Below are 142,168 nucleotides of genomic sequence, written 5' to 3'. Positions count from 1 at the left end.
TGAATAGTTAGAGTCCTCCTTACCAGCTGTTTCACGTTTTACCCTGTGTTTGATATGAAAGTTACATTGTTGGTGTAGCTATGAAAAAACAACAGTAACATCTAAAGAAACCATTGCTCACCTGCACCTGTATGATGATGTCCACCAAGTTCTTCTTGCGGGTGGTTTTGTCCACATCCTGGTCATAGTCCTCTGCCTGCACCTTCACCTCATGTGTCTGCTGAAGCTCAAAGTCCAGCTCTGCATTTAGGTACAGCTGTCCTGTAGAGAGAGCAAGAAGAGAGCAAGAAGAGATGTTTGCATGACAGTGGGAAGATGTGTGTGTAGTATATGACCTTACCGCTGTCTGGATCAACAGAAAACATGTCGTTCTTTGAGAGGACAGAGTAGCGTATGTTGTCGTAGGGCCAGTCTTTGTCTTTGGCGAGCAGCACTCCCACAGCAGACCCAGGCCGGGTGTCTTCTGAAACGAGGACCAGCGGAGCCATGAACTCTGGTTCAAACTCATTCACTGGAGTCACTGTCACCAGCACATGTACTTGGGCTGAGTACACATGAGAACACGCACACACACACAAAATTAATATCACGGTCACACTTTATTTGGATAGTCCAATGTTGATGCTCAACTTCCTATCAAGTGACTATAAGGTGTCACTAAAAAGTTTACTGAGTTTCAGGTGATACAATAGTGTGAAAAGTAGTGTACAGATATTCAATGTCTGCGCCAGAGTTAATCTTAGGGTTAGGGTTATGGTAGACACCAGCTGTAAGCATAAATACAGAGAATCAGCAAAACACATAGGTATGTGCACACAAACATAGGCTTGGGTTATGGTTGGGTTCAAATTTAAAAATGGGGTTGGGGTTAGGGTTGAGCTAAAGTCAGGATTAGGGTTACATAGTCTGTGGAGATGCATCAAATACAACTGACACTTTGTTGAACATCTACTTTTGTCACTTCATAGTTAGTTGAGTATCATTGAACTATCCAAATAAAGTGTTATCAATATCACAACTGTAATGAATTTCTGCCATACATCACAACAGTCTTTAATGGCAGCATTAGAGTATATTATACAGTTATTATACACCAAAAATGCAGCCAGTGCTTTCTATCATTTTAATTGCGGCAGTAAACAAACTGAATGATATAAAATACAAATGAGAAGCATAAAAAAAAAAAACACTGACATGTAAGAGGAGGACTGCCTGTGTCAATGGCCAAGATGGTGGCCTCATACTGGAAGCTGTTTGAGGCAATCTCTGCTGTGTCATAATCCAGTGTGTTGTTCACCTGTAACATGGAGGAGCTGTCACATGGTTGGGTTGGGGCATAGAAAAATATCCCACAATTGATTTTCCAGAAACAAAACTGAGTTTTATCCATTGCTATTCAGCGAATACCTGCAGTTGTCCATCTTCAAGTCGGAATTTGTTTAGTGAAAGACTGTTGTCGACAAGGCTGAGGGACACGTTGTGGTTACTGGTGTCAATGTCAACACATGTCAGTGTTCCCAGTCTCCTGCCCACCTCAGTGGTCTCAGGCACCTCCAGGCTACGACACAACCAGAGAAACAATCCCATCCCAACAGAAACCATGAAATCATCTCAGGACAAAAGTGGAACTCATTCAAAGTTAAGACTCACTCCCTGATTCAAAGTACTTACAAAGATGCAGAGGAGATGATAATTCCTAATTATATAGTAACAGATTTCATTGTTAACAGTTATGCTTCAGCCTGATAATGCCATAAGTCAGGACATATAAAGTACTGTAGATCAGGTCAGAATCTGTTCATGGTGTAATCCATAACAGTCGCCACATAGGTAAGAGAGAGCTACATAATAATGTTTGTATTAGCCTAATGAGAGTAATTTGTCTCCCACACTGCTCCCTCCCCCAGACTCAGCCTGTCTGTCCTCTCTGGATGCCCTCCAGTATAGTAATACACACACAGAGATGGATTTAGCTGCTAGACTGGCCACAACAGTGAGAAAGGATTTGTGGGAAACCTTAAGAAAGTATGTTATATACAGTGCAGTATGTTGTATTGTAATTCAAGTATAGCAAATATAGTCTATCATGCTATTGAAGAGAGTAATTCACCAGGTTTTTGGTCACTCAAGAGACCGAATTATGTTGGAAAGACAGGTTTTGGGACATCTAAGCTAATCTTCTGAGGTCAACAGTGGTGGGAACAGTGACATTTGTGATTTAATGAAGTGAAGTCTTCATACACAAACACAGAGGGGGAGCAGAAGGGCGGGTACTCGTTAACATCCAGGACGCTGACAGTGACAGTGGCAGTGCCAGTGCGTTCCTCTATCAAGCTGTACGCCCGCACCAGCAAAATACTATGGGCCAGTGTCCGCTCTGTCTCTAGATCCAGATTATAAGATGTTGTGATGATACCGTCCTCTGACAGGGCACAGATAAAAAACAAACAAACAGAGAATTAGGAAACCCAATTTATGTCTTAGTCTCTTATATAAAGGTGCAAAAGATTCTTACAAATTCCAAAGCACTGAAACCATTTGAGATATCATGACAACATTTATTTAAATCACAAAATATTAGAATGAAGCAGTCAGGCCTAACCTCTCCTGATCTTGAAAGGCGGGTAATCCTTCACAAAGGTGTAGCGCACATCAAGGATGGAGGAATTGATCCTGACAGAAGCTACAAAAGTCTCTGCTCCCTGGTTCTCAAAGATCGATACATTCTGGGACCTATGACTGAAAACAATCTGTTAATCATATTGCAGCCCATTTTCTACATTGTAAACATTCAATCTTGTGATCTTATAGAGTCCAAATGAACTCTAATCTACGTCAGGACACATTATGGCAGAAATGCAAGGTAATGGTCCATAACATCTTGGTTGTACTTACAAAAAGTCCAGAGGAGGGTGGTAAACTTGCAGGACCTTGATCCTGACAGTTCCAGTGCAGTTGACACCCTGTCTGTCACTCACAGCCACGGACACCACAAACTCCTGTGATGCAGAATTACAAGGGGAGTTAATTGCTCTGAAGAGGACAAAACAAATCTCACGAACAACTGCCCTTAGTTCCTCACAGGACTTACCCTGGGGCCACTGTGGTAGTCAAAACGCCGGCTGGAAATGAGGCTACCACCTCGATCAATATGAAACTGATCTCTGGAGGAATTAGGGAGGACCTGAGCGATAGAGAACTGCAGCACAGACATACATCAGGGAGGTTGTCAGCACACACTGGTAGCATTACAAACATAAAGTAATATACATGTATACTGTGTGACAGATTACAGAGAGAATGTCGTTGTTGTCTGCGTCTGAGGCCAGTATGGTGTATACAGTCACTGGAGCTGGGAGGTTCTCTGGAACATGGACTGCAACACCTGCAAGCAAACGCACGCTGTTTCATAAAGTATCAATTATACAGAAAGAAGTACAAAGTCAGATGATGAGTTCTATTTGTTTTACCTGGCAACTGGAATGAGGGTTGACACTGTGGGGATTCGTTCACATCCCCCACTCTGACATGCAGGGTCTGCTCCACATAGCCAGATGTTGTGACCAGGCCCAAACGCACACTGAACATGCTGACCCTCTCAAAGTCTAGAGAGCCATTTATTATTATCTAAAAAGGCACACACACACACACACACACACACACACACACACACACACACACACACACCCCTTATCTATTAGCGATATGTTCAATAACTCAATCAGAGTAATTTAAGAGTTTTCTCCTCAGATTATCATCACACTGATGGCTTTAAAATGCGTCACTGCAGGCTGTTGTACTCACCAGGACATTGAAGATGCCTGAGATGTTGGTAGGATTGACAATTGGGGTTTCAAACAGGTCCTCATGTGGAGTGACAGAGAGGATATGGACAGCAGGGAGAGGGCCGGGGCTCTGCACCTGGAATTCTGCTATCACACTCCTGGGACAAACACTCTCCAGCACCAGCACAGAGGCAGGGAGGTTGATGAACTCTGATGGAAGACGCAGCATGTTGCAGTGTATGTCAAATACTGTGTTCAACACTTTAAAAGAATGGAGGCTGAGGAAATCAGAGCGAATGGAAAATACATGAAAAGCAGAATAGTGAATAGTAATATTTACCTGGGCTAAGAGTTGTAGCTGGAGTTGTGGTGGTGGTTGGAGTAATGGTAGTTGTGGTTGGTATGGTCACTGTGATAAGAGAACAGATAACCCATACAGAATTAATATACACTATATAACAGTAAATCTAAATGCTACTAAAGTGTTCAGCCTGCATTGGTAAAATACTGTTACATTCATCTATTGATGATTTGTGGACATAAGATTCTCTCACTTGTGACAGCCGGTGTTGTAATGTCAGTAGAAGATATTGCAGTTGTTGGGGTGGGAGGTGATTGGCCCACTGAAGTGAAGGACATGAGTTTGTTTTGTATGTTAACAATATATAAGGTGCTATGGATACACAAGTTTTGATGATACAGTACAACCTACCCACCTACCAACCAACAGTGTTGTTAGTTATTCTTGATAGAATAAGAGCCATAAAAGTTGTAATCTTGTTGTTATGGGAAGGTGAGGCTTTACCACACCGCAGCATAAGCTGCTCAGAAACTTTGTACATTCTCCATAAGGCCCCAAACATCCATGCATTTCCAGCCTGTTCAATATAACTGCCCCATGGTATGTTCTTCCATTGCACCGCTGGACTCTCACCAGTGGCAGCTACCTACTGCATATCATACTGTATGAATGCACGAGGTGATAGAGTACTTTTGTTGTTAATATGTGGAGTGATATGTATAGTCCACTACCTACGTATATGTTCTGCACTGTCCTCTTGCATTGATTATGAGGTCCTGTTATCCCCAAACCAAGTGTTTCAGTGTGTAGGCTACTGTGTTACTATGTTAGTTGTTGATATGTCCAATGTATTGCACTTGGCAAATAAAGTGCTTCTGATTCTGGTTCTAGTTTTCTAAACCCTGCAGCAGTAGTTTCTCTAGAGGGCGCTGCAGTTCTATGGCTGGACAAGTCCCACCAATCCCATTTTCTCCTCTAGTCATACAGAATCACTGAACAGCTGGCTAAGAGACCCACCAGTGTAGTATTTTAATGACGTGCCAAAGCTGGCATTTGGCAATCATATGAATAAAAGAAAAACTGGGTTAGTTTTTGTGCCCCGAACAGTGAGGATAAATGCTCAATTGTGGGTCATATCACTCAGTTTAAGAGATCATGTATGTTGTTTTATGAGTAAATGCCCAAGTTTTTCCTTATTTTATTTTCTGAGCGTTTATGACCAATCATGTGTACAATTTGGTAGAACTGAAAGCTAATTTTCAAAAATACCTTTTATACATCAATAATTTAAGACAACTTTGGACATTGTATGTTTAAATGTTGGCTTAAATTAGTTATTGATGCGTTGTAACCTTTTTCAAGATAGTTTTTGTTTGGCTTCTTACACTAGTTAGCTTCATTTTCTGGTATGTTTTCTGTGATGAAAGTATGTAATTTTCCCTGAGAAACTCTTGCTCTTTCCTCTTATAGTCACCATTTCCATCTTTGCCAATTCATTCTCCTTGGAGCAGCTCCAGATTTCATATCTTGATGACATCATCCATTCAAGTCTTCTGGATTGGTCATGAATTGTCCATGACCCCAAATATAATAACTGTTCAAGGCCATAGCTTTAACATGTATATGGATTCTTAAAAAAGCAGTTTTCCACTCTAACATAGAACAAAACACAGATGTGGTCAGAAATGAACTCCTTGACCATTAAAATTGGACTCACCAATATAGATGTTTGGCTGTAAAAATTGCAGCAGTAGTAAACTGAAGTGGATATTGTAGAATCCCATAATTTGAAGTTCTGAGCTGTAAGGCTGGACACAGAAGAACAGGCTATACTTAGACTGTCTGGACAACACAAGACTTAGTGATGTAGAAGTGTGTTCTGTGCGTTCCCCAGCCTTGGTTACCTGAGTGTCCTGCCCTGATCACCATCAACAAACCGTCCCAGAATGGCACAACCACATCAACTCTGCCCGGTCTTGCAATATTTATGATTCTCATGTCAAGAAATAACTGATAACAAAATGTAGGTATGAGTATAATCAAATATTATGAGGAAGGAGAGTAAGCAAAACATCAGTGAACGTAGTGGTCATGTACTGTGTTCAAGTACCAACAAATACAGTAATTAAATCCATTAGGCATTGTGAAAGGCAGAGCTGCTCAGAGTAAAGGTCAGTCTGTGCAGAAAATTGAAATAGTCACATTTCCACTTTCAGCAGCCCTGTGTAATTACTTAATGTGTGGGCTGTCGAATGGCCACTCAGAGGCAGCAGCCTTTATTATGGAGTGTATGGGCTGGTGGATTTTAAGGTAATTCACATGCAGAGGCTTTCTGGGATGCCGTCCTTAATGGTGTTTTTTCCCCCAGAAAGATTATGTTGATATAGGTGAAAGCCTTTTCTGAAAAGCATCACTAAGGATATAAGCATTAGATAGATAATAACCATATATGGAGAATTTGTGTTATTCTGCATTAGGCACAACTCATTTAGTACCTAACATCACAAAGAATTAATAAATTGAGTTTAGAAGCGTAATTACCCAATAGTTTACAGCAAAATCTGGGATTGGTAGATTAGAAATGTGATCAAGGTCACCATATTGTTATTGTGTCTAGGAATTAATTTTACAATTCATTCACCATACAAATTTGGTGCAAGTCAAGTTGGTTAAGCAGGTTAGGACATGCCACAAGTACCTATAGGCTAATGGGTGATTTGCTATGGAGACAAATCTGCACTTGAACAGCAGGCCATCAAATTTGGATGACTCCCCAACAGCTTTGAACAGATGCATACCCCTTAGCCCATCAGATTTGCATAAACATCTATTCACAGATTAGTGTGAATGGAAGACAGAGTGCCAAACCACTGTCAAGGCTACGGGCTCAAAGCCCAATTAGGCTGCAGATTATAACATTTACATTTTAGGCATTTAGCTGACACTCCTATCCAGAGCGACTTACAATGAGTGCAACAGGAGAACAAGATCACCAAAATAAAACAGGCAGCCAAAAACAATCAGTGCAAAGGTCTGGGTCTTTGTATCCTTACAGTCTCCTGCTGTGACATAGAACGATCATGTAAGAGAGAAGTGCAAGGAATAGAAAAACAAAATATGAATAAATTGTGCCATTCTTGTATTTCCACGCAGTCAAGCTTTGATGACACAAAGGCAACCAGAGTACATTAAATTAAAGTGATGGATAGAGAGATATGGCTACATAGATTTAAACCTTATGATGCAAAATGAACTCAAGTGACCTTGCAAACACCTTTAATGATTTCCACTGAGATCTTGCACGAGTTGCAACTACAGAAATGACATGAAATGCACCTTATGTCACAGGTTTCGAAAGGTACCCCAAGGGTCCTTGAGAGGGTTCCTGGGGGCCCCCAGCAAAATTAGACTTAATTAATTTAAAATAGAATTGCATTCACTTGAGGTTATATCACTATGAGGGAATGTTTACTCTGATCTGATGTTCCACTCTTTAAATTATTATTTCCCCACCTTCAATATAGACAAACAACAAAAATGTTCTCAAACAGGGGTCCCTGAGACAAAACCTTCATAATATGGGGGTCTGTGGTCTAAAGCAGTGGTTCTCAATGTGGGGTCCAGGGACCACCAGGGGTCCTTGAGGGGGTCCCAGGGGGTCCCCAACAAATTGATGGATTATTAATCTTCACCATTATTTCATTTACAAGAGGTTAACACAGTTAAAGAATGTAGAAGAATGACTGTTTTGATCATAGTTTCACTGTTATCTCTCTACTTTCAATACAGATAGTCATAGAATTCTGGACAAAATCTGATCTAACAATAAAAATATTCACAGATTTGGGTCAAAGAGACTACATCTCAACAAATGGGGTCCATGGCCCTAATGTGTAGGCCAGTGGTTCTCAACGTGGGGTCCGGGGACCACCAGGGGTCCTTGAGGGGGTTCCAGGGGGTCCACAGCAAACTGATGAATTGTTAAACTTCACCATTATTTAATTTAAGTTAACACAATTAGAAAATAATTTTGATCCTACTTTGACTGGTATCGCTCTACCTACAATACAGATAGCCATGGAATTCTGGAGCAAATCATATCTAACAATAAAAATATTCTCAGATTTGGGTCCGAGAGACAAAATCTCATCAAATGGGGGTCTGTGGCTCTAATGTGGACTAAATTAGGGTCCTTGATATGAAAAAGGTTGAGAATCACTGGTGTAGGCCACTACATTTGAGGGCCCTTGATATGAAATAGGTTGATAATCTGGTCTAGAGCAGTGGTTCTCAACGTGGGGTCCGGGGACCACCAGGGGTCCTTGAGGGGGTTCCAGGGGGTCCACAGTAAACTGATGAATTGTTAAACTGCACCATTATTTTCACCATTACACAATTAGAGAATGTAGAAATATGACTGTTTTGATCATCGTTTCTGTTATTTCTCTACCTACAATACAGATAGTCATGGGATTCTGGACAAAATAAAATAAACAATAAAAATATTCTCAGATTTGGGTCCGAGAGACAAAATAGTCTAATGTGGACTAAATTAGGCTCATTGATATGAAAAAGGTTGATAATCTGGTCTAGAGCATGTCTCTATGGGGTGTTTGACTTGAAAAGGTTTCGCAGCCCTTGCCTTAGGTAACTTTTTAACCTCTGTGGGCTTCTTGCAGATATTTCTGTCTGTCTTCAAGTGTGGCAGCAGACAGCTGGGGTTTGCAGATGACCTCGCTCAGTCAGCCTGCTGAGCTGGGATTGGCTGATTCAGACGCAGGACGCTCTAACTGGCTGCTTAGCGCGCTGCTGTAAAAAGGGGGCGAAGCGGACTAAAGATTTCACTCAGCACATCTGCACAGCACAGTTACTGGGGCCAGGACGGGATCCGCACGGATAACACTCGAGTCTGCCCAACACCGCTGAAAAGCCCGGAAAATCTCTTTTTTTTATGGGACTAATGAGTTCCTTTGGGCAGAAAGTGTCATATTAGATGTGAGTATTATCTACTTGTGTTGTCTAGTTTTGCCTACATCACTAAGCGCTGTTAAAATTTCTTAGGGAGCGCATGTAGCCTATGCCTGTTTACTTTAAAAGTTGTAACAACTGATCCCATGTTTGTTTTTTCTTGCAGTAATTGAGCTTTGCAGATGAAAGGAAAAGAAATGGTGAGTTCGGTTTCTTCATACTATTTTTTACATTTTGCGCTGTTTTTCTTTGGCTCGTTTTGTTTGTGGACTGCATAACTCTTACCTGCCAATTCGTTCAACTGGCGTGCTATTAAAAAGCACATGATTAGTAAACGTTGAACTAGTTTACGTTAAATCTGAACAGAGGAGCAGTGTCCTCCAACATATGGAGACAACATCTGCCAGTGCAACACTGCGCAGACGGCTGACCGGTCAGTGATGCTCAAATGCCTCTGCAGTGTGAATCCATGCATTTGTTGGAGTAAACATAATATACTGACAGTTGAATCGTTTCCCAAAGTAATGAAGCATATGGGGATGCTTGGAACGAACACTTGGTTTGCAGCTCATGTTCATTTCTATTGTCCGTGGTGAGGAAAGCTTTTGCAGTTGTCTGTTTTTTATTGAATTTTCTGTTTTATTGGCTCATGACTGTAGCACACAAATCTGTTGTGGCTACATTCTCAAGTTCTTGCAACATCTAGCAGAGTTATGAAGAGAACAAATAAGGGCAGACAGTCTTGTAACAGGGTCAAATGCTTTAAAGGACAGTGGAGACACAGAGGAGAGAGGTCATACAGGTTCAAAGGTTAGTGTACTATCGTGAATGGAGGAAAGAACTGTACCTTTATGTTGTGTTGTATTGGATGTGGACATCTAGTCCCACAAACAGAACTTGTGTCCTGTGTTGGGATTTTCTCCGTTCTCCTCTACTCATGGTCTAAACATATCTCACCTCTGTCAGTTCAGCTTCTCAGTGTCACACTCTTTTAGCCGGAGGGCTGCAGCACAGTCTGGAAATGATAGTGTTGTTCTCAACTCCATTATATAGAATTCAGTGATAAAACAGTACAACCCTCAGTCTGTAGCTGTACTTGCCTATATGAAATAAGTAAAACTTTTTTAGTTACTAAATAATTCATTACATTAATGCACCCATTTGAAGAGGTTTGAGTAGTCTGTGTTTATGTGTGGGATGTAATCCATCTTTCCCTTTTCACTTTATATTCTTTAAAGGCGCACATACTGTCACATGATCTCTTACCCTCTGTTTGATTTTGAGAGTGAGCCAACGTTGCTCACTGGTTGATTCTGACCAATCAGCGTGGGATCCTGTGAGTCAGAGAGGAAATGGGAGTATTAGGTTCTTTAGTGTGTTACTGCTGAATTTCATATGCAGACATGCTGCACCCTTAAAGAGGCAGGCCCCCTGTAGCTAAACCAAGATCCAAAATGCCCCCGTTTCTCCTTAGTACACAGTAGAAGCCTTTACTTGCCCCAGTAGTTACTCTTAGATCTTCGCCTATGTACTTATGTTTTTGCTAAAAAATTGATGTAGATCTCTTTATTATAACATCTGTATGGATTTGCAGTTGTATAACTTCAATGGTAGAGTCAATGGTGATAGGGCGTTCACTCTTGGTGTTGGTGTGGTCAAGTAAATTAACTGACAAATAAATCAGCTTACTGTAGATGCGTCAATAGTAGAGCTGTGTTCTTCTAACAGCAGTTTGTGTTCTATGGCTGAGCTACAAGATCATAATAAGAAGAAAGGTGTTCTTTTTATAGATAGTTGAAACTCGACATGACAAACAGTGAGCAAGCCTGAGCCTGCCGAGCACTCCCTGTTATTTAGTGAACTGTGGTCATTAGAGCCATTCTACATTCAACAACTGTTTATCAGAAATGCTTTGAAATCACCCAGTGAGTGGCATCCATTCATCTGCCCTCTTTGACTGTACGTATTGATGTGCCAGAGTGTGTGATTTAGTGTCAACTATTGTCTGACTCTTTCTCTTCTATCCCCACAGCTCTGTCTACGTGACTCCGGGGACTGCTTACGGGAGCAGATGCAATATATGATGAGGTCACTACAAGACCTGAAACAGCTACGGAGAACCTGCCCTGCAGCCAAACAGCCCCCTGTCAGCACCCCGCTCCCCGCCTTCACCCGCCACTCTGCTGTGGCACGTGCTTGTCAGCAGAGAGCGTTGCAACGAGAACACGATACACGCCTGCGGATGTCCGACGCCAGCACGGCCAGCACCTACGACTCTGCCTTCTGTCTGGCCAATCCTCTGGAGGAGGAGGACGACACAAGCAGCCGGCTGGGCCTCAGCCTCAGGCTGGGCCTGGGCTCTCCCAGCAGTGAGAAGAGTCTGGAGTTTGACTCGGGCTACTCCGAGGCTTCGTGGCAGGACGAAGGGGTGGTTCTCAGGAGGACGAGGAATGTGAGGGTGTCCTCTTCCGCCTGCCTCCGCACAAACAGGGCCTCTAGTGGACGCGTTAGACCCAAATCCACCTCCGATGCCTGTCTAGAGAGGTGGACGTCATTTGAGGTCAGTGACCCAGAGGACTGGACAAACTCCTTGTTGACCAGGGGACGCAACCGTCAACCTCTGGTTCTGGGGGACAACAGCTTTGCTGACCTCATACAGAATTGGATGGACCTGCCAGATTGCCCTGAAGCCACTGAACTGAAGCCCACTTCTGGGCACAGACTGGCTAGAGGCTTCTTTGTCAACATGAGAAGGAAACTGGCTGGAATATCCAAGAGTGTAGAGGGCAGAGTGAGGATGAGGTCCACAGACGCTTCTCGTGTTAACAGGACTGCCAATGCTCCCAAACGCCTCTCCTGTCCAGTTGGGGTACCGCAGCCCAGAGCCCCCTTTTTCCATCAGTCCCACTCATGCCTTCATGAGCTGGACACAGACTTCTACCACTTTGCAGCCCTCATGAAATCAGGCAGCCGGCAGCCCATAATCTGCAAAGATATCATTGGCTACGTCTGATGCATTTCAGTTTCCATCTGAAGACGAATGGACAATCCTCAGAGTCACTTTATTTTTATATGACAATGTTCTCATTTTTATATGCTGTGACTAATAAGCTATTGAAAATAAAAAAAACATTTCTGAATTTAAGAGTCTAACTACTTTGTTTGTCATTCATATTGTTCAAGTATTGCACATGACACAGGCTATAGATAATAAAATCCTTGTATGCTGCTTTCTGAATTCCCAGGAGACATCTAGAGGAGTTATTTTATTAGAATTAAGTGACTGTTTCCACCACGGTCATCTGAGATGCATTACAATTCATTACTGTCAGACAGTGCCTCCTCACTACCAGACACATTAAAGGAGGCCTTTACTGCCTCTGCCAAAGAGGCCACAAACCTGGGTTCATTTATTTTCATTACAAGCATAATACTCAGGGCATGGAAGATAGAGAGTTTATAGATGCATGGCCTAGTGTAATTGCCATATAATAAGATAAATTGATCACTGATAAAATCTCAGATGTGTATACTTTTAGTCATTTAATTACTAATAAGGACATTTTCCTTTTTAGAATATGCCATATGCCAGTACACTCATTAGATTTGAGGGTAAATGCTTGGACACATAATGTTCTCACAAAGTTCTGTTCCTACCCCTCGACAAAGAGTTGGGTTGAATCCTCCGGAGAGGCAGTAAAGGGGACAAGCAAGTTATTTACAGGCCAGAAACAGAGGCTGTATCAACATAGAGCTCTGTGTGCCTGATGAGGTAATTCCCCATGCGTCCCAACAGAGCGAGGTGAAGAGAAGCTAAGCAGCTGGGTGCAGATGGAGCAGAAGTTTACTCTCCCCTTTGCTTTATGAAGCATAACTTCTCACTAACAGCCCACTGCCTCATTTAACCTGGTCTATTCCCTCTTTGCTCTTATATCGGTCTGGTCTCACAGGTGGTGCCAACTCATCCACACACATTGGCTAATGGGACCATTTGTTTGTGCTCACTGAGTAAAATATACCATAACACATTGACAGGTTACAGAGGAATGAAATTTGCATCAGGATAAGCTAATGATCACTTAACCTCTATCTTTGCCTGTCCAGTTTGTTCATTAGTACAGATAAGGAGAGAAATAGCACTAGGTATTATTATGGTTAAGAGTTTTCCCACCAGGATCTCCCATGCTCCCATAGTTGCCTTGCTGCAGCCAGCCCCACCAATCATGCCTGATATTGAGGGCATGGGGGATTAGAGAAGAGAGATGGTTCTTACTGGGTGTCGTTTGTCTTAGCCTGTTTATCTAGGTCTCCTAGTGGAATGTCACTGCGGCACTCTTCTCTATTGGCGAGCCGGGATAGAATGAACTCTTATCTGGACACAACTATATTTTCAACGAAAGTTTGTAAAAGCTTGTGACAACTCATGATGGCAAAATAGAAATACTTTGCAAAGAGAAGTTGGAAGAAATGGACTCCTCAGAGAATGCACTTTTTTTCCTGAGCATTTTCTGGCTCTGCTGCTGATTTTCCTTTTTAGAATATGCAGGTTCCCAGTGGTCCGCAGCTGGATAAGTGCATCAATCTATCACCTCCCCTGGCTGACTGAGAATAATTCATGGAAGTGGGATGAGAGGAGAGGAGAGAGGAAGCACTCGATCAACCAATTACTCCAACTCGCCCTAGCAGCACACAGTCTCCAAAAGGTAGTCTTTACCATGCATGTGTGTGTGCGTGTGTAATTGCATGTGTTGTACATATGTTACACATTGTTACAGTGTGTGTAAGCAGGGGCATCTTTTCTAAGAGTAAGGATATCAGTAATATTTAATGATCTCAGGGTGGGAAATGTATTTCTCACTGAAACACAAGTGATATAATATATATTACAATGCACAATCAGGACACTGCTCATGTAGACAAAACAAAATACATACAAAACCCTGCACTCTATCCACATTAGTCACATTAGTCACCATTATTAGGTACACCTCCCCATTTATGCAACAGCTCACTCCTCCAGACAGTGAGTAATGTATAAATAAAGCATAATTATAAAGCATGCAGACAGGGTTGAGAGGTTCAGTTACTGTTCGACTAAACATTAGAATGAGCAAGTTGCGTGATTTACCGTTTGATCGTTGGCGCCAGACGCGTGGGTTCAAACTCTCAGAAATGGCTGCCCTCCTTGGATTCTGATGCACTGCAGTGTCTAGATTTTTTTGGAGAATAGTCCGATAAAACATCCAGTCAGCTGTAGTCCTGTGGGTGAAAACACATCATTGATGAGAGAGCTCAGAGGAGAATGGCAAAATTTTTTCAAGCATTTGCAAACAGGCAAGTATGAAAATAACAGCTCAATGTAACAGCAATGTGCGGAAGGGCATCCCAGAACACACAACTCATTGAACCTTGAAGCGGACGGGCTACAGCAGCAGAAGGCCATGCCAGGCTCCACTCCTGTCAGCTGAGAACAAGACGATGCAGCTACAGTGGGCACATGATCACCAACACTGGATGACTGAAGAGCAGAAAAACGCTGACTGGTCTGTCGAATCCCCGTTTCTGTTGCAACATGTTGATGGCAAGTTCAGAATTTGGCATAAATGGCTTGAATCCATGGATCCATCTTGCCTAGTGTCAATGGTGCAGGCTGCTGCTGGTGGTGTAATGATGTGGGGAATGTTTTCTTGGCACACATTACACACTGAACATCATTTAAATGCCAGATTTCACCAAAACATTGTTGCTGCTCAGGTCATCCCTTCATGGCCACAGTCTACCCTTTTTCATATGGATACCTCCAACAGGATATTGTGCCATGCCACAAAGCATGCATCAATTCAAGCTTGTTCCAGGAACATGACAGTGACTTAAATTTACTCCAATGGTCTGCGCAGTCCACAGATTTCAACCCAAAAGGGCACCTTTGGGATGAAGTTGAACGGGGTGTTAGCATGTGCCATTGAAAAATCTGCAGTAACTATGAAGTCAGCAAGGACCAAGATCTCCGTAAAACATTTTGAGTACCTTATTGGAGCCAGGCCTCAAAGAATTTAGTGTACAATGGTGGCAAAAGGGGGTCCTACCTACTAGCTAGGTGTATGATAAAGTGGATACTGAGTGCCTGTCAGAGTCCTGAATGTTTCCTGAAGGCCAAAAATTTCAACCAGGTTGGGCTAGTAGTGGATACTGCTGTGTTCAATGTGTCCTACTTTACAGTTTTTACAACTTATCACCTTCACATTGTTGCCCTTTATCAAACCCCAGATCCACCTGATGACTGTCTAGAGGAACTTGACACTCTTCTTAGCAGTCTTCCTAAAGATGGGGAAATCCCTGACTCTTTTAGGTGACTTCAACCTTCCTACAGAGAAGTTCAATTACATTATTTTGTTTCAATTCCTCTTTCGATCTCCTACGCTCTCCACCCACATCCCTGTCCTACTCACAAAGCTGACAATAGGCTAAACTTTGTCTTCTCTAGAGCCTGCTCCACTGCTGACCTCTCTGCTTCCTCTCCTTATGTTTCTGAACACCTCATTTCCCTCTCCACTAACTGGTCTCACATCACACCATCACCACTTGGCATAACTTCTGGTCTCGCTGTCCTTCCTCTCTCTCCTCTGTCTCCTCCTTACTCCCTCCTGCTGACTCCGTCCTGTTTCCACTGACACTGCCACCTCCACATTTCTATCTGCTCTCTCATGCTCTTTATATGTTTCTCTGTCCCCTCTCCTCTAGATCTGCATATCTTTCTCCACATGCCTTACAAGTTGAACGTACAAGGCTCCAGGCAGCTGAGACGAGGTAGCACTGTCCCATTTTCAATCTCCCCTCTCTTCCCTCTGCTTCTGTCTCCTCAGCTGAATCAACGTTCTACCAGTCTAAACTCCAATCATATGCTTATAACCCCCAGATAACTTTCTCTATATTTTATCAACCTGCCTCCACCTACTCCTCCCTCTTATCTCTCTGCAGAAGACGTTGTTACCAACTTCGAGAAGAGGGCCCTCTCCTAAAGTCACCCCCTGCTTTTGCTGTTCTTTCCCCAGATGAAGTCCTCAAACTTGTCTCCACCAGCAGACCTACCTCCTGCCCTCTTGACCCCATCCCCTCCTCCAGGGCATCACTGCTGATCTACTGCTGACTACCATCATGAAATCCTCCCTGACATCTAGTTGCATAACAACCACCTTCAAGCCAGCTACAGTCACTCAACTTTACCTCCAACCCATCCAACACTCATCCACCATCCCTTGCTGACCTTGGGATCTCTCTCTGCTCTCATGATTTGCCTCCTAACTGTTGGACCTCAATTATCAGCTATCATGGAGATGATGAAGTTACAATTTACCTTTCAAACTGTAAAGGAGGGTGAAGGCAATGGCTCCTACACATAGCCTGATTATAGTGAGTGAGACTCGCTAGCAGATATTGGTGCCAATTCCCATATGTTTGCTGGCTTAGTCATCATGCCTTTGGCACACAAGATGATCTAGAGCAGATGTGCTAAAGCATCCCAGACTCAGAGGGGGGGCAGTTTAAGGTGGTGGATGGATGGCCAAATCTCTTGTTAATTAAGAATGCTGCTAAAAAATTAAAGAAGCGTTTTTGCTATTGCTCGCTGATAGTCCTAGGGTACCACTGTGAGTGTGAAGTCACCGCTCATGCTCACTAATCCCTCACTCCCACCACCCACATTGTAATTATCCCTTCAGTAAACAAAAGGAGATGGGCCATGTGTTAAAGTTTGGCCTGCTCCTCATTTATGTGGTTCCTCTGTGTTGATAGAAACAAGCTCCAATTAGAGCCCTACAGCATGCAGTTAAGTCTCGTGGAACAAAAAAACCTAGGATACAAATGTAATATAAAGCCAAATACAGGATTATTATGCCTGTAGTTGTCAAAAATGTAAAATTGTCTACACACATGACTCATCAAATTCAGAAATGGTCTGAATTGGCTCTTTATCTGAGTGTCCACTCTTTGTGCCATTAATTCATCGGCTTACTTGGACTGAAGCTTGGTGGTCCAGACTCACAGGGGAAGGGGGAGGGGTGGATGTTGTCTATGTGCTATGAGCATATGCAAAGGATGCTGCAGACAGAATGGATACAGGCTATGCTGGTGGCTGATTGGGGTCATGTAGGCCCATTGGTCAGATGGCAGTCGACAGCATCGTGTAGTGGATGTTCTGTGACTGCTTGTGCTGCTAAATTGAAAGTTAATGGAAGTTATTCTATTACTTTTGTTGGTGTTGGGTTGTTGAGATATAACAGATGCTTTCTTTGATCCATTAAGATTTGTTGGGATGTTTTTCTTTTTTAATGCATTGGTATATTTGCATATAATAAAACTAAGTCCACATCCGACAAGATGTTTCATGCGTGCTGTGCACTTGTGCTATTGGTAGTTGATGTGGCACTAGACATTTATTCATAACCACTATAATCCTCTGCTGCAATTATGTTGATGAATGTGGGGGAGGGTACAAGTGCTCAGGTGAAATGTGTGAGCAGAGCTAGGGTCAGCAGAGGTATATTGGAGTTAATGAGCTCTGTCTCTGTATACTCTTTCCAGACAGGCAAGGGAGAGAGAGGGCAGAAGTGGATGCAGGACAGTGAGCTGTGGAGTTTACCTGCCAAGTAATCCCACTCAGCCAGAGTAACTGCTCAGAGATGGCAATGCCCCAGAAAACAATGGGATGCCACTGCTATACTGGGCTGGGGGCTTATAGTGGCATATGAAGAAGCCTACAATGTTTCTTTTAGATCTACCATCGGAAGCATTTCAATCCAAGATCTTGTGATTTTCATTTCATCTTGTTAACAGGACAACCAGTGACTCAACAACATGTTTGTGTTTCTCTAACATTTCGGTGTACATTGGGAGCTGCTGACTCTGATTACGTAGATCCATAATTGATTCTACACACCATAAAACACTGTCACCTGGAAGCTAGAGTTAAACAACATCACATGGTCATTTTGTTGGAAGCCTTGGCATCATATGATTCTTCCAGAGTTAGAGAAAAGAAATGTCAGAAGAAGGAAAATGTTACAACACATCTCTATGTGCTGACACACTTAGCTGCAGTTAAATCAGGTCAGCTCATTATTTAGATGTCAGTGAATATATCTGATTTACTTTATGTTCTGGTTGTATTCAAAAGGACTGTTTCAGCAAGCTGCAGTCATAAGTCAGAGCAAAAGTTCAGCTCTAAAGAGACTTGCAGAAGACACATATTTAAAACACAAAACCAACCAAAAATTGCAACATCATAGCTACTCAGTTGTTCCCTTTGGTGATTTTTGGTTTGGAAAAAAAAGGTAACAGTGGACAAGTAGACTGAATTGTGCAATCACACTTGAGATAGGCTTGATTCAGACAAGATGACTATGGGGTTGTGTGGACTGTTAAAATAGTTGAGTTATGTGTTGGAAGAATGCCCAGTGTATGGCTTCCATTATCTGTCACAGAGCCAGACAGACTGAGGCGATTAAAAGCCTATCTGCTGCACAACTAGAAAAACGTTCTGTTGCAGATAGAGAATATCAACCTCTCACTCTGTTGTTTGCCTTTACTGATGCCATGTGAGAAGGAGACACACACACAAATACACTCTCAGACACAGGCGTGTGCACCGCCCCCCTCTCACCCACCCACACAGGGTATTCCCATTCACCTTCTAACTAGAGAGTGGGACAGGAAGTGCAGTGGGGGTGCTGAGCCTGGAGTCTGACAACAGCTGAATGTGATTAATGCCCATCTTTCTGTATGAAAGGGCTGGGTAAATAAAATCAATCAGAGACAGCATTCAATGTTGGGCCTTCACTCACATAGAGAGCCTGTTCTTACTCACCACACACATCTCTCCCATTATAACCTGGCAAGGACTTAGAGCATTTTCATTACTAGACTCAACAATTCACTGCTGCTCTTCTTCTTCTGAAATATTCAGATTATAATAAAAAATATATATCTACTGATGTGACACCCACCCCTACAGGTGGATTGCTGGCACTGAAGTCCTTGGTTACTATTGGAATTATTAGTTATCATGGGACATGGGACAAAATATGAACATTTTGGATTTTTTTTATTGGAATGAAACATATTAAATAAACTCATATTAAATTTTCTTTTTATAAGAATGTATCATTATTACTCTGATGTAATGTGAACAGAATTTCCCCATCCTTGTTGTGAACAGATAAGAATGGAACAGGGAATCACCACACTTGGCTTTATTTGGATACCACACAGCTGCTTTCTTCTTTCGCTTACTATAAACTTTACAATAAGGTTCATGGGAAACATAACAGAGGGGATGACACAGGCAAAATATCCCAGGAGACCTGGCTTCGGTTCTCATGGCCAAACAGGGCCTCTTAGGTCAGACCCTACTTCCTCTGCTCAATACAACACACTGCTTTACAAGCAAATCCAGAATCCCACAGTATAAATACAACTACCTCATTATAGGCTAGAATAATAGAGGAGGTCATGCTTATGTAGAAGACTATTAATCAAATTATTTGATATATTTATAATTTACTGCTGTATCAGGATTTTTGGTACAGTGGTAGCTATTATACAAGCCCCCATTTCTGAATATCTCCTGCATTTATCCTCCTTTAGTACCGCAGTAGCCACAGCAGTCTATTGTTTCATTTCATTTGTCAACTATTCTGATGGCTGAAAGGAGAACAAAATGTTCATTAAACATTTTGTCGTAAACAATTCCTCTTGGGGGCAGAAAACCAATGCACTATTTGCAGGCCAATGCATTGTATGCAGTAGTTTTACCATTTGTCTCATCCATGATCCATTGTGTGTTATCCATATCAATATGTATCATCCATCATATGCATGAATATAATCATATATTATGTTTAAATTATCATTTTTCAAACTTTTGTATCTTTACTAGAGTAATGCTACTTTGCAAATTTTGTAATATTAGAAAGAATCATTCCCTGCTGTATTTCAGCTTTATTCAGCTATTCACATATTAAACAACCACTATCCCTGGAATGTAGTGCTATTCTGTACAATCGACACAATCTATTCCTATTGTGAATGCACTGTGAGTGTGTGTGTAGGTAGGCAGGGCTTGCCTGAGCCTGTGTTATGTTGTGTCCCAGTTCACCCAGATCTGGCTCAGTGACACAGCCTTGGGTCTCTCAAAAGCCTGCAGCAAGCACGTTCTCAGACCAGAGTGTGCCTGCAACCTGCAGCCAGCCGCCTAACTGACGTCTCTGCTCTCTGCTTTGGAAAAACAGAGAAAAACACCACAGTAAAGAGAATGGAAAAAAACCATTAGTTCCTCTGGAGACAACTAATGGTGTTTCTATTTCCCGCTTAGCCTCTTGTCTCTGCACTCCCATAAAACGACAATTTCCCCCTTTCTTTGTCTAAAAAAAGATACAGCCAAGTAGGTTCATCTTGAAAAAGGCAATTGTTCGAGACAATGGGACACAGTTTGACATTATTGCTGTTGCCTACGTCTGTTTAGTCCCTTCATGATCATGGGGTTCTCTGCCATTCTCTGCCACGAAGCTATAATTGGAAACAGTGAAATGTTCTGAAATGGTTTTGACTAAAGTAAAATGAATGCCACAAAGAAGCTTTCTCAAACAAAGCCTGTGGAAGCTGCCAGAGCCTCATATGGTAAGAACCCTCCACATTCCTTCATGCCTCTGCTGTGAGAGGATGCAAGTGTGAGAGTGTCACTGGGCATTCAGTTACAGAGTCTATTCACAACCACATGGCTCTACAGTGTGTGTGTGTTTATAGTCAAACAGGGAAGGCATCAACTCCAACAACCCAACTCACTCAAAAACACACACTTCCACTACCAAACACAAATATTCACACTCCCATACACACAAACACCGTCCCGCAACCCGGACATAGTTTCCCTTGCTACAATAGACACAGAGGGTTAAAATCAATAAACCAGCATCTCCTCTGAAGACCTTGCCTGAACCCAGTAGGATCTGTTAGACAGACCAGGAAGATGCTGTGTTTTTAGTCACCATATCATGAGAAGCAGTCCTATGGTTAAGGTTTCACAAAAACGATTTTCAGACTATTTTCACACCCCTGTTGAAAGGATCCAGTCCATTCAGGAAAACATCAGTGTGCAACCCTTGCATGTGACTCACGACCTATACACAGAAATGCATGCAAACACACATACACAAGAAGATACGCATACATACACACACCAACGCTACTATATCACCCCCACTATCTTCTGGGGCATAATGGAGCCTTTCACCCGAAGTAGCCAGTGGCCAGCATGTGACCCTCTGTAAAACTGCCTCTTGGCTACAAATGGATGATAAAAAGCTGCCCAGTTGTAGCCCTCATCTACACTCTATCATACTTGGCTAAAAGGGGCTCATGTGACTGACATACAAAGCACGGGGAAGCAATATGTCCTTTGTTTTCCCCAAATATCAGAGAGACAGGAAATGTCATGGACTAGGGGAGTGTGGGAGAATGGGTCTGTCTGGCTCGTGGTCAGATGAACCCGAAGTCTGGAGAGATAAGAAGAGGCACAGAGGACAGACATAAAGCCTCAGAGGAGGAGAGGGAAGGGAAGGAGAGGACCGGAGAGGAGCAAAAAAACAGGGGAGCAAAGAAGACAAGGAGAAAAAAAGAGATGAAGAGAAGAGAGCAGATTGTGATGAAAAAGCACCATTGGGATGTGAGAGAAAGTGACGTGGCTGGGTGGGCAAGCAGCAGTCAAAATGCGAGCCTGCGAGCTGCCCTGTCGCACAATTGGTCATTCTGGTGGGCAGGAAACTGAGGTCAGAACAGTGACCTTGATAAGTTGTCTTCCCGTGGCGCTCCTCAGCATGGCTGTGCCACTAACTGTCCCTCTGCAGCTCCGGAGAGAAAACGCTCGCTAAGCATTCACAATAGAGTCCTTCTCCAGTCTAAGATGAGCTACACTGGAGAGACGGACAGAAAGCAGACATTGTGTGGTCTCAAAGATCTCTCAGTCTCCCACTTCCTCCCACTCTTTTTTCTCTGTGACATTTCAACTTCCTGCTGAGACTCCCCCAACCCCCCATTCTCATCCCCTCTATCGCCTGATGTCTTCTCAATTCGCTGTAATGGAGATGATATACCATTTGCATTTTTAACTTCGTCCCACAGAATAGACCCCTGTAGGTATTTGTTATTAAAGATGCGTACCATTTGTTTCTCTGTTGAACCAATTGGTCATGCACGACTTGCTCTCACACTGTGTCTGGCTATGGATAATTTGTTATGACTGCTGAATTTGTTTAGTGACCTCTTGTCTTGATATATGCCAGAGCAGGCTGAGTGTAAATAGCAATGTTGAGAAAAATGAGAGAAAATGGTCATGGCAGGCATGGAGTCACCACACAAATAATATTCATGATAATATCCCACCGGGTCTTTGTTTACCTTTCCAGAGATTTATATCAAATATGCTGGAGCAGTGTAGCCTAAAGAGTAACAGTAGTGTAACACCAAACCATAACCCTAGTATTAACCACATTTAACAAGATTTTGGTCATACTGGGACAGTTTCACCAACATGGATTAAAACCAGAGATCTCAACAACTATATAGTCTAGGATTAATCCCATATCTTTGAATCTGTTCTGTTATGCGGCAAACATGTAATAATTGCTCCCCTTCTCCAAAGGGATGGCATCCTACATGAAGAGAAGTTCAAAAGAAAGTGATGTTGTCCAAGTCATGTGTGATGGAGGATCTGCTGTGTTGAGTGCAGATACGAGGACATGACCTCACATGGGCCACAGAGACGATAAGGTTATATGATCATATGAGGGACCAGGTGCCTCCTGTATCAGATTCACTGACTGACCTTTGGATGTGGGAAATAAAAGAGAATGAGGAGTTGAACAGTGTGGTATTATAATTGCTTGCATCACCCACTCCCTGATGAATCAAATTATGTCTTCCTCCTCTACTCTGCTCTAATTTATTCTCATCAAAAAATGCCTTCTGCTCCGCTCCTTAGATATGTTTGTCTATTTCTAGCACTTCTCTCAGGAATGTTATCAGGGCTCTTACCCTTGCACTCCTTAATACTGGGCGTTTGTAATGTTGCTAATATACAAACTGAAGCTTATTCTACTGTTGCACCCATTGTAAGTCGCTCTGGGGTGTCAGCTAAAATGTAAAATGTAAACCATTCCATTATATATAAGTACAATGTTACTAACTTCAAGTTACAACCGCAACTACAGAGACTCCCAATGTAGCATTATTTTGGTAGAGGTAAAAGCTGCTGGCCAGAGAGACACCTCCTCATGGCCCCTGTGTCAACATAGCCCAGTGGAGGTGGGCTACTGTGGGCACCAGATGGCCGCCTGCCGCACCTGGACTACTGTTGATTTTAAACAAACCTGTCAGTCCTAATGCAGACCGCATGACTAGGTGCCCAGCTCAGCACGACTGATGGAGTCAAATATTAAACTTAAAATGTTACAGCCCCCCCCCCTCTCTTTCTTACACACACACACACACACACACACAGTACACGTGTCGTCCCATTCCAATAATCTAAGCCTCAATCATATCTAGGGCGATAACTATGAAGACAACTATAACTATAAAAAGATTTAAATAGTTCTAAGTAAATAGAATGTCTTTGTTCCCACTACAACAATAACTATAAAGGCCCAATCACATCTGGAATGCTAACTATAAGACAACTGTAAACTATAACGATACATTGTTGCTCAAGCATTCATACAGTGATATTTGTGATTAAATTCCTCAGCAAACAAATCTTTGGTTCTCCCGCCCCCTCCTTTTTTAAAACTTTAATTTGATTGGTTGAAAATGTTTTATTGTCTCTGCATCTCAAAAAAGAGATCAAATCAAAAATATAGTTTATGTAGTTATTGTGGTTATTGTTTTGGATGTTTTTATAATCATCGTTGTAGTGGGAACACAGACATTCTATTTACTTATAACGATTTAAATCTTTTCATAGTCATAGTAATCTTTAGCTCTAGAAGTGAATGCGTCTTTAAGCTTATGTGTTCCTGAATAAAGTTTTGAGTTAATCCGTTTGTTTGGTGAACTCATTGGATAATTTAAGTTTTGTTTAATTATACAAATTATTATCAAAGTAAGTATTTTCTAAGTCGAAAGAACATTTTCTAAGTCGAGGCAATATCAAACATTTGTCAACCCAGACCAGTATAACTGTTTCATAACCTGAATTTCAAGTCTTAATGCTGCTTCTGAATTTGGCTGTAATGATTTAGCTGACAATGAGGAGTCAACGGTCAACAGGAAATTGAGACAGGTTTGGTGACATGTGTCATGTATCAGGAAAACACCTTTTTAATTGTGCAGATTAGTCATTATATGGCCTAACAGTTACTCTAAACGAACAATTAAATGTATTTTACAGTGCATCTCGGTCCCCAGATTAGGCTCTGCTGGACAGTTGTCATTATAACTCTATTAAACCACTCACTGTAATGAGAGTCACACTTTTGTGAAAGAGGGCGGTGGCAGTCAGCCTGGGAACATGCAGTCACAGGGTGACTATTGTTGTCCAGACCAGATCTAATGAAGGGCTCTGATTAGGCTCATCTGACAACATTATTTGAAAATAGATTAGCAGTAATGACTGCTGTAGGCTAATTTAATGGAGAGGTAAATCCTGCCTGGCTAGAACCAGCCTATCACATGCACAGACTTGTCAAATTCACACTTGCACATACACCCAAGTACGCTCTCATACACATATGCACATGCACACACACACATGCACACACACATAAAGAGGAGACAGCGTATATGAGAAAGGGAATGACATGCAACAGATCACACAACACCATGAGAACGCAGTATGTGCCTTAGCACACTGAGCACAAATATGCATTTTTCAGAAACATCAGAGAACAAGGTCGACCACAGTTCAGTGTCACTTTAGCAGGTAGGAGTTCAGTGCCGAGGTCATGGGCACTATAACAGTGATGGTAGGCAGTGTAGAGCGACATAATAACCAGCCACCATCAAGTCACCAGCTGGAATATAACTTCTTATTGGTGTTGACTGTCAAATTAGCAACATTCTGGATACTGGCTGGCCTCTACACCTCCAGGACAACTGCCACTGCACGTCAGCTTCAAGCTTGTCTGCTGCCCCACCTTATGTCCCTTAACAAGAAAGTGTGAATGCAGAATAACTGAAGTTTCGATTTGTATTAGTGAGTCAGGAAACGGGATGGACCACTATTTACAGCACCACAAGGCAGAGCGATGTGAGAACGCCATCAGACTTTAGACTGGCTGAACCAGCCTGTTCTTTAGAATAATGAAGGGAAGTGGCAAACATGATGCAGCGTGGGAAAGATCTCACTGGTGTCATATCAGTCTCAGATCTTTCTGTTAAATGATCATTTCACAGCGATTGCTTCTGAAACCTGAGGAAGATATCCAAGGGGTATTTTCAAAGTTAAAAGTTAGGTATTATTAACAAATGTAATATTTATGCAGTGTTTTAAACATGAACCTTTCATTTATAAATGAAGGTAAATATATGTCAGGATAACTGTTGGGATAACATTTTGTGATACTTCTATGATGATATTTATTGAGTAGATTTCAACTGCCTTCTGACTTTAATGCACATTGGAGCATCAAAATTGATCAATCTTTGAATAGTTCATTGAAAAAGTTTTTTTTTTTTTCAGGTCACAGTAGTAGATTATTTGATAATATAATAATAATAAACTTTATTTCTATAGTACTTTTCTTATGCAAAGTACATAATGCTTACCAATTGAAATAATGAAAACAACACACATTTAAGACATACCTAGGGAAAGTTACAAGAAGCAACAAAACAAACACACACTGTATGGACAAATCATGACTGCCTCATTTGAATGAAAATGAAATAACAAAACAAGCATAACATAAAACACAATATCACAATATTAAATGCAAGTTAATAAAAGTGAGTTTCCAGTTGGCTCTAAAAGCAGATACAGAGTTAGATGAATGCATTTTTTCAGGCAAATTGTTCCAAAGTCTATAGGCACCCTGATTACTAAGACTTGATCACCTTTAGTCTTTAATCTGGTCTTTGGAACAGTCAGATGAGTTTTATCTGCTGATCTAAGACTACGCTTCTGCATATAAGGATCCATATTAACAAATGTATATATTATTATATATTATATTATATGATCTGGGAAAAGTATTTAATTCAAAGACCAAAATTTGCACATTGCATCATTGACTTGAGCATGTGATCTATGACACAAAGGCACAAATGTACATACAAACATACACACACACACACACACACACACACACACACACAGACACACACAATACGCCTGTGATGTGGAGTGTTTTATGACCACGGCAGACGTGGTGACCCATGGCACCGTATTGTCTGTGTAGCTGTGGGGCAGGACTGTACAACAGCCCTCACATCTGACTACACAGACTGATCACTGTGTTGCTAATTACTCTGACCACAGGACAGTCACCTCTGTGCCCCCTTCGGACTCCTCACCATCCAGCCTCCACACAGCCGCCACCCCTCCCCCAAACACAATGCTTGACTCATGACAAAAGTGAAAGCAGAGTCTTTGGCTTGACAACTGAACTAGAAATCTGACTCAGGCCTGAAGCGTGATAAAACTATACAGCAGAAAGCCCTTACTTCTCAAGTAACGAGACACTGCATAGAAAATCCCTGGCTGGCACAATCTTTGACAGGTAGATTGACACCGTGTCCCATTGGGGTCTACTCAGTACTATATCAGCACAAATAACAGACCTCATTCACCCCTCCATCATCTTATCAGCGCTATTAATCACATGTGATCTAATCAGGAGTTGATTTCTATTCCATTTTTGTTATCTGTACTGCCTCCTCACCATTTGCATTTGAATACAAACACATACATCAGCCAAACTAGACCAAATAAACCCCAGATAATGCTGGTGTTTTCATAGTGAAGTCAGGCCTTGCTCTTGGCTGGTTTTCAGGGATGTGTCCCTCTGCAAGCCTGAGTAATGCATGTCGCTTAGCACAGATCAAATACACAGGCTCAATGGCAATTAACATCCACATTCCTACTGAGAGTTGAGACCACAAGCATGATCTGTTTGATGTTTTTAACTGCAAGTTCAACTGAACCAAGCCAGGACTGTTTTTTTATGGTTCCAGAGGACATTTTGCTTTTCAGCCCTTTGAAATCACACTTAAAAATAACAAATAAAATTTTCAGTGGAATGTAGTGTTATTGTTGCAATTTAGCAATGTTCTGTGTGCTAAATTAAGGACATTGGTGATTATATTTAATAAATTCACCTCTAAGACACATCAAACCTGCAAAATCACCTATGAAAGTGTGCTCTGTGTTGTGTTGTTTTCTTTCGTCATTAAAGCAATATTCCACTTAGTTTTAACATGGGGGTTATTCGGCACTTTACCACCATTAAAACCAGAATATAGACTAATCACCAAGATCAGATGCAGTGGGGACGAGTTTGTAGTGTTTGAATGAGGCCACGAAAATAGCCTAAAAACTGACATTTAACACGTTTGTGAACAGATTCAAAAACATATCCCGCTTTTAAGACAATAAAGCAGTCATTGGTCTGTCCTCATTTTGCATTTCTATTCTTGGTTTACACTAAAATTTGCATTTAAAAATAAAAATAGATCCAATCTCCACATAGGAGCTATCTCTTCTAAATGGTATCCCTCCGCTTTGTTCTCTTCTATCAATAAAAATGCTATTTGGCGAAATTATGTTCTACAACGGCAGACCAAAGGTCCATTGAAAATCACAGTAGCAGGATCTATGTTGAATCTGTTCACAAACGTTTTAAATGTCAGCTATCAGGCTATTTTCGTGGCCTCATTCAAATGAATAGGAAGTAAATATCCGAACGCTACAAACTTGTCCAGCTGCATCTGACCTTGGTGATTAGTTTATATTATGGATTTCATGGCGGTCAAGTGCCGAAGAACCCCCATGTTAAAACCAAGTGGAATATTGCTTTAAAGCCATGTTTACTATCATGATGTAAGATTTATTGCTTTGTTTGCAACGCATGTCTACGTGTGCTTACTTGGTGACACTGCCTCACACCAGCTGTGAATCATAGAGGTGTTAATCGAGGTATCCTGTTACCTGGATTGTCACCTGGGAATTGTCATCAATCATAAGTCAGCAAAATCATATCACAATCACATCAACAGTAATGAGAGAGAGAGAGAGAGAGAGAGAGAGAGAGCGAGAGAGAGAGAGAGAGAGAGAGAGAGAGAGAGAGAGAGAGAGAGAGAGAGAGAGAGAGAGAGAGAGAGAGAGAGAGAGACTAAAGAGGCCACACCCACCTGCTTACAGCTCTACCCCACTCATTGCACTAAGCAGAGGGAAACCACACCAGTAGATACACATCATCTGCAATGGGAGCTGCTCTAAACGCTGCCTTTGATTAGACCCTAAGTTCATTATCACACCAGCATGTGGAACACTCTTCCACCAGACCAAAGAGGTGAACACTGCACCCCTTTGTGTGCAGCTTCTACCCCCCCCCCCCCCCCCCCCCCCCCACACACACACACACACACACACACACACACACACACACCCTCCTAATAGGGTTGATGTGATCACATTAGCCCCTGGGCCTGCCACCGCTTCCTACCTCTGTGGCCCAGCAGGGTGGTAATCCTCTGGTCCTGATTCCAGACGTCATTCTGAATGGCGGAGGACTTTCATGTCACATCATCAGATCAGACCCAGTTTGGTCTCTGAACCCACTCCAGTCCTCCATCAGGGCCTCGTCAGCCCACACCAGACTCTTTCCCTTTCTTTCTTTCTCTCTCTCACTATGTCTTACCCTCTTTCTCTTGCTCTCCCTCTTTCATCCTCTTTCTCTCTCTCTTCCTCCGGCCCTCTGGGGACTCTCTCTGGCCCGCCACAGACTTAGAGCTGCCCCACAGAAGGGTACTTAACCACCAAAATAACTCCAAAATGAGCTGTGCATACTGAATTCTGACAGCTAAATGATGTGTTGAATTTATGTGGTTGTATGCCACTAGATCCTATCTTTATCCTTAGGATTGGACAATGGGGTTTTACTCTCACAAAGTTGATGACCCTGTTCCTTCTCACAAACTATGGGAATCTGCAGGCTATGGTCAAAATTTTGTAAACATCCACTTCAATCCTGTTCTCAGAGATATTGACTCTGTAAAGGTCTGAGATGCTTTTTTTCCAGTATGAGTTTGTCCACTCAATAGTACCACATCAGTACTTGAAAAATGACTGTTTCACCTTGTTAGCTATTAGAATTTTTTTTCTCCTATTTGTACATAAACATTCCAGTACTTTTACATCCTGGAAAACAGTGTATCCTAGTGCTTACTTATGGCATAACAGTAGGCGTACAAAAAAATCCAACCAATAATATAACCATTAACCAACCAATACCATCACATGTTTTTGAACAAACTCTAAATCTAAACTTTGCACTCTAAACTCTGAAACTAAAATCTTTATTATTATTGAGAAGGCGTTGGCATATGGTTAATGTCATTAACCACATGCCAGGTCATGTTGTTCAACTGGAGGAATAGGAATATTGTCATGGAAGACAGCATAACAATCAAAAAGTCTAATGATATCCCTTTTACCTTGCTCCTTAGGTCTTAGTTTGTATTTATTTTCTGAACACTAACTAGCACCTAACCCTCCTTCATGATTACTCTGTGGTCACAGCAATGTTGCCAGGCCAGCACATTGTCTCTAACCACTATAGTATTGGTTGCTTGGTATATTGTTTCACACATTTTAACTGTCAGCTAAATGTCCAAAATGTGATGGAAATTTAATCAGGAAAAAAAGTGCATTCTGGGATGAAGGCAATTACACACTGCTGGTATTTATGATAAACACTATCTATCGATCTATGACAGAAATAGAATTTGCCAAACTGAGGGGATGATCACATCAAAACCACACCAGGAAATACCCTGTACCTGGACAGAACCCTTCCTTCGTTGGAGTACTTTATGTTGGCCAATGACTTGGAAACCCTATACACCCTGCCTATCAGTCTCTCATGGGCTTTATCTGTTTCAGTGACAGACTGCGCAGAGGAGTTTGTTAGGTGAAACATCTGGTTTGGGGTGATGCTCTTTGGTCTTTAATGGCCTCTGCAAGGGGCCACATCAATGGCAGGGATGATAAATCTGAACAATGAGAGAGCCAGTAAAGCAGTCAGCAGGGGTTTGACGGTGCAGGCTACAGGAAGTGTGGCTCCTCTTGACCCCTGAACCCTGAGGTGATGTGTGCCCTTCGGTCTGCTCTCTGGGGTGGGACCTCTGACGCCCACATGCCATACAGTACAGACGACTGGCTGTCCTGCACAGGCACTGCTGTAGTGACCTAATGACTTCAACTGGGCATTTCCACCAGTAATGAAAGAGTGTTCAGTGTAAGTTTGGGTCATTTCACTTTCAATTCACCCAATTAAAAATGTAAATAAAAACTGCAATCCATTTAGTAATTATTGAATATTCATTCTCAATAATAACTCTCCCATGAGTTTTTTTTTTTATATTTGAAGAACAACAAAATTCCTAAAATGATTGTATTGATGGTAAATTGAACCCAGCCAGTAAGTGCCAGTAATCTGCTCGTTAGTGAGCCCACTCTCACCCAGCGATGGCTCAAACCTATTATCTCATCTGAGACCAGTAATATAGCGATCCATGACAAAAGACAAACAATATATGGCACAGTTAGCATGGGAATTTCCATAATAAAATATGCACATGGAGAAGAATAACAAAACACCCATCTTGCCTTCTTTTTTGGTACTTGCCAGCTGCCTGTCAGTAAACAACACAGACTTGTTAACACCATGGGGAGAATTAGCTTTACAGCAGTCTGGCCCTACATTGGCTAACAGTTCCATACATGAAACTTCTCTCAATTAGTGCTGAGCAGATGTCAGAGTAGTTGAGAGAAGATCAATAGGGTCAGTTGTGACAGACTGGTCCTCAGTTTGGCCAGGCATTTTACAACATGAGGCAAGCTTCTGCAGACGGCTGGGACTTTAGCTGCCATTACTACTAGACGTGTGGCAATATCAAGAGTACAAGAACAGAGGGACTCTCACAAAGACAAAGGAATCCACTAGAACTAAAAGGGCCGTCTCTAGTGACCCCCTGGACCTGAGAGTCGCCCTTTCAGAGGGGTGCGCTGTCTACTGCAAGATGCTGAGAAGGACATTTATTGCAGCCAAACAAACTGATGATCTAGGTCTATATAAGGAGAGGACTGTAGGACCACTGATGGCTGCTGGGTGAACAGTATAAACAGCAAAGTTAACTACTAGCCTTCTGCTAGTCCTCCCTATGGGCAGACGTTTACAGCGACTTGTCCAAACAATAGCATGTGAGGCGGATATGGAGAGGAAAGGTTTTTGCGTTATATATCCAGTACCATATTTGGATGAATGTGACAGCTGTAGCTTATCATACTGTTTATGATAGAATGTACCTGAGCACCATTAGCAATATCTTGGGAGTAAGGCAAAGATCCTTGGTATATAATTTGAGAAGTAGTATATTTTCTAAAACTGCTCTGTATAGAGTGTTAAAATGAATCAGTATTTTACAGACTTGGCCATGGGCTGCAACAAGAAATCCATCTTGTTCCCAGAGATAATTGAGTGGTTAACCCCCTGCTTCTGGAACCACTTGTGTGCCCCTACAGGCCCAAAATCGAATCCAGCCAGAGCTTAATCTGCTGTGTCTCCCCTACTCCGTCTCCCTCGCTGCTTTCCAAGGTGAGTGGGCTGCTTACTCTTCTTTGTGAAAAGAAGAAAAACATCTCATATTTTTTTTACTATAATCTTCCTTTTAAATGCAGGGTTGGTACAAGTATCAGGGAATTGAAAGTGCCCTGCTTTTCCACTTTTGAAAATGTGCACCATTTTGTGAAGGAATCACATTTCAATTAGCCTGACTGTGACTATACTCTAATTTCATTGAGTGAATCACAGCTGGACAACACCATATTCCCAATTGCCTGCTCCCCACTGCACCTTTTCAGGTCTTCCATGTGTTCCCCACACCTGATGGTGTGTTTTCAGTGCTTGGATGTAATCATCTTCACACTGCAGCCTGTGGCCATCACCAATCAAGATAATTGGCACCAGACTGCAAACTACAAAGGCAGGGTCCTGCATGGGATCTCTCCTTTTCTGCTCTTATGCCGACAAGATGATCTCAATGGATAGTCCAAGTCAGGGGAATGCACTTGCATTCACCAAATCAATATCATACTGTACTACTCCCCATGCAAATGTATTCACTTTAAAAGTAAGCTATGGTGTCACAGCTATATCAGTGTGGTTTATTCCTTTAGCCTTGTCTCTGGCTGTCTACATGTTTACAAAGTGGTAGGGGTCTGGAGCCTGCTGTTAGAAGGGAATGGGCTGCGATTGGCTTAGTTGAAGGCTACTGTTTATAGAGCTTAGTGTTGACTCACAGCTTATAAAAGTCTAATTCCCATGTCAAAACATCAAGAGCATAAAGATATGGCCTGAAATGTAACCACAAGAAACATGAAATGTCTGCCAACCGCCTGATGCTGCTACATGCTTATTTTCCATCAAATGCCCTTTATTCAATTTATTCACCAACATTCAATAAATATGCTTTGCATAAACATTATACTCTCTCAGCAAGCACAGATCACAGATAAGAGGAAAACAAACAACCAAGCCGCTGTAAATGCATCTTTCAGTGATGCTGTAAATTATACTGCATATACCGTTTGATATCCAGCCAGGTCCAGAGCTGATCCAGCTCCAGCCAGTGAACAGTTCATTAAAGCTGTTAATAGGAGTGTTGCACTGGGCTGTGCAGCAGCCTCCCCTCCCCTGACACCCAGGTGTGAAGAGCTTTTGAATGCAGTGGGGAGGCCACAAAATCACAACCGCATGCCCTTTCAGGTTTACACAGGGGAGACAAGCCTCAGCAAGATAAAGAGTGATAACAAGATAGGAAGACAAGATAGAAAATAAATATGGGGCATGAAAATAGGAAGCGCAATATAAATGAAGTGGGATACTTCTGCTTTTCTAGCTCTATTTCTTTTGCTTAAAACCACTTTGTTGAATTTGAAATGTTTTGCTTACATTTGCATTGATATTTGAAACAACTCAGTGTTTACTTAGACTTCCTAATCTTAAACACATACACGAATGTGTGCCACAGGATACTAGATAAGGACAATCAAATATTTCTTTTTTCATTGTTTATCCTTACAAAATATATTTTCAGAATGAAAAATATCACTGAAAAAATATTTGTAAGCTTGCATTGATGGCTACAGTACTCTTTAGTCTTTACATATAGTAATACTTTGCCTTGGTGTTCAGCTTCCATGAAATAGTTTGCTTCTAAGATTAGTGCAGCTGTAATGGCTCTCGTCTCCCTCAGACCACAGAGCAGTTTGTCCAGATGGAGGTCAGTTCATGCAGCCTGGGCTGTGGTGAGAGAACCAAGCTGCTCAGCTCTTCTTCCATATCCAAGTGTTTAATCACTGGGCCACGCCAAGGAAAACCTCCCCTTCTGAACCCTGAACAAAGCATCTGGTTTACCACAGTGGAGATTCTCATGTTCAAATATAGGCAAGAGCAGAGGGATAAAATCATACAGAGTACACATTCTTTCCCAGCAGCAAGTTGCAGCACACACCCCAAAGCTTCGGCCAAAAAGCAACATGTCATTTGGCAGCGTGGCACTCCTGTGAATAAAATATGATGGAGGAGAAACCTCTTGCCCACTAACCCCAGTTTGGAACTCCCTGACTTCATGTTTAGAGGCTTGTGAACACCCTCACCCTCTCCCACAGTTGGAAAAGAAGCCTTCTGTACAGCAGATGCACTCTCTCTCCTGCGGTTTCTTTCCTGTCCTTGACGGGCTGTTGTGCGTGTGTGTGTGCATTGCTGGAGACACTGCTGGGGTTGATGTTAGGATTACGCTGTAATTAAAGTGTGCTGCAAGTTGAGGGGTGGTGGGGAAAAAAAACAGGAGCCAACTTGAGAGTTGTTTTGAACGATTTAAGTGTTGTGCAGAATCCTTGCTGGTGATGGTGGATTACAGTACACCCACATCTGCCTCTGTTTCCCAAGACGCAGCTCACCTGCCCGGTTGCTAGGACACCTATGGCTCATTGAGAACACCTGGAAGGTAAGCGGAGGCCTGGCCCACCAGCATGGCAGGACAAAGGCTTTGAAGTTGGCCAAACCAACACACAGCAGGACAGAAGAAAGCACTGAATGGAAAGAAAAGGACCCTAACTGATTTGAGGATTAGCAATAGGGAAATACAACACCACGAGGGAAAGGTGGGAAATCCTCGAGGATCGACCACAGCACCAACACAATGAACACCAATTAAAGTGAGGCAAATTACCTATAGATTGTGCAGACAAATACGGATCCGCTTGCAGTGTTCTTTATCAAAGTTTACAATTAGTTTTACTTCATTCTAACTATGAATTTGTAGAGTAAATGGAGGCCATAATGCATATTCTGTACTAGAACAATTACCAGATTTGTAAATATGACAATGAAATAAAACAATTTATCTTTAAGAAACTCCCTCATTATTGCATTTTGCTTTAAATGTTGAGTTACTGCAAACAGATGAACCTTTACATGTTTTTCATTAGTGTTTAGCCAACAATGCTCTGTAAGGCTTGTTCCTTTCCATAGGCTCTTCCTCAGTCATTTCCTCTCCAACAAGCTCAGGAGGAGTTTTTACAGACTTCTCATACAGATGCACAAGAGTTTGTGTGCTGCTCGGTTCATTTTTCACTGAAAAATGACATGAGGTAAACAATAGTCTCCAGAGAAGTAACAGTGTGGCCCCTGGGGACCCTGCCTCAATGTGGGGGGTCCCGCCCCTGGCACACTTCCCTTGACCCCAGGGTTATCACCATGGTAATCCTGGCTACAGCCCCCATGAGAAATGGTGGTGGCTACTGGGTAATACCTGGACAGTCTTAAGCAGCCATTCTGGTGTGGTGGTGGATCTGCAGATCGCTGAGGAGTCATTTGTTGTGTCAATAACACACTGGCCAACCTGTCTGTCTCACATTAGGGTGTTGGTAATCATGTCATGTGTCTCACCTCATCTACAGTGCCAGTCAACAGTTAGAAAAGTAATATAAACTTCAGAGCATTTTGCCAGCATTTACTAGTATCAGCTTGCTTCCATTAGTATTCATTCAGTCAGGACTGAAGAGTTGTTCTTTTATTTTATATGAACATTTGATAGTATCTCCAATAAAAGCCATGAACCGCATGCAAACCTGCAATGAATAAACCCATTAGTTCATATAGATGCATAAGAAACAGAGAAAAATGTGATGACCTGACTGAGAATGTTATATTCTCATTTTCTATCAGACCCCACACAACACTGTCATCACACAGGATTTATTTGACTTATCTGTCAGCGTTGTATGAGTTAAATGGAAAAAGTAGAGTCCACACAACTACATGGTGCTGAAAAGTCAGTCAGTCAATAAATCTTTGGGAGCCAATTGGCAGTTGTACGGACTCTACTTTTGTTGTTATAATTTCTTTCTGTCTTGCAGCTGTGTTGACTCTTTTGGATGTGTGTTCTACCTTTCTTAATTTAAGCATTGTATGTTTTGCAATGCAGCAACATGCTTGTCTGTACTGTATGTGTGTGTGTGCACACGTGAGCCCACGTGTCCATGTTCTTGCATGTGCTTGTGTGCAACATGCGTGTCTCTCCACATGCAACACGCAGCAGAAAGGCTGTGTTTGGGTTGAGTCCAGGGTCAGTTGGGTTTCTCCTGACAGTTTTATATATCCAATAGATGGCTGGCTGCTTGCACTCTGAGGCTCAGATGTTAACTTCCTCTGGCTGAGGGTTTAAAAGCGTGCTGTGATGGTGTGTCGCGTTCTGTATTTATGTTGGGGCCGGGGCTGTTCCATCTGCCCAGGGCTCTGCATGGACCCCCACTGTACTGCTGAGTCTGGGGTGACTCCTCCACCCAGTCAGGCTCCTGTGTGTTGACATTTGAAAAACCAAACAGCGCTCAGCAGTGAAACATGAGCAGCCAGCCAGGCAAGAGGAGGAGAGGCAGCAGATTGGTGAGGAGAGTGAAAAAGAGAGAGAAAAAAAAATATGTGGTCATAAAAAAAAAGAAAAATAATGAAGGAAATACCCCACACCCTATTAGATGAGGGAGATGAGTTTCAAAGCCGCCCCCTCCCTCAATCCCTTCCTCCCTTTCTCAGTGCAGGCTGGAGCAGCTGAGAGTGGTTTCAGTCGGGCCTGGGCTCAAGTCAACTGTCAGAGAAAATCTGTTTCCAATATGAGCGTTTCCTGTGAATGCAGGAAACGTCCGTCCATACAAAGCGAGCCTGTGAGGAGCAGCCGTGGAGCTACTGCACCCCTCTCCCTCTCCCTCTTTGCCCTGGAGCCTGCCGCACCACCAGAGAATCCAATAGGATGGGAGTTCTGAAATGTTTTCATGACATGGGTCCACAAATAGATGGGCCAAGGACCTCTCACAGGGGAAAATTATGCTTCGCTTCCTGTTCTGAAAAAAAGTTGACATCTGCAGATTTGCTTTAGGAAAAAGAGGTAGATTTTTGTTTTCTGGTGACATGTAGCAAGGGAATCTTACGATTAGACTGCCCTTTTTCTTAATATAATATCTCACTGTGGTAAATAGCAAAGAAATAAAACTTCTCTAACATTACATAGTGAATCGCTGCATGAAGAGGTGTCAGGGTTTAGGAGCCTAATGTGAGACAGAGCATCTCAGACATCACCTCCAACATCAATCAGACAGATATAGTGTTTTGCTGAAGCACATATTGATGAGATGTGCACTGCATTCATTTTCAGGTATTTGTTTTGATTCAGAATCCATAGAAATATAATATTAACTCCAAATACAAGGCACACTGAAAGGAAGGAAAATTATATGGGAGGTTATTTGTCTTCTGTGTTTTAGCACATGATGACAAGGATGATCATCCAAATGTGGTACCAATACACTGCACTCCTGAATCCACTTTAAGCCACTGCTTGATCCACTGATCCTAAAACCCTTGCACCGGAGTATCCTGAATCCTATTTGTGATCTAAAAACCAGCAGTGTAACATAATATTTCCCAGGGGACGCTCCGGTCATCTCACCCACCGCATACCACAACAGGCTTCAAGGCTCCCAGCTTAGCCCAGAGGATGTGACAGGAATCAAAGAGGCTTTTGCTGCTATTTACATCAGCAGCTCAAATACTCACTTGTGCAAGACAATCAAACCTGCTGTGCTAGTCTGGATTTGCCTTCAGCAGTCAAGGACAGATGACTTCAGTGTTTTTACAGATAAAACACCATGACTCCATGGTACGCTACAGAGTAAATACTGTAATGCAAAGACTGCAGTTCAGGCAGCATTAATGATATACAAGTAGATGATTTACAGTAAAGGACAGGGAGTTGAAAATGTTTTCAGTGGAATTCCACATTCATACTCATGCAGACCAAACAATAAAATTTTCAAAGTGACTTGTGACATTGTAAAAGTGATATATTTGTTGTTTTTTATAAGTCTTCAACACATTTATAACACTATTCATTCTCTGTGCATATTTACTCATAACTGCTTCAAAAAATGATGTATAAAAGTTATCACATATTATCTAAAAATAGTTTAATTTGAGCTGATTAGACTGATAACCCCTGAGATGAGGCCTGTATGACAAGATGCATCAGATCAAGCCACAGCTGGCCAGTGGCCACAGTCATTGTGTTCAGAAGTCTGCTGTATGACAGCTGGATCTAAGGGGGCCCCATCCTGTTCATAACATAAGACAATGCAACAGGGAAGGAAGGGCATTTCGGGTGTCCAACAGCGTTGGTTGACAGACACACATCATCACAACACCAGTCACACCTTAACAATGAGCCCTCCCAATTAATGATCCTTTTCTCTCACGTTTAGCTTTATGGCTTATAGCACTTTGCTGAGTAGTTAACCCTGAGGTCAAGCCCCCGTGGGCCAACAATGGCCTGGCTCCATCCGGCCGCTCATTCATTTAACTTTGGTGTGTCGTATCACTGTTCACACAGATCACAATTTGTATTTGTCACTCCTCTAGGTCACTGGAATTGTATAAATGAGCCTCAGTACAATCTCAGAGCTTTCTTACACAGTAAAACGCACCACAGCCCCTGACTAAGAGGCAGAGTGCAATTAATTCTGGTCACACCTGGTAAGAAGCATTGGACAGATGATATTATTCTACCTCAACTCATATTACTAATGAGAGAACATCAGCTGACAAATTCTCTTTGATAGTATGTGAGCGCTAAGTGACCCATTCAGTCTGGGCACAGGATCAGATACAGACAGTGAACATGTGCACACATACTGTTTTTAATGGTACATGCATGCTTACAGATGTTTGAACACACACAGCGCATGTCTTTATTTCACTGAGATGTCCTCTTTTAGTGAGGCAATAACTCCACATATATGATTTCAGTCATGCTATGAGACTTTTGAACCCTGCATCCCACCACTACTCCCACCACCATCATCCATCTGCTGTGGTGTGTTCTCCTCCAGCTTGGACTGGCGCCTTGTGTATATCAGAGAAGTCTATACTGTACTGTGGGCACAGATTGAGTTGGGGTGGTGACTGTGGAAAGAGATGGGGATGAGGGTTATGTTGTATGTACTCGGGATGAGTGGTTTGATGGCAGTGCCAGCAGGTCACATTGCCAGAGTGTAAACTGAGAGTTCTGTTAGTGTGTTATGGTCCTGTGAAGACTGTTGCTTTTCTCCTTGGCTCATTAAGCCCGTGGACGTCGGCCAGGCATACTATTCTGCTAGACCTTGAGAGGGAGAGGAATCACTTTGTGTTGAGTTGCTGTGTGGAATAACTTTACATAGAGTAGCAGGCGAGAGTGTGCCTCTGGACATGCTCTATCTGCCAGCATAGGGCCTAATTTACATTGGACTGATATCATTTGCACCCTAATTCCCATAAAGCACACTGCTCTTGGAAGGATTTGTGAAAGAATTTCCAATATGGAAAAATGGGTGCCACTGAGACCCCTCACTAGATGGTTTTTCCAATGGAGTTCAGATACTCAGTGAAGTGACGCATGATGATGTGTGTGTGTGTGTGTGTGTGTGTGTGTGTGTGTGTGTGTGTGTGTGTGTGTGTGTGTGTGTGTGTGTTTGTGTGTGTGTGTGTAATGGAGATTCTCATGTCCATTCCCATTCATATATATCATGCCTCCATCTGGATCCTGCCCTCTGAACACATGTCAGGTAAGTCGGGGGAGGATGCTGGCCGAGTAACAGAATACAGGCACAGATGATGAGCTTTTACATAGAGCTAACCTGTCATTTATCTGATTCTCCACGCCAGGTCACGGGACAGAAGCTGAAGGGGTCACACATACACACAGGTTTCCTGATGGTAATGGAAGAGGAATAAACAGAATGTCACGTGTATCGGGTTACACACATTTCTTGACATTTCCAATTTATGTCAGCAGTTAGAAGAATAAAAGCTACCCAACGTTAGCCCTTATAATCGAACTCTACACCCAAACTGCGTGGGATGTAATGACTGTTTCTGTGGCTGCTGATGTGAGAAGCGTTTTGATTGATAAGTAATGAAAACCAGGTGAGTATCAGTCAAGAGCTCTAGGCTTGGCATAAGGTCAGCAGGGGTTAGAGAAAGGGTCACTCTACCTCAGGGGGGCTGATGGGGGCAGAATGGGCTGAAACACCAGGGGTCAGGTTTCAATTAAATCACAGCTCAAAGTGTCACAGGGATATATGAACAGCACACTGGTGCGCCTTAAGATGAAACTCCTAATCCATCTTTCCATTTAAAGCTCAAAGGAATCAAAGAAAGCTCATATCTCTATCAAACACAAGTCTCTCTCCCTCTCTCTTTCCCCATCTATCACACTCTATCACTCTGAGACACGTGCGCACTCTCTCTGTCTCTTCATCTCTGATTGCACGCAGGACGCAGCCTGATCTTTGCTTGCCTCCAAATTCTCTCATATGGTTCGGTTCATGATAGCAAAATGAAGCCTTTTTGTTTCCCTTTCAACGCCTCTTTCAAATCTGTCCACGCATCATCTGACTTAAATAAGAGAATGCTATAAAGTGTGTGGAGAATATCATGGAGTCCTGGTTTGTATTATTGTTCTTTGTTACCCCAAGGGATTTGAACTTTTCCCCTCGATCTTTGTGCTTCATGTGCATGTGCTCATACATGTCCTTATCTGCTTTTATATGTCTGTGTATGTGTGTGAGAAGAGAGAGAGAGAGAGAGAGAGAGAAGGAGGGAGTGACAGAGAGACAGAGACAGAGAGACCAAGAGAAGGAGAAAACAACAGAGACAGAGAGAGAGCCAGAGACAGACTTAACAGAGATGGTGTTGACTAGGAACAAAAATACAGGAGACCTATAGTCTACTGATGGATGAGCTCCGTCTTGGGCACACACACACATGTGGACCAGATGGTGGACAGGCTCACAAAGAGGACTCTGCTGGTCTGATGAAGAGGATGACAGTGAAATTGACATGTGGATGCTGTGACATTGTTCCATCTCAAGTGGCATCTGGTCACAGGATTGACCAACTGAGAGCAGTGGTTAACGCCATTTCTGTGAGTTTGTATTTGTTGCTGTGCATAATTATACTGTAGGTATTCATATAATTTACACAAATGCTCTCTGTGTCTATATTCACAATGCTTTCTGTCCCCGCAGGTTTGAAATTGCACTGCTGCCCACAACTATAATCAATGACAGGATGAATTCAATATAACAATAGTTATTTTGAAGGCATAGTTCTCACAACCCCAAAAACCAATGTGAGTAGGCTACATTACTCGTATATAAAACAACAAAAGAAGATAAACTTTCCTGATTTGATCAAGAGTAATTCTAAGTGCCTTAAAGGGCTTTGGGCACCAGGGTGAAAGCGAGATCGCCTGGCAGGAGAGTTAGCTGAAACCAGCCCTGCTAAAAATGACTGTGATTAATCAACAGTAAATAGGTAGGTTCTCCATTATCTCTAGTCTCTAAGGACTTAATGATGGCTTTAGGTTGAGCTGGCGTAGGAGGGGAGAAAGGAAAGAAGAACTCGTTCTCAGTGTATTTGTCTCACTACGTTGTTTCTTTTCGTTTACACTGTGATTGTATCTTTATAGCCGTGGGGCCCAGAAACCTCTGTGGTAACTGTAAGTGAGTTAGAGGATGAGTGTATCAGCACACACTACTCTGAGACGCATATGAGATAAACTCTACTGTGGTGTAATAGGCCTGTTGTAATATTAACTTCCACATGTTGGGACAATACGCGTAAAAATATTGAGTTGTGTTTACTGAGAAATTCTGATGTTCTAAATTGATGTGCTATGACCTTGGATTGTGCTCCAGAAATCATTATGAATCTGATAATAAATGATTAGTGATAGTTGCATTTTGTAAACAGTAAAATAATAATTTGTAAAGTCATCCTAACATTACAAGACCCGAAGTCCTCTCCTAACATTTGACTTCACTTTGCTCTTCTACCTGCTTTGAAAAAACAAACAAAATGTCCAGGATGTATCCCACAGTTAAAATTCTTTGAATGTAATGTTCCTAGAATGTTATGAGAAACCCAGAAGGAACATTGAAGGAACATATGGTTTGGGTGAGAATTGGGGGAGCTGGGTGAGGTAACAGAGGGAAGATCAGTTTCAAGCTGCAAAGACTGAGATTTAATCATGCTGAAATGGAAGATAAAAGATGTATCGATCCAACAACAACAAATACATGATCATTGGTGTTGAATAAGATTTGAAACTGATTCAAATTGGCAAAACATTGATCTAAGGGTGAGATTTAATGCACAGGGCTCCTGGTGTTCCCTTAATTGCTTATCACTGAAGTACCTGAATGCCCTGCCTTCCGAAAGCCAGATTTGGCTCCAGGGCTCGTTGTAGGTCTGGGGGTGGGGGAGGATGGGAGACTGTACACACTGCAGAGAAATTAGACAGGCTGTCAGCTGAGTGTGCAGCAGGGCTTTGGCGGCCAGCCCTCCTCTGGGATCTGGAGGAGAGGAGTGGAGGATGGAGGAGTGAGGGAGACGTGCATGAGGGCTTGAGACACGGTTTCCTGTGTGTATTTCCTGTGTGTTTAATGTGCAGCTCAGGGCCAGGGCCTGTTTCCTGTGTGTGATGGGTGCCAGGCTCAGGATTCAGACACACAGACAACTCGCCACTGAAGCCCACCAATCTCAGTAACAGGCCAAGCAGCCGGTACACACATCAGGACACTTTCACACACATGTATATACAGACTCACAGAGTTTAAAAGTTTACAAAATCTAGCTCTCTAGAGGGAGAGCTCGGAGGAGGACTCTCTCTCTCTCTGTCCCCCCCCCTCTCCTCTTTTACTCATACCCGTGACTGGGCAGAGATCAGATAAGTCCTCTGCCTGGAGGGCTCACCACAGCCAGGTGTGTAGCCGCGTTTCACGTAAATACTAAATACTGTGACGGAACTGTAATATGACACATCAATACATGTAATTAATTTTAGGTCAAAAGCTCCACACTAACACAAGGGAGCTTGGAAAGCATATGCAGTCTCATTTAACATTGAATTGGTCTGGACAAATGGTCTGTTTGAGTGTGTTTGAGGTGTGTGTTTGGGCATGTGCTCGAGTGTGGATGAGGGTCAGGCCAGGAGCGCATGTGACAAAACCTCACTCGAGCAAACAGAGTATGTTTACCCAGTAAGCAGAGTAGCTTAACACACATGACCGACACAAACAAAGGAAAAGAGGATGGACCAGAGAGAGAGAGAGGGAGAGAGAGAGAGAGAAAGAGGAAGAGAGAGAGAGAGTAAGATTGAAGCTGGTAGTTCACCTCAGACAAGCACAGACACACAGACTGAAACTGTGACGCACTAAATGACTCTTTCTGGAATTCTCCGCTTGGTATGTGTAAGCGCGTGACAGGGATGCTCTGCACACGCACATTCACGGCCAGATCTATGACGTGTCATTGTTGTGACAGTTTGTGCTCTTTCTTGTCGATTTCGATGAAATGAATAAAGCTAAACACACACATGTACGAATGCTTACTCGCTTACACACACACACACCTACACACACACACACACACACTCACTCACACACACACACACACACACACAGGCTCATGCTGACTTATGGGTGTATGTGGCCGTCAGCCAAGAGCCAGGGTTAAATCAGTCTATCAGACACACACAGATATGCGAGCCAGACTGCCTCCAGAAGGGAGGCCGCGAGATAGAAGGAGGCTGCCAGTCCTCTGTCATCACGTGTCAGTGCATTAGCTTGTGAATAAACACAGTAAGGCTTCCTCTGTACTGTAAATTATCAGTGGAAAGGTAGTGGAAATTTGCAGCAGCCGTGGGAGGCTGACCGGTGTTTTGCTCATGAGAGGATGACTCTGGTCTGGAGTTCTGCCATACCAGTGTTATAATATTTGGTAATGCTTTATTTTACAGCCCGCTAGGTAGTAGTAATAGATAATAGTAATATATAGCATTTACAGTAGTAGTGAGCAAACTTGTGGCTTAAAACAGTGAAAGTGCAATAGGAATTAGCAATTAAATAGATTCTTTCCGCATAAAAATGCAGTATCTTAATACAAATTCCAAATATTCAGTTATGTGTTTTTTAATCATGTGTAGTTCATAAACCATGTATGAAGCGATAAATCTCTGTCATCAAAGTTTACTGGGGCCTGAGGTTCATCTGATGAATCATAATGCAGCTGGACAGAATGCAGCAGAGTTCAGAGAATTTAGAATGTCAGTGTCATAAAGGAGCGACTGACCTGAACACAAACACAGACTCACAGTTTAATCTCTGATCGCTGTTCACCTGCACATTGAGAAAGAAAACTCACATTGCATTCATTTGGAGAAACATCATCCACAATATCTACCTTTTAGAAAGGAAAACATGGAGAGTGATTTCCATCTTGGTAAGCCACATGTATTTATAATTGTATTATTTAACATAAAAAGATTAGTACAGAGGATTTTGTTGAACAGACAAACAAGAGATAGACAGTCAGGATAGACTAGTTGTTTGTGTTGAAGGATTTACATTTGTGTCTAGTGCTTCCTTAGTTTGATTTACATTGTAAATTCTGTTTCAACAGATTAGTTGTTGAAACAAAACTATGATGAAAGGCATAAGATGAAGCTGTGATGAAGCATGTTGACCTTGAATGAAGCTACATCAGGTGGCCTTATGGTTATTTGATTATTAAGATGTTGAAATTGCATTTCTTTCAGCATCAATGCAAATGGTCGCGCAACTCAATGCCCTTAATGACGATCGCCATGAAAACATCAACTGCATGTTTGCGAAAGTCCTGAATAAGGAGCAGTACCTTTATGCTGAAGCCTCTAGTTTCTCTGGAGTGACTGCTGAGCTCGACTGTGACCTTTCACCTCAGTCTGCTGTTGGTCTCGGCTCCAAACCTGCTTGTGGATTTGAGAGCCTCAATATATGGGAACCAATAGCCAGCACAGCTTCATCAGCATACAAACTTCTCTTGGATATTGATAAAGGAGACCTTCCTCCCACAGAGAAAGAGTCTCCTGTCATGACCGAAGACACAGTGTTAGGTAATGCTGGAGCATCCATCCACCCAGCTCAGCATGTTGAGGCTCAATCCAACCTGCTCCGCCTTGTTGAGGCTCCATCCCATGAGGCTCAAATGACTGATGACTTCAAAATCATTGAGAGATTGAGGCTGCTTCAGCACTCCCCCTTTGGTTTTGACGATGACTGCCACCTGGACGCAGTTGGAAAGAGATACCTCTATGCTCCCCCAGGTGACACATCTGGATTTGTGGCTGACTGCTGCTCACCCTGTGGATCCACTCTGGGCTGCCTGGATGAGTGGGAGCCACTGGTCAAATCCCACTTTGACTTGGAGAAGGAGGGATTTGGTGAGGAGCTCCTCTACGCTTCATCACATCTCTCTAGATTTGTAGTTGACTGCTCCCCACAGCATGTGCTGACTCTGGACCAGCTTGACAAATGGGAACCAGTTGTCAGCAGCACTGATTCTCACCTGATGCAGTTCCTCTCAGTCCTCCTGGAGGAGGAGGAACTTGGTGAAAAGCACATGAATGCTTCCTCAACAGTGAGTTCTACATTTATGGCTGCCTGCGCCGCACACCATGCTCCTACTCAAGATCATCTTGATGCATGGGAGCCAATCGTCAAAGCTGATTCTAAACTGACGCTGTTCCTCCAGGACTTGGAGAAGGAGGAAGAACAATGTCCTTTTATCAGCAAGAGGGAAACGGTCAACTCTTGCGTACAGATTGAAGCTGCTGCTGAAAGCTCTGTCACCGTCCTGCATCAACCTGAATGTTGTGAGGGAACAAAAGTCACTGTCCTCTCTGCTGGACCTGTCAATAACTCCACTTCAGAGGAGGTTCTCCTCGTCTCTCTTGAATACACCCTGATTCACCTGCTTAAGGAAGGATCAACCAACCTGCTCCAGGAGTCCCAGGCTCCAGCCATCCAGGTTGAGGTCAAACCTCCACCAAGCCTTGTAGGTGAAACTGTAAAGGACACCAAGGATCTGTCCAGTCTGACCCTGGAAAATACACTTCCACCCGTCCAACTGGTCAAACCTACAGGACCTCAGAGTTCCAGTGCCAAAGACAGCCTGTCGACAAAACCAAAGAAGAAGAAGCGTGCCTTCTTTTCTTGGCTATCCCGCATATTCCGGGGAAAGAACAAGAAATCTACTGACAACATGGCTGCAACAGCAGAGACACTGCTCCAACAGACCTGCCAAACAGAAGCAGATGAGCCAAAGTCCTGCTTGACTGCCCTCTCACCTGCAGTCCACTTCTGAACTCCTGTCATCTTCCTATCCACTTACAGAAGTGAACAACTGAATCATTTTATTTGAATACATTTATTTGCACACTACTGTTATTGTGTCTTTGCGCATTTCTTCAAAACACACCTTTATTCCTGCAGCTATGGGTAACCTGCAGCCTAAAGCAGTGAAAGTGTAATGGAATTAGTAAATATATGTTGCCCATTAACATTTTCTATACTTCTATTACTAACAATATAATCAATATTTTTTCTAAATGTGGCTAAAGTATGCAGTAATTACAAAAACAGTTACACCATAACTACCTTATAAATCTCTCATAATTACAAAGTTATTACCCCTTAATTCCCAGACTTCTTGTTTTCTTACCCTGTAACTACAGCATTGTTATTTTATTAGTACCCCATAATTACAAACTAGTTACACTGTAATTAGCGGGCTGTAAAATAAAGCGTTACCTAATATTCTTCAACCGATCCTTTACCACACAAGCACAAAATTGGGCTCTAGTAGTTTCTATGGTGTCACTGTAAACCCACTTTCTTTATAGTCAATTCTGAATTTAACATATTATATCCATAGACTGTAAAAAAAGATTATATCCTGAGATAAAGTAATGCTATCTAAGACAAACACTAATAGCCTAAGATTTTCAGAAGACATAAATGGACATCAGTGATACTGAGCCTCTCAGACACAAGCCCACCAATAGTGGGATAAATGCAGGGAGCCACCAGTTGTGCCAAAGTCCTGATTTACCTTTGCATACTGGGGGATAATGGTATTACAGCTATACAGAATTCAGCTGAATAGATGCAAGTATGATATCAAACGACTGTGTGTACAAACAACTGAAACACACTGGCGTTGTCTCAACACTACCTGAGGGCTATTTCAGCGTGCACCACAGGTAACAGGACACTGCTACAACCTTAAAACCTCCCCATCACATCTATCACTCAGTTACCTGAGCAGGTAGCACAGCCAAGACATAACCTTCATCATAGACCCCTCCCAAAACCTCAATAAGCTGCCATCACTCAGCTCTCTATTCTTTACCCTGAATGGCAGTGTGAATGGCAGCTTGCCTGCCTGGAGTCATTCCAAGGTCTACTCCTGCAGTGTGTGTGTCTGTATGTGTGTGTGTGTGTGTGTGTGTGTGTGTGTGTGTGTGTGTGTGTCCAACAAGGCTAAAAGGATTGCAGGGGGGGAAGTGTGTCTGAGTATTGTACTGTACAGAGGAGACCAGGCTGAATTCTATTGAAAGGGCCCTTGAGGATAGAAAATACCTCTCACCCATTAAGAGGAATCCCAAAGCCTTATTACTCTTCTTCACATGCATTGTTGTGTGCCATTCACTGCAGAATTCATTTATCAAAGGAATGAAAGAAACACATCTTGATGGGTGTATGTATTGTAAGTCTATGGAAGAAAAATGGATAATATCTATTCATCTGCTCTCACAACACTGTATGGCTGATAAAAGCACAGCAATGGCTTAGTTACCAGCTGTGTGAACTCAATATGCCTGAACACTGTAAACATGCAGTATAATGAATACTTCAATAACTCATTAAACCAGACTGAATTTCACAAAAACATTAGGATGAGTAGGAACGGGGATTCCCTAATCCATGCCTTGCCCATTTATTGCTCCATTTTCTGTGGTGTCACGAATTGACAAGTCTGAACATGGAGATCCAAGTCAACCACAGAGGGGAGGAAACAAAGGGCACCGGCAAGCTAGGGTGTGTGGCTCTTCTGCGGAAAACTGTAATAATATTCAAAATGTGTCTGCTCTGCATCATACAGTGCATTTCCTGTATTATGTTATGTGAGAGCAGTTCTGATACTCATTTCTATGATGAGTGTCAAAATGTGTCTGTGTCCTGACAATGGAACAAAAACACACTGATCATCATAAGTTCACATGGTCAGACAGTCACAGTTTCAGTTGGTTTAAAATGAAAGGTCAAAGGGCTTCGGCTTTACCACTGCCTTGCAGACAAACAAAAGCTTGTCATCTACTTTAAGTACGTAAATCCTGTGTGGGTATATTGAACTTTGACATTTACAGCAAGACGTGTTAACTTGATACTCTGTATGGCCCAACCACTGTTGTTTTCTTTATGTTAAACAAGGGATCATTCTTTATTGACATAACACTGGGAGACATAAAAAAACAATGAGTTGATCTCAAAGACACATTCATCTCTGACTGAATCTCTGCTGCCCTCTAGGGACAATATAGTTTCATGAAATGTTCTCAACTCACAGTGCAGCGTGCATTGACACCACATCAGGCAGAGGTTTGGACAATCCAATCTTCTAAATTTGATATCACAATGAAGAAGCTAGTGTGTGTCATAAGTAACTGACCTCTGGATACTCCACTGAAGATTTTGATTCTCCCTCTAATGCTGTAGCCACATGAATTGGCTGTAAGCACAAACAGGGTATAGTTCATTAGACATGATTCCCTGTAGGCTACTCCAGTTTAGAGATATTATAAGTGTCATATAAACAAAATGTTTTTGTTGATGTAAAAAGAGGGGAATTGTTATGTTTTCCAAAATACTGAGGCTTTAATCATACTACATGGCCAGAAAAGGGAAAATTCTTGTGGTTCCCTCTACTGGCGATATATCCCCAAACAGGTAATACAATAGCAGTGACATAGGTCAGAGCTTAGTAGTAGGTAGGAGCGTTATTAAAGCCCTGGGCTCCATAGTGATCAACAGTCTTTCCCTCTATGTACTCGATCCTGCAGTAATGCTGTGTGATTCTCATCTTTGGAAAGAGCCTGTCTGGATTCATGAGTGATGGTGATGATGAGAATGATTTGAACATAATTATAATGAATGCACACATTTCTTTTCTGTTTTGCCTCATCGTCTACAGTTGAAGGGCAGATAGTAAGTTTTAGGATTATCAGAGCCTGATGAAACTTTATTTCCACAAAAAAAAAAAACACACACACACACACACACACACACACACACACACACCGTCCATGCTGCTTTTCCTGCTGCCCAAAAATATGCATCATACATATGAAAAATTACTATACGCTCCTCCTGGTACCCTCCTTTTAATTAATTTTAACCATTAATAAAGGAACATCACTGCAATCCCCCAGACTCAGTAAGTAAGTTCAAATTAACTTAACCAACATTCCAGATTTCTATGCAGGAATGGCAGATATAAGCCCATAAACGAGAGATAAACATCAAGTTGTACTTCTGCCCTGGGACACTAGAGGATCTCAGAGAGTTGTTTTGTTCACCCTTTGGCTCTTACCCTTGTTACATTAAAAAATGAGACAGATGGGTTTGTTAGAAAGCCTAGAAACGTCTGTCTGCAACAAAGCAATTTGGGTGTTTACTTAGTCATCTGTCTGAAATTTCATGACAGTCACTCAATAGACCCTCCAGCTACTTCTCTGTGTAGATCTGTTTCCTTTCATGTTTCTGTCTAACTGACTCATGTAATAAGACCAGTACAAGCTATTGTAGCTTCCAGTTCTCCATAACCACAGTATTCATTTACTAAATCTTTTTTCTATATATGATCTACTATATCTATCCTGGCTAGTTACTTTTCTATTGCCATTAACATCACATTACAGTAATAACAAATGTAATTCTTTTTTCTCCCTTATTTGGGAAAGATACAGAGGCTGATGAAAAAGTCACAAGGGGGAGATGATGATGATGATGATGATGATGATGATGATGATGATGATGATGACGATGATGATGATGATGAGGATTATGTGCAGGAATTCTAAATGTTCTAAGTCTGATATCTCATGCCGGCTATCAAACAAGACTAAATGCCTGATCACAAATCCAGTACCAGGAATTAATGATGAATGGATTCTTCGTATTGATGAACACCTTTTCAGACTAATGAACATGGGTCGTCGCTCAACGTTTCATTTGGACTTTCTATACCTGAACAAACTTGATGAGACTGCAGGAGTCAGTAAAACAGTGAACTGTAACCATGATCGGTTCATTGTTTATTCTGACAGAGCAACTCTACAAGAGGGATGATGGTGTGACTACAGTGTGTTAATCACACAAAAAAGACACTAAACAAACGTACAACAAATACCTGCACACACACATATGCATCTGTAAGAGGAGCAACACAGCCCTAAATGTCAATCTCTGTGTTATTTGCCAGTCAACTCTCACTTTAAAGCTTCCGGACCCTGTCATTATGGAGAGTTAGGGGAAGACTGGAAAGGTAAAGGGGTATAATTTAAAAAAGCTAAAGTTCCAGTAAAAGCATGGACCACACCCAAAATTTGTACGTGTGTAATTCCTGAAAATATAGGATTAGATGATGGAGATACTGACCTGTGCCAGACAATGTGTTTACAAGTTTGCAAGAAATGTTGAAAATGTTTCTCACCATTTTTTTCTAAAATGTGAGAAAGTGTTTTCCTGTGTCTCCACCGATATTAGAGGCACTGAGATACAGAGAGTGCAGAGAAAACTGGTACCAGACAAAAGAAACAGAGAAATGCTCACCCACTGGGCATTTTTCTTTTTCTTTTTTTTTTCAAAGGATGTGAAGGGGAATCTTACATGGATTTAATCCTGAGGATATGCATGTGAATCTTTTAAAATGTGTCAGATCTTCCGGCCAAGAACAATGCTGCCCACCACTGCTATTACTGAGGAAATGAAAATCCCAGCCAAACTCGTGAATCATCAAAGAGAGGGTGCCATTGTTTACATCAGTTTGTTCAGACATGTTACCACAGTGTTATTAGAAACTCTGTATCAAGATCAGCTGCAGCATACTGTCTGCCCCTCACGGTGTTCACTGACTGGGAACACCGCTGGGAGAAAGACTTGTGAAATTCAAACTGTTACAATAAATGAGCTGCGACTAGCCAGAACCAGTCAAGATTGCTGGTCTTTAGAGACAACATAGTGTACCCAAACACCTCATGATGTTTGTTTTGAGACACAGCAATGGAGTAGCACAATGGTGAAAAGTTTGGAAACACAAAGCGGCGTTTTGGAGAAAACTGTATGCGTTGAAACACCAAAGTGAATTATTTGAAACAGCTGTTAGAAATCCATAATTCTGGTGTAGAAAACATTTTTTTCCCTATGAAATTTTTGCACACTTTATGATTTTCCTCTTAATATCTAGTACATGTGCACCGCTCAGATAGGACAATAGTCTGTTGGAGGTAATTATCCCTAAGGAAATATTATGATGTTGAGAGTCACGCCATGACCTGATACTGAATCCACAAACTCACGGTCTTTTTGGCATTATTCTTAGTTAACAAAAATACATTTGTGCACTGGAGCAAGCATTTTAAGCTTTTTTTTTTCTTTTACTGGAGGCTTTTTGTAATTTGGTTTTAACATGCGAGGTTATTCGTGCAGCGAGGTTGGAAAAAGAAGAGTGAAATAAGGACACTGCATGATGCATTGCATGATCCCATGTGTGTGCATAGGCATTGTGCCAGGAGAGTTCCCCATTCTATAGCCAAAGGGGCACAACGAGTGAAGTTCTGCAATTTGCCTATTTCCAAAAGAACACAACATAAATTATTATAATAATACAATTAAACTCATTTTGATGAAGTTGAAGATGAAGAAATGTGAATTCATTGGTGACTGCTAAACAACTGTTTTAGGGTTTGCTAACTTACTTACTAAACAAGCCTACAGTTAACTGATTTTCCAAAACACCACAAGTACAATTAACCACAGTTGTAAGCTGTTTCAAATAAATTAAATGGTGTTTTAAATCACATTTTATTGGCTTGCTTTCGATAAAATTTGCTTTCCCTCCTTTTGGTGAGAATATTGCTTCATTCCTATAATTACCCTTTAAAAGTTTCCAATGTGTTTAGATCAGAACAACATTTATGTCAACAGGGGCTGAATCCCAACAAAGTACTCTACAGTCTGCTAACTTAGTTCTTCTAACACCAGCTGCATCACTACAGAGGTGAAATAACTTAAAACATAATAATATATATATATGAAATATATATGAAAACTGAAACTAAATGTACTGAATCTGTGCTTTACTACAGTAATAATATATGAGAAAAAACTGAACCTAAATGTACTGTATCTGAATATAAGGGTGTTTTACTACAGTAAGAGCCATTGTGAAATCTAACCTGAAGCTTCACCTTCCTTAACCTGTGTGCTGCTTCTGCTCATAACTTACCTGGCAGCATCAACAAATAAAAAACAATCACTGATCATACATGCATGCTATATTAATATAAAATACACTCACCGAGCACTTTATTAGGATCACCTGTACACCTGCTTATTCATGCAATTATCCATTCAGCCAATCATGTGGCAGCCGTGCAATGCATAAGATCATGCAGATACAGGTCAGCAGCTTCAGTTAATGTTCACATCAAACATCAGAATGGGGAAAAAATGTGATTTCAGTGACTTTGACCGTGGCATGGTTGTTGGTGCCAGACCGGCTGGTTTGAGTATTTCTGAAACTGCTGATCTCCCGGGATTTTCACGCACAACAGTTTCTAGAGGTTACACAGAATGATGCGAAAAACAAAAAACATCCAGTGAACGGCGGTTCTGCGGCCGGAAATGCCTTGTTGATGAGAGAGGTCAGAGGAGAATGGCCAGACTGGTTCTAGCTGACAGAAAGGCTACAGTAACTCAGATAACCTCTTTACAACTGTGGTGAGCAGAAAAGCATCTCAGAATGCAACACGTCAAACCTTGAGGCGGATGTCACTTTGGTAGCCGGTTGACATTGAGCTGAAAGCTGATTCCTACCCAGTATTAGTAAGGTGTTCCTAATAAAGTGTTCAGTGAGTGTATGTAACCATGCTAATATGCAGACTATAGCTACATAGTGGAATAAAAACCTTAAAATATGCTCAGCCCTACCAAGCAAACTGGCATCTAGTGTTGAAATCTCTCAGGCTCTTTGATGTGTAAGAATTACTAATGATTCTCTCAACCATCTGTGCTATGAAATGGAACATTGTAAACTTCTCAGTCTTTTATAGCAATCTCTCAGTGCTCCAACTCAGCCGTTGTTGTTTTTTACACTGTTATGAGATATGGTCTCACCCTGCAGCTTTTTAACTAGCCAATCAAAATCCAGATATTTTGGAGAAGGCGTTGACTTTCAAAGGCAGTTAACACTTTATGGAGTGGATATTAATAAGAAACCAAAATCATCAAAATAATCATTCAAATTAATAAAAATTATTGATAGCTTCGACAGTCTGTCCAACAGTCAGATAGTCCCTACTGTGCATATTTAATCTCTAACCATGATACACGCTTTTCCAAAAAACGATTTTCACCATTATACATTTCTTTTCCAACCCAGTTTCAGTTTCAGGTTCTTGTCTCCTGTCACTTAATCACCACCTCTGTAATGGAGGTATGAGAGGCAGGGTCACTTTGCCATTTGTCACCTGGACAGGTGGTATTTGCAGGAAAGCTGCAGGCGACTGTCTGAGGATGAAAATGAGAGAGAACCTGCTGCTCATTCCCCTCTCAAGCTGAGAGCCCATGAATTCCAGCCTCATGATAAGGTAAACCATACCAGTGTCGAGCTCGCTGCTTCGTGTCCCTGCGGCACAAAGACATAGGGATAAGTCTGAGCAAACACTTACTCTCTGTCTCAGACAATATGCATGTGTGGGGATTTGCCTCCTGTCACCAGTGTGCACTCAGACATGTAAACAGAAAACACACAAGATCCACTCACACAATAGTATGTTTATAAAGGAGAAAGGGAAAATGACTCCCCACAGGAAGAAGCATTACCTGTTCTGGTAATCTCTGCTATCCCCTCCATGCTGTCACACATCTCCATATCCAGTTGAATCAGCCAAGTATGTAAGGCAAGCAAAGATGTGGAAGACAGAATGGGGAGATCAGTGTCAGTGACTTAAGAAGAGACATCGTATGTCATTCTTCAGTCTCTCTGCATTCCTCTCTCCATCTGGAGATGAACAGGATTTTATGTGCATATAAAACCGATACTAAAATGTATCATTTCATCTTCCCATACACGGTATGGGAGTAACAAATTATCTTCTTCTGGGACTACAGTAACGGGACAACAAAGCAACACATTGATCAAATGGTAAAAACACATACTAATCACACTAAGTAATCAGATTAAACAGGTAAAACAACACTATTAACAATCAGTTAAAAAACAATAATCAGATTACAGATACCTTTGTTAAATATTAGAATACTCAGAAGCTTGTTTGATGGAAAAATGTGTTTTGATTTTGAGGTCAAATATAAACCAATTCAAATAATAAAGATAAAAACCTCTTTTTGCACAACTTGAAATAATGACTGAGACATGAGAGAAGAGATGAAACTTTAATCATCCCCATGGCAACATTGCATAGATAATAATAGTGGATTACATTACTGATTAAAAATTGAAGATGATAATTTACCTTTTTCATTGTATCCCACTCAAATCCACTCTCTTACGACGATGCATTATCACCTGTTGATTGATTGCAAACTGATAGTGGGAGTTAATTTGTTTCTGTAGATATCACAGCAGGTCAGGTCACACCTATTAGTTCACTCCTCTCCTCTTCTCCCTTAAGGCCTCCAGACTGAGATCCTGGCATCCGGCTGCCACCATCCTCTGGATCCATATGCAGCAACAGAGGGGATGATGACATCATGGCTCCAAAGTCATTCCTGCTTTGCTGAGAGATAATTTATGGGATAATCCTACAACGTTGAGAACATCTGCAGTGCACAACGCTGTACAAATTATCCTCCAGGCTTAACGCTATTACAAGGGAGGGAGGTGTAAACCATAGGGAACACTGAGAATCAAAATATCTGCTCTCACTATATACATTCCTATCAAACTGCACCAAGCTTACATGTTGTTTCTGTCTTGTCTCTACTACTGATGAAAAATTATTCTGTGTTACACATCTTTTCTGAACCCTTGCATGTCATGTTCTCTGTAAACCAAAATTAAGCGTTAACTACTGAGGCCAGAGTGAGGTGGAGATGTTATGATCTTCTATCTTTTCACTGACATCTTGTCCTGGCTGCATATCTATCAATCAATATCTTTTTTTTTCAAGCTTTAATTATTCCCTGAGCATGCATGCTGTTTTCCAGCAACACCCGGCTTCACATTCATACAGTTACATAAAATCCTACTTGGAAGCTGACTGCTACAACCACAGCTTACAACTCTTGGCCACTGAACAGATCCCCTGGAACGGTAGGGGCTAACTATCTTGCTCAAGGGCACCTCAGAGGTACTAGTAGCGGGAGAGAGTAGAGTGTTACTCATTCCTTTTCCTTGGCCAAAGTGTCTCAGCCGGTCTGGGAATTCAAGCCAGTTGCCTTCCGGTCACAAACTTGCCTCTCTAACCTTCAGGCTGTTCACTGTTGCAGCCTGGTGAGGATCAGGATAGAGGGAGACCTGCCATGTGCTCTGACACTGAGCTGAGGGAGAGGGGTTTAAGGTGGGGAAGACGATAGTGTGGGATTGCAAGTTGAAGGGGTTAAAACCACAAGTCATCTTGCCTCTATTGTCCCTAACCAACCACAGGCCAAAAAAGCAGTGTCAGTAGAACACAGATTCTAGTGCTGGAATGTGTTTTTATTAATGCAGCATGGTTATGGTTTCAGTTTTGTTGACTGCTTCAAAAGAGCTGCACTGCACATCTGCCTAGCAATTTTCCTCAGTTCTCTCCCTGCCTGTCTGCCTGCCTGTCTGCCTGCCTGCCTGTCTGTCTGTCTGTCTGTCTGTCTGTCTGTCTGTCTGACTGTCTGTCTGCCTATTAGTCTTAGGCTGTGTATTTACCCTGGCCTCTCTCTCTTTTTTATATCCCAAAACTGAGGTGCTGAAACATGCATGCCTGTCAATGCAAAATGCATGGCACTTAAACCCATGTCAGCTCCACCTCTAGCATACTCAGCAGTGGTAAGAGCACACCCACATGGAGCATTTGAAGAAACACCACTGAATTTATGAAGTTAGTCCCGTAGCTTCACACAGGAGAGTCCAGTAAGTGTCAACATAAACAACTTAATGACAAAGCTAAAAACCACAGGACTATATCTAATCTGTGATGCCATATGGGCCTGGAGCAATCAGTCTCAGAATCTAAACCAGAATCTGAATCAAACCCAGAATCACTTAATTCACCTATTACAATAAATACAAAGAAATTTGTCTTGGTGATACTGGCGCAGAACTTACAAATTTAACACAGTAGTCCTACATGCTGACATGCATGCATGGCACAGAGACAACAGAACCTCATAAACAGCGCAAGGGGATAATGTAGACATACTCTGGGCAGCAGACAATCCATACTACTCAGCAAATTAACATACAGCAGTCAATCACTATGTGCATCCAGGCAGCATGGCATACAGCATGGTGAGTGTCCAGCAGTAGCCTACTTTTATTGAATAAAATGAAATTCATGAAGTAAGACAGAACATGGACATAACTGCTCAGGCTGAAGACTTTGTGCAGACATTGTGAGTCGCACACGGTTGTGCAGGTATTGCTATGGTAAAAATAAATAGCATGGTAATAAGGGGTAACAGTGGGAGGTTTATAGGCTGCTCTCTGAGGGTGGTGAGAGGGAGTCTAGAGATTGAGTGGATGTAAGTTATGGAGGTTGAGCCTTACAGGGGCTGGTGAGGTGACAGCTCTTGGCAAGAAGCTAACAGAATGGAGGACTGTCTTTGTGGACTTGTAGACTGTATAAACTGTTACACAAAATGAGCTTCATGTTTTTGAAGAGTAACGTTTTTGAATCAGAAAATATATTCATGTCTTGTGAATATACTGCCACAATCACAGTCAGTTTGTCTTTTCCAATTCATTCTCTATGGAGCTGTACATCAGTGTGACATCTATTACAAGATGGGACAAACTTCTCTCCAGTTTCTGAGATAGCAGTTAAATTTACAAATACAGTATGCCTACACCTGAGCCATTAGAATACTATTTCAATATCAATATTCAGTATTACTCTTTAATTACTACTAGACCAATGTAGAAAGCAATTTTGGTAGTCTCTCAAATTACATTATATAAATACAGAAAATCATTTACTATTGGTATTTTATTTTATTTATTTATTTATTTTTACCCTAAACCACCTCTACACCTCCCTCTATCTCCCCCATGGTTCCTTTAAGTTCTGTTTGGCCTCAATCAAAAGGGTGGCAGCAAAACATTGTAGTATGTGGCTCTTCCATGTGACACTAACAGAACTGTTTATCCTCATCACAGGACAAATGAGACCACATTTGAGGTCAAGGGAAACAGAACATTTGCAACAAGGAAATACAGACAAAAAAAACCAAAAAGAAAAACACACAAATCTTTTTTTATGGTCAACCTTTAAGAGCCTGTTCTAAGTTCAAAACAACTCCTGAGTGGGATGATTAAAAAAAAAGAAGAAAGGATAATCTGCATGAAATTGACCTAAGTGTCCTGGCCTACCTGAAAAGGTAACGGGAGATGTTTTTGATGGTTGCTGCTGGCAGGCAGGAGCAGGGAGGGACAAGAGAGAAAGAGAATGAGGTTGAAAAAAAAAAAAGAAGAAAAGCAAAAAGGGAGAGCTTAGGACTCCCCTTCAGGCATCCGAACAAGTCTGGACTGTTCTCGTGCTGCCTGTGTTCAGCCCCGCGCGAGCGAGGCTGCCTCGGGAATCAGAAATAGCGTATAGCTTATCATTAGCCTTGACTTCCAGTCTCCTGCAGGGATGCGGTGGCAGAGAGCCGTGATAAGAGTTCAGTAGGCTGCAGCGGGGGGAAACGTGGAGCTGACAGGCGTGTGGACTTGAAACGGTGACAGAGGACACCGGTCACTGTGAGTACTAATCTTCTGCAGCCGGAGACACTGAACAGGGAGCGACGGCTGGATATGCTACAGGTGGAAAGGTGGGGAGAAGCAGGCTGTGGCCCGGTGCACGGAGAAGAGTGTATCATCCTCAGGTAGGATGGACAGAGGCGGGCGGAGGGGGCTCGGCTGTCCCGGGGGACTCACAGTGTCACTGCTGATGTGTGTTGGAGCATTTATTGGTCTAATGAAGAAGGAATTGCAGGAATGCCGGTACTGGAGTTGTGCACACATTTTTGCAGGCTGCAGTTCTCTATTAATTGCAGTAGAGCCGGGTAAACTTTCTTAGCTGTCCGGGTGTAGGAGCTGTATCACCTACAGCTATTGAATGAGAATTGCTACATTTCGGCATTGCTGTGGCCTGCATGTACATGCTGGAAGACTGTAACCCCTCAACTCAGTATTGTAGCTATACACACTATGCAGGCTGAATTATAGCCAAGGTGCACCGCTCCTAAAAAGCTTTCCCTGGAGCAAAGGATTTGATTTTGAACAAGACCGAACAGACCTGCGTCTATTACCAAGTTTAACTCACCGTGTAATTATTAAGTTAATTGTAATAAACTGATCTATAGGATAGACAGCGGTGTGACACAGTTCTGCAGCTCAGCTTATCAGAATTAAGTGAAAGATTCCTCTGGGTGATTATATTTTATTATAATCACAATAAAAAGACTATCAAATTATGATGCAAAGGAAGCATACCCAGATTTATTATTATTATTATTATTATTATTATTATTATTTATAAATTAATCCTGACTAGAACTGCATTTATGTTTCTTTGGCCTTGCAAATATTATGACTGAGTTAGAGAGTCTTCATTACAGTCTAGCACGCTGACCTCAGCTGAACTCGTTCACTCCGCACTGAGATGGGCATTATTCCTGCTAGACACTTATTGGGAATCTATGATGCTATAAAATACAGAGGAAGAGAACACTTGGTAGCCTTAGAAGAAGGGAGTGTCACTCCTCCTCTTCCTCCTATGCTTTTGTGTCTTGATTGGTTTCAATTGTCTGTTCCACTTCTGAAGGCACCCTTGCCTTTGCTGTGGTTTGGCTCACGCTAAAACAAGAAATCCCCTCTCCACTAATCTGGCTTTTCTTTTTCTTAATGTTGTTTCAAAAATCTTTACCAGGTCTGTTTACACTCCCTCTTCCCCTCTGCCTCACCTTCACTTCCCCCCTCTCTCATCCTTTCATCCACCTCCTCAGCATTGTCCCAGCCATGCTTGGTTAAGTTTTTGGCGTGTCACTCTGGTGTGTGGATGGCTCTGGACTGATACCAAGTGTGTCATCTATGGAGGACTGCTGGTAGTTATTGTGTGTTTGATGTGTGATAGTCTGTTGTTTGTTAGGGAACAGTTTCTCTATTGTACTCACTGGAGCTTTAGCAAGGGAACATTATTTTTAGGTCTTCATTACTGTTGAGGTTAAGACTTTTATTGACAGTGGACTTTTCAACTGAAATGGGATTTAGTTGCATTTCATTTGAAATGTAGTCTATGGCCTGTCCTAATCAGTGTCATAAAGAAGGCCCTCTATCTTATTGTTGTGACATTTGATTTGTCATGTTTCTTGTTTCTCATGTTTAATTCTTTTGTTGGTTGTGTGTGTGCTTTGATTGTTACTGGTGCTCAAATGGCTGGTTACTGTACATCCGTTGGATAAAACCAGTTGAAAGCCATGAGATTTTGACTTTGGCCTTTTTGTCTCCCTTCATTCATGTCTTTGAATGAGGTGGAAAGCTCATTGTAAATAGCTGTTTGTTCCTGTGAGTGAGGGGAAGAAAAGAGAGAAATGGAAAAATGAGTTCAATTATTTCAGTGGTTTTCTATATCTCAATGGGCTTTTGTTAGTTTTATTAAGCTTGTGCAATCCTTTAACATGGGGATAAGATCAGTGCTCTTTTTGGAACTTGTTCCATCAAGGGGTCATGGGAGATTTCAAAGGCTGCTGTTGAAATGGAGTCGTGTTGTTTAGTTTGGATTAGGAAATAGACTGATAATGCATTCTTGACCCGAAGTGAGAGGTGCTGTACTTGACCTGAGGGCTAGAGGTCAGAGGCTACAGGGTCAGTCTGCCCTGTTTTTGACACCCAGACAGCCAGAGAGTAGTGCTATTCCCTGCTGCCGGCTGCTTTGGGGTACCGAGCACGCAAAGTCCTGGTGTGTGGACCTGTGTGTTGGAGAATTAGGTAATTCACTATGACACCCCACCCACCTTTGTCCCCTCTCGTTCCCTCCACCCCCCTGTCCCCCTCGTCCTTCTCTGTCCCTGGACTGATGTCACGCTGAGGGAGCCTGGCTTTTACACAATCCTCCACTCTGTCACAATGCAGTGAGCAGTGGCCCGCCGCCCCCCTGGGAGAATGGCATCTCTGCTAGACTGCTGCTCTGCTGTCCTGCCTGAGCTGTGCTTCCAGCAAAGTACAGCTCAGCTTCTGTGCAGCTCCTTACTGAAGGTCTGGGATGCTGCTCCCTCTCTCTTTTTTCTTCTTGTTTCTCAAAGGTTCACTTCTTCCTCTGTCACTGCTCTTTCATACAGGTTGTGTTTTCTGCTCAGTTTTCACTTCTTTCCCACTGAGGAGGGTGCTGAGCAGCACTGTGCAACTGTGTCATTGACCTTTTAACCCATGTGTTTGGTTTAATTCCCAGGTGGGCCACAGTGGGCGTGGCCATACTCATAAGCCAATTACTTCATCCTTTTAAAATTCCAGGTGTGGAGGCCACCCTAGGAATGTACTAAGTAAAGGCTCTATGGGTATAATACTATACTGTAATAAAATGGAAGTATATTTTAAGAGGGGCGTCACTCCCACAATTAGAGCGTTTTTCTTTATAACATTAGCAATGCTTATTTAATGCATACCAGCAGGACTGTATGGAAATGCAGACTATTAGTGTGTTTGTATGTTGGGGAAGCAGAATTAAGGGAAGAAGGAAGGAGAGAGGTATTTTGAAATCCATTCTGAATGATGCTTTCAACATTTATTGCCACCTCTTTTAGTCGTCAGCTGCTGTTTTTAATGGCCTGCAAGTCATTATTTCCTTTCAATTATGATCAGTTAAATTAGCCAGGCCGTAACTGCTTAGAGTACTGTAAACAGGCTGTGGGTAGGCTGTGGTCTAAAAACCAGGTTTAAATAATAAAACCAGAAAGAAACTTTGGTTCGTTAGATTCCACACAGGAAACAGAAAAATAACATGAAAGGTGAGCAAGCTGGTGTGGTTCTTAATTGTACATAATTTCATTTTATAGGTGTTGAAGACTTAAAATAAAGGCATTCAATCTGGAAAAGGGAAAGGGGCAATACATTTGGAATACATTAGGCTTTGTGTGTGTTGCATGTTTGGGACAAAAATGCTGAAGCTGTTGGCTTTGTGGGTCTATACCAAGGGAACAAACATTTATGGGTAATTATGAGATTCTGGCTTCAGGCAATGTCTGAAGTTTTCATTCTTGAACTAATTAAAACAGGACCAGCCCAACTGACTCATCTATCCATTTTCAGTAATGCAGAGTAATACAGAGTCCCGTTCGTGTAATATATATATATGTATATTCATTGTATGAAATGGGAGGAGTGTTATTATGGTGAATCTTTATGTAACTGTTGTAGGGACAGATCCAGCCCAACTCTAAAATGGTTAATGATCCTGATTCTTGAAATCAGTGAGTATGGAGGCTGTAAGAGTGCAGTACTCTACATCTTGATTAATGTACATGATATACACAAAGTATTACAGCAACATGGGAGAACCTTCAAGTAGTTTCTGTCTGATGTAAATATTATTGAGCCTGTCAGTCTGAGTGTATCAACTGTAGCTCTCTTTCATGTGGGCTAGTTCAAACTGAGGCATTCTGACAGTCTGGTTTAGGTCACGGTTGGTGTTCCAGCACAATACCAGGCAAGGCAAAACTACCAGCTTCCAGATGATATTGATATCCTTTACAGTCCTATACAGGCCCAGTAAATCATTTCTATCTGCTGCTGTCCCTCATACGAATGTAAAGACATTTGATTTGATCATCCGCATTAGTTCCTCATGGTTTTGCTCCTGCCATTGTTTACTGTGCCCACCACAACACTACAGAGTAGATCAGAGGTTTTGCTTTATGGCTCCACATCTGTCAGCTATTTGCAGTTGCTGCTCTGTTGTGCATCACCTCTCTGAAGAGGCGTGTAAATAAGGGTTGTCATGGAAAGAAATGCTCCATGTCACCGGTAATGGAATTCTCTCCTCAGATGAAAGCTGTCACTCAAACTAGGTGAGAGTGCTAGTTTTGTCCATAACGTGACGTGTAAAGGTGATACAGTGCCCCTGTATCACCTTTACACGTCACGTTATGGACAAAACAAACCTACAGTTGAGAAGGGCCGGCGTTCTTTCTGACTCATTCTAGAAAAGATTGGCCAAGAATCTCTGTATCACTTTTTCCAGGTCAATTTGATGCAATTCTCCGTCAGGTTCAGGGGTCTGCATTTCAGATGTAACCTATAACAGAGACAACGCAAGTCAACAGTCCTTTTTGTCCATAACCTGTGAGTTGAGGTTGATGGCAGTAGTGATATGGGGCATGCTGTGGAGAGTGGTATGACACTCCTCACTCTTGAAACAAAAAGAGGCCTCTCTGACCAAAGGACCTTTGTTTGTCTGCTCTAATGAGGGCAGTGAGGACACAGAGAGAGAGACAACATATAGGCAGCATCGTGTTATTGGTGCATGTCTCTTGCATACATTATTTTCATGTGTCTTGGTATAGCATGTATGTACTTTCTGTCTAGAGTAATAATAACTCAACTAATTTTATCTAGTCAAAATAATACCTGGTACCTTTCAACTATTCAGCAAACAATGCAAAAAATGCAGCATTTTGATATACACACTGACATATTTTGGTAATGAAATTGAAACTAATTGAATTTGATCAACAAAAATGTGTGAGCCCTGGGTAAACTTTAGCTCATTGGTGGACAATTACATCCGCTTTCAACATCAGTTCTTTGCGTGTGAGTGCAGTGGTAGGGATCAGCACCGAAAGTGATTTTAACTGCAATATAAACAACCAAGAAACCCTAACATACATGAATCTGGTATTGCTGGTATTTTTGTCAGACAAACAAGCACAGTGGAGCAAGTTTCCTTCCCCCTATTACCTTTTTCCACCTGTTCTTAACTAAATCATATGCTTTTTCTGGCTTTACCATAACATCTAGGAATGTCAAGGAGAAAGACTTCCAACTGTGGGATTATGCCAGGACCATAATGCTTTAAAGCAAGTATAAGTGGACCATGTAGTAACATGTTAGGGAGATGTTTTGGGGCCCTGAAATCTGTGAAGTTGTTAACAGATTTTCATTATTTTCAAAACACAGCTGTCACAAATATATTAGAAGTTGCAAAGAAACAGCATTTTGAGGGCGTCTTCCTTCCATAATTCAACATATTTTCAGTTTAAACAAATTCAGCCACTCGTGCAATTTTGAAAGTTGTGAAGTTGCAGGTTTTATGTGATGGGACAGTCAGTTTTTGTTCTGTAACTACTAAAACTAACTACTAAAATATGCTGTTTGGGAGTAATGGAATTTGAATTTATTGTTAAGTGTATGTTATGATATGGAGAATTAGCTAACAAGGTAAGAAAAAATAAGTCATTTTTCGTTTAATTGTGACTTTAATAGGCTCATTACTCATGAATACATGAATATTTTTGGGTATTACAGCTGCTTAAAAATACTTTATTCAGTGTCGGTGGTACTGAAACAATCTCCCTCAAGGCTTGAGTGCATGTAAGTGGAGCATTTTATTTTCCAAAAATGATGGTCAATAGCAATTAATGGGCATCAATATTAAGAGCAAATTTGAAAGCAGTATTGGAAACAGATCTTTTTTATTTGGCCAGGCTGTTAAACAGTGAGTTTGCAAAGTGTTATGGACATAATAAAAAGCTGCAGCTGCCCTGTGTGTGTCCAGGTTGTGAAGATGTGGAGCTGGGCTTTCTCTGCGGCTGTCCTGCTGTCCTCTGTGAGACAGGCTGAAGCTCAGGGTAAGACACCTGGTTCATTAACCAACCCATTATCTTTCCAGTTAGCACAGCAGCCCCATGAGTTCTTATACTGTTTGTGTGTGTCTGTATGTATGTGCGTGCCTGTGTGTATATGTGTGTCTGTATGTACTCACATTTGTATTTCAGGCAGGTGTAATAATGTGCGAGCAGCAGATATTGTTTTCCTGGTTGATGGATCTTCCAGTATTGGCAGAGCCAACTTCCTGCAGGTGAAGGGCTTCATGGCTGGCATCGTCAAGCCATTTGCCAGCTCTGTCAGCCAGTCAGGGATTCGGTTTGGGGCTGTCCAGTACAGTGACACCTCTAGGTGACTATCAGAGTGAACCTTTACCTCACCACTCTCCTGTGTGTGCAGTAACAGAGCATCTTACTCCAGGTGCACAGGTGATATATTGATGCACATTTTGTTCCCGCCAGGGTTGAGTTCACCTTTACTACCTACCTGAATGGCACAGAGCTGGTCAGTGCTGTGGAGAACCTTAACTACAAGGGCGGAAACACTCGCACTGGCGCTGGCCTCAAGTTTGTCGCCGACAACTTCTTTAACCCCACGTCCAGTCGGGACGCCCCGAAGGTCTGTAAGGAGCAGAGTCAATTTTTTGACTAAACATCATTAGATAAGAACATATCTGACATAGTGCTTCCTCTGTTTCCTCTTTTTTCCTCTGGGTCCTCCTTACCTTTCAGATCACTATACTCATCACAGATGGGAAGTCACAGGACAGCATACAGGAGCCAGCACAGAAGCTGCGCAGTCAGGGAGTGCAGGTTTTCGGAGTTGGTAGGTGTCTCATCTGCAGAGGGTTTTTCTTGTCTCATTCTGTGCCTTTTGGAATTATTCTAAGCTTGCTTATGAACCAATGTGTGTTCTGTTTTTTTTGTGTGTTTTTTTTTTTACTTTTTTCTTTGTCTGTCAGGTATAAAGAGTGCAGACAGGAATGAACTGGCTCAGATATCTTCCCAGCCCAGCAGTGATTTCACCTCCTTTGTTGGGGACTTCAAACTGCTGAGCACACTTCTCCCACTTGTGAGCCCCAGAGTGTGTTCCAGCTCAGGAGGAGTGTATGCTAGCGATGGTATCCGTCACAACTTATCACAACTGTACATTACACTAAAATGCACACAGGCACAAATAAACTTAAATTCTCCATCAGATTGTACTGCTGCATATAACTTAATCTATGTCTCATCCTGTCTCCCACCATCTCCTCTCCTCTCCTCTCCTCTCCTCTCCTCTCCTCTCCTCTCCTCTCCTCTCCTCTCCTCTTTCCTTGCAGAGGCATTTTCTGGTCCGTCCAACATCCAGTTCATAAGCCAGACCTCTGATTCTCTCAGGTTTCGCTGGAGTCCTGCTGGTGGGCCTGTGAGTGGCTACGTGGTCCAGTACACGCCACTCTCTGGCCTGGGCCAGCCTATCACTGCAGAATTGCGTCAGGTGGGCAAAATTGTTGAAAGACATTGTGTTGATTCCTGACTGGCACTTAGGGATGGGCAGCAGTGCACTCGAATGACCTAGATTCAAGTGGCTAATTGCAGTTTTGGGAGCCAAAGCAGAGAGTAACATGCCTTCAGGCTGAGTATGAACATGTCTAATGGGTGGATCTTCACTTGATGTGCTCTAGAGATTAGATTTTGGCAGAGAATTGAGTGAAATTCCCATCTGTGTGCCCTGACAGACATGATGGAGGGAGATGAATGCCATGGCTCAGCCGTCTATTCCAGTCATTAGCCTTGCCAAAACTTGTTTTGTGTTTGTTTTCTGCTGATGACCTCTGTCTCTCCTGCAGGAGACTGTCGCTGCCAGTCAGAGGACCTTCACGGCACGAGAGCTGAGGTCAGGGACAGACTACCTGGTGACTGTCATCGCCCAATACCCCAACAGTGTGGGAGAGTCTGTCTCTGCCAAGCAACGAACCAGTGAGTAAAAAGAGAAAGACTCCAAAGGGCAGCAGGGAGACGTTTGTCAAGATGCTAAAGCAGCCTCTCAACTATCCCACCAAAATGTGAGAGAGAACTGTTATTGTAGACCCTCACACTTGTGAGGTCTCCATCTCTCTTTTTCATCTGTCTACTTCAACTCCCCTCCCCCCATTGCCATTTTTTATCCTTCTTTTTCCATCGTCACCATCCCTGTCACATCCTTCTCTCTCAGGATCCTTGCCTGGGGTGTCCAGTCTACGTCTGGTGCAGGCGGGCTTCTTCTCTCTCTCTGTGGCCTGGGACCGGCCTTCAACTCCTGTCCAGGGCTACAGACTCACCTATGGACCACGAGGTCAGACACACATTCAGGCCTACTTTCTTTCATTGTCTTTCTCCTGTCTCTCTAACTATCCCTGCTCCACACTATCTATTATTCCTTTCTCTCTCTCTCTCTCTCTTCAGCCCCCATCTGACATCTCCATTTTTTTTTATAACATTTAAACATCTATAGAACATCTGCAGAGAACTGTATTAGCAGATTTATTCCATAAATCATCTCGCGACCCCCCAAATTATCTCACGACCCTCTGGGGGGTCCCAACCCCCAGTTTGAGAACTACGCTATAGAACTCAGAAAGCTCTTTTCTCTACTAATTTTTTTACCTGTTATGACAGAAATACTTATCTCGTCACAAAAACGTTCTCGGCAGAATGAAGTATGACAGTGAAAAATTGAGGAAGAAAAGGAGCAACATTAGTGGATAACAGTTAACCTGTTGGTGGCAAGTTGGTGTCTAGAATTTACAGCAGTCATGGTTGAGTATGGGGGACATGAGCTTCTCTCACACCTCATGCTCCCCTCAGGCTCTGGCTGTCATTGAGGAGTTTTATTGCCCAATCATTACCTAAAATATCAAATACATTTTCTCATCGGCAGTCTTCACATTAAATAGGCAGACAAAACCTTTACTTATGTCAAGTAGGGTTAGCAATTTTGCTCCTACCTTTCTAGAGACAGGGTGTGGCCCAGATCATAATGGTATAAAGATGTCTGGGTGCTTATGCCATGATTCATGAAAGAAAAGTGGCCCCTGGGGATTGATATAAACAGCGTCTCCAACTGTAAGGCTGAGAGTAGCACTAGCAGCTCGTCAGATACTCATTTAAGTATGTGGCAGGAGTGCCAGTCTCACATGGAGCACCTCTTCTGACTGGTTAAGCTGGCGCATGTGTGTGTGTGTTTATTTAATTCAGGTCAGTGTGTATTTTGTAATGAGCGGTGTGATGTTTGTACCTGTTTCTGTGTCTGCCGGTTCTAGCAAGTGTACACCTTTGAGACTGATAAATCAAGCAAAAAAGCTCACAGACAGATACAGACAGACACCGAACTGCGCATGCACACACACAAACGCACTCACACACCCACACTCACACACACACACACACATATTGTGCATTGCTTCCTTCAGAAAGCTCGGTGCCCTTGCAGCCCTGCACTCAAAGCTGCATATTTCTCCTCGGCTGGCAGGCCGCCATGCTCAGGCATCGTGAGGTAGACAGAAGGAACTTAGTGAAGTGTGTAAAACGTCCCACATTTTTGCAGCTAGTTGTCTGCTTGTTTGTCTATTGACATATCAGTTTGTGATCACTATTTGTGCACTAATTGGTGCTCTAAATCTTGTCCTGTGATTGGTTGGCCGGGAGAGTAGGTCAGCCAGCGGCTCAGCTATTGGAGCAATCTCTGTCTGCCGACTCCACATCCGTCACCTTGGAGGCACTTCAGCCTGACACTGAGTATGTCATCAGCCTCTACCCCCTGTTCCCCCGAAACTCTGCCTCCCCCTCCGTCCTCAACGCCCGCACATGTGAGTCCAGCCTTCTCCACCATGCTGTTACTGTTATATGATGATGATGAAGGCTTTTATTTTTATCAATCACAATCAATACACACTAATATATACATACTATTGTACATTCTGTAATAAATACAAGATGGATAGCAGGTGGCTGTGGTATATGTACTTGATGATATAACCCAAACTATTAGTCATACTGTCTCCTTGTGGTTGGAATGATTTCCGTAGCAATTAGCAAATATTATTCACGTCTTGAAACCCTTTGTCTGTGTGTATGTGTGTGTGTGTGTGTGTGTGTGTGTGGGGATACCTGTTTGTGCATGTGTTTGTGTCAGTGCGCCTTGAGGCGGTGCAGCAGTTGTCAGTGGAGACGGAGTCAGAGGGAAGTGTTCGGGTGCGGTGGAGAGGCGTCGGCGGGGCCAGAGCCTACCGTCTGGTCTGGGGACCATTTACAGGTCAGGAAACTACAGACAAACACCAACACACATCAACATCTTCCACTTCTACTATCATCATTTTCTACTTATTTGCATAAATACACTGTTGTGTACATTTTTTTATAACCTCTAACATGCTCCTCTCTTCTTTTCTGTCTTTCTGTCCACAAAGGCCGAAATGTTGACACTGTTGAGGTTGCCGGTGACAGCGAGTCTCACAGTTTGTCCAGCCTGCAGCCTGACACTGAGTACATTGTCACCATCATCCCCCTCTATGAGGGCAACACTGAGGGTCCTGTAGCAACAGCCAGGTTCAAGATAGGTAGGTGTAATTCCAGTAGTACACCATAGCACTAAAGCTCACTCTCTTTTTCTCTCTCTCTCTGTCCATTGCAACCTCTCCCTCACAAAACACACACACACACACACACACACACATTCTCTCAATCAAATTGTACAGCGATACTCCTCAAAATTCAGGGAATGTGACTAAACAAAAACCAGAATGTCATTCTATTTTTGTCTTTTCATTTTTTTTTAATCAGTAATTGTAGTAAATATAGCAAGTGAAAGAATGCTTTTTGAAAAGCTGCTTGTTTTCAGTTGTGTCTAGGCAAGTACAGGGACAGGAAGGCCAGGGGAATGGAAAGCAGAGATAGAGAGGGTGGCCAAGAATCTTCTCTGTTGTTGTTTTCCGTCTCTGTTCTGAAAACCTACAGATGTTACTGTTTAGTTCTGTTTAAGGAACATTTCTAGCACACCTACATTCATTATACACACGCACCATCTGCCTCTTGTGACTAATGCCGGAATGGCTTAACTTCAGTGGGATCTGTGTTATTTGAATGAAGGCTGAGTCACTGCAGGGCCGCTGTGCTGAATAGAGAGCTGGGAGATATGGAGGAAAAGCCTGGTGTGCCCTGGTTCTGCTACCAAAGAGATGAGATGTATACAATACTCTACATAAACCACACTAACCTAAACTTTAGCTATGCTTGTTTCTCTCTTGTTTGTTTCTGTGTAAACCAGTAGAGTTACAGCTCTTTGTTATGTCTGACTCTTTCTCATGAGGGAAAACGTTGCCTTTTTTGCTGCTTTCACACTGAAAAAGCAGGATTGTCAACTCAATTGCAGTGAGGACCACATTGAGATATTATAATGGGCCAGTTGAGCGCCAGGCATTAATTTACATATTACTGTTTAAATGAACAAAATAAACGAATGATATTTGACTATGTTTTTAATGTCTCATATAGCCTTCTAACAAATAGACTGCCTCAAGTTCAAGATATCAAGTTCATGTCCTAGAAGTAAAGACCTGAGCTGCATAAAGTGGCGAGAAAGTGTCAGTCTGTCATGTGGGACCTGTGGGATGATTTGTTGATCTTCGTCACAGAGAACATTTGTTCACACATATTGCTTCCAACCACATTCAGCACACAGGCAGCCTGAGGGCAGAGCTGTGGCGTTGTGTCTGGGATGAAAAAGGCAAACTGCCTCACTGTAATCCATTCAGTTCTCTTTGCCAGTATAGTGGCACATGCTCAACATTGTGGATTTGTAAACATTTTACAACTGATTTTTTTGAACCCTCAAGAACATAAAATCTCCAATTCTGCCATGAATGTGTTCAATTTGTGCACAGCCACTAACTAAAGTCAGAAAATGAGCAGAATTTTCCCATTGCATTTGGCTGTTCTACAAATGCAAGTCTTTGTTTAGAAGGTTTTCGCTGTGGCGTGCATATTTGTGATAATTTGGGTCTGTAGTTTCACATTGGGGTCGCTGAGATGCTGTTATGTCATACAGAAAAGTTACATAGCAACTTTCATCCTCAAGCATGGTAACAGCAGTCCCTCGCTGGCTAGGAAGTTTCCTTACACATCTCATCGGTACTGCACTTTTCCTCAAGACAGATGAGATATGTGGGCTGTACACTCAAAGTGCTCAGTTTCCCTCAGTCTTGTAATTGTCTGCCTTCAGCAGAAGACATGAGACTCTGTGTTTCATGTGTCAGGGTGGTGGCCCAGTGTGACGTCTTGTTGGACAGACCAGAATTTCTAGCAGCATCCCTGCAGCTCGGACGTGCTTTGAAAGTGTGTTGGAGAGTGTGAGGGCTGAGTCTCTTTAGTGTGTGATAATATGCTCTGTGTGTCAACTGGAACTTACTATTCCTACTAGCTGCTGCTGTAGCCAAGGCTGGCAGGATGAATTGAACCCAGATTCACACACAGGCTGGATCAAACCGCATGACAGGATTTGAGTATGACACATATGCTCTAAAGGATCAGAACAGTATTTTTAGAACATCTACAAGCCATCTGTTAATTTAGTCATGTCGTTGGCTTCGTGCTACTTTTCTGTGCTGGGTAGCAAAAATCCAGCATTTCTGTATTCTGCATTTTATGCAATGCCATGGTAATTATTTATTTAAAAAAATTGTTAAATTTACAGTGAATCATACTGTAATTGTACAAATCATTTCAAGCCCATGAATTCTATAAATTTGTTGTTCTTGGTTTTGCTGTGAAAGAGTACATGTTGCTATTTTAGCCACAATGTGGCTATTAAGGAGCAGTGCAAATTGGTCTCAGACCAGCAATGCTGCATTTCTATATGTAGCATTTTCACTGGCTGGCCTATGGGAATGAAGCTTTACTGCACATTATTTTACTTGTGTTTTCCTCAGAGCGTCAGGAGCAGCAGGTCCTTAGGGCAGCTACTACTGGCCCCTCCTCTATCCGCCTCACCTGGAAGCTCATTCAGTCCTCCAGAGGGTATCGCCTGGAGTGGAGGCAGGGGGAAGGTCAGATGCACACTCACACACTCACACACTCACACACTCATACTCACAGCACATGCACGCTTAGAAATTCACTGTAAAAGCATATTTTTAAGTAGGGCTGGGCGATATGGAAAAAATTGTTAGCGTGATTATAAGAAATTATTTTGATGTTGATATGTAACAGTATCTGCTAACATATGCAAAATCAACTGATGTTCATTACATATATACATATAATATAAAGTATGATATAACTGTAATTTTCAAATAGTATTCCCTAATTTGTTTCAAACCTCATTTTGTGAATTTTAATTTGTATTTGCTTTTTATCAGTAATTTAGCCAACAGTATTGTGTATCACGATAACTCAACATCATTATTTCATCACAATATGATTCGAAAGAAATAGAGCCTAGTATTGAATTATTGCCCAACCCTGTTGGGCAATGTGTATACTTATGTAATAAGTTACATAAGTATACACACTTCTGTCTCCAGGTGGCCGTGCGCAGAGCCAGTCCTTCCCTAGAGGCACCACCAGCTATGAGCTGGCCGGCCTTCAGCCCAACACAGAATATATCATCACCCTGTACACGCTGTATGAAGGTCGAGAGGAGGCCACACCTGTCTCCACCACATCCAGAGGTCAGCGACACGGCCAGGGGCACAACTCTTGGGTTAACTTGCAGGCCATGCTTGTGCCGGGGTTGGATTCCATGCAGTTCTGAATATGTTTTCACGCGGATATTTATATATAAAGGTTACTTTATGTACAACTTTCTCCTTGCTGTCCTACCCCTCTGATGTTGCAGAGGAGCAGCCAGTGGGGCGGGTGTCCAACCTGCGAGTGGTGGAGTCTCTGGGCAGCACTGCGAGGCTTGGCTGGACGGGGGTGGCTGGGGCCACGCAGTACCGCATCCTTATCCTTAACACTGAGGGTACACTGACCGATTTTGTTTCTTATTTGTATTATTATTATTAAGCCATGTTGATTTTGATATTGCCCTATTGTGAATAAATCAATCTGTGCATGAAAGGATTATGAGTGTGAATATAGTGTCCATGTGTGTTTCGTCTCATCTCAGCGGGGACAGAGGAAACCCGCAGTATCCCTGGAAACCAGACGACCCTTGACCTCAGAGACCTGACAGTGGGAGTGTCTTATGGTGTCAGTGTGACAGCACTGGTGGGAGACAATGCAGGAGAGCCAGTGACTGTCTACATCAAACCGGGTGAGACAAGCAGTTGCATTATACGCTGCTGTATGCTTCATCCCGTTTGACCGGGTTAAGGCCGGCAGGTGTTGTTTGCTTGTCTGCTTGATAAATACCTTCAGCGTTCTGCCTGCATGGTTAATGCCCGGCACCTCTGAGATGAATGCCAGGGGATGTTTCCAGGCAAGCCCATGCAGACACAATAAAACAGAACGTTTTGGACGGTGGGGAGGTGCTGTGTTACACAGCAATAGAAACCAAAGCTATGGAAAATCTAGATAATAGGGTGGGGAAACCAAAAATTCACAGACAATTACTAATGTAATTCATCCTGTTCTGTCTCTCCTTGATTAATCATGTTCCGTTTGTCTTTTTTTTTTTTTTTTTTTTTAAGTTTAATCACTTTTACCTGACTGAGGTATAAAACTATGAAAGAGAAAATAATCTTAAAAAAGATTTGCACACTGAACTTTTTCACCTGAGGTTCTTTATGCCCTTTATTTCAGAGCAAGGTGCTGGCAGAGTGACTAACCTCAGAGTGACACATGCAAACAGTCGGAGAATTCGAATTGCCTGGACAGGTGTTGCTGGGGCAACAGGGTACAGGGTTACTTGGAGGCAAGGCAGCAGTAAGTGTTATGTACTGTAATAATTTTGTGAGATTTTCTTAATGTATGTTGTACTGATTTGTCATTTACAACATTTCAAAGAAAGAGCAAAACACAATATTTATGTTTAGCTCTCAGTTCACGATCCTGACAATACTGAGGCAACAGTTATCAGAGCCATGTTTGAAGCTCCCTCTCCTCTTCTCCCTGTTGTCATTTGGCGTGAGGTGGTGTATGTGTTTTTTGTGTGTATCATTTTGTATGACCACTGTCCTCTGCGGTAGGTGCGGAGCAGTCCCGTCCTCTGGGGCCAGAGGCTTTGTCCTTCACCATAGATGGCCTGCAACCAGATGAGACGCTGGTAATTGGTGTTGCAGCTGTGGTCGGTCAGCGTGTTGGGGAGGGGGTCACAATCTCCTCTAAGACTAATCCCCATGCAGCATCAGTGTCTGGCCTTCGCGTCGTTGACGTCACGTCTCAGAGGATACGCATTGCATGGTCACCTGTCTCCAGAGCCACTAGCTATAGGGTTATTTGGCGGCGTGATGACGGTAGGCAAATATTAGCATTACAAAGTTGTCAATACCTAGCATTTCAGAGACAGCAGAGACATGCAAATATGTTGAAATCATCACTGGTAACATGATGACAGGCCAACAAAAATGTAAAATAGATATTTAGTGTTTCAATTTGGTTCAGAGGTGATCTAGCAGTTCCTGCTTAAGCTATGGTTGGAGAAAGTTAGGAATTTTTACTTTAACCCCTCATAAGAGGTCTAAATTTTGTGATCATATCTTCTTGGATAGCTTAGCTTTCATCTCTCTGCCATGTTTTCGTTTGGCAGGAGTGGAAGTGTCCCGGAATGTGGCGGCCAATGTCACTTCCTTCACCATAGACGGACTACAGGCAGATTCCTCCTACAGGGTGCTGGTGTCTTCACTGATTGGCTCTCGAGAGGGAAGTCCTGCCTCCCTGAATGTCAAGACAGGTACCACACTAAACCACTTGAATACACATCATTGCTGTTGTCCATAGTGTCTTTTTGGAGAACCATTGATATTAGCTGTGGGATACTCCCATGCGTAATGAAAGTATTGGGACTAAATGAATAAAATGACTGCATATGTAATGCTTGAAACATATTGCCTGACCTGATGTGTTTCCCTGCAGAGTCAGATCAGACTGTGGTTGGGACTGTGACATCACTGCAAGTCCAGGAGTCCCGCGGAGAGATTGTCAGAGTGACCTGGGTTGGTGTGCAGGGAGCAACGGCCTATCGTGTGTCCTGGAGGCGAATGGATGGTAGGTCTGTTGCTGAAGGTGAAAGGTTTAATGGAAATAACGTTGCGTTGTAATTGTTACTTTCTGTTTTGTCAGAGTTTTGTTTTCCTATGAAAATAAGCTATTAGTAATCTAGTTGCCTTTAAAATATGCACACCATGTCAGAGTTTAACTGCAATGAAAAATATAATAACTACCCACAAGTCATTTGCTTTTGAGAATATGAAGGATGCTGTACGGCAGCCAGCTTGTGTCACTCTGCTCACTGCTCCGCCTGTGTGCTGCTGCAGGCGGCGAGGAGAGGAGTCAGGTGGTGGGGGGAGACGTGACAGGGGTGGACTTAGAGCGGCTGGACCCGGGGGCTCAGTACGAGGTGCAGGTCATGGCTTTAGTTCAGAACAGAGAGGGATCCCCTGTGTCTGTCAGAGTCACCACACGTAAGTCCTGTCTCCTACTTCCAGACATCTTTCCAGGGTTCCCATGGGCCTTGAAAGTTTCAGGATTTGAGAAAATTAAACTAAGGCCTTAAAAGTTTTTGAAAATGAATGGATGGTCTTGAAAGTACTTGATTTTTTACTGAAATATAGCACCCAAAGTCATCAATATGCCTCAGTTCTCTCTGGATCAACACTTCACATCCTGAGGAAAACCCTATGATGGATATTGTGCTGATATAGCAGTAATTTCAAAATTATTTCACCATGATTTCTTCACTTGACAAGATCATGAGTAAAAAAATGAGACCTCTATGATGTTTAATTTTGATGAAAATCATGTCTTACCCAAAACATTGCCAATTTTGAGTCCTTGAATTTCAACAAACAGGACCTTGAAAGTCATTGAAAACTTCTTGGCTGGATAGTTGGATAGTTCTTGGATGTCATGTACAAGTACACTGACAAAAATGTTGGATGAAAACTTATGCTACTGCAACTTGTGTATGTTTGTGTGCACATACCTATGTGTTCTGCTGATTCTCTGTATTTATGCTTACAGCTGGTGTCTACCCCCCAACTCCCACTCTGCCTAACACAAATTTGCGCGTGGCAGAGGTTACCCAGAATTCTGTGCTGCTGGGCTGGGTGCCGCTATCTGGTGCCACTGGATATATCCTACGTTGGAGGGAGGAGAGAGGTGAGACACATTGTTGGACCTGATACCATGCTCTTTCAGGCTCTAAACATAAACGCAGCTGTACAGTAACATTATTCTAACTGTTTGTATTGCTCAGACACCGGGCGAGGCCTGACCTTCACGCTCCCTGCTTCCTCCAGCTCCTATCGGGTGACCGGGCTGCGCCTGGGCGGTCGCTACCGCTTCACCCTGCAGCCCACCTTCGCCAGCGGGCTGGGAACAGAGGCCTCTGTGGATGAACGCACTGGTAACGCACCAACATATCGCCTTGCATCTTCAAAATGTCAACAGCCTGGTTTTTAGCTTGACAACCATGCATTTTTCAGTTGATGCAGTGGGTTTTGAAAAGGTGTCATAGATCAGAGGATCATAGAACGTTCTCAACCCGTAGACGACCATGTAATCCTTCAATTTAAGTTAAAACATGAAAATCACCAAAATTGGAGTTATGAGGTTTTCAACCGACAACGAGGATATGGCCATTCATATGCTATATATTCATATCTCTCTCCACAGTGTGCGTGGGCGGGCGGCTGGATGTTGTATTTCTGGTGCCGGCATCTCAGGATCGGGTGAACCTGGTGGAACCTCTGCTTAACCTCCTGACCAGTGCAGCTGGGTCGCTCGCCACCATCGGAGAGCGCGACTCACAGGTACAGTCCTACACCAAGCAGTGTCAACACGGGACATGGTGAAATATCAGCCCTGATGTAGCTCACAGTATCTGGTGGCACTTTGATCCTTGGTTTATGGTCCTATACTGCTATAGATTGCAATATTATCTTCTGTTGTGTCTTCTGTCTTTTTCAGGTGGGAATTGTAGTATATAGTTACAGACCCAAAGTCTGGTTCCTGCTTAATCGCCATAGCAGCTCTGAGACGCTGCTGCAAGAGATCCTGTCTACACCCTTTGATGACAACCCAGGGAATAACATAGGTCAGTGTGTCTCTCTCTGCTCTGTTAGGTGACCTTACCTGTGTTTGTCAGTGTTTTTAACTGTCCTTTACTGAGCTGCTGCGATGTGTGTGTGTGTCCATGGTCCTGAAGTTGTCTGTCTCCCTCTGCAGGCCAGGCACTGACATTCACCCGTCAGTTCCTTCTGACCCCCTCAGCTGGACGGAGACCCAGGGTCCCTGGTGCTGTCGTCATCATCTCAGACAAAAAGTCTACCGACAACCTCACTCTCGCGGCCAGCAATATCAGAGGAACAGGTGTGCTAGACCAAAAAGCAGACACGTTATCCTCGTGTTTGGAATTAAACGTGGTCAAATAGTAGTTACAAGTAATTCTTAAGGTTTGCCTTAACCTGCCTGGAGTTCTTGTCAGGTAAATACCGCCCTCTACTAGATGGATGGGGTTAGCTACATCTGGAAAATTCAGATTGTTTCAAGTTGTCAGCCACAGAAATGTATCTAAAATTGGATGTGAAATACTTTCCTGGGATTTAGTCTCTCTCCCACTCATCTGGCACCTCAGCAGGCTAAAAAAACATCTAAAATATTTCTAAATACTTTTGGACTTATGCCTGCTTTGGAATACACAATAACTTCACCAATGTGTTGACTGAGTGCAGACATCATCCACCCTTCTGAAGATACTAGACAAATCTGTATCTGTTCAGTGAGAGAAAGCATTTACAATCACAACTGTAAAGGTTTCTCTCCATGCCCCTGCTAGGTGTGACAGTGTTAGCAGTGGGTATAGGCCAGGCGAATGCCGAGGAGCTGCGGCGGGCGGTGACAGATGGCAGCACCCAGAACCTCCTGTATACCCGTGATGCGGCACAGTTGGGCACACTGCATGCCGACCTGGCAGACTTGCTCTGTGGCATTGCCAGGATACCAGAGGTGGGATGAGAAGAGAGTGTTTTAATCTAGAAAGAAGTGGAGGCTTCTATGAGGGTTTCTGCCGCTATGGAAAACCTGGAAATTTGAAAACTGTGTTTTACAGGCGTACTGTATAAGAGAAAACTTATTTTCTGATTAATGTCAAGCTTGGATTGATTTGTATGCAACTGAAGTAATAATAACCAAAATAACAAAATTTCCCACTCTAAGTGATAAGTAAAAGCAGTAATAGTCAAAACTGGACCTGTGGTCAAATCAGCTGTCCAGCACATAAATGTAACATTTGGACATAGATTCTGATGAATATTGGTCATGGAAATTGGTGGCATATGTCATGGAATAGTTACGGAAATGTCATGTAATGGAATTTAATGAGCGCATTAAAAGAGGACACTGGGAGAAAATGTTCGGTTAAATTGTCTGAGCATTTTGTATCTATTCTTGTGTTTGTTTAGGTTGCCCCGGGGCCAGAGCAGTGCACTGTCCAGTGCCCTCGGGTGAGTTACTCCCTCACAGCACTTCCGCATCAAAACCATCATCACCATCACATAGGTTCAGTGTATTGGACGGACTCAGCTCCAGTCCTGATGTATCTACATTTTATGACTGCCAGTAACATCCTTGAAGCTCGCTCCCTGTCTTCTCTTACAACTTTCTTCATCTGCATTCTAAATATTTTCCCATTTCCCTTAGGGTGAGAAGGGAGAACGTGGAGAGAAGGTACAGTACAGAAAGTTGCTCAGTCTCTTTGCTGCCCTTCTACTGTCCTGTAGTAACCTGATGGGAGTTGCGATGTCAGCGTTTAAGTTGTCAATTCTTTGTTTGACTCCTCAGGGTGAGAGGGGCGGAGACGGTGCAGATGGACGCAAGGGAGAGCCTGTGAGTCATTCATTAACACTGAGCCTGATGACATTACATTACAGTAATGTACTGATATTTTGTATTAATATTCATCTACTAATCATGTGTGTGTGTGTCTGTGTGTGTGTGCACGTGTGTGTGTGTTGCAGGGTCGTGATGGTTTACCTGGTAGGGATGGGCCCAGAGGCCCAGAGGGACGGCCAGGTCTGCCTGGCCAAACTGAGGGTCCCTCAGCAGGGGTCAGAGGGGACAAGGGGGAGAGGGTGAGTGTAGCTAAGGCTGCGCCAATATTGTACAAACTTACACAATGAAGACTGAAGTAATGAGCTGCTTGTTCTCTGTCCAGGGTTTCCCTGGTATTGATGGCAGCCCAGGGTTGCCAGGACGACCAGGTTCCCCTGGAGCTGCAGCGGTGCCGGTGAGTAGAGGGACCAAAGCCAGTGGGCAAACTGGGATCTTTTGGAAACTAGTTAAATTCTTGTATGAAAATGATTCAGCTGTTTGGTAAATATCTTGCATTGAGCATAGAGTTCAAAAAGTGTGTTGTTTGTCTCCTGCAGGGCACACAGGGCCAACCTGGGATCAGAGGAGACCGGGTGAGTCATCCTTGTTGTGTACATTTTACTGTAATATGAAGTACAGTGTTTCCTGGGTGTTTGTTTGCTGAGGATTTCTTTCCATTGGTCTAGGGTGAACCAGGTGTGACAGGTGCACAGGGGTCAAAGGGTGACAAAGGTGAAAGGGTGAGCTGAGTGTTTACTTCTAAGCATATCTGTGGTCACAAGTGTGTTATAGTGTATTTGTGTCAGTTTGAGAGACACAGAGACAGACAACAAAATGACGGTGAATGAGTTTGTGTGTGTGTGTGTGTGTGTGTGTGTGTGTGTGTATTCATGCTGCTCTGCTGCTGTTTCAGGGTGAGCCAGGCACAGCGATTTCAGGAGGGGGTCTTCCAGGGAGGAAAGGAGAGCCAGGGATCCCAGGAATTCCGGTGAGAAACAAACATGGGGATGAACACAAGACATTCTTACCCAGTCAAGCAAAAACATTAGCTATGACAACCAAATGTTCAAGGTCCACACGCCCAGAAAGTGATAACAAGTGATTTTCAGATGTTTCACTAGATGTTTTGGTTATATTGAGTGAATGAACATTATCCTTTTACTGACTACTGACCAGTGTTTGTGTTCTGTACTAAGGGTAACCCAGGTCGGCCAGGTAGTGACGGGGCCAAAGGCTTCGTCGGAGCACCGGGGACGCCGGGCCAGGATGGTCGCCCAGGGATACCAGGAACGCCAGGCCTCTCCATGAAGGTTAGCTTCCTCTCCCGCTATTCTCCATTTCACTGTGACAACACTTAAGCCTAGAAGCCTAGAAAACCTCAATTTTTTGGTATACTCACATCAGCTCTTGAAGAGTTTGACTTGTAAGTTTTTGGAACTTTGTTTAAAGCTGTGCTAGGCAAGAGTTTCCTGTAAAAAATACACCTGTCTTATCTGCCTAAATCGCAAAGTGGGGCTGCCATAGAGAAGAGCGTCCGATCCACACTATTTGAGACCCTGTGGTGTCGGGTATGGACACATCTCCACCCACAGGAAGAGACAAATCAAAGCATAAGAGTGAAATACAAGCTGTCTAAGCTGCAGTGAGTGAGCGCTTCATACAAAGAACTCCGTACTCACCGATGATAGATCTTTTGCCTCTTTCGTCCCTAGTTATCCTTTGTCATAAACCGGGCCAACGTGAGCATGCTGTGTGCAGTTTGCTGATGTAATGTTACAGGATCTGTGGGTATTGAAGTTCAAACAGTTACCTCTCACTGCCATTTGGAGCCACCAATGTACAAAGTTGCCTAGTCCAGCTTTGTTTTTGTTGTTTTACTTAGCTGCTCACAGGCATTACAAGTGCAAGCAAAGCTTTTACAGTCTCAAAATAAACATACATAAAAGCATACATAATAAACATACATAAAACAAATGTAATTAAAACTATTGCTCATTTTTCTAGAGACCTCTTTAAATCTTTTAATGGAGCCCTAGGAGAGCCCTAGTTAGACTGCAGTTTGAAAACTACTGGTGTAAGATGCAGCTATTGTTATTGTCAGACTGGACACATGGTGGTAGCATTGAGCCACTAAACTTTTCAAAGGCAGCTCAAGCATCTATCTGCCTGAAAAACAGGTTGTTAGTGGCCATTCTTCTATGTTGCACTAAATAGCTGTGAGGTATAATTAGAATTTTAAAAGTTTGGGTTTTCAAGAGGAGCGTGGAGTCCATCCAAAAAGTAATTCCCCTGGTGTTTTGACTGTTGAGATATGGAAGCAGAAGTTTGGCATTGTTTGTCTATGAAAACAGTTTCAGATAAATTGCTTGATAAATAGCTGTCCCTAAACTTTAATGACCCTTTTCTATCATTCAATTTTCTACCTGATCCTGCCTTTTGGTCAGGCTCCATGACAACCAGTGTCTTCTGTTAGCTGATGAAGCCTTGATGTTGAGACATGGAGCAGCAGAGAGGTGGCTTGTGTGTCTGTCAGAGGGATACCAGTATATGTATATACTGTATATATATACTGCTATCCCTGCTCCTATGCTTTTTCTTAATATATATGCAAAAATATGCACACATACACGCAGGTACATACTTCAAGTACCTGCATGTATGTTTTTGCATATTTATTAAGAAAAAGCATCTCTGTCTCTCAGGTAGAGAGAGAAACTTTTTCCTAATAACAATGTTCAACAACTATCTCTCTCTCTCCCTCTCTCTCTCTCTCTCCCTCTCTCTCTCTCTTTCCCTCTCTCTCTCTCTCTCTCTCTATCTGCAGGGAGACAAGGGCAGCGCAGGAGAGAGGGTAAGTCGCACCATCACCAGCTTGTCCTCTCACTGCAGAAATGTGAGGAACAGGCCGGCATAATGACTCTGAGCTCTTATCTCTCTCTGCTGACAGGGACCTGCAGGAGTAGGCAGCGGGACGGCGGTGAAGGGCGACAAGGGCTCCCCAGTAAGCCCCGTCAATCACTGCCAATGTGCTGACACGTGCATTTTGCTGATCAACACTGTGTGTGTCTGTGTGTATATGTGTGTGTGTGTGTATTTTGCATTTATTTATGAATTTTATTCATTTTATTATCAGGGTACTCCAGGAACTCCAGGGACTCAGGGTCTCAGAGGGCTCACAGGTGCACAGGGCGCTAAAGGAGACAAGGTAGGTGGAGATTTAGTGTATGAATGGCGATTAGATTTCTGTCAACGTGTTTGTAGCGGACAGATGTGTGTGTGTGTGTGTGTGTGTGTGTGTGTGTGTGTGTACAGTATATGTGGAGGTTGTGCATGTGTGGTGTGTATCTGAGAGAAATGGCTTGTGGTTGTTTTTCAGGGCGAGGGTGCCGACGGGTTGGCAGGACCTCCAGGCAGGTCAGGGGAGCCTGGGGACAGGGTAGGTCAGACACACAGTACATTTATGAAGATGGATGAAGATGCCATGAATTCAGTTTTTGCAGTGGGTCTATATAAAAGCAGTAAATTTCAACTGATGCTCTAAGAGCCTGGACTGCTTGTGTGTTTCAGGGGCCACGCGGGCCTCCAGGAGAAATTGGCAGCAAGGTAAGATGAGCTACATCACATTTTTGGCAAGGTGTGAATAGAAGGATGACCTCTCTCACTGTCTGTATCCTGATAGGGGGACCGAGGACAGCCAGGTGAGCCTGGATCACAGGGAGACAGGGTGAGTCACATTTATGCCAATGTGAATCAGACTGAGTCAGGTGTATGTGTCCTGTTGTAACTATCATCATCATGTAGGAACTGCAGAACCATATGCTGGAAACTTCTGTGGACTACAGTATATGACTAATTACGCCAATCGAGTTTGTTTGTATTTGTGTGTGGGGATGATTGTGTGGGTTTAGAACAGTCTAAAAGACTGTGGCCCAGATTCACTGAAGGTTTGCGCAGGGAAGAGCGCGTGCTATATCACCAAAATGACCAAAGTGCCATGTTACCCACTAACTGTGTGCAATGAGTGTAAAGCATGCCTAGTAGTTTGTCAAAAAATAAAGCCTCTTTGCACCCAGGGTGGTATGTATGTACATCTTCTGTAAATCATATTATTATTTTCTTTATTTGTAGATGAGACCATGCAAATAGAGATAGTGCCTAATTCACTAACACTAAGATCCTTTGAAAGGTTGCCTAAAGACTTGTATGGCCATTCACAGTGGCCGCAAGCCTTTTCTGCAAGATGTGGGCAACGTTGCCCGCAGGTCAGGCAAGCGAGCGAGAGGGTTTTCTGTCCTAGCATCTCAAATCAGACCAGAGAACGCTCCAGTAATAAAAGTTGCTTCAGGGCGCAAGGGTGATGTGCAATTGTTGATGAAAGAGACTATTTGCTCGTGCAGTGCTCTTTTTGAGGGCTTGTTTGCATCACAGTTTCATTTGCAGAATTTCTTAGTAAATAAGACAAAAACTCTGTGCTCTTAGCTCAACTCAGGTGCAAAATAATGCACAAATTGCCCCTACAACACAATAGTGACTTTGGACCTGTGTTTCTTTGCAGGGGGAGAGGGGACCGTCAGGCGAAACTGGGGAGAGAGTGAGTACATCAATATTGGCTCAGTTTATGATTTATTTGGTTTATGGTTTATATCTTTCCCTTTAAAATGATCAAGTGCTGTTATCTAAATAATGATGTATCTCTCAGGGGGACTCGGGGAAGCCAGGCCTGCCAGGAACAGCAGGGTTGAGGGTGAGTGGCAGACCTCCATGTAGTACCGCCTAATGACATCAGTCTATCATTTTGTTTGTTATTTGTTTTAGTATTTGCACTTTGATATGACTATTATAGATACATAGATCATAGACGTCTTTCCATTTGTCATCAGGGTTTACCTGGGCCCAGTGGACTACAAGGGGAAAAGGTGAGGTTGATTCAATCAAAGTGTAATCATCTGACAAGCAGCGGGTCAATATGAACGTGATTCCATCACAGAATGTTTCATAATCTGATGTGACAAATTCCCAAACAATGATGAATGAATAACTGAACCCGTCTGTTTCCAGGGAAACGAAGGAGCACGAGGAGAGCCTGGTAGAAGTGTGAGTTATTGGTCATGTGATATAATCATTCATCTGTCCTTTCATTTTGGATATGTGCTTTCTGTCCATGACAAAGTGTCTATGTCTGTGATGATTACTGTATATTATTCAACACATCCAGGGTCCAGGCCTGGCAGGGAAGAATGGTGAACAGGTAGGCTGCCCATGTCTCTCTTAATACAACTCATCATGTTAAACAGAGTTCTCTGCTCACTGTACGCTGACACGCCATCCCTCACTTTGATTGGTTTCCTCTCTTCTGCTCTCCTCTCACAGGGAGAGCGGGGCCTGCCTGGTCCTGAGGGACCGAGGGGAGAAAAGGGAGAGCCGGCCCAGAAAGGGGAAAGAGTGAGTTGGCACCCACAGGGTGATGATGCTCTAGAAAAAACGGAATTGTGTGTGTGTGGGTGTGAGTTTATTAATCCATGTACACTTAGGTATGTGTCCAAATGGCTTACATTTTCACATCTAATTTTTCCCCCTTTTCTTTTCCCTTCTATCTGTCATACTGTCTCATTGTGCAAGGGATCACCAGGGCCAGGAGCCCCGGGCCAGCCCGGACCTAAAGGAGAGCCAGGGGATCGAGTAAGTTCAGGCTTAATTCATCATAACACACCACTCTTTAATGGAACAACAAACTGCATCATCAAAATGTTTACAACTGCTTTGATATACTCCTGATAATAGCATCCATTATTCATGAAGCATCCCTTTGTGCCAGCTGTCAGTGTAGGTCATGCCCTATACCACACAAACTGCCACTGTGAAAATACATAAACATGTGCTCCTTCCTCCAGGGACTCGCTGGCATCAGTGGAAGGCCGGGCGCTAAGGTGAAAGGCCTGCTGTGGCTTTTTTAGCCTTTCAGTTTATTTATATTTCATCACAAACACTGACCATGCCTTTGGGTATTGTTCAAGTAGTCAACTTATTACAGGCAGCGGTGCCAGCGCTGGTCTTATTGTGTTGTTACTGTGCCTCAGGGAGACTCCGGTGAGCCAGGAGAGAAGGGGGAGAACGGGAGGCCAGGAATCCCGGGAAGGAACGGTCTCCCTGCGAAACAGGTCCGAGTTGTGTATGGGATCTGGCTGCTTTCAACTCTTGTAACAGTAACAGTATTCACACTCATCTAAATATCGGACCTGCTGCAGCTGTGTTTCTCTCTGCACCTTGTTTTGGTAACACTTTATTTGGATTGTCCAATGTTGATACTCAACTATCAGGTGACAACAAGTAGATGTTCAACAATGTGTCACTTGCCTATTGGATGCATCTCTACAGAATATGTAACCCTAACTTGACCCTATTTCTAAAATTCACCTCAACCCTAAATACTAAGATTAACTCTAGCTCAGACATTGAATATCTATCATTGAGAATCACTTGAAACTCAGTAGATGTTTTCGTGACACATTATAGTCACTTGATAGGAAGTCCAGTATCAACTTTGGACTATCCAAAGTGTGACCCTTGTTTCAAGACCTTGACCAAGAGCTTGTTGGTATTCTGCTCTCTGTGCTACAACTTTATAGTATAGTTCCTAGTGCTAAAATGTGCTGTTTGGCCTTTATTGTTCACCGTAAAAGCAAAATTTGACCATTTCTGTTATAGCATGCATGTTGCTATCAGTATGTTTAAAGATCTAACCAGACTGTTAAGCCTTCTTCTGTTCCTCCCACAATGCATTTCATTCCAATGATGCAACTTTAGAGGTAAAAAAAAATACAATTTCTGTGATAACTGCTGCTACTGTCTACGACATGTCGATTTCCATTTACTCACAAATTCTTGTGTGTGTGCATATTTTACCACTGACCCTACACTCAGTTGATGTTCTGGTTTTAAATGTCACCATCCTCCCCAGTGAAGTCAATGAAAGATTTATACTTATGTTTTACAGGGAGAGAAAGGAGACAAGGGTGATGAAGGCACTCCCGTAAGGCTTGATCTCTCTTTTATTCTCTCAATCCGTGTCCCAAATACTCTCTTTCATCTTTTATCATTTTGCTCCATTCCAACGTGTTCGTGTTTTGATGTCACTCTCATCATCCACTCTCGTAGGAAAAAATCAGACATTTATAATGATTCGTGTCTGGATGTAACTGCCAGCATCTCCCTGTCTCATGTTTGTTTTCTTTTTTGATCTCTACCACCATCTCACCAGGGGGAGTCTGGTCTTCCAGGGAAGACGGGCGAAAGAGGACTGAGGGTAAGACAAGCGTTGTGATGCGTCTTTATACCCAAACTTAAAAATTATTGAAATTGTTTAAGATATTTAAGTCTGTCCGTCTCCTTAGTGCCAATTTGCTGTGTTTGCACATCAATGGAAAGCCCAGTAAGGGGACATTTTTATTGACCCCCTTCAGGGACTGACTGGTCAGTCAGGACGACCAGGGGAGAAAGGAGACGTGGGAGACCCAGGAGAGCATGGCCGAAATGTGAGACACACATTTATTTATTATCATACAGACAGCTTTTCAATATGCTCTTGCACCGTCTAACTGTGGCATTGAGAGTGGAAACAGTGAGGAAGGTCGGCCGCGCCGCGTCTTTATTGATCTGTGTTTGAACGCAGGGCGGCCCCGGACCTGCTGGATCGAGAGGAGACAAAGGAGACCAGGTTTGTTGTCTGCTCTCTATTTACAGAGTGCTTATCTAATTTTCTATCTGCTATTTGTGGATTCACATTGTACTTTACTCCTTTCTTCAAGGGAGCTCAAGGTCCTCCAGGACCACCAGGGAAGGTGGTAAGTGAGCCGCATAATTTGTTTAATAACCATTGTACCATAATGATAAGTTCATTAATAAACACTTACCTTCAAAGCAGATTGCAGTTAGTAGCACTTAGATTCCAGCATGTGGCTACTATTGAATGAAGTTCCCAGAACCATGAAAAACAGATAGGAGGCCGGAAGGCTGATTAGCTTCTGATGTTAAAGATAGTGGGGCTCTACAGAAAAAAATGGTGTTGTAGTCATGGGAAACATGGTCAAAGGCATCCGAAACATGTCAGGCACAGTTTCTAACTTTTCATAATGAATAGCCAAATAGTATAAAGGCTTTTTTTACCTATTTTGAAAGGCCTTGGATCACTTTTTCCTCACAAAACCATGTTCTGACAACACAGAGAAAGCAGAACTATATAAAATATGTGACCCTCCAAACTGCCTTACCCACTACTCTCTCCTCCTCAGGCTGACATCCAGAACCAGCTAAGAGGAGACAGAGGGGAGAAGGTGCGTTCTGTTCCTCTAGACGTCTATGTAGGCTTTAAGTCTGAATGTGTCTACATGTTCATGCATTAATGCACCAAGTATCCTCTCCCTTACAATCTCATCGCATCTGTTGCAGATATACTGCATGGACTTTCTAAAATATTAACATGAGCAGTAGAGTGACCAGTGCCTAGTATGTCATGACTAGGCACCTATAAAATAAAAGTTAAATGGGTGAAAATCCAAGTGCCACAGCTAGGGAACCTCTCTCTGTATCACTTTGGTTCCCAGGGCGACGCTGGCGACCCAGGAGAGCATGGCAGCAAGGGTCAGAAGGGCGAGGCAGGGTCTGCTGGAGCCCCAGGACTACGGGTGAGTTCACATCACACATGTAATTTAAAAACTGATCCCCGAGCATCTGATAGGTCACCACCTATATGCAGCTGCATGCACACTGACCCTTTCCTTCTTGTTTTGATACGTGTGACTGATGATGCTTTCGACTTGTTGTTCATACAGGGTGCTGAGGGACAACGGGGACCTGCAGGGGCGAGAGTGAGTTTGCTGTCTGTCACTGCATCTCTTCTGTACAATTTTGTCTTTATTCTCTAAATTGCCATGTCTATCATCCCATAAATATCTGAATCGTTTTCCCCGTTGTCTCTCACACTCACATCACTTTCACTTCTAATCTTTCCAGGGTGACACAGGAATACGAGGAGGCCCTGGAGACAAGGTTTGAATTGGATCAGTGTGGCTGGTCCCCACATTCCCACAAAAATGGCCCATGTAATTCTACCAATATTACAAACTTAAAGGAATTCCGGCTTTCTGGTGACTGGCAGGTTCCACTGTCCTTCATTCTACCGGATTCTGTTCCCCATCCTGCAGATTCCCAGTGGGATGAAGCGCAGTGGGGCTGGCAGACAGCGTCAAGGCAAACAAGTTGAACTGAGACACTGAAACTGTTCTCTTACCATTTTAGTCCATAATGCAGTCCTCCCAGTTTTCTAGGTCTTCCTCTGACCCTAACACCTCTGTCTGATCAGGGAGAAAGGGGAGCATCCGGGTTAGATGGACGCGCTGGTCTTGATGGTAAACTGGGTGCGCCAGGACCAGCCGGACAGAGGGTACTACCGATTCTGCCTTCTTTCCACCAAACTACAGAAACACACCGCATGTAGAACCTCACTGGGTGCTGAATCTGGGCATTGCTGATACAAACTGTATGTATTTCTCTCTTTGTGTTACAGGGAGACCCAGGGAAACAGGGAGATCCAGGGAGAGATGTGAGTATCCTTGTGTTAGTGTGGTTGTGATCGTTCGAAAAAAATGATTCTGGTCTGATTAGCGTTCTATAAGAAGTGATCAACTATTAGTATTAGTTATCAGTAGTCATTTGAATCACTTTTTATATTTACATGTTTTTGTATATGATCATTGTTCAGTAATAGCTTGAAATTCAGTTTGAGGTAATGTCTATTTATTCATGGCTGACTGTAGCTAACCATAAAAATTATTTTTTGTATAATGGTGTGATATGGTTTCAGTATTAGAGACCTTTAGAGAGATAGCGTCGGCATGCGTGACAGAAAACAACAGTTCTTTTTGGTTTAAGGTGACAGTATTTTGTTCTATTTAGTTCCAGTTAAATGGTAAAAGAAAGTAAGAGAGGTCATTTGGTATCTGCTCTTCTAAACTAAGTGCTTACCAACTTTTTATAATGATTCAGACTCCCAGGTGATTTTCAGTTAAAGTGAATGGCCCTGTTTGAATGGCCCTGTTGCAAAGTTGGTGCAAAGCAGCTGCGGCTGAACGATATTGACAAAAACACGAATTGCGATTATTTGACAGAATATTGCACTTGTGATTTAAACTGCGATTCATATCATCATCAAGACAGTCATACATTTTTTTACTTGTTTAAAGAAAAGTGATTTAATTAAAAAAAAAAATAGATGTCAGAGTGCAGGATTTACAGAGTTTGAATATGATGAAAGGTTTTCACCAATATTGTACTTGATTCATGGACCAAAGATTACCTGGAGCTCTAAAACACCTTGTTCACAAATCCATTTTGGACGCCCCTCTCTCTCCTAAGCAATTAATTGCAGCCTCTGCGATTTGGAAATTGCAGAAGTTCATATTGCGATTTCAATTTTTTTTTTTCGATGAATTGTTCAGCTCTACTGCAGTAGAGAGGTTCCAAATAATTATCATATCAATAATTCATGAGGCAATCAGATTTAATATTAATCTAGAACCCTGGGCTGATAAGTTGTCTAACACTATTATTTTTGTATTCTGATCACATAATCCAAGGTTATAGTTACCCAACAGTTATGTATTTACCAAATTTGCTCTTGTTGAAAACATCTTTGTGCAGTTCCTGTGTGTGTGCTGCAGAGGACACTGTGGAGCTGTTACTGTTCATTCTGCACTCCTCCTGGGACCAGTTACATAAACCAACTGTAGTTACAGACCTTCCACTGGTCTGAAATGTGTATACAGACCTGTTTCATATAATTCCATATTGCTTCAAAGTAAAGGCCAGTAAAGGCCTGTGTCCAATGAGTGCCTCTCTTTTTTCTAGCTGCAGCGCTGTCTAGATGCTGGGAGAATGTGTGTCTGCTGTCGCTCACCCTGGAAATCTGTTTGAAAGCTGAAATGTTTTGAAATTCACTGCCTTGCATGTTGAGTGCTAAAAATTCTCAGCTCTCAGTGCTTTTGAGAGTTGAACCGTTTCCAATGTAAATAAAAAAACCAAATAAGAAATGCTCATGGTAATCGTTCTAAAATTCCACTCAGCTGTTCAAGTGACAGTTTTGGGTAAAGAGTCTGAATCCTGTTTTGAAGAGCGGATACTTGACAGCTCTGCAGCTGCTGCTGAACGCCCAGGACAAAATTAGATGGCATTTCTAACACACATCTTATCACATTTCTTTGTTGATGCAATTTCTGTTTTTAGGTTACCATTTTAAATACTGCTACACATTTTTTCCCATTAAGTGTATTATTGTACCCACAGTTCTCTATCTAACTCAGTTTTAGCACCTACTAAGTCATTTAATTAGACTAAAAGTGAGATTTAAGTGTTCACTCTGTTGTGTGTGTTTTACCAGGGTTTAGCAGGACTTAGAGGGGAGCAGGGTCCCCCAGGCCCCACCGGGCCCCCAGGCAATCCAGGCACAAATGTGAGCACACACACACACATACACACACAGTTTTAGTATTTATCTCTCTATCTCAATCTATTTTTATAAAACATCTATTTCTTTGTGTGTGTCTTATCAGTCTTGTTATTATGTTTCAGGGTAAAGCAGGAGTAGACGGCAAACCGGGGGCTGCTGGCAAAATGGTGACTCCTCACTAGGACATTTCTCTTCTCTCAGCTAATACACACCAGCATCCTGAATACATCCAGCTGCCATGCTATACCATGATACTTGCAACCATACCTTTGCACGTTTTATTAGTGATTTGAATGAAATACTTTGATGTTGATTCTGTTCAGTCAGTGTATGAGTCTTTCCAGCAGTGATAATTTTTTTCTCTATCTTTGTCTTTCTCTCACTGTAATGGCCACTTGACATACAGTCCTTCCTGTGAGTGACGCTCACTGATCAAAAGCAATGCAGGCATTTATTTCACGGTTTGTTGCATAATGGCTGCCTAAAATGACTCTCAACTGATATAATCACCCAAAGCAGCAGCGTTGAGTTGAAAGTGCTACTACAGCAGGTTGGCCATTATTCAGTCTGTTACTGTAGAGCTTGTTTTAGAATAACATTTTGATTTGTCTTGCAGGGTGAGGATGGTGTGCCAGGTGAAGATGGGAGAAAGGTTTGTGCCTGTTATTCAGTTTATAAGATCATCTGGCATTGGGAAGATAGTTTTAGTTGAGTTTTAGTCAGTGTTTGTTTTAGGACTCTTCAGGACAAAAGTCAAATGTAGTTGTAGTCTAATTCAATAGTTCACTTATTTGACAAATCTGTGAAATTGATTTTCTGGCATCGGTGTCCTCAAACGAATGATGCCATGCAAAATGGCCAATTAGCAGTTGGCCATTAGTAGATATTTGTGAATATTGTTGTGATGCCACAGATGTGCTTACAGTTTTACAGGAAATATGTCATGTAAGATGGAAAAACAACAAACAAAAACAACTAATAGACTAAATAACTTGTAGTTACTGTAGCTAAGACCCTAACAATGAATTATTCAGCATTGTGGGCATTTGCTTATGAAGATTGTGCTTATTATGTCATTGTTTCTATGGGAACCTTACACTGTTGTCTTTAATCCACAGGGTGACAAAGGAGAAGTCGGAACATCTGGAAGAGACGTCAGTTTTGCTAAATCTCCTCTGTATCATTCTTCCTCTAATGCACCTTTCTCACTTTGTGTGTCTACACTGTATGCTCTCTCTGTCTCAACCCCTCCCACCTTTCCTCCTCTCCCCCCTCCTTTATTGATCCTGCCTTTCTTGACTTTATTGTATTACACATTAGCTTTCCTCCTGTCTTTTCTCCTCATCAATTTCCCCCTCAAGTGTGTATTTATTAACAGTACTTTGCTCTGACATTGTCATTACCATCACACTCTCACTCACTGCTGAATCAATAGCCCTCTGAAAAGCAGCTATATAAATTCGCTAGCCTCTAATGATCAAGCTTAGCCTTTAAGGGGGAGTCACTTCTGAGAGGGATCCAGAGGGGCTCCAAATGTCAGACTGCTGGTTTCATGTGCAAATTCATATTAATTATCTCTAGAACATCAGTTGAGGGGAGGCCGCGGCCACCTGCTTTGATTTTATAGTTCAGCCTCGGCTATAGTGCAGAGGGAAGCATCACTGTGAAGCGTGAGCTCAGCTGTGTTACGGGGTTGTGTTTCCAGGGCCGTGACGGGCAGAAAGGAGACCGGGGCCTCGCCGGGCCTGTGGGGCCCATCGGCCCACCGGGGTCCCCGGGAGTACCTGGCAGCATCGGTCCTCCTGGACAGGTAAGGCTAGATGCAACTGAGGAGATGTTTTTGAATATGGATGGTATGAGAGTTGGACATGATGGACAGCACTATCTCTCAACATTACCATTCCACACACCACCCCTCTGTCTCTCTCTCTGTCTCTGTCTCTGTCTCTCTCTCTCTCTCTCTCTGTCTCTGTTTCTGTCTCTCTCTCTGTCTCTCTCTGTCTCTGTCTCTGTCTCTCTCTCTGTCTCTCTCTCTCTGTCTCTCTCTCTGTCTCTGTCTCTCTCTGTCTCTGTCTCTCTCTGTCTCTGTCTCTGTCTCTCTCTCTCTCTCTCTCTCTGTCTCTGTCTCTGTCTCTCTCTCTCTGTCTCTGTTTCTGTCTCTCTCTCTCTCTGTCTCTGTCTCTCTCTCTGTCTCTCTCTCTCTGTCTCTGTCTCTGTCTCTCTGTCTCTCTCTCTCTCTCTCTCTCTCTCTCTGTCTCTCTCTCTCTCTGTCTCAGGTAGTGTATGTCAAGGGAGTTGAAGCTGCACAGATCCCGGGCCCCCAGGGGCCTCCAGGAACCCCGGTGAGTGTGCATGGCACTGCAGCGTTCTAATGCTGTTTTAGTTGCATTTCTTGAAATGGATATTACTGCACAACACACACATCACTGCTTTTTTCTGTAGTGTGGGTTGCTGGTAATAATATAGACCTCCAAGGACTATAGAGGAGAAAATCACCGCATGCATCCTGCATGGATTTATTTTTTCATTAAAATGACCTTCCTTTCTGCACACTATCTCATGAAAGGCCATTTGACAGAAATGTCAAAAAATAGGAGTAAGTCTCTTTGTGATAATATTTTTCTACATGGATTTTTCTACATGGATAGCACCACCGCCTCCCACGTGAAACAGCTGATGTGTGTGTTATCCACATTTATCTCTGTATACTAGTACTGCCCTACCACTGTCTTATCTAGTGGTTTTTAATCACTGTCCCCTCTCTGTCCTTCAGGGCGTACCTGGGATCCCGGGAGCCTCAGGAGTCAGAGTAAGTCATAGTTGTCTTTATTGATCTCACTTTGCTCTAGATTAGTAACCAGTCAGTCTGTTCTTTGACCTTCTGACTTTTCTCTGGTCCAGGGAGAGAGAGGCCCGTCTGGCCTTAAAGGTGAAACAGTAAGTGAAGCTTCCAGTATATCCCTATAATAATGAGAGTGTGATATGACTAAGGTTTCATGTGTTTTGTGTTGACGCACTAACAATATTATGTTAATGACAGGGAGACCCAGGAGAGGACGGGGCGCCAGGCAAACCTGGAACATCAATGGTAAGACAGTCAGAACGTGACCTGGAATGACCCAGTTGAAGCTCTTGGTCTCTGTTGACTGGTGTTTCTGTCTCTCTCTTATCAGGATGTGCTGAAGGCTCTGGCCAGTCATGGTATTCAGGTATGTGGACGACACTCAAGTATGAGTTGCAATTTAGTGATTCTGTGAAATCTGTGTTTCTTGGGCCTTTGAAGATATAGATAAGTTTCAAATTTCCATTCTTTCATGTTCTACCATAAAAGGAGATTTTCTAATTTATATTGAAATACCTAGGCATTCACATTGGAGTTGATTGAAATTTAAATATGCCTTTGTGTGTGTGGCATTTTACCTATAGGACCTAACTGGTCTCACTTTCACTTGGTTATGTAATGAGAAGTTTATTATATATTTTAAGTGGGAAGATTTGTTTGCGTTATGGGGTTGAATATAAATTCAGGGATGCAACTAAGTCCACAAATTGAAATATATCTCAATGAAATATATTTAAATTTGTGATTTAAATGGTCTTACTTAGTTAAGTCCAAAAAATATGAGCTTTAATACATAACACACAAATATTTTAATATATTTCAATTTGTGTATTAAAGCATTTTTTGGACTTAAATCTCCGTTAGAGAGAGTGACACAAAAGAGACTGATTTCATGGAACTGTCCAGCTGCTGAAGTGAAAACTTTGCTAGGGGAAAACATGACTGATCTAAAGTGAGGCCTTCTCTGCCTCCCACATAGATGTCTGATCTGAAGGTGATGGTGGATAAGAGGGACGTGATACCAGTAGTGCAGAAGGCAGAGAAAGGACAAAGAGGAGACAAGGGTGAAGCTGGACAGAGAGGACCACCTGGGGCAGATGTAAGTGTGACTAAAGGCATCTTACAGGCTTAATGTAAAAATGGACAAGTCGGATTAAGAGCCCCAGTAAGATCACAGCAAGTCCAAATGGGGGCATTTCATTTCTATGCTTATTGTTCTGTCTATTGCATAATTCAGGAATTGAATAAATCATATTTGATATTCTCTTTCCACTCTCTCTTGTGCACCAGGGAGGCCGTGGGTTGCCAGGGGACAGGGGTTCAAAGGGAGATCATGGGGAGCGGGGACCTGCTGGGGCAACTGGGCCTCCAGGAAGGGCCATTGGAGAGCGAGGACCAGAGGGACTCCCGGGCCAGGCCGGAGAGCCGGGCAAACCCGGAATACCAGGTGTTCCCGGGAAAGCTGGGGAACTAGGGGAGGCCGGAAGACCGGGAGATAAGGTGAAGAAGAAGAAGATGAGAGTTGGGCGTAAATGAAAGCTGACACTCACATGGATTGGCCATGACTCTACTAACATCATGTCTGTGTATTTTATAGGGGGAGAGAGGAGAGAAGGGGGACAAAGGAGAATCTGTGAGTGTTTACTTTGATCCTCCACGTCATAGTAGTGTAATGACATGTTTGATATATGTATTTGCACAATGGATTGAAAATTGCTGTTGTTTTTCAGGGCAAACTAGGGCTAACAGGAGCAGCTGGCCCCCCAGGTCAGAAGGTGAGCTCCCGATATTCTGAAACCCAGAGATTCAACAGTTCAGATCTGTGATAGAGTCTAAGTAAATACAGGACATAGTAATGGGGTTCAAAGGCATTTGTCTGTGCATGTAGGGAGCGTCTGCTGAGTCAGTGCTGACCGGCGCCCCCGGGGCCAGAGGCCTTCCAGGAGTCCTAGGGCCGAAGGGAGAGGCTGGGGATTCAGGAGCACAGGGACCCAAGGGAGACCGGGTAAGATTTAATTTCCAAATAGTGCGAAAGCAAATGATATAGATGTTTCCATATGCGAACTGGCTGTGTGATGGTGTCTTACAGGGTTTTGTGGGGCCTCGTGGTGAAAAAGGAGATAGAGGAGAGGCTGGAGAAAAGGGACGTGATGGCTCGCAGGTGAGCTGGTTCTCAAGTGTAATCTCATGTAGAGTATGGTACTGCTCGTTTGTACTGAAATTAGAAAGACTCTAATAAATAATACCACCTTCACCTTGGTTTTGATGTTAGCCGTGTTACTACCGAACCTTCTTGCTTTATGTTTCCCTTCGAGACACGATGCAAATTTAAAGTGTTTTGTAGAAGAAGCAATATGTGCTTTGTCATTTCAGGGAACAGCAGGAGAGCCAGGTAAACCTGGTCAGGATGGGAAACCGGTAAGTGGAGAGTTGGAGACAGGCCTAGTTATACTTCTGAGGGAGAACTTTACGTGATGATATTGTGAGAAATATGAATATTCTGCAAGAGCACAACATAGTAGTGACTTTTTGCTTGTGTACATATGTAGTAAATATTTTTATTTTTTACCAACAATCAGATGTTATTTAATATCTCGATTTACTGTGCTTTTGTAAACAACCACATGCAATTTAATATACTGATTTACTGCATATTTGTGCCATTTCGATATGGGAGTATGCATGCATTCTGCAAGCGTACGGCACCTACTTACCTTTTTGAAAAGATTCAACCAGCAGGGTTCCTGTTCACATCAAAGGACACGCTGAGGTTTCATCGCTTCGCTTATTGTACCATTCACAGTGATCAGTAACATACTGCTGGTCACATTATGTAAGTCATGAGCAGCTGTACAGGAAGGCAGAAGCGATTGCGTGGGAGTAAGAATAAATGGAAGAGGAAGAGGGAGAGATGATGAGCACTTCCTCATGCTTTTTGTTTCCTTCCCTGCATGTCGGAGCAGGGTCCAACAGGGCCAGCTGGTCCTCGAGGCCAACCAGTGAGTAACCAGTAACCCAGCAAGGGGGCCTTCTCTTAGGCTTGAGCTGCGGAGTAAACCACGGGGTTGGCTGCGAGCACTAAGCCATGGAGCTCTCTTTCCCCCTCCTTGGGCTGAGGCTATAGATCCTTAGACAGTAACCTTTTGCAGCTCTGCGTCTAACACCTCACTGTCTTCTCTCTTCTCATCCTTTCCCCCTTATGTCTCGTACTTCCTTTTCTATATTGTTTGTTCCCTTTCTTTCCCACACTGTTCCCCACCCACCTGTCCCTCCATCCTTCTGTCATCCACCTTCCTCTCTCTTTCATCCTCTCCAGGGCCTGCCTGGGTTCCCAGGAGTATTAGGCAGACCGGTAGGTGCTCTGCTGCTGGCTGGCATGCTTGAGATCTGGAGGAGGGAGGGGCGGTCGGAGGGAGAACTTTTCCCGGTGGTAGAGAATACAAGTGGGAGAGAGAGTGGACCGAAGCTGATGAGATGCCATTGTACTTTAGCATAGAGAGCAAGTAGCTAGCTTGAAGGAAGCTTAAAAGCAGGAAACTAGAACAACCTGGCATCAGAATGCACGTACAGTCATCTACCTCCCAGGCATATTTCACCACTTTAATCTTAATTCATTTGCATTGGGAACATCTCTCAGAGAGCTGAGGTCTGGGATAAGAGTCAGCCCTTGATAGGTTCCTCATGAAATATTAATCCAGCCCACCTGTCCCCAAAGCGTCCGTGTCAAACTCAAGATGAGTTGAATTTTTAATGTGTAAAACACCACAGATTTGTTGGAGAGATGAAAGGAAGTCAGCTGACATTTTGAGCTGTAGCACTAGCCAGGATCAAATATACACAACAGTGGAGGGAATACTAAATGGGTGTAGCTGAAAAAGTACTGTGTTGTCGATTGGCTTGAGTCTGCTTATTGTGCATGCGGCTGTACCTGCTGTCGGTTGTGCGCTTATCCCTCTCAAAGCATTGATTATACAGTACTTATCTTGTGAGTGCCTCTTTGTTTCTGTTGTGCTTCCCCTGTGTATACAGTATGTTATACCTATTGTCATTTGTTTGTTTTGTTTGTGTGGTTGTGTGTATGTTGGTGTCTGATTTCTATATAGGAGCTCATGTCAGTCAGTGACATGACTGTACATCTTATGTTAGCTTGTACTCCATATTGTCCAGTATTGAGTACATATTTGTTTGCATATTGTATGAGAGCATAATTTCTATAAACATATTTATATGTGCTGTAAATATGTTACTTGAAATGCATCTGTGTGCATATGTGTGTTGCTAGGCATGTGTGCTGTATGTAGAGAGTTGTAGTAAGTCTTTTAATGATGGGAATATAGCATAATACATGCTTTATATTATTGCTTATAGGGAAACCCAGGGGAGCCTGGAATAAGAGGGCCAACTGTAAGTATCATGCACACAAACACACAAACACAGACACACATACACACACACACACACACACACACACCAAAGAACAAGCATGCAACAAACACAGTCTCTTATTATTAACAAGCAACAACACTGATAATACTGATAATACTGGTTTTAATTTCAGGGTCCCATTGGCACCAATGGGCCCCCGGGTCCACCGGGTGTGAAGGTGAGTACACTACATTTTTAACATGTCAGTGCACTACTTAAACTGTGTGCATACTGAAATCCATTTGTTTGTTAGCTGCTGGTCATATACCTGATATGGTTCTTTCACAGGGTAACCAAGGAGAGCCAGGGGTCGGTATCAAGGTAAGACTGTTGTGATGATACTTCACATTTTTTTACTGAAGGCAATATCTCGATACTTGATTTCGCTTGATTTTATTGTCCCGCCACCCATTCACAGAGTGTGTACATAACAATCCATACAGTAGAGATGTATAACAGATCTACAGCAGCCCTGTGTGACTTTATTTCTCCTCTCTGCAGGGTCCTCCTGGTGCCCAAGGGAGCACAGGACTGCCGGGTCTGCCAGGTCCTCCTGGAGCTGTAGTAAGTGCTCCCATAAATCATAGCTTTTCCTTAGGGATAAACTGCTTTCATGCTTTCTCTTGAAATTCATTGGAAATCTCATGGTGTATTCATATTGTGTTCCTTCACACCATTGTATTTATTTCTCCCTCCAGGGTCCACAGGGCCCACCAGGACTGTCAGGGCAGGTGGTGAGTATGCAATCCTGGTTCAGCAGCTATTGTTGTTACACTGTGGAACAAAATGAGCCCGGCTCTACAGTACTAATCATATGCGATGTGAAGATTCTGACAGACTAAACCATAATATCAAGGCAACGTTTTGAGTATTTAAAGGATAAGTTTGGCGATTTTGGATCTATAGAATTTGTCTCTTACATACCTGTAGTACTTGGACCCACAGACAATATTGGCTCCCGAGTCAGCTGTCTGTTGGAACAGTGTACTCCTGTTGCTAGGCCTCTTGCTGCTAACTAAATGAGGTATGTCAAAATATCTCCAAAAAGCCTGTGTGTGAAAACGATATGGCGACCCACTGACGTATGTGTATCCCCAGCCCGGAAAGCAGCAGCACCGCATCATTTCAACTGAGTGGTTCCATGTGCAATCTGACCTGACCGTCTGCAAAACTAGATCATGCCGCCAGTAACGCACTTCATCCCACAGCCGTCTGTGCTGCGGCAGAGAAAAATATTTCGCTGATTTTCTAATTAGTGAAAGTGTGCGTAATGGAGGAATTTTGTCAGAACTAATTTTAATTGATGTGTTGCAACTTTTCCATTTACTGTCAACTTGTCTGTGGAGCCTACAAATGGCTTTTTTGGAGATATTTTGACAAACCCCATTTAGACTCATTGTTATCAATATGAGGCCTAGCAACAGGAACTCATCATTTCAACCAACAGCTGACTCTGGACTCAACATTCTCTGTGGGTCCAAGTACTACAGGTATGTAAGAGATAAATTATGTATAGGTCCAAAATTGCCAAACTTATCCTTTAAACCAATACTGAGGCATTTCAGTTGTAACATAGACATTGGGGGAGGTTAATAAAATGAAACCCTCTGGAAGTGCTATTTAATGCCTTACCTTTACTTTGCCTTACCTTTAAAAGTGTATTCCACTTTTTTGTAGAAAAGCTGCTGCCTCAACCGCATTTTTTGTTGATAATATGAAAAAGTCATACAACACGCACTTTGTTTCCATAATGACCAGCTGTCATTATCACCAAACAATACTTGTATTCAGATTTCAAAAACTTACCAAAAACTCAACACAATCACTCACCCACAACACAACACTCCATACTGACTCTCTATCATCAGAGTAACAACTACAACCAACGTTTCTGCTGCTACTTTTCATTTTCATTCTGGTTGTTGTGATAAACTGTCAGCGGCCTGCGCAGCGTGAATCCCTCATAAGATCTTGTAATAAGATAAGATACTGATATAACAAGAAAAGATCTTGTTATAACAAGAAAACCTGGTGAAATGTTCTTTCCAAGATGAATGCAATCCTGTTCCCTTCTTCTGCTCTGGAGCACTATGCACTTTTATTTTGAGCTGAGATGAAAACAAAAACAAAAATGTGCTGCCGTATTCTTTTTTTCCTTACATGCAACACCAAAACTGACCCTCAAGAGCCAATTTTAATTTGTCGTTCTGCACTTGGTAAATTGAACACATGATTGCACAGCTGCATTGCTTTTGTTGATGATTAGTATTTAGACCTAAATATGATTGCACATGCTTGATTATACAGAAATGACCTATACTGAAGTATGTCCCACTCCACAGGGTGCAGGGGGTAAACCAGGGATCACTGGAAGAGATGGAGAGCCTGGCAAAGATGGAATACCTGGATCACCAGGAAAACAGGTGTGTGTGTGTGTGTGTGTGTTTGTGTGTGTGTGTGTGTGTGTGTGTGTGTGTGTGTGTGTGTGTGTGTGTGTGTGTATGTGTGTCTGTGTGTCTGTCTGTCTCTCTGTCTCTCTGTATGTATGTACAGTATGTTTCACTGGCTGAGTGTGTAGCTGTAGTGTGTGCTATACTATAGCGATATTGTGTTTTTAAAGTATCAATTTCATGATTCTTTATTTTGTTCCTCAGGGCGTCACTGGACTTCCGGGCCAGCTCGGCTTAAAGGGGGAGCAGGGAGACAGTGGTCCTCCGGGGAAGGTGAGAACATGTTGTAGCCACTCAGCAGTCTCTGTGTGAAAGGATGGACAGCAAGTTGTCTGTCCAGTTTTTATTGGGTGTAATCCCAGCCAAGGATGAAGTGGTGCCTGAGGAGGTAGAGGTGGAGGTTATGACCACCCACTTGAAAGCAAGGCATTCCTTTTCTATGGTGCTACAGCCTTTTCTGAAAGCTACTGTGAGGGATTTCAGCTGATGTACAGCACCAGATGGTCCCATTCTGCAGCATCCTTCTGGGGCCTTGGGCAGGCTGTGGTTGTTTTGTCCACCTGGGGTTGGACCTGCCCGCACCCCAAGTGGTACTCCAGATACTGTACCTCCCCCCCGCCCAGTTACACACTTCGTCAGGTTGGTCAGGAGCCCTGCCCATCTCAGGGCTCCGTGACCCTGAGATGCTGCTGCTAGCTATCACTATAGATTATGATATTGTTTAGGTAGACAGCAGCATTTAAGCTATGAGGCTGCAGGATCCTGTCCATGAGTTGGTGGGAGTGGAAGATGGCTAGCGCCCCAAACAGCCCACAAACACAAACAGAGCGTAGAAATGAAGGGAATCTGTCAGTAGCCCTTGGTTAAATTCAGTGCTGAGTAAAATCAGTATATTTGCCTAACCAGTCCAGCAGTTCATCCACCCTGGGCATTGGAGCGTTCCACTTATAATGGTGCAAACAGAATCTTCTAGTGCTAAGGCTTGAGGTCAAGTCAGATGGAGCTACACTAGTCACTGTGGGACTGCTTTCAATTCTGCCTGAACAAATCTTTGCTTCTGCTTACGCAAGCGATAGGGTCGGCTACGCACTATTACCGAGGGAAAGTTTAGTTGTGGTTAATGAGGTTAGTGCGTCGTGGCAAAAACATGTCCGCCAAGTTCTGTGGCAATGCAGCTACCTCTGCTTTCTGGCCTGGTGAGAGATGGTCCTCAGAAATGATGGATACTGGATTAAACGTTTTTGGAACCTCTAATCCTAATCCTCAAGGCCTAATTCATCTCTCTCAATTGCCATGATAGCTAACAACAGGAACCACCTTGCTCTAAAAAGGAAATTCAGATGGTAAATTTGCGGAGCAAGAAGGAGAAGGAGACGAAGAAAAAGATAAAGAAGACAAAAGAGAGCATTCCAACCGATAAGTGTGTGAAAGCTAAATAATTTGAATGGGAATTAGAGCAATGACATCTGTGTTTTGTCTATTTTTTTTATCAAATCAATCCCCATCTTCGTTATAGTAGCCTGCTTTGGAAACCTGAGCCTGGAAAAAAAACAAAAAAACAGTATTGTGTTCAACTTGAACTTGATATATTTGAGTGCTTGCCTCAGACTTGCTTCTTTCACAATAGTCCCTCTTGTCTTTGCCTGGTAGTACAATGTTGTTGAGTATTGTACCAGGATAAATCATCTGGTATTATAGGATGGACGGATTATAAGTAAGAGCAAGAAAGGGGGAGGGTAATTGAAATCACTGATGACCATCACCAGTGGGCCATCATTACGGCAAATAGCCTTCCAGTATTGATATGAATTAATCAAAAAATTATATTGTATTGAGAACATTGAACAAGATCATTTTAAGACATTTAATCAAGGATTCCTACCACCATGTTTTAAACACATCTCTATCACCATTTCCTTAATTATCAGAAGCTCTTTTCTTTATAGGCCTAACTTATTTTATTGCTTTCACCCTGATTTATATCTGCTTTTTTTATATATTAAATTCAATCAAAATGTTCAATAATTATACAAATGAAAACAACACTTTTACCACTGAGAAAACAATTGGTCATTTACTACAGTAAATAAAGGAGAAAAAGGGAGAAGGGTGAGACAGGCGAGGCACGAGAATGGGAGGAGCAGGGAGATGGGACCAGGAAGCTGCCGCTGGCATGAGGCTTTACTGTCCTGTCCCAGGTCTTTGGGCTCTGGACGTCCTCCCACTTCCACCCTTTGGCCAGATGGTTCTGCGCCAGAGTCACGGTTGAAGCCGGGGTCAGGAGTTGGTGGCACTGGGCTCGGTCTGCTATGGCTGTTGGAAGTCCGGGTCAGAACTTCTCCAGGGCCACTTGCTCCAGGATTTCCTTGTGGGTGTGAAAACCCCCGCTGCTGCCACCGCCTACAGGATTGGACGGCCTTTTTCAAGTGGTAGTCTGTCGTTTAGGCCAACGACACACTACCGCTGATCCCGTGAGCCTCCTTCCTGTTCAGGTTTTGGCACCACTGGAGCCGCTGAACAGTCACACTGAGATGGGTTATTTCTGTCCATGTTTTTATCTGGCACCAAAATAGTCCATAATCAAGAGTACAATGCACCACGGGTGCTGGGGTAAGTATTCCCCTGCTGTGGGTTAGTCCACCAGTCTCTAATAAATAACCTGTTCAGGCAGCTCTTGTCCATCAGCTCAGCAAAGCAGCTCCAGCACACGTTCAGTCCAGCAGCTCACTGAGGGTGGATTGTTCCTTTAACTGACCATTGCAGCCTATTCTTTCTGTCAAATATTGCCAAGTAGAACTGAATAGGCATAGTAACACAAAACATGTGTCTCTCAAACAAGTGGTTGTCAGACAAATTTTGATTGAAATTTTGATGACAATTTGATTTTTCAAACAATTCCACTCCTGTGCGGTGCGACAGTTAAGCAGCGGTACATGTGCATTTGCTTGATGTCTTTGCAAAAGACATTATAATTATTGATGTTTGAGAGCTGGACAAGCTAATGGTTGGGAAGACATGATATCTGATGAATACTAAGCCTTTTAGGTACGCATTTGAGTCTTTGAGTGGGCAAGAGGCTGTACTACACTGTACAGGCAATTACCATTATTTTCTCCATTTCTCTTCCCTCTTATAGACTGTGGCTGGACCCCCTGGACCAAAAGGAGAGAGGGTGAGTCATTGTTATTGTCATTATCATGTATGTAGCTAGATGAGCCTTTTTTCTTTTTAATTGACTTCCTCCTTGGCTTGAATACAAATAAGTAGAGAAGGTAGATGCACAGTCCAATAAACGTAGTCTGGTAAGTGCTCTGGCAATTGAAAGACTAAAAATATAAAAATACAATGGAAAGTTGACATATGATGAAGCAGAACGAAATAGCTGTTACAACCCAGTTGACAGTACTTTAATGGTTCTGGTTGATGCAGGGTCTTGCTGGTCAGACACTGCCTGGGATCACAGGAGAGAGAGGTCTACCTGGCTTACAGGTGAGTCTGATCAAACCATCAGCATTACAGCCTTGCCATCAGTTGGTGACATAAACCAGTGTGAATATGTTTAGAGCTTTTTCAGTAACACTGTATGGTTATTGTTGTCGTTCAGGGTGTGAGGGGAGACAAAGGTGCCACTGGCATCAAAGGAGAAAGAGTGAGTATCATTGTGCTACAGAACTACACACCGTATACAGGTTAGCATAACACAGTAGTCACCAGGCTAACAGTGGCCGTCTTTATCTCTTGTCAAACTAGGGTGTTCCTGGTGAAGACGGGGAGCCTGGAGAGGATGTGAGTAACCTTTTCAGTAACCATTGACTTCAACACCAGCCTCAAGTTTTTACATTAAAGTCATGTGTGACATTTTCATATTTAAATGTCCGCTTGGCTGCTCTCCAGTGCCGATTGATGTAACACAACAGCGATTCAACCTACAGTATAGCCAGTTCATGAAAGCTTTTACATTTGCTGTTCCAAACACCCGGTGTCAGGTAGGCCTTTCCGGGGAAAAGTCCCCTCCACAGTGATGTGTTTTCTATTTCTAGCAGCAGCAATAGTGGTTTGTCTGGGATAACTAGAAGAAGAACTCAATCATTATGTATGATCAGTGATAGCCACTTTAGCTGAAAAGACCAGAAATTCAAACTTCATCAACAGGAAATCCAGATGTGACAGTACTGATGACACGGTTTGACTGCAAAGTGATCTCTGGGAAGTTCAGTGCAAAAAGACCACAGCAATGACTGCTTATCACAAAAATGAGGATCTTACAGATTATGACTTAATGGTCATTGATTATCCCAAAATAAATAATTGCACTGGTGAGCTGGAAGTAATTCATTATGTTGCTCAAGGACACTTCAGCAGGCTGGATGCTTTCTGTCACTGAGGTAATCAACCTAGGCCTTGTGGGAAACATCTCTTAATAATTGCTTGGCGGGCGTGTGCAGTATTGGCTCCAAATGGGAGTTTTGACTGGGAGCAGTCAAACCACCTACAGGCCATAATTAAATCCTTCGTTCTACTTGTACGTTTAAGGGACATCTCTATAATCCAGAAATCACACAAAAAAATGAATAATTCTATCATGATATTGGTAAATTTATCAGTAGTTATTAGCTGTTCATTCATAATTACTGTTATTTTCAACATCTTTTTGCCTTCAGTTAGCACACATTCTTCATCCAGTGTTCCTATTGTGAAGCTTGTTAAGAGATCCAAATCCAGTCCAATTTGTTCTATATCAGTTTGCATAAAATCCCCAGACCTTCTATCTACAAACCTCAACCTTAATTGATGTCCTCTGGTGTTAGAGGTTTGCTTTTTTATCCCTGACATGGCAACCAAGATCATGTCAAGGTCATGACAAACTGCCATACTGCTGACTTTTCATGTCTGCAGCTAGATCTTTTTATAATAAACTCCAAATGGGTATATTTTTCTTTTCATTAAGTGTCACAGGCATATGATTGTATTTGCCTGATATAAGCTTCTTGTTTTCTCCTAAAAATGTATATTGGTATTGGCCTCCAAAAATCCATAATCGGTCAATCTCCAATTCTTTTCACACTGCCCATTTGTCTCTCACTCAGGGGGCAAAAGGACCACCTGGGCCCAAAGGAGATAAGGTGAGCTGGATGTTTGTCATGCATGTTATTTATTTATCTGCTGCCTATCATATCTAGTGTATGTGACGGTGATGACAAACCTGGTGTTGCAGGGAGAAAAGGGCATAGGACTGGCTGGGCCTCCCGGTCAGACTGGGCCTCAGGGTTTAAAGGTGAGTAGTGACATGCTGTATGACATGCGATGGTCTGTACGCACAAAGGAAAACACATGTTTGCATATTTCATAAATACCTCTAATCAGAGTTAGTGCAGTCAGGGCCACAGATCAAAATCTTTCAGCACATTACCTGCTGCTGCATTTCAGGGAGATCCAGGCCTTCCTGGTCCAGCCGGCCCCCCAGGGCCCCGGGGCATAGCGGGCATCGCCGGCCTGGCCGGCCTGAGAGGGGAGGTTGGACAACCAGGACCTCCCGGACCGCTGGGGGAGAGGGTTGGTGGAGCCGCAGCCCGACTACCGCCTAAAATATCTCCACAATCTGACAATTGATTACACAATACAGTGTGGTTTAGCCTTAATCTCTGTGGTGTGATTTTCAAGAATTTTGGTCTCACTTCCAGGGTCTCCAAGGCTTTCCAGGCCGAGCGGGCAATCCCGGAGCTCCGGGTCCCTCCGGACCTCCTGGGCAAGCAGTGAGTTCATATCCCATTTCTATCACACTGTGATGTGTTTGTTTAGAGCTTAGTTCAGCCAAGGGCTCTTTAGGCTCCACCCTTGATCCTGCTGGACTGCAATTAGACTACTGCCTTTTGAGCACTCATATAGTGAATTTTGACTTTGCGCTTGCCTATTATGTGATGTCTACTGATATTTTTGCTAATGCACATTGTTGTGTGCTGTCAGCTTACGTATAGGTTTGTCTTCATACTGTTTTCTTGGCAAGATCTGATGATTCAGGGGGGTCCCTTGGTTAAATACAGTTTAAATAAAGTTTTAAAGTAAGAGAGATAGATAGAGAGAGAGAGAGCGAGAGAGAGAGAGAGAGAGAGAGAGAGAAAGAGAGGGAGATGGACAGAAGATGGTAGGAGATGCGGATTGTGATTCATATGATCAATATCTTGTCCTGCTTTCTAGGGCTCTCCTGGTATCAATGGGGGCAAAGGAGAGAAGGTGACTATGCCAGCAGCCATACAGCATATTTATATACAGTTTTTTTTTTTAAATTCATTCTTGTTTAGTATAGCTGCTTACATGCTTACAGATTGATAAGAGCATAATGTCTTCTTTGGCCAGGGGGAGGTTGGAGTTGGAGTCCCAGGATCCAGAGGAGAGAGAGGAGGCCCAGGATCCAGAGTAAGACCTCCACCACACCTCCATACCACTAAAGCTGTTTAATAAGAGTTTGCATGTGGATGATATTAAATAACATTGTGTGTGTGTGTGTGTGTGTGTGTGTGTGTGTCTTCTGCCTGTCATCTCTCAGGGCGAGGAGGGTCGTGCTGGCGTGGACGGGGAGCGAGGACCTTCAGTAATATAGTCTTTCTTTTTCCATCCGTTACACAGGAGCGTTGCTCTGCTCCACTCCATCACAGCTTTCAGGACCGCTTTCAGGGTTTTTTTCAAAATACTTGAAAGTAATAATACTGTGATTAGATGCTCACTTGTATGTGTGAATGCAGTGGATTTCTAGGACCATAAACTGCTTACAGGTCTCACACTGGTGCAATGCCCACAGTCTAATATCCCGAAATCAAGGGAAAAAACAGAGTTCAATGGAAGCATAGTCAACCTGCAATCACTGTATAATCAAACTATATACCCTAAGGAATCATGGCATTATGATCCTTGTATAATCAACACATGTACTATAACATACATAAGGTACTATGGCTTGATGATGAAATATTGCAAGCGAAACTATGGTGATACTGCAGATTTGTAGTCTCACCAAATATGACCAGCATGTGAATGAAACTAGCATGACTTCTTGCTTCTTTCATTGCGGATCCATATATGATGGGACATGATGTGTTCGTGTGTGTGTGTGTGTGTGTGTGTGTGTGTGTTCATCAGGGCCCTCCAGGAAGCCGTGGTGATCGGGGAGAGAAGGTGAGCACTACCAGGCCTTTTCCCCCCATCTCATGTGCCATCACGCTGGCTTCGTCCCCTGAGCATTCTGTCCATGTAAAGCAGTGAATTAAATTGACATGCATGAATGAAATGTCTTGCTCTCAATTTTTTTTCAGGGAGAATTGGGGCCGCAAGGTGACAAAGGAGAGAAGGTATGTGCATCTTAATATCTAATGAGCGTTACACACACACACACTCTCTCTCTCTCTCTCTCTCACCCGCTCTCTCTGTGAGCGTGTGCTTGTGTGCTACAAAGAACACCGAGCAACGAAAACGGAGAAAGAAGAAAATGAGGAATATTGTGCGAGCAGCGCTTTAATTTGCAGGAGGTTTTTTGAGGAGATTTATTCTGTAGTGAGCAGGAGGAATTTGTGAATACAGCGGTAATGAATGAGCTGTGAAACAAGTGAGCGAGCTTAAGATAAGGCAACGGGATGAAGCGCTGTGTGTGTGTGTGTGTGTGTGTGTGTGTGTGTAATCTCCCTGATGTTGTGGCTTTCGGGTGAGCCCGGCTAAGATGCTGTGTGCTGACGGCTGAACGGTCTCCCACAGGGCGACACGCTGCTGGTGGGAGGACCTCCTGGAGAAAAGGGCAACAAAGGAGAAACTGTCAGTGAACACCGCCATGTCTCGCACTATTCATCAGAATAAAAACTCCACTTTTGTTATACTCATACAGCGGGTGTTTGTTAGTAGAGGATTTCTTCTTCTTTCCATTCCAGGGGGACAGAGGGCCCAAAGGTGTGCAGGGAGAGAAGGGGCTGAAGGGCCAGGAGGGCCCTCCAGGGGAGCAGGTGAGTTTGTTTATCCTGATGTGATCACACTGCAGCTGGCCGTTATTAAGTTGTAGATGCCGTTATTAGAAGGTCACTGCATGTATGTGTGTGTGTGTGTTCCATATCAGGGTCTGCGGGGCGAGCCTGGAGACAGGGGGTCCACTGGATTCGTGGGAGCTCGTGGCCCCGGTGGACAGAAGGCAGGTGACACTGTGCATGGACAACCACTGTGGATATTGTCTCAGCATCAATCGTAATCAATCACAAGGCCAGTCAGGTGTTCACTGTAGGAGACGATTCTACTGCTCTAATTAACGGAGGTGTCGTTATTTCTGTCTTGTGTCTGCAGGGAGAGGCAGGACAACCTGGAGTACCTGGAGAATCAGTGAGTCTTCTATGCCTCCTTCCCTCTCTCAACCGCTCCATCCAAACACAGATCCTTCATGTTCTCCGTCAGGTTTTCTGTCTTTGGTGGACGGAACGAGGGATGACTTTCTGTCTTTTCTTTCTTTCAGGGTTTACCGGGAAAAGACGGGCTGCCGGGGCTTCGGGGGGAGAAGGGAGAGATTGGTGTTCTCGGAATGAGAGGAACCAAGGTATTGTGAGTGTGTGTTGTGTGTGTGTGCGTTTGTGTGCATGTGTGTGTGTGTATCTTCAGTCTTTTTTCTGTCATCTATTACAGCGAAGAGGGTCATGTTGATGTGGACGGGAAGCGAAGACCATCAGTAATATAGTGTTTCTTTTTTTCATCAGGAACATTGCTCTCCTCCACTCTGTTGTTGCATATAAAGACACTTTAGAGAGCCTTTCCATCATAGCTTTCAGGATTTAAGTGTTTCTTTCAAAATACTTCAATCAACAGGAAGGCAATCTTCAAAGGCAGAGCTGCGCAAGCTACGCATCAGACGTCACCAACCTTTAACAACCTCCACTTTCTTTATGTCCCTGTGATTAGTATAGAAGAGCTGAACAAAGCATATATCAATCGTATTTTGTACTTAATACAATGCATTGCTAGCACAGTAAACTGCTTACAGGTCTCACGCTCGTGCGTCCACAGTCTTCCATGCCACAGAGTTCAGCAGAAGTATAGTCAACTAGCATCACTGTCTAATCAAACTATATACCCTATAATCATGACATTATGATCACAGTCTAATCAACACATGTTCCCTAAGGTATTATGGCATGGCTTGATAATGAAATGTGTGTTTGGATATGCACACTATGTTTGTTCATTTTCTGCAGACAAAGTTTGATCTCAACCTTGATGCGTCCTACAGGCCAGTTTCACAGAGGGTGACGACAGTCACAACTCTATAATCGCACAAAACTGACGTCATTGCAGAGGATTAATATAGATTCAGACAAAAATAGCCAGGCTTTCACCCCAACATTATTTTTATTAATACCTGAAAAGAGGGTTTTTGCTGCTGCTAGTACATTTTTATGATGCTCACCTCTCCGAAGTATGAATTACTGTCAACCTTGAAAGTGCAAAAAAAGACAAATTTGGTTAAAAACTTCTTGTACGTCATTTTCTGTACAAGTTCATTTTGTCTGGAGATAATTCCAGTGTGCTAACAGATATGCAATCAAAAATCTTTAATCAGGATTTAGAATGACAAATCCAGATATCATCAGTCCACTTTGAATCCACAATGGCACCCAGAACTCCCTTATCTCTGTGTCTCTATGCTACTTATTTTGTTCTTTACTTGTCATTTTTCTGTAGAACATGGATCATCAAATAAATGATAGTAGCCAGTTTTGCGTCATACCTGTTTGCTATTTTGAACTTGCTGGTAGGCACTGGCATTAAGAAACTGAGTGAGTGACAGCTATTGATGAGTCACAAGGTGGTAAATGCGTGTATGTGTGTGTGTGTGTGTGTGTGTGTGTGTGCCGAGTGCTTTAGCTTGAGTGGCAGGTGAAAGGACTTTCAATCTATGGATAGGCGCTCTGTCAGGCTGAATTGCTGGTTTGGTGCACTTTGTCCTTTTGTGGCTCACAAGCCCCGTCATGTTCCTCTGTCAATGACTAACTTATGTATTTCCAGGGTGACCGAGGACCCAAGGGTGCTTGCGGCGCGGATGGACCCAAAGGAGAGAAGGTGAGATAGTGAGAAAGCCAGAGAAATAGGGATCGGTAGGAGGGGGTGTAGGAGAAATTAGCAGGATGAAATTGCATGGTGAGATTTTGAATGAAATCATTTCATAGCCTCCGGAATCTTGACACCGCTGGGATTTTTATTTCTGTTCAAATCAAAGAGGTAAAAAAGATGTAGATGTACTGCGGTGTGCAAGGACAGTGCATACAGTGGTTAAATATTCCTACAGCGTCAGGTATTTTGAACGTATCTGGGTTTGTGTTCAGGGGGATGCTGGGATCCATGGGCGGTCAGGGCTACCAGGAAGAAAAGGAGAGCAGGTAAGACTCTCTGGCAGACAAACAGGCATCATAATAATGATCAGCTCCTCCTTATGAGTGAGCGTCACCTGGTGTGCTGCCTGTGTTTTCCAGGGGGAGCTCGGACCTTCGGGGGCCATCGGGACCCAAGGGAAGGAAGGACTGGTCGGCCCCAAGGTACAGTATGTACTGTGCATGTTCACACACACTAGTCTTGGTACAATAAGTGTCTCCAAATGTCTAACAGCTTTTCTCTGTCTGTGTAGGGCGAACGTGGGTTTGATGGAGTTGCAGGACCCAAAGGAGCTCAGGGAGAGAAGGGTGAACGGGTGAGTTTCTAACCTCAACTCCTCCAGTACAGTATACATAACCACAGCTGCTCTAAATGGAATCATATCCTCATGACAAGCAGATCTCTTGCTATACCTACACTCCATATTCTGCATGTAGAAATACTGCGTGTTCTCAGCTGCAACACCTACGGCAACAGATCCTGGAATGGATTCAGGAGCAAACCAGGCTCTCAGATCCCAAATTATACCCACCCCCTCACATTAACAAGAAATGCGACACTGAAATACATACAGTATATAAATACATATTTAACTGTGTTGCACTCTGTGCTTCATGCAGGGTCCTTCTGGTGTACCCGGCCCTCCCGGCCCCAGAGGAGCGGATGGGGTCTCCGGCCTGACTGGCCCTCAGGGACCAGCTGGTACTAAAGGCCCTGAGGGGCTCCAGGGACAGAAGGTGTTCCTCTCCCATCCATACTCTGGCTAGATGACAGCTAACTGACTACACTCTAGACAACAACTGAGAATTTTAACACTAGAACATTTTAAGTAGAAATAGATCAATTAAAGTATAAAAGAGTACGGATTACAGCATCAAGATGGTGTGCGAGTAGCAGCAGTAAAACTTGAGACTTTAAAAGTTTAACAATATCAATATATTCATTGTATAACTAATGAGAGGAATATGAGAATATGAAAGAAAACTATGTGAAAATTGTAGCATATATACAGGATGTGCAAAAATGTGCTCGCATTCCCATTAAGAGGTCTATGAAAGCCCACATGAAACAGAAAGTGACTAGATGTGTAGATGTGCATAGTAAAAAACTATACCTTTTTAATATATTCACTTACAGATGTAGATAACATGTATGTGTATTACTAGGCCAGATGGAGGTGCCACAATGTACAGAAAAAGTGACAGTGTGCACTGATGTCTGTATTATAATCAGAACATATTTGTGAATGGAAGTAGCGTACGTACAGAAAAAGTATGCAGAGATATGTGTACCGACTTGTATGCAGAGAAGCTACTGATAAACATAGAGTGTAACAGATATTCTGTTAAATACAATTATACTGAAACATTTAAACTGTGCAAGCAAATGCCATCAGTCCAGAGATTAGGAATGCAAGGCAGGAGTATATACTTTTTAGGGCAGCATGACACAGAGGGAACTAAGCATTACCGTTTCACATGGGGGTCAAAAGAACCAGTTTCCACTGATGGTCATACAGCAACACTCCTCACGTTTTGCTTGCTAAAACACCTCCAGTGTGTCGGTACCTGAGGAGTTCTCTATATATCTAAATCTAGTTCTGTAGCAAACTGTATTGCTGTGTTGGTAAATTGTGTATCTTATGCCTCCATGGTATAGATGTGTTGTATATTATAATGTTGTCCTGGTTGTGTGTCAGGGAGAGAGAGGGCCGATTGGTCCTGCCATGGTGGGCCCCCGCGGCATCCCCGGGATACCAGGAGAGCGGGGAGAGCAGGTTAGTGTCTCGCCTGTCTGCTGCTGTCCCTTGGTTGTTTTCTCGGTGATGGCACATGGGCTCCCAATTATCTCTGGCAGGAAACTACATACTGAATGTGAAAAAATTCCTCTGACCCTTATCTAAAACACATTAAAATTGTGCCTTCACACTGCACTGATTACTCTTTGAACCGATTACACATTGTGCCGAGTGTAATAGCTTTCATTGTGGAATTTCTGTGGACCAAAAGCTTTTCGCTGTTGTTCAATTTAAAATGGCAATCGGATATTATTACGGGCATCTTTGTTGATTTGGAAGGGGATTCCACATGCGGTCCCGACTTCAAGACTGAGGAAACCCGGACTATTTAAGATTTGGACGTATCTATATAAGACACTTACTGCTGATTTAACCTTGCGTTTTGACTTTGTATTCTATTGATGAGCTGTACTTTGCTCTCGGTCCAGTGAATTAATGTGCTGCAAGCCTTCTGTGAGCCCTCTGTGGGTTGTGTGTGCACTGATACCTGTCTTTGTTCCAGGGAGAGATGGGTCCAGATGGAACTAAGGGAGACAGAGGAGAGCCGGGCATGACGGTCAGTGCTTCATCCTTACTCCGGGGCCCAAATCTGAAGATGCTACCACCAAGCAACACACACACACACACACACACACGGACACACACACAAGTTATTGTGTTTGTAAGTGCGTTTTGCTCTCTTCCCCTCCTCTTTTTTGAATTCAGGAGGATGAGATCAGAGACTATGTTCGCTCTGAGATGAGTCAGCACTGTGGTGAGTCTTTCAGTTAGCTCGCATTGCTAATTCATGACTGTTGTCCGCATTTTGAACTTCAGATGTTAATCACAGTGTATGAGTCATAGCCTCAGCTGAACACTCTATGGAACTATAATACAAAAAGAGCTGTAGAGAACTACAGGATTGTCATGACTCTTTAACCTGACCTTCGTTATTCCCTTTTTGCTTCCTTCCTTCCTGTCCATCTGTCTGTACCTCAGCGTGTGGAGGTGAGTGAGCCGTTGGACTGCTGCAGGAGAGACAAGGTTGTACAGAAGGGCAGCGATTAGCATGAGTCACAGGGACGCACTATACTGCATATGCTGTTATAGGGTTTAACCTCACACACACACACACACACACACACACACACATAATACACAGTCTCATTCTCTTAAGCATACCCTCTTTGTCTGAATTCATATGTTTGTTCATGTTCTTCTTCAGATACATTTTATATGATCTTAAAATTGGCCTGAAATCTCAGCTATTGTCTATAGGTGTTTTCTGTTGTTCCTCATGCAGACCTATATTTATGTTGCTTCATTTGACTTTTGCAAGTCATAGTCAAGTCTTACTCTTTGAGCACAAGTCTGAGTCAATTCTCAAGTCCCTTTATGAAGAGCTTTGTTGTTTTGGTAACTATTAATGGTTCTTTTATGAAGCCTTTCAGTTTAATCATATGCCTAGATGCAGTGTCCTCACCTAGGCAAGGCTCTGTGTTATATCAAATTATTATGTGTCTAAAAATGACGTGCATTTCCCACAGGCTATCAAACAGCTTTTATCAAATCGATTGTATTTCCGCTGACGAGAAATATGAAACATGTCAAAGTAATTCAATGGGAAGAAAATCAATGAAAACTTTGCTTCAAAAGGATCAGTAGCAACTTTTCCTAAAGCTTTTGACTAATGTGTTGTGCTGTCTGAGCTGTTAATTAATGGGAGCGACTTCAACCATGTTAATGTCTGAGGCTTGTGAAGCAGCAGCATGAGACAAGCGCAGGACAGGCAGGCTGTCAATAAGTATGCAGCGTTACTGAGAATGGGACCAAACCAAACACTTTTTTCATGTTTAACTCATTTAATGTCACTTAATAGATAGTTATTGTCTGTCGTTGTGTACAAGTCCCTATGAGTTTGATTCTCTAGTCTCAAGTCAAATCAACTCTGATTTGATTCGGACTCAAGTCCGAGTTAAGCCAGAAAACTTTTGACTCGAGTGTGACACAAGTCACCTAACAGTGACTTGAGTCCTTAAAGGAATACACCAAGTTTTTGGGAGATTGGCCCGTTGGTCAATTAATCCATTAAGTGATGAAAACATAGACGCCAAAATCATCCATGTGTCCCTGGTAGATCGCTGGTTCCAGCGCCAGAGCCAAGTGGGGACACAAGGATGCTCTTGGTGTCTGTGTTTCCATCACTTAACGGTTGAGTTGACCAGTCTTGCAAAAACTTGATGAATTATTTTAACTCTAATCATTTGTCTCATGGTTATCTGGTGTATATGTTGGAATGGTGGGACGTTTTGGTGGTGGCTTGGGGTTATTGGCTATGTAAGAGTCTTACTGTGTCTAAATGTCTTACTACCAGAATGTTCTATCCTTTTTGTCTTGTTTTCTGGTTCTTTTGCTTTTCTTGCCCCGTTTTTCTCCATCCTCTCTTACACTTGGTCCTTCTCACTCCCTGAATCCCTTCCCTGTTTCCTTGGTGCCTCCTGCCACTTCCCCCCCCTTCGCTGCTCCTTGTCCTATCTGGTTCTCTCAGGTTTAGCCACAGACCTTCGGTCCCGGCCTGCGGTCAGGGCTCGGCCTGCACCAGAGCACCCACTGGTCGTGAAGGGTGAGGAGGGTGAGTCCGTCACTCTGCCTATCGGCCCTTCTGCTGTTAGTTTGCCTGTCTGTCTGTCTGTCTGTCTGTCTGTCTGTCTGTCTGTCTGTCTGTCTGTCCCTAACAAGCAGGTTTAACCGGGTGGTGCTATGTCTGGAGACCTCTGAACATCGGGTGGTTTTCTCAGCAAGAAAACAGAGGACTCCATTTCTGTCCCACTGAACATGATGTGTGATATGTTCAATATCTCTGATCATATCGAGACAATATATATATATTAGGGTATAATAGTTATTAGGATTTATGCAGCTCGTTGTACTGTATAAGGAGGTTGAGGGGAAGTTCCAGCCTTTCCTTCTACCTGAAGCTTGGAGGTTGGTTGGTAGAGGGAGGGGGGGGGGTTTCTCTGACCTGTGTGGCGCCGCTCTTGTTTCAGGCCGTGAGCTGCGTGTGGTGATGAATACCCACGACCCAGACTATGAGCACATCTACTCCATCGAGGCCTACGACGAGCCGCTGGAGGAGCTGGTCCACTACGTTCCCTCTGCCAACCAGAGTGATGGTACTGTACGCCGCTGCCTCTAACGCACTGTATCCCATAACAGCTCACTTCTGAGACCAGCGAAGCAGCACTGTCCCACACACTGAGCGCTGCCTCACCCTTCTCTCACACAGCTTGCCTCAAGCACACACCATCCTGAGTCTGTGATCTTTGATGTTGTTGTTAGTGTAGACATTTGTTTTTATTTTTCCGTCCACCTTTGTTATGTTTCCACTGAATGTGTCTACGTAATCATTCATTTATATAGCTATGTGTTTGCTGTGTGTGTGTGTGTGTGTCGACAGGTGAGGCTGTCAAAGATGAACCTCAGAAAACAGTCAAAGTTGAACCAGTGAAATCAGCCAAAGTTGAACCGGTGAAATCAGCCAGAGCTGATGTTCAGAAAGCTGCAAAAGTTGATGCTCAGAAAGCAGTCAAAGTTAAACCTCTGACAGCAGTCAAGCCCAAATCAGTCAGGCCCAAGAGGGAAGTCAATGGGGAAGGTAAACCAGCTCACAGAGTCCTGTAATGGGGTTCTTAAAGGGTTCCACTTGCCTGCCTGCCTGCCTACTGTATGGCCCTCTGCATGCCTCAGGCTTTACTAGCTTTATTGGTATTGTCTCAGAGGCATTCATGCATCTAGCATACAAAAAAGAATACCAGTGGTAATATTTTAGTCTGCGTGTTTACTGCTTTTAAATTTTAAAATTAATTAAATGAACAACGGCTGGCTTGAAGAATATTGTGTTTGAAATGTGACACAATGAATGTGAAACAATGAGCGCTCATTGCTTTGCTTTCTGTCCACTGAGGTCCCCTGTCGCTCCTTATTGCTTCTCTGCCGCTGCTCCTCCTTTTTGTCTGGCCTGCCCCCTTCTCATTTTGTGTGTGTGTGTGTGTGTGTGTGTGTGTGTTCTGCAGCTCCAGCAGACCCGTGCCTGCTGCCCATGGAGGAGGGGAGCTGTGGACGGTACACTCTGCGCTGGTACTTCAACAGCCAGGTTGAGGCCTGCAGGCCCTTCATCTACAGCGGCTGTGAGGGAAACGCCAACCGCTTCCTCCACCAGGAGGAGTGTGAGGAGCTCTGCCTCGGGGAGACCAAAGGTACGTACACACACACACACACATACACACACACTCACAAAAACGCACTTACACTACTAGCTGTCAACCTACACTCTGTATGTGGATGTAACAACTTGTGTTCTAATACGCAGGTACTCAGCCCTTGAAGAAAGAACGATGATTAATACCGAACTGTGGCCACCTCTTCTTCAGCCACAAGAATGTTGTATAAACGTTGGCAAGGTTTTGAAAATAGCCTGTTCATAGATCATTATTTTGTCTAAATGCCAGCGGTCAAGATTTGCATTTGTTTATTTATTATTTCATTTAAACCCAACCAAACTGTGCCCCAGGTTGAGAGGGGACACCAGTGTGCATCCTTGCTTTATGCTTCTCCAAACCGTTTAAGTATTTTTACAAAAAAAAAAGGTGCTCATTGGATTCAAGGGTAAAAGAATACTTGAATAAAGGAAGCCAAGACACTTGTCTTTTGTGTGCAAAAGTTTAAAAGTCATAGAAAAGGCTTTTTTAAACTTACGCACACACAAAAGGAGTGCCTTGGCTTCCTTTTCTCAAACTTCATCCCAGTTGTGTTTGTCAATTTAACCGTGGCACAATATTTTAGCCCTTTTGTCCCTTTTTCCATTTCATGTTGCACACAGGTGATGAGACTCGTCCACATATGTACAGAACTGTTTTACTGCTTATACAACTGTAACTCTCAGAGGTGTTACACAAATATAGTTGTTATTATTATGAATATTGATATAGTTTTTAATTATTTTTATTACATATGAAGAGTCAAGCACAATATGCTGTCAATGTATTGTACATATGTTTTTATTATTTGGGGAAAGTTGTTGTGTTTCTATGACTGCATGTTTACCTGCCAGAGAAAAGGTGCTATTTTAAAAGGTATTTTTATACTGTGTATTGAAGATGGAAGCTTGTGTTTTTGTGCGGTAATATGATTACAAAACATTCTGTCTCTATAGTATTATGAAACATTTTTAATGAACATTTCAAATAAACCAAATGTTTGAGTAAACACCAATTTGTATTTTTCTCAGGTTTTAGTTAATTAAAGAGATTTACATTTACAGCTTTTAGCTGATGCTCTTATTCAGAGTGACGTACCATAAGCAGGTCAAGGACACTTACGTACACATGGCTGTTACTGGGATTGAACCTGTGACCTTCTGGTTATGGGACAGTTTGACACTTTGACAACTAACAGTCTCTCTAACCACTAAGCTTTCCGCCATGACAAGCAGAGGATGGGCTTCAATTTGACTTAAATAATGTTGACATTCTCTTTCTTGAGGAAATGTGTGCGTGCATGTGTGTGTGTGTGTGCGTGTGTGTGTGTGTGTGTACACAAGGATGGAGCATTTCCAAGCATGCTAACCCCAGCTTTGTATTTTTCTCTCAAGGCCATTGCCAAATTGTCCTACTAGCCACTTTGTAAATGGAGAGTTACCAGAGAAGATACGGAGATCAGAAATCCTCAAGGTGTGTGTGTGTGTGTGTGTGTGTGTGTGGGTGTGGGTGCGTGTGAGCGATCTTGATGTTCTAATTTCATCAACATGTTTTATTAATGAGTGGATTTTCTGCTTGTTGGCCACGACTCCTCCTCCCCTGGTCCTCCATGCTCTCTGCCCTCTGTTGATTTCCCCTGGTGGGAGAAGCTCTGGGAGACACACTGACACCAGACAGAGTTAATCGCACCTGAACACGCTTCACACAGCTTTATTGTCTTCTTCTCTTCTTCCTTTTCCTGATTTAATTGCAAAAGTTATCTCAGTCAACTTTTTTTTTTTTATCATGCAGCAGGCTTGCATGTGTTAGCAGAGTGTGTGAAAGCTTAAACAAATGATACACACTGTGGGAAGTACAAGGTCAGTTGATAAATGATTGTGGATAATGATGGATGATACGGGTGAACAGGTAGCAAAGGCTTGAAATTGGTCAAGTGATGGAGCAAGACAGGTGCACTGTACACACTCGGTGCCCAGCGTTTAGGCTAAACCAATATAATTTGGATGGTATGGGGTGAGATTCGTGCCACCAGTCAACTGAATTTGAATTCTGTGTTCTGAAATGATATGATCAGTGAAATTTAATGAATTTGTAAACTCTGAATTTGTAAAAACTGGACATGTATTTACTTGTTTGAGATTCACTTTTTTAATATTATATGCAGTTCCAATTTAATTGAAAACAGTTTCAAAATTACTTTTATATGTAGTACAAACTCTGCTGAACCTTTCATAAACACGATTTAAAATTCAGCTCTTTCAGATTGTGGCAATATTCGGATGCTGTATCTGCAAGCAGGAGCATACATACACAAATGGACAAAGATACTTTGAAATTAATCTTGTTACACATTACTAATAGTCCCTCAACAAATATATTAAAAAAATGCAAAATACTTGTGACTAGAAATTAATTAACAAAAGAATTAAGATGAATGGATTTGCTTTTTTCCGATCATTTTTAAGGCACTTGTGTAGTACTGTAGGCAGTGGAGAGTGACAGGGAAGATTGGAGAGAGACGTGATAAAGATGAACTGCATTCAAACCCACGGCATGACAAGCCTAAACCCACGTAGCCAAGCATCTGATGCTTAGATGTATTTCCTATATTTAAAAATACAACTAAGCATCATGGTCATCATCATCTTGAATAATCATAAACCAATGGCCCATTGCCTTATGCCAATGTGAAAAAAATCAATGAGCATCACAGAAATGACAAAAGAGCTATGTAAGAGTCTCATTACACAAGTATCTAATTACACATGTATTGTCTTCTGGAATAGAATATATTTGAGTCTTTGAACCATAGAGATAAAACACTGCTTTATCTCTATGCTTTGAACGGCATGAGGCTAAGGAAAGTTCCATAACTTTTGCCTACTTTTTACCTGTGTTGGGCCTGAGGATTTATCATATAGGCTCACTAATGATCAGTTGTCGGCTCATAAGCCTAGTATCACAGCACTGACCTATCCTTGATGTCACCAGGTGAGGAAAGAGGAAGGTGGAAGCTTTGGAAATGCTTTGTTTTTCTTACTGACAAACACTGATCTCTAATAAAAAGTATTAAAAGTTTGTGTTTGTGAAATACAAAATACTGTCTGAGAATTATCTTGTACATTAAATGGTGATTTTTCCTACATCTGCCTACTTTAAAATAAATAAGATATTAACAAATATCAAATTGAAATACATATTTGTGTGGGAATGGGTGTGTGGAAATACAATCTTTTGTGTGTCTGTGTCCGTGTGTGTGTGTGTGTGTGTACAGCATGTATGCATATGAATGTCTGCTTGCCTGTGTGTGTGTGTGTGTGTGTGTGCTTGTTGTGGTGCTTGCGTGTTATACTTAACATGTATAAGGGAAGGCTTAACACCTTAATTTGTTTTGTTTTTGTTTTGTTTTGGGGTTTTTTGTTTGGGAGGGGGGGCTTGTATTCGTCACACTTCTCTGCTTCCTGCCTTCCACTCAATCTGCTGCCAATCAGGATCTGTGTGTGTGTGTGTGTGTGTGTGTGTGTGTGTGTGTGTGCGTGCGTGCTGGTACACAAGCACATTTGTTCATGGTTTATGAGTTCGAAATACATTTTCACATATCCTAAAAATAGCAACTGTCACTGATTTCAACAGCCATAACCAGTCAGCTTTACACAAGGCACCAAATCATTTAAAGCAGTCTCAAACTCTTACAAGGGGCATGTGAGGATAGTAGTGGTGTGTGTGCGTGTGTGTGTGTGTGTAGGTGTGTGCGTGTGTGTGTGTGTGTGTGTGTGTGTGCGTGAGCTTCATTTAAAAAAAAATAATAATTTAATCACCTGTAACCAAATTGACATTCAAACTCTGCTGCCTCTGGGGCTTCTGAGGGGGATCTCTCTCTCTCTCTCTCTCTCTCTCTCTCTCTCTGTCTTTCGCTCTCCCTCTGTTGTTTTTTTTATGTATGTGTGTGTTTGTGATTCAAGGTTGTCCTTCACAGACCTATGCTTGTGTGTGTGTGTGTGTGTGTGTGTGTGTGTGTGTGTGTGTGTGTGTGTGTGTGTGTGTGTGTGAATGTGGGATACACTTTGGGATAATTGTAATTTAATTCGAATTGAGTGCCTGCCTAACCACATTTAAGTGCTGAGCTTTAATAATGTTATTGAAATACCCCCCATCTGAGTTTATCAAGTATCAGGGAATATAGTTGACATTATTAGCCGTCTTAAGAGCCTTGTTTCAAAACACACATTTTCAGGGTTGCTTTCATTTGCATTTTTTTGAAATACTGAGAAATGGATATTAGGTAACATTGTTTTCCCCAAATATAATTTTTTTTTTTTTTATATCAAGTGCAATTCATATCAAGTGCAGTTAGGATAAATGACTTACCATCCATTCTTTTTTTTTTTTTTTTTGGTCTGTGACCCTTCAAGGGCATCTCAAACCCGCCATGATCCTCTGATGGTAGTGGTCCTCGTGGAGGATAATCATATTCACATGCAGAGTGCTGTGGTGGCTCCCTCTGTCTGCGTGAGCCAGAACTGCTGCTCCTCTCCTCTCAGTTGTGGAGTATGCAGAAACACGTTTAGGAGTTGTTCATTTTTCCTCTTCAGTGACCTTGACTGTTTAAAGCCCCAGGGTCTTTGGTTGGCGGAGTGCTGGATTGGTAAAACCAGCCAAGAGAGCGGAGCAAGCCAGCAAGACTCTCTCTCTCTCTTTCTCACACTCTCGCTCCCGCTCTCTTTCTGCCACCCACTTCCCTCTGCAAGTACAAAGGCTGTTGCTATAGCAATGAAATATGCTAGGAATGTGCTCAATGTCACTTTTCCCCTCTCAGACATATTAACATATGGTATGATCTGTATCACTTCCATCTATATTCCTACCCTTCCACTTGCTTGCACACATTGCTCAGGACCATCAGGCGAAACCTAAGCTGAGGAGCATGGGTCCTGTTTAGGTGCATACACACTTTCACACATCTGTTTCTACATCTGTCCTTTGTGCATGTGTGTGTGTCAGAGAGGGAGAGAGAGAGAGAAAGCAAAAACTGCTGGGGGGGAGGGGGATTACTGTAAAGCTTGTCTCTGCTGTACACAGCACATTCCCCATTGCTTTGACCCCATGTTTTATCTATTATCTCCCTGAGTGGGTGAGTGTGGAGGGGCATCGGAAGTTCTATCTGTCCTGTAAGTCTTTCACTGCAGCACTCACAGTAGTGCCAGTCTAAGCATTTATTCAGCCTATTGATCTGAACCTTTGGGTACCTCCCAGTGCTTCTGGCTGCACTGTGGTGCCGCTGAGCAGTGTGACAGAAATAAATTACAATTAGAAATGGGTATTACACACCATCTTATCTCCGCACACTTCACCTCATATTTCAGTGACTTTAAGGCCAGGTTTTTATGCATGGCAGATTTGTGTTTAATTATGGGTTTCAAAGGTTTTTCGGGATCTAAGAACTGCATAAGAGACCTATAAAAAGTGCAAAATGAAGGTCATGGAAGGATTAGCTTTAACTGTATTGCCTTTAATGTAGAGATACTGCATAAAAAAACATTTTCATCGATAAGTGTCATGCTGCAGTATTTCTTGTATTTATCCTCTCTCTCTCTCTCTCTCACTCTCTCTCTCTTTCTCTCTCTCTCTCACTTTATCGCCCTGCCCGTCCATCGCTCCCCTAAACTCACAAAGAGCACCAAAGTTGTTGTTTGTGTTGCTTAATTTTTTCCTCCAGCAGATAAGTCGGCCATTAGCATATTCTCTTCATTATGACAGTGATGATTATGGGCCACCTGAGTGCCAGAATGCCTCAGCATTATTAAAAGGCTCTCTGGGGATATCTCAGGCGCATAAGCCCAAATTAGCATATGCCATTTCTCATCTCTCCTTGCTGTCATTCAGCAGCCCATGCTCTATTTCAATTTATGCTCAAACTACTGATGGCTTGAGTTTTAGTTGCTCAGCTCTCCCCTACCCGTCACTCTCTCTGTCTTGCTTTCTTGTTTTCTTGCTTTCTCGCTCTCTCTCTCTCATCATGTCTTGTTTTGCTGTAAGGTGTGTGGATGTATGCTATGTCATGTGTCTGGGGTTTTTCTGGCGGTCGGGGTGGGGGATTTGTGCAGGTGTGTGTGTGTGTGAGCGAGTGGTTGGGTGAGGTTTTTAGGGAGCGAGAGTGTTGGTTACGTGCATGGGGTTTTAGGATACCGTGGCTGGTTTTCAGGTGTTTTTTTTAAGTGAGATGTTTTATTAAAGAACACCAAAAGTCAAAGTCTCTCTCTCTCTCTCTCTCTCTCTCTCTCTCTCTCTCTCTCTCTCTCTCTCCCTCCCTCCCCTCTCTTGGCAGTCAGGATTGTAATCTGTAATTTTGCATCTGAGCAGAAAGCAGAGATTGGTGGAAATGATTGGTTATTGGAAGAGAGGGAAACATGGAGATTACAGGATCCTCTCAGGCACTTCTGGCTTGTTGTAACCATTGCAACACCTAGACCTATTCTCAGTAGGGTGGGGTGGCAAGGTGGCAGGGAGACAGGGAGGCAGGGTGGCAGGGTGGCAGGGAGGCAGGGTGGCAGGGAGGTAGGGAGACAGGGTGGCAGGGAGGCAGGGTGGCAGGTTGGCAGGGAGGCAGGGTGGCAGGGAGGCAGGGTGGCAGGGAGGCAGGGAGACAGGGTGGCAGGGTGGCAGGGAGGCAGGGTGGCAGGTTGGCAGAGAGGCAGGGTGGCAGGGTGGCAGGGAGGCAGGGTGGCAGGGTGGCAGGGAGGCAGGGTGGCAGGGTGGCAGGGAGGCAGGGAGGCAGGGAGGCAGGGTGGCAGGGAGGCAGGGAGGCAGGGAGGCAGGGAGGCAGGGAGGCAGGGAGGCAGGGAGGCAGGGTGGCAGGGAGGCAGGGTGGCAGGGTGGCAGGGAGGCAGGGAGGCAGGGTGGCAGGGAGGCAGGGTGGCAGGTTGGCAGGGAGGCAGGGAGGCAGGGTGGCAGGGAGGCAGGGTGGCAGGTTGGCAGGGAGGCAGGGTGGCAGGGAGGCAGGGAGCATTGGAAATCCGCTGCTGTCAAAGGACTCTGATCTACTCCTAGCTGCCCTTCCGATGAAATGCATTATGTACATTACATTATTATGTACATACATGTGCATTAAGCAGTATGTTACATCTATGTGTGTGTCATAGAGGGATAGAGTCATAGAGGGGTATGCTAAGTAGTATTCCCATTTATTACATTTTTATCAATCTGATAAAATCCCCAAAAACCTGCCTTCCCTCAGCTTTGTTTGTGTTATCAGCAATGTCACCCTGACCTGTCAAAGATGGACTGGAGCACAGCCAGTTAACCTCTGACCTCAGCTAGCCACTAGCTTGTGCTGCCAGACAATCTTGCCAATCCAATGAGATCCTGTTGCAGCTTCCAGCTCTCTGGACTATTGTGGTTTGTCTATTTTTCATGCATTCTCAATTTGGATAAGCAGAACTCTTCCTCACTTAACTCTTATTACCACTTCAGTTCAAGCTACCACTGATGTAATGGTTACAATGATGGTACAATAATCATTGTGTATCTTCCATTTAACTAATCCCATTCATTCCCTTATTGACCCAAATTGTGCTGCTGCTTCAGACCCATGGGATCATTACCTGAATGACTTTTTTGCTCTCTGTGCGCTAACTGACCCCATGCAACCTATATGGCTTCCTTAAGTAATGAGCTATTGATTCATCAAAATTTGTCCAAAGTAAGTCTCCCTTTGACAGAAAATTTCCATAGTACTACAATCCAACTTCGAAAAAACACACCACGCAAAGGAAAGGGGTGACAATAATGCAGACAGCTTCTTTTTGTCCAAAATCATTCACTGCAGATAGGAGGAGACTGGCAAGGTGAAACGGAAGATTCTTGTCTTCCTAGTCTCTGATGATGGATGTATGGTTGTTCTCTATGAGGATGTATCAGGTTGGATTACTGGGCTCCAGGGCTGCGTCTCACTTATTCAGCACATTGTCTCTGGCAGGCTTCGAATATTACCTTCACTGTGATTCAAATTCACACTCTACTTGCCATAGAGAGCATCATTCTCTACGGCTCTGATTTTTAAAAAAAAGAAAAACATTGTTATCAGTTAGAAGTAATAATGGGTCATTTGAAATGCTTGTGTCTTGGACAGTGGCCATAAGGCATTATAAAGCTTTTGCATTCAGGTGGAGTACAGGAGGAAGCAGTCTGCTGTCGGTGTGCTGGAGAACTGAAGTGTAGCTGGGAGAGAACAGACAGGTTTGTGGGAGACGAGGGACGGGAGGGGGAGCGCACTGACAGGCTGTGTGGATGAGGAACAGGCGGGCCGGGCTACAGACAGGTCCACCGGTGGCAGAGGCTGTCCAGGGACAACAGACCGGGGAGGCTGCAGGTATATGGAAGGGGCCGGGAGTGTAAGCGGGCGGTAGAAGTGACAGGTCAGTGCGCCTCTCATCTTCTGTCCATCACACAGTCCCTTTGTGGTTCAATCAAACCACAAATGTCTGGACTGAACTGGACTGCAGGTGCAGAGCACAGGTATGTGCTTAGTCATGCGGACACCGGCGTGCACACTTGAATGCCAGACAAAAATACTGTACAGTCAGAGGGAGAGACAAATATCTTTTCTAATAAATGTGTCCCTGTTTTTGTTCAATTTAGGTCTTTCTTACTGTAACCCAACCTATACATGCTGGTCAAATATGTTACATTTCAACTGTGTCTTTGAAAGGTAATCCTAACCCTTAATGTGTTTGTACTGGTTATACAGTATGTAAGTTATGTTTTCTTAATTGGGACCATTTTGGGTGATGATGCGTCCCTCAAACCCAGCCTTTAGGGAGACTACACAGTCCAGAGTCGCTCCCCAGTCATATTGTGTGCTCAGATAAAACTCATTTCACAGCCCATTAGACATATTTGAAAAACAGTAAACACACAGTAGGCACACAGCATCATGAAAAACATAGTTTACAGTTTCCACCCAGCACCAATTAGAAGGCGATTGGCCAGCCAAGGCCGGTCACACAGCCATGGTGACACAGGCATTATTACAGCCACTGGGCAGGGCCAGAGATACTACCAGGGTCCAATAATGAGAGGGTAAATCAAGCTGTCGGTCCACCCCCTCCTGAGGCAGAGCACCGTGAGCTTATACAAATACACTTCAGGGGTGGCATTTAGACAACTACTTCTCTCTGTCCCCTGCTTCCCTCTCTTTATGCCGTCACAAGGTCAATTTAGTTCCCCTCATTAATGATGCAATATCCTAATTGGCTCGACACTGATCAAACAGCTGCTACAGATTTTGTCTTTTGTCTTTCTTCCCTCTCTTTCTTTCTCACTGTGAATGTGTGCGTGTCTCTCTATCTGTTTTGCTCTCTCCCTCCCTCCCTGCTCTCTCTCTTTATTGCCTGTCTTTCCCACTCCACCTCTCCCATAATCCTCTCTGTGTGCCCCATGCCCCTGGCTCAGCTTTTGCCTCCCTTAAACCCCAGCTCAAGGTCATCAACACAATGGCCTCACAAAGATTTTTACAATGTGTCTTTCATCGGCCTTCTCTCCTTTCTCATACAGTCTCATGCGTGCAAGTACCAGTTCTCAGTATTTGATGGTTCATTTTCCTCTCTGGCCCTCAGTATCATATCCACTCCTCCACTTCTTTTTATTCATCTGAGTCAAAGCACTTAAATCCTCTCTGTTGCAGTAATAGATACAGATACATTCAGAGGTAACCGTGAATTCCCTTGCTCACATTGTTCCTGGTGTTTCCACTCTTCTTCACAGTCTATCATGCCAGCGTTGCTTCTTCTGTGTCAGTGCCTTTAATGTAAATGGGGAGCTTTTCTGAGTCAGTGGGTGACGTGGCGAGCCGTCGTGGCATTTTAATCTGCACTGTCTCAGTTTTATGGGACACTCCAGCTGGCCATCGTTCTGCCTACGACTCTAATAAGGTCAGCTGTAAGGATGTGTCCGCACTGTGTTTCTGGCTCCTTCAAGGGCAAACATAACAACGTTGGAATATAAATTAGAGCTTAGATGTATCCCAATTACATTCTCAATGTATTTATCATGCTTGAAATGAAATTGTCCTCGCTGGTAGCTCCTCAGCCCTCTTTGATGGAAGTTCTTTCTGCTCTTTGTGGTAATAACTTCAGTTAGTTATGTACAGTATATTCAAAAATACTGACATTAAAATACTACCTCCTCTGTCCATTGACCTGTCAGTGGGGCTGAAGCCAGGCTGGGCCGCAGGTCTTGATCTGTGTCCAGGTTCAGCAGAGGTTCTGCTGAACTCTTTGATGCTGTGGAGGCGGAGACTCAGACCCTCTCACTGCCAGACCTGCTGTCAGACAGGACATAGGGACAGACCTGCACACGACACCACACAGACACTACAGTAAACACGCAGTACAAGTCAATGCTTTTGCAATGCACTGCACCAAACGATTAATTTTTACTTTGTTTAGCAACAGTGTCAGTGGCAACAGACACACATACACTGCATGTTTATATTCTCTACCTTGTAAAAAGAATTAAACCACAGGCAGAATAATAATCTGATACTTTATTGATCCCTGTTGGGAAATTCTCTTTCCCCCGGGGAAACAGAGAGGTCAGAGGTTGGGGTCAGCAACAGAACAGCATCCCTGTATCTGGTAGGGATTCAGTTTTTGCTCAAGGACACTTAAAGGAAAAATCCACTCAAAAAAAACTGATAAACCCCCCCCCCAAAAAAAAAAACAACACAGCCATTGGCCATGTACCTTGAATTTCTGGGTACTTTTTGTCGTTTAGTGGTGGATTTTTCTTATTCCCAACATGACGGCACATTGAAGTATTTCCAGCACAGCTACAATAGAGTTTGATAGCAGAAAATGTTTTAGAAATCTAAAGCATCAGCGGTAAATGTCAGGTTTTGGTCTCAATCCCTAAGAATTGAAGAGCAAGGGCTTCTTTCTTGACTCACCATTTTGCACCCGACATTCAACAATCATACAGGGAGAAATCCATCGTAGAAGAAGCAGAGAGACCGATTTCTCCACTGACAGTAGCCTTAATGGACCAGAATGCAATGCAATTCATCATAAAATAACCACTGGAACGCATTGAACATCACAGATTGATATATAACAATGTAAGAGTATCCGACTGCAGATGCTTGCTGTCATGGCCCTGCAGCTGAAGGGCAGTCTTCTTAGCAACATGGGCTGATATTATGCCTCTGTATACCCGCACATGTGTGTTTACTGTATGTGTATTTTGTGTTTGTGCGTGTGTTTGCCTGTTTCTGAGTGTCTTTGTCTCTGTGTTGTTTTATTGTGTGCATTAAGTTTTGCTCACTAGTATTATGTGTGCGTGTTGAAATGTTTTTCTGTATTTTTCCTTGGCGGAGTGACACAGGCGTATGGCATGTGGGTGTTTGGCAGACACTCCTAATCGCTGACTAGCTTTGCTTTTGTATGTGACTGTTTTCACAAGAGATTCAGATTGGTAGCAAGGGCATTTCACTGTGTTTTCATGTTTGCTGAAAAAGAGGGGGCTGTGGGCTGACGCGGGGGGTGGGGGTGGGGGGGTGCAGTGCAAGGGAAAGGTGCGGTGCAGAGGAAGAGTGGTGGCGGTGGTTGGGGCAACAATTCTGCTGAGAAATTGCGCTAAAATGTATCATCGTGACCATGAGCTGGATATACAGTATATATAGTACAATATGTGGAGGATGACAAAACCGTAATATTCTACCTTATTTTCCACCCAAATTCTAAAGCTCTGTTGTTCTGCTCTCTCTTTCCCTCTCTGTCCCTCTCTCTCTTTCTCTCTCCCTCACTCTCTCATACACACTCTCTTGCTCTGTCTCTCTCACACACTGGTTTGATGCAGACTTGCTTTAATGAATCCAAGACAAAAGCCTGGGACTCGATGAGTCAACTGATGACCAAGTTCAGGGCAAATCAGATCTTATTCCTGACAAATACCGAAATAGCAAGTCTTTCAAAATGGTTACAACAGTGATAGCATTGTTCTCTGGCAAATATAACATTCTATGTAGAGATAAAAACTGAGAGAAATGCATCTTGTGATTTTTGCCTATTTGTTGACATTATTTCCATTGATGTTTCAGGCAGAAATACAAGACCTATCTCTAAAAACAGACTCTGATAGGATGATAGGTGTGTGTGTGTGTGTGTGTGTGTGTGTGTCTCTGTGTGTGTGTGTGGGGGGGGGGGGGGGGGGGGGGGGGGGTTGCTATTCCAAGCAGCCTCTGTGGGAATCTCAGTGTTACAGCTACTGAACTGCATCGATTTGCTAATGCTTTTCATTTATTTTTGGAGGGATGAAATATGTTTAGTTCAAGGTTATTTGGACAGAGTTTATACCCCCATCTGTTTATTAGCATACGAATTAAGGGTCAAACTTGCCAATGAAAACATTTGTTTCTATGCAACTCTGAGATCCTGGTGTAACTCAAAATACAGGGCCCACTTTTACACATGTTCTAATGTTTATACACAATGCAACTTTAAACAAACCATTTACCGTTTCAAAATAAATAGCCTGCACAACTAATTATTCACAGTCATGTTATGCCAGACCCTCTAATAAATCTATTTGAGAGTGAAACAAATTTCAAGCCTTAAGGATATGTTTTGCTTTGATAGAAGATTTTCAGGTTTTAGCACACATTCCACAATGGGAGTTCATGAACAGTCAGCAGCTGAACCAGGACTCCTTACAGACCACAGGCCATTTACACCTTTTATCTAAATTACCACCTACCATTTTGTATCTTTATCACTTTTTATAATATTTTCCGCCCCCTGGTAAAAACAGTCATTAAATAGATGTTGAAGAATTGCTATTGCTGGACCTTCATCATGTTTTTTCACTCTATGACCACCGATACCTGCACAACTCATAGTGATGGTGTGATTGTTAGTTGCTCAGACAGCAGATTTCAGTAAAGTAAAATGTGAAGATAAAGTGAAATATCGTTTTAAGCAGCCTTTAAAACTCTATCTTTTACCATATCATCTTTTATTGGCTCTCAAGTTGTCACATGGAAATTTAAAGAGTCTGACATGAGCATGCCAGACACTTAGCCTACTGTACAGCGGGTGATGTGCAGCACATCATTCAAAAGTCTCCTCTGTTCCTCCTCTCAAAAGGGTCAAATGTGTGGAAAAAACACTGTAAACAGAGGGGGGGGGGGGGGGGGGGGGGTTGTAAAACCAAGTGCTGAGGTTGACTGATATTATCAAGTCTGAATGTAGTCATTTTCCTTCGAGGGAGATGAGGTGAAGTGGGTGTAATGTGTGTGTGTGTGTGTGTGTGAGAGAGAGAGAGAGAGAGAGAGAGAGAGAGAGAGAAAAAAACGCGCCTGAATTTGGGGAATCACGTTGAATTACTACAGAGCAGCGTTCACCCTTGAGGAATCTCAGGTCGTCCTTGTAAGGCTACTCATCACATGCCACCCCCCACCCCCACTACCACCACCCCCCTCCCTTCCCCATCCCTGTCTCCACCCCCTCCAACTAAAACGCTTTCCATCCCTTCTTCATCCTCCCTCCATCCACCTCCCATCCCTCCCCCCTCTGCTTGCAGATAGTGACCGTATTGGTCGCTGGGATGGAGCGACTGTGCTCCAGCGAGCGGCTGCAGCGCATAATCTATGCGTTTGACTGGTCCATGTGTGGGATGCTGTAGTCCGCCGCAGGAAAGTGGACGGGCAGCATGCCACGCTGAGTGAGAAAAAAAACGCAAAACATTGTGGAATTACCCGATTTGTGAACACACAACCGCCACTGCCGAGCTCTCTATCCGCAGCCGTGGAGGGTTTTCCCCCCTCCCGCTGTAATATTTATGACAAAACGGAGCCAAATTATTCTGGTCACGTCTTTTGGCTGACAGCCGGCTGTCCTGGAGAGCGCTGGAGTGAATCGGGGTCCAGTGCCGGAGATAGCGCAGCGCACCGACACCTGCAGTAGGATGTAAAGGGAATTCCCACTCACCAAGGTGGTAAGTTTAACACTCGCCTTTAGCACTTCTTTCTGTAAGACTATTTTTTTTCCCTTTCAGGTAAATATCCGAAGTGTCATCGTGCTTTTGAGAATGTCATAATATATTTATATATATATATATATAAATATTTGAAACAATTGGATTTATACATGATCGTGAATTTCAAGGGAATATATTGTACAAAATGAAACAAATGGAACAGGAGGTGGGCTGTCTCTGTAGGGGGGCATGACAGTCTAAACCAGTTTTGATTCCGGACTGGAGGCGACAGTAACAAATCACATCGTAGTCAGACCAGCACTGATGAGGGACCTGGAAAATAGCCTATGGACTTGTCACTGGTTGGTTTTAATTGCCTGTTATCAATTTAAGATATGAAGTTTGTGATCCGTGGGACAGAAAGCCCCTTCAGCAGCTCCTGTCCATTTCAGATTTCCACATGCTGTGCAGAAGCCTTTATGTACCAGCAGAAGAAAGAAAAAAACAAAAGAAAATGGAAACATATAGGCTTAAGTTGTAATTTTATTCTGACACTCTGCTTATATCCTTCCATTTATATGTCTTCCATTTTGCAGGGACTCATTGTGACTGATGTTGTAACATGATTTCAGTCACATGGATGTTCCACTCTTGGTTTGAGTCGAGGTTTTCATCATTTCTAAGACACGTGATGTTTTGGAGCAGGAGATGTTGCGGTCCTACAGTGTAGTAATGGCTTGGTTAACTAATGTTTTGACGAATTCATCAAAAAACAAATTCTTCCACAAGGCTCTCAGAGTCTCAGAGGCAGTAGAGTCTTCCACACTAACATTCATCAGGGCTCTGTATTTATTAACCTAAATTAGAAAGAGTGTGTGATGACAGAAAAATTATATGTTGATAGAAAATTAGGCTTTTCTCACCCAGATTTATACTTTTTGGTTTAACATTAAATGTATAATTGGTGTCACAGTGTTAATACTTCACCTGTTTATATTTTCTATTTTGTCTGTTTGCCTACTGCTCTTCCTCAAGTAGGCCTATAAAAAAGGAAAAAATGGACGAATATTCCAATTTTCAATTATTTGTCACTAAAAAAAGCACTACTGGCATTGGTAAAACTGTGGTATTTTCTGATAGAAAATTGCAAGGCCAAACGACCACAGTTCACACTAGAAGAGGAGTAGAAGAGACACAAGAGGGAAAAGATAGCTTGAAGCTGAATTGGTGGTTTTGTGCTCGGTGATTTTCAGGACCGGGCGCTTTATATTCACAGACCGTCTTTGGGGCACAGCAAACTCATAAGTGAAGTTACCAGTCTCTATGCCTGCCAGCATTACAAATGTACCAATTCATACTATTTTATAGCCTGTTGACAGTGGAAACATGAGCCAAACATGTAAAATACCAACACGGCAAACGCTTTTCAAGGCTAACAAAAATGCAAAATGGATGTTTGGATTTGGTTCACTTCAAATCATGGTGGAACAGAAATCTACAAATGGGGGGTGAATGTGTACCTTGGTAGTGTGTTTTTTTCCACCTAGCCCTGCCTCTCCATGTGTTTTTATAAGCAGCAGTGTCCATGATTGTCTTGTTGGAGGGTTTATGAGGTGCACAATGGGAGCACCTGTGTGGACTTGTGGTTGGGATGGTGGAGGGCAGGTAGGTCCTCTACGATGGATTTCTCTATGAATCTAGAAAGAAGCCCTCGCTCTTTGATTCTGAGTGATTGACACCAAACCCTGATGTTTACCATTCATGTTTTAGTGGGCTTTCTGACTGGGTGCTTTTGAAAATCTGTTCCGAAACCGGGGGAACAAACGAACGCTGTCCTGTTTGTATAACTGTCACGTTTGGTTTCACGCTGACAGCTGTCAAGTGATATCTGTGCCGTTTTGATTCATGACGCAACATTCTTTTAGAGTTCTTGTGAATAGGCAAAGGCATGTGAATGAGGTAACTATAGTAACAGACAACAAAATATGGCTGTGTAACATGCACCACTGCTGAGTTCTTTTCCTGGTCTCCATTGCTGTCAGACTGATGGGAAATTACGAGTCTTGGTTGCAAACAAGCCCGGACCACCTCTGCCAGGCGGACCCGGTCCCGCTTGTTTGTTTCGGAACAGGTCGTGATTTCATTTTCACACTGCTACAAGGAGGCAAACTTCTCTGTTTGAAACTAACAAACTAGCCAAGTGGACCCAGTCTGAAAGCACCCGTAGATATCTGAAACATTTTCTGCATTTTCATTTTCTGTAGCTGTGCTGGAAATATCTCAACATGACGTCACATTGTTTACATTTGGCTAGTTGTTCATGGGAATAAGAAAAATACACCAGCTAACAAAAAAATGGGGCCCGAAATTCAAGTTACATCAGCAATGTTTTTTTTACTTTGTTAAAGTGTTTTAGGGTGGATTTTTCCTTTAACCACTCTGATTCCTTGCTTTATGTTTTGGCCATGTGACTGTCTCTCTTAAAGTTGTATAAGTTTGTGTTTCTTGACCAAAAACATACCTCATATGAAAGATACAGGGAATAATATTTGATATAACAACTCTGAAACTACTTATCAAGCACATCAGTAGTAAATCATCCCTCAGATTTGTGTACTTTGAGAGCATTTGCCAAATATAATAATGTCAACAAAAAGCTAAATGAACACCGGTAAACAAAAACTCCTGAGACTTCTTTTTTATTCTTAAGTGCATGAAAGTGTACACCTACAGGCCAGCAATTTTGTGGCTTTCAATTTTGTGGCTTTCAACTTGAAACCAAGGTTGCTACATTTCTATTCTTCGATAGGGGAGAGTGGGGCAAGCTGAGACAATTTTACACTCAGAGTTTCTGTGGAAAGAGAAATGCTTCACCAAATTCACCACCAAATTCTCTACAAAATTATGGCCAAGCAATTTTTGGTATCTTACTTCAAAGTTGATCTAATTAATTAGAATGGTGGATCCACCATTTTCATGCCAACTTATTATCAAAGCCTGGGGAATTTTAACCGACAAGTTGGTTAGTCATTGCCTACTCTGAAAATGTGTTTTCACTAACTACTAACTACCTCATCCTGAAATAAAGTACATTATCCTACTTAAGGACTATACCCCAAACATTCATTTTGGGGGTTAGACTACATACAAAGATCAACAATGTTGTTATTAAATGTTATTAAAGCTCACCTCGATATTTGTATCTTGTGATGTTTGTGCGCATGTGCATATGTGCGTGTGTGTGTGTGTGTGTGTGTGTGTTTATGTTCAAGTATGTGTTAAGATTCCTGCTTCTCTTTTTGCTGTGAATCCCAAAGGGACGATCTCCCGAACGTATTCCCATTCCACTCACTCCCACAGTGCCAGCATGTGTATATGTTTGCTTTGCATGTGGGTCATTGTGTGCTTGTGTCTGTGCATGCGTTTATGGAGGCTTTGATGCAGCTGGTAGGGAAATATTCCACCATGCCTGTCACTCTCCAGCTAGATGCTGCAGCGTAGTTGAGGGAAGCCGTCATATTTTATTTCAGCACAATGAGAAAAGGAGCATTGCACCTCCGATCTGATGTGATGATTGCGTGGTCTTATTTCTCCTCACAGACAACAACACTGACTTGAGTAAAGGTGAGAATCTTGCTGAAGGTGCTGTAGGACAACAACAGTGGGGCAAGAGCACACAATATTTACATAAGAGCAGCTGTATTACCACACTAAGTTCCTTTAAAGGTGCCATCTCTATTGGATTTATACAGATTGTGATTTATTGGCTTTTTCTCCTGAGAAAATCTCTGATCTCTGAGCTTTTGATACAGGGACTGACATCATGGGTGACTGTCAGTTTTGTATGTATTATTGTGGCTTTAAAGGTTAGTTTACACTCATAATGTTTGTAAACAGAAATAAAAAAACAACTTTCCAAAAGATGAGTTTTCATTAACAAGTCAAACTCTTCAAGAACTTATGTTAATATTAAACCAAAATTTAGACCGTCAAATACATTTAGGATTGTATCTTTACTTGTTCTGGTAAACAGAGGGCTAAACTGTAAGTGTGGCAGAGATTATGTGCTGTATGTACTGTATGTCCTTTCACAGCTTGTGTGCAACACCTCACTGAGATGCTGCAGTGGTTACAAACGATCTCGATTAGCCAGACTTGGAAAGGAGTCCATGAACCGCTGAGGCCAAGCCTCCTGCAACACTGTTTTACAGCAGGTGCCAACCGGATTTAAGGAATTTGAAGTGGGTCAATATTTGTTTTTTTTCCTATTTAGAGCAACATTTCCCCTGGGTTGGGCATGGCCTTATTTAATCAGCCTAGTTGACCAAAGCCAAATAGACATCTCACAAGTCAGCGTATACCTTGCCTAAAATCATTAAAACAAAGTTATGAGATGGGAAGCAGCTTAGGAATGATGAAACATTAAAGTGTAATGATGGAAGTAAGTCAGTAAGTGACTTGCTTTCGGACTTATTGATATATTGAAGGTAGATATTGGTCACTTCTACTACTCAGAGTTCCCTTGCTGGTCCTGGGATTTGACTGGTGGCCTTCTGGTCCCAGGCTTACTTCTTCAATGTTAAGGCTACCACCGTCCTTGGTGTCAAGGCAATCATGGTGACTGTGTGAAATCAGAAGTACACTGCAATTATTTCCCCCGTCTACTATAACAGAGAGATGAAGCTGTTCTAAGCACTAGATAGGACAAAAGTAGGAGAATGAGGATGAGAATGTAAGGCACATGAAAAGCAAATAGAAAGGAGAGATGGAACGATAAATCACTAGAAGAGCAAAGTGGAGTGACTGGGGTGAAACAGACTATCGAGAAGAGGGAGAGAGAGGGACCTGGGACCCATGTACAATGATTTTTGAAGAATCTTACATGAATGTAGCCACCTATCTGTAGATATTTACAGTATAGATGATGCTTTATCCACTGAGACACCAGTTTGCTCTCTTACTGGTTTTCTTATGAAACCCACATGGAGACAGAGACTATCCACATGCAAACTGTGTTTTGTGTGTGTGTGTGTGTGTGTGTGGGTGTGTGTGTGTGTGTGTGTGTGTGTGTGTGTGTGTAGCAGTATGTTGGTCTTCCCCTCCCTCAGTTTAGACCTCTGTCTATCATTGTGGTGTGATAGTAGGGATACCTGCAGTGATGCGCTCCCCTCTTGCCCAAATGATGTCCTGTCTGCAGGAGATAAATGGCATTAATTGAGCTCTAATTGCCTTCTGGAGAGAAACAAGTTCATCATAACCAAGCACAGACATCTTCAATCTTTCTCGTTCTGGTAGCCTGTCAATTCCACTTACTCCTTCGCTCTTATTCCTTTGCTCTCTAATTCAGGTTTTTTTTTTTTTTGTTTGTTTTCTGAGATCTTCATCCACTCTCCCCTTCTCTGAAGCCCACTCACCCATGGATATTGAGCATGAGCCAGTTTCAGAGAGATGTAAAACATGATATTTTGGTACATAGAGAGCCTGCTGTCTGGAAGCATTGATCTGCTGACACCAAGGCTTGATTAAATTTCAGCTGGAGGTGAGTGCTACAAGAGCACAAAGCACAAGAGCACTATAGCTGGTATAAAGGGGTTGTGAAAAAAAAATCACTTCCCTGGGTGTCTCAGGGTTTTACTGGTATGTCTTGTTAAGAATTAAATGCTTGATTGCACTTCAGACCCCAAAAGGAATGCAGGAGTAATTACTGGAATAATAGAAATATAATGAATGCTGTTATATCTCTATTTTATCATCTACCAATCATTATTACCAATCATTACTATTCTGTTGGGTTGCACCAGCAAACAGCTTCCTAGAGCATTGGTGTAATCCTCTCCACTTGGTATGATTCAACTTTACTTAATTTCACCAGCTTTCACACTTGATTTTGATTTCTTCTCATTTTAAAGAGCAGTGATTGCATGGTAGCCTTGATTAGAGCTTATTGATGGGCTGGCATATGTAATCGCTAAATTGCAGGCTTGGGATTTCATAGCTGGATATAGGATATGGAGGAGTGTTGTATAATGGATGGTGGAGTTGAATGAACTGCCACTGAAATCCATCAAACACACGGCCAGGTAGTAATGATGACCCACACCCTATGGATCAGGGCTGCCGCAGACCAAGGTCCTCTATATGGATTTGTTCCCATAGATTGCAGGGTGTGATGATTGACCTGTTTGCCATGCTTTCCTTGTTGATGTTCTGGTTGCAGCCAGTCAGAATAATGTATAGTGACTGGACATTTAATTATTTTATTTCGCTAAATAGCTCTGATGCAGTCTATGAAACTTACTTACATTGTTGCATTATGAAACGCTAGAATAGGATTCAAAGACACAGAATAGTCTCAGCCTATCTAAGAGGAATGCACAAAGATACTGTATACTGTAAAAGGAAAGAGGCGCTAGTGGTGGTGTAAGATGGATGATAAAGAGGGGAAGAGAGGAGGCGCAACTGGGACTGTTCAGAAGAGAGATGGATAGAGGGAGTGAACAGGGAACAAACATTCCCCTCCAGCGGGTACACGACTCAGCATCCATCTGTACACCCCTAAGCCTCCCTCCCATCCATCACTCCCGCTCTCCACCTACCTCCCTCCTTTCATCTTACCTCCCGTTACCTCCATCCCTTTCTCCCTACCTTGTCTCAAGTGTAAGTGTGGATGGGATTCAGCAGTTTCTTAAACACACAAGATGTCATTCGCCTCAGATAGTAATCCATCTTCCCTTCTATCTGCAGAGAGCATACGGACGGGGAGTGTGTGTCTAGATGTGGGCTGTTGGTGGGTGGCTGTGTGGGTGGGTGGTGGTTAGTGATGCAGCGTGAGATAGATGGTGTGCATATGTCTTTGGCACGTGTGAATGTTAGTATATTGGTAGCGATTTACAGAGAGCAGGAGCTTGGCAGGAGCTATGACGACAGGTAAAGCGTTCAGTACTGATTTTGTTCTGTTTTACATGAGATGTCCCCTGTAACGCCCAAAGTTCCTGGAGCTGCCCCGACCAGAAAGATGTGAGGCAGAGTGGGATGTTGTTGCTCTCACTGAGCTGGTTGTGTTGTTGGAGGTCTGTCCAGGCTGCTTTGTTGGGAGCCTGCCAGGGATGCTGCTGCCCAGCTGGTGGCTGCTTGCTGTTAGCGCTGCTGGATGAATTGAGTAGGAAAATTAAGCCTTTGATCGATTGTCTCACTGCGGACATTAGGAGCACCTAAGACAGCCGTGAGTCAGCGTGCTGCATGCGCCATCATCCTCTTTTCTCTCCCTTCCTCTCTCTCTCTCTCTCTCTCTCTCTCTCTCTCTCTCTCTCTCTCTCACTCTGTCTTTCTCTCTCTTTCATGGATATACACACATTTCTCTCACTCACTATATTCTGAATGCCTTTACACAGAATTAAAGGAAAAATCCATCCTAAAGCACTTTAACACTGTTGTTGGCGATGTACCTTGCATTTCTTGGCTGGTTTTGTTTGGTGGTGTGTATTTCTTTTTCTTACGGATAACTGGCCAAACATAGATGACGTCTTGTCACATCAAGATATTATCAGCGCAGCTACAGTGGAGTTTGATAGCAGATAGTTTCAACAATCTAAAACATCAATGGTAAACATCAGGTTTTGGAGTACCATTTTGCACATTTTGCACGTTCAACAATCATGCAGGGAGAAATCCATCGTAGAAGAAGCAAAGATCTCAGTTTCTCCACAGTAAGTAGCCTCAACAAACCATAATGCAGTGCAGCCACAGCTTGCCTCCTTGCAAATCTGTTGTTGGTAGTGTATGAAATATAATGCCATCTTTGGCAGCTTTTTTGTAACATCCGGTCACGGGTCACCACAGCATTGTTCTCTCCCCACTCTAATTTTTTTTTGACTGGATAAACGTACTACACTATTGCCATCACTATCGCTCTCTCCACCTACACATATACAGCACAGAGAACCCCCTTCTCTGGGGGTTGTCGAAAGTAATTCTGGGAAACAGAAGAAATCACTATCTTAACTAGAAGCAGACAGGACAGGTTGAGAAAAAGTGGATACACCAAAAACATAAACTACATCACAAATTGATATCCATGTATTGAGGGGTGTCTAATTACAGATTTATCGATTTGTGGGGTGTTCCTTAGCTTAACAAGCGTTTGCTCATTCCATGTAATTACAACATTGTTAGTTTGAGTCTTGGTCACGACCTATGCAGAATGTCATCCACCCTCTCTTTCCCATATTTCCACATAATATCCACTGTACACTCGAATAAAACAGACTTTCCAAAATAAAAAATACTGAAGCTGGTGGCTGCCCAATACATGGCAAAAAAGAAGAATTTTCTGTATGGAGATGTGGTGTTAATGTTGTGTGTTCATTCACAAAGACAGATCTGAAAATGTGGCAAGAAGGTGCCTTATACTGTGTTGTTTTGGAGGCTGCCTGAAAGGATTTTAATTTTGGTCCCTGTGCAGGGTGAAGGCAATTTACCCTCTGGCAGGAAACATGTCATGAGGAGAAAAATCTAAATACGTGGCCAGTTTGTGTGTGTGGGTGTGGGAGTACAAGATAGTGAGAGAGAAAGAGAGAGAGAGACAGAAAGAGAGAAGAGACTGAGCTTGTCTGTCACGTTGACAACAGGTCTTTTTAAAGATTTTCCTTCTGACACTGTGCAACTAAAGGGGCTTGGCTACCTGTCACTCACCTGACACCTCTACTAATGGCAGCAGGGTCCAGGTAGCAGTGGGGGCAGCGAGCCCGGGAGACTTTACCCGGTTTCTCTTGTTAGATTTATGAACACTGCAATGGGACATAGCACAGGACCTGCAGGGCATGAAACCACCGATTTGATGAAAGCCAGAGATAAAAGGGATCTGTGGACGACAGCTAGCCATCGGGTTCCATACTGAACAATCACAACCACATTATTTAGCCTTCATTATATGATTGTAAAGAATGCTATTGAGTTAATGATCGATAACTAGGAGGACTTTGGTAATGAGATCCTGAGGAGAGGGCGCATAGGGTTACAGAGGGCCATTTTAAGTCTCCTTCATGACTCACATGGACTCATCCCTCATGACGCTCACTCCGGCACCAAGACGATTATAAGAGAATCACATTGAACCATTGATGTTTCTTCTGAGCTGTCATCAAGCTTGTATGACTTGCGTCACCCCCCCCCCCCCCCCCCCCCCCCTTCTTGTGTCTCCTTTATTTGGGTAATTTCTTAATATATCCTGAGTTGGACATGCCCTAATCTCCCCCTGCCCCTTTCCCTTCTGTCTGACTTGTCAATCACAGACTTGACGTGCTTTGTGGTGTCAAAGTTTCACCTTGCTTCTAGCTAATGTCTGCTGCCTCGACTCGAGAGAGAGAACAAGAGAGCTCATTTACACACACACACACACACACACACACACACACAGAGACACACATTGGTGGGTGGCACCAAACATGCAACAATAGCACAATTCATTGTTCATATCTAAAAGCAGAAATTTACTAGATTGTGGTGCAGTGGCACGGGCTCCTCTGAAGCTCCTGGCACCCAGAGGTGCTCGTTTCTCCATTCGGTTAACAGGACCTCACACTCTTTTACAACTGATCTGCAACCTCAAATGACCCTGGCCAGCAGAGTGTTTATGGTTTCCACTGAAAGTCACTGAAACACTGGTGATCATTAAATCAGCTACCCAAGGTTCAGCACTTTCTCTACACATTTATTTATTTTCTTTTTCTTCTCTCTCTCCCTGTAAAAACAGGAGGATTATGAGTTTTCCCACCCTCAGGGTCGTGGTCACAGCTGTTCATATAAAGGGCTTGTGACATTTTGTGTTCCCTGCAAACCACATACTAAGGTTGTTTTTTTTTTACTCTTTTGTCTGTGGGCTTCTGTATATCTTACCAGTTCATCACACAGTAGTAAGTACGCAGTATCATATGGCTGATTGTGGCTCATTGTCTCAGTCAATCTTACAACGGCATAAATTACTCTTGACGAGACGAGAGCTATTCAGACTGCTCACTTCACTGGCATGCAATCATCCCCTTGTAATTAATGGCAGGACTGTTGAGTGAAACAGATGATAGCTTGATGTTTGATGAGACTGATCAAATCAGTGAATGCAGAATGTAATGGCTAATTTTAATCTTGTCAAAAAGGAACAATCACACCGAACATCTTTGTTGTGTTTTTGTTAATGTTAACTGTAAATAATGAAATTTGAGCTCACTGTTCATGGTTGTGTCATTGTTTACTGTATCTGTAATAGTGTTTTTGCATTAACAGAACTATTCACTTACTTATACCTATATAGTAACGAATAGTTCAGCATTTTGTTGTATGGTGATATTGGTACCGAAGCACAGGACCAGACAGGAGTTGATCTGATCAATAAGTAGATGTTTAACCCTTAATGATGCGGAACAACAGAGGAACAACATGAACAAAGTCAGTGATGTTAGTCTCTCCATGCTGAGAGAGACCTGTGATCTATATAGTGGTCAGTTGCGTACATGACAGATAAATCACAAGACATGTCTCAGCCCACGTAACAATGACGAATGGCCTTGTAGCAGGAACATCAGGTCAACTTTGATCAACATGACCACGGTGTAAGTATCGTATACAATTCCACAATTATTCCCCGACATTCATTTAGTGGCTCAAACAACCCTCACATAGGCTGGAAGACACTGTTTGATTAATGGAGTATTGACAGATATGTTTCCTCCATCAATGAGCAGTGTAATTGGGGGATGTTTACAACACTAGATGTCCTTAACACTTTAAAATGTTAAGTGTTAAGTGTTCTCTTGTTTGACCACTGCCCTGAATTTGACAAATAATATAACCTCTTAATATGAAATAACACAATACTAAGAATAGAATAGAATAGAATAGAGACAGTTGTGTACATTTCATAATAATACATTACCATTTTCCTAAAGCCTCATGTTTTTGTACAGGTGAGAGGAAAACGGTCATGGGTATAGTCTGAGAGCCTTGACTAGGTGTTAGGTGCACTGTGATGGTATTTGTTATTTGGCATTTGTTATTTCATGTTTTTGTTTGTCCTACAGCCAAATCAATATCTCATCATTATTCTGTCCATGAACAGCAGTAGATCATTATCTATTCATCACCAAAACACATCAAAACACCATGTAGATTCACATGGACATAGAGTTAGCATGAGCGTATTGGTCTCTGATAACCCTCTTGCACTAGATTAGTGATCCGGGAAATACATGGGTCGATAGTCAGTGTGAATGGCCCATCTGGGTAAGTCCATGTGACAAAAAGGCTCTGGTCGAACTCTGCTCTGCTTGGTGTGAAAGTTCAGTGCTTAACCCATGTTGACCCATGTCTGGAGCATCATGTTGCCTGCCATGTTGAATACAGAATGTAAACACGCCTGCTTTTCATCACGTTTAAAGTTTACAGCCCAGGATGTACAGGATGTACAAGATGTTCCCGTGTATGAATCAGTGTGAATTGCCTCCAACATGGGATGGATCTGGATCAGCATATTGTAATATTCCCAGGATCATGAGTGTGGTTGGATTGTTGTCATCATTTTGCAACACAGAGCTCAAATTTCCACATTTGGAAAACTGTTTTGAAACTGCTTTTGGGATAAAGAAAATACGTCAAATTTGCAAGTTGCATACAATATATTAAGAACACTTAACCTTTGTTCAGTCAAGTCAGGTAGTTTACTATACTGTGACCGGTGTTAATTAAAGTAAATTAATAAAACAAATCGCCCTCAACTATTTTTAAGCAGCAGTCAAAATGAGAGCACAGATGCTCGGTGCAGGGACGGGTTATGGAGTGTGTTTGTGTGTTCTCTTGCCTCAGGCCTGTTAAATTGGCAGATCGATGATGCCTTAAATCAATGTTCCAGCAACACCACAAACCCCACAGAACCCATTAGTGGATTAAGAGAGACCAGTGTTCCACACTGAGAGTCTGTTCTGCCTGCAGCTCCTTTCCACATGACAAATGGGAGGAAAAACTGGCAAATAAAAGAAAGAGCAAAGGGAAAATGAGAGGGCGAGAATGAAAACTGTAGCAGAGAAAAGGTTGACAGCAGAGGCAGGGGTCAACCTTGGGAGTAAGGACTCCCCCGGCAGCTCTTCATTCAGATACTGTGGGAATAGCTTTGTATCTTATATTGACAAGACGTCTTCTATCTAATCAACCGGCAATTTATGGGATTCCTCCCCAACATGCAGGAGAGCAGCCTGTCAGCCGTGAACAACATGCTCTACATGCTAAGTATGTCTTTGCCAACCAAAGTGGAGAGGCAACATGGAGTGTGGCAGGGAGGTGAGGGGTGGAGGGGAAAGAGGGAGAGGAGGAGAGAGGATGCCAGGGGAGCTGGTCTTTCTGTGATAGCATTGTTTATGTGCCACTGTCTGTGGATCATTGACCCATTCGTCTTCATTATGTCTCCCCGTGAAAACTATTAACTGCCGCCGTACTCAGTTGGATGCCTGCTATGTCGACATGCACTGCATGGTGTCTCTGCCAGCCCAACA

General features: G+C 42.9%; 2 protein-coding genes across 2 annotated transcripts; both read left to right on the top strand.

Moving 5' to 3' along the window:
- The first annotated feature begins 8,945 nt into the window (after positions 1 to 8,945).
- LOC139925249 (PAK4-inhibitor inka1-like) lies at positions 8,946 to 12,193 on the top strand. Its single transcript, XM_071916535.2, has 3 exons — positions 8,946 to 9,081; positions 9,221 to 9,254; positions 11,087 to 12,193. The coding sequence occupies exons 2-3, from the start codon at positions 9,237 to 9,239 to the stop codon at positions 12,065 to 12,067; spliced, it is 999 nt and encodes a 332-aa protein (XP_071772636.1). The 5' UTR covers positions 8,946 to 9,081; positions 9,221 to 9,236; the 3' UTR covers positions 12,068 to 12,193.
- A 45,689-nt stretch (positions 12,194 to 57,882) lies between these two features.
- Positions 57,883 to 116,664, top strand: col7a1 (collagen, type VII, alpha 1). Its single transcript, XM_078283561.1, has 119 exons — positions 57,883 to 58,096; positions 63,982 to 64,054; positions 64,202 to 64,382; positions 64,493 to 64,649; positions 64,763 to 64,856; positions 64,993 to 65,151; positions 65,353 to 65,510; positions 65,863 to 65,992; positions 66,228 to 66,347; positions 67,705 to 67,860; positions 68,187 to 68,306; positions 68,461 to 68,610; positions 70,978 to 71,094; positions 71,572 to 71,718; positions 71,886 to 72,011; positions 72,159 to 72,305; positions 72,794 to 72,916; positions 73,180 to 73,446; positions 73,740 to 73,883; positions 74,066 to 74,197; positions 74,467 to 74,613; positions 75,173 to 75,310; positions 75,408 to 75,557; positions 75,827 to 75,963; positions 76,121 to 76,247; positions 76,379 to 76,522; positions 76,989 to 77,158; positions 77,614 to 77,655; positions 77,852 to 77,878; positions 77,993 to 78,037; positions 78,169 to 78,282; positions 78,366 to 78,437; positions 78,580 to 78,615; positions 78,709 to 78,762; positions 78,936 to 79,010; positions 79,219 to 79,332; positions 80,847 to 80,873; positions 80,970 to 81,023; positions 81,156 to 81,227; positions 81,399 to 81,458; positions 81,590 to 81,625; positions 81,702 to 81,746; positions 82,578 to 82,613; positions 82,722 to 82,766; positions 82,903 to 82,938; positions 83,081 to 83,116; positions 83,238 to 83,270; positions 83,393 to 83,464; positions 83,642 to 83,701; positions 83,914 to 83,949; positions 84,100 to 84,180; positions 85,017 to 85,052; positions 85,281 to 85,325; positions 85,483 to 85,554; positions 85,692 to 85,736; positions 85,828 to 85,863; positions 86,311 to 86,352; positions 86,623 to 86,703; positions 86,851 to 86,886; positions 87,032 to 87,067; positions 87,381 to 87,461; positions 87,585 to 87,620; positions 89,454 to 89,525; positions 89,645 to 89,689; positions 90,139 to 90,174; positions 90,641 to 90,676; positions 91,228 to 91,332; positions 91,799 to 91,864; positions 92,296 to 92,331; positions 92,424 to 92,459; positions 92,563 to 92,610; positions 92,696 to 92,731; positions 93,344 to 93,463; positions 93,655 to 93,864; positions 93,962 to 93,997; positions 94,095 to 94,139; positions 94,253 to 94,369; positions 94,454 to 94,525; positions 94,738 to 94,782; positions 95,328 to 95,363; positions 96,733 to 96,768; positions 96,923 to 96,967; positions 97,078 to 97,110; positions 97,291 to 97,353; positions 97,488 to 97,523; positions 99,132 to 99,212; positions 99,444 to 99,512; positions 102,376 to 102,411; positions 102,669 to 102,728; positions 102,844 to 102,888; positions 102,990 to 103,025; positions 104,327 to 104,362; positions 104,455 to 104,514; positions 104,667 to 104,792; positions 104,921 to 104,992; positions 105,435 to 105,470; positions 105,594 to 105,653; positions 105,784 to 105,828; positions 106,374 to 106,409; positions 106,547 to 106,582; positions 106,983 to 107,039; positions 107,153 to 107,224; positions 107,335 to 107,410; positions 107,560 to 107,591; positions 107,722 to 107,802; positions 109,266 to 109,319; positions 109,583 to 109,636; positions 109,730 to 109,792; positions 109,882 to 109,944; positions 110,249 to 110,365; positions 111,328 to 111,405; positions 111,929 to 111,982; positions 112,132 to 112,180; positions 112,405 to 112,413; positions 113,954 to 114,037; positions 114,453 to 114,578; positions 114,863 to 115,060; positions 115,479 to 115,661; positions 115,775 to 116,664. Exons 2-119 carry the CDS (start codon positions 63,991 to 63,993, stop codon positions 115,801 to 115,803), a joined length of 9,282 nt encoding a protein of 3,093 aa, XP_078139687.1. The 5' UTR covers positions 57,883 to 58,096; positions 63,982 to 63,990; the 3' UTR covers positions 115,804 to 116,664.
- The last annotated feature ends 25,504 nt before the right edge of the window (positions 116,665 to 142,168 follow it).

The sequence above is a fragment of the Centroberyx gerrardi genome, chromosome 5 (genome assembly GCF_048128805.1).
Source record: "Centroberyx gerrardi isolate f3 chromosome 5, fCenGer3.hap1.cur.20231027, whole genome shotgun sequence".
NCBI lineage: Eukaryota > Metazoa > Chordata > Actinopteri > Beryciformes > Berycidae > Centroberyx > Centroberyx gerrardi.
The sequence above is the reverse complement of the archived record's forward strand: the minus strand, read 5'-3'. Positions and strand labels throughout refer to the sequence as shown.

What these genes read in the sequence shown, in the direction of transcription:
- col7a1 (XM_078283561.1), top strand. Translation starts at nt 63,991, where the DNA reads ATGTGGAGCTGGGCTTTCTCTGCGGCTGTCCTGCTGTCCTCTGTGAGA. An exon ending in TGTCTCCACCACATCCAGAG is followed by an intron (nt 71,719 to 71,885) that starts GTCAGCGACACG and finishes CTGATGTTGCAG; the next exon opens with AGGAGCAGCCAGTGGGGCGG. An exon ending in GAGGAGGCCCAGGATCCAGA is followed by an intron (nt 105,654 to 105,783) that starts GTAAGACCTCCA and finishes GTCATCTCTCAG; the next exon opens with GGCGAGGAGGGTCGTGCTGG.